Source organism: Lepus europaeus, chromosome 1 (genome assembly GCF_033115175.1).
Source record: "Lepus europaeus isolate LE1 chromosome 1, mLepTim1.pri, whole genome shotgun sequence".
NCBI classification, from domain to species: Eukaryota; Metazoa; Chordata; class Mammalia; order Lagomorpha; family Leporidae; genus Lepus; species Lepus europaeus.
The window spans coordinates 159168712-159312890 of record NC_084827.1 but is presented as its reverse complement, the minus strand read 5'-3'; the positions used below and the strand labels follow the sequence as shown (position 1 = coordinate 159312890).

General features: G+C 38.4%; 1 protein-coding gene across 1 annotated transcript; it reads left to right on the top strand.

Moving 5' to 3' along the window:
* Nucleotides 1-41625: 41625 nt before the first annotated feature.
* Nucleotides 41626-129091, top strand: BARD1 (BRCA1 associated RING domain 1). The gene is made up of 11 exons (XM_062191205.1): nucleotides 41626-41840; nucleotides 52392-52448; nucleotides 59085-59233; nucleotides 76208-77151; nucleotides 83833-83913; nucleotides 85996-86168; nucleotides 99398-99506; nucleotides 106828-106960; nucleotides 107459-107551; nucleotides 124995-125092; nucleotides 126065-129091. The coding sequence occupies exons 1-11, from the start codon at nucleotides 41698-41700 to the stop codon at nucleotides 126398-126400; spliced, it is 2316 nt and encodes a 771-aa protein (XP_062047189.1). The 5' UTR covers nucleotides 41626-41697; the 3' UTR covers nucleotides 126401-129091.
* Nucleotides 129092-144179: the final 15088 nt, after the last annotated feature.

Below are 144179 nucleotides of genomic sequence, written 5' to 3'. Positions count from 1 at the left end.
TTAGAGAACAGTTGGAAGTATTCCCCCTAAGATCCAGAACCAGAGAAGGATGTCCATTTTCATTACTGCTATTCAATATAGTCCTGGAAGTTTTAGTCAAGCCATTAGGCAAGAAAAAGAATTCAAATGGTTACACTTTGGAAAGGAAGAAGTCAAATTATTTTTATTGGCAGATGACATGATTGTATACATAAAATAGAACCAAAATACTTCACTGAGAGACTTTTGGAACTCATAAAGGAGTTTGCTTAGGTGGCAGGGTATAAAATTAACAAAAAAAACCCCATAACCTTTTCATACACAGACAAATGTCTGACAGGAGGAGAAATAATTTGTCACCGTTTGTCCAGCATTACAAATGATACTTAAGGATATGCTTCACACAGAAACAGAATAATGGTCATCATCATGAAAGAATATAAAGGCAGACGATCTCCCAGTAAAAGTACAAAGGAAATCCAAAGCAAACAATTATGGAAAAGTGGTAAGGCCAAGTCATTACATATATACAGTAAACTTAAGTGTAAATGGCCTAAATACTCCAATTAAAAGACACAGAACAGGCCGGCGCTGTGGCTCAATAGGCTAATCCTCTGCCTGCGGCGCCGGCACACCGGTTCTAGTCCTGGTCGGGGCACCGGATTCTGTCCCGGTTGCCCCTCTTCCAGGCCAGCTCTCTGATATGGCCCGGCAGTGCAGTGGAGGATGGCCCAAGTCCTTGGGCCCTGCACCCGCATGGGAGACCAGGAGAAGCACCTGACTCCTGGCTTCGGATCAGCGTGATGTGCCGGCCACAGCGCGCTGGCCACGGTGGCCATTGGAGGGTGAACCAACGGCAAAGGAAGACCTTTCTCTCTGTCTCTCTCTCTCCCTCACTATCCAATCTGCCTGTCAAAAAAAAAAAAAAAAAAAAAAGACACAGACTGGCTGAATGGATTAAAAAACAAGACCCATCAATTTGCTATCTACAAGAAACATGCCTCACCTACAAATATACATGTAGACTGAAAGTCAAAAGATGGAAAACGATATTACAATCTAATGAGAAGCAACAGCAAGCAGGTATATCCATACTAATATCAGACAAAATAGACTTTAACACAGAAACTATTAAAGAGACACTGAAGGGCCTTTTGTAATAATAAAGGGATCAATTCAACAGAAAAATGTGACTATAGCAAATGTATATGCACCCAATGCCAAGGTACATGGCTATATAAAACTAATGTTAATGGTTCTAAAGGGAGACATAGACTCCAATAGAATAATAATAGGGGGAATTAAACAGTCCACTTTCATCAACAGAGAAAAAGAATCAATAAAATAACAAGAGAGCTAACCTACACTATGTTCCAAATGGATCTAATTATTATCTACAGAACATTTCATTCCAACCTGAAGAATATACATTCTTGTCATCAGTGAATGGAACTTATTTTAGGGTCAACCATACGCTAGACCATACAGCAAGTCTCAGTGAATTAAAAAAAAAACTGAAATCATGCCATGAATCTTTTCTGACCATAGTGGAATGTAGCTGAAAATCAACAACTTAAGAAACTCTAGAAAATACGAAAAGACAGGGAGACTGAACAACAGGGTCCAAAATGAATCGTGGGCCATAGAAGAAATAAAAAAATACCTGTAAATGCATGAAGATAACAACACATCAAAACTCATGGGATACACGAAAAGCAGTGTTAAATGGGAAGGTTATGGCAATTAATGTCTACATCAAGAAATGGAAGGGCATAGAATTAATGAGCTATCAATGCATCTCAAAGACCTAGAAAAACAACAATAAACCTAACCCAAAATTAGTAGGAGGAAAGAAGTAATTAAAATGATAAAAGAACTAAACAAAATTTAAAGAAATAACAGAGTACAAAGATCAGTGAAATAAGTAGCTAGCTTTCCAAAAAAATAAAGAAAATTGATACAGCATTGGCCCAATGAATAAATTATAAGAGAAGACACAAATTAGTAAAATCAGAGAAGGAAAAGGAGTTTTAACAACAGATACCACAGAAATGAAAAGAATCATCAGGAATTACTACAAACAGCTATATAATGTGAAAAAAAGGAAAATCTAGAATAAATGGATAGATTCTTAATGATATACAATCTATGAAGAACATTAACACATAAAAAAGTCTGAATAGACCATTAACCAAGATGAAGATTGAATCACTGATGTAGACTCTCCTAACAAAGGAAAGCTCAGGACCAGATTGCTTCACTGCTGAATTCTATCAAAATTTAAAAGAACTAAATAGAATTCTTCTCAAACTATTCAAAAGAATTGAAAGGGATGAATCCTCCAAAATTCCTTGTATGAGACCAGCATCACCTTAATTCCTAAACCAGAAAAAAATACAACAAAGGAAGAGAACTACAGACCAATACCCCCAATCAGCATAGAAGCAAAAATCCTCATTAAAATGCTAGCTAATAGATATCAATAACACGTCAGAAAGATCATTCACCCAGACAAAGTGGAATTTATCCCCGGTATGCAGAGATGGTTAAACATATACAAATCAATAAATGTGATATATAACATTAACAAACTAAAGAACTAAAAATTATGTGATTATCTCAATAGATGCAGAGATGGCCGGAGCCGTGGCTCAACAGACTAATCCTCCACCTAGCGGCACTGGCACAATGGGTTCTAGTCCTGGTCGGGGCACCACATTCTGTCCCGGTTGCCCCTCTTCCAGGCCAGCTCTCTGATATGGCCTGGGAGTGCAGTGGAGGATGGCCCAAGTCCTTGGGCCCTGCACCCCATGGGAGACCAGGAGAAGCACCTGGCTCCTGCCTTCTGATCAGCGCGGTGTGCCGGCCGCAGCACACTGGCCGCGGTGGCCATCAGAGGGTGAACCAACGAAAAAGTACGACCTTTCTCTCTGTCTCTCTCTCACTGTCCACTCTGCCTGTCAAAAATAAAAAAAAAATAGATGCAGAGAAAGCATTTAATAAAATATAACATCCTTTCATGATAAAAATATTAAGCAAATGGTATAGAAATAACATTTCTCAACACAATCAAAACAATTTATGACAAACAAACAGGAAGCATCTTATTGAATGGGAAAAAGTTGGAAGCATTTCCGCAAAGATCCAGAACCAGACAAGGATGCCCATTTTCACAATTTCTTTCTTTTTCTTTTTTCTTTTCTTTTTTTTGACAGGCAGAGTGGACAGTGAGAGAGAAAGACAGAGAGAAAGGTCTTCCTTTACCATTGGTTCACCTTCCAATGGCTGCTGCGGCTGGCGTGCTGCAGTCAGCGCACTGTACCGATCTGAAGCCAGGAGCCAGGTGCTTCTCCTGGTCTCCCATGTGGGTGCAGGGCCCAAGCACTTGGGCCATCCTCCTCTGCACTCCCAGGCCACAGCAGAGAGCTGGAATGGAAGAGGGGCAACCGGGACAGAATCCGGTGCCCTGACCGAGACTGGAACCTGGTGTGTCGGTGCCGCAGGTGGAGGATTAGCCTATTTAGCCGCAGCACCGGCCCACAATTTCTATTCAGTATAGTCCTGGAAGTTCTGGCCAGAGCCATTAGGCAAGAAAAAGAAATCAAAAGGATACAAACTGGAAAGCATGAACTCAAAGTTGAAAATGAGATGTTCCTATAAGTTGAGGAAAGTTAAGACTCCACTAAGAGACTATTGGAGTCCATAAGAAAGTTTGGTAATGTTGCAGGGTATAAAATAAACACAGAAAAATCAATAGTCTTGCTATACACAAACAGTGTGATGCAGAGAAAGAACTTGTAAGATCAGTCCCATTCACAATAGCTACATACAATTAAATACCTTGGAATTAATTTAATCAAGAATGTGAACAATCTCTACAATGAAAATTATAAAATACTAATGAAAGATAGAAGAAGAAACAAAAAAAATTGAAAGATCTTCCATATTTTTGGATTATAAGAGTTAATATCATCAAAATTTTCAACGTACAGATTCAATGTGATCCCAACCAAAACACCAAGGACATTCTTTTCAGATCTAGAAAAAACATGCTAAAATTCACATGGAAACACAAAGAACCCCAAATTCCTAAAGCAATTGTAAACAACAAAAACAAAGTCAGAAGCATCACAATACCAGACTTCAATTCATACAACAGGGCATTTATAATCAAAACATCCTTGTACTGCCACAAAAATAGACTTGTAGATCAATGGAAGAAAACAGCAACTCCAGAAATTAATACTTGTAGCTATATCTAATTAATCTTTGACAAACGAGTTGAGACTAATCTGTGGAGAAAGGATAGTCTCTTCCACAGATGGTGCTGGGAAAATTGATCTACATGTGTGGAAGTTTAAAACAAGAACCCAGGGCCGGCACCATGCCTCACTTGGTTAATCCTCTACCTGAGGCACCAGCATCCCATATGGGTGCTGGATTCTAGTCCTGGTTGCTCCTCTTCCAGTCCAGTTCTCTTCTGTGCCTTGGGAAGGCAGTGGAGGGTGGCCCAACTGTTTGGGCCCCTGCACCCGCATGGGAGACCAGAAGGAAAGCACCTGGCTCCTGGCTTCGGATCAGCATAGCTGCAGCTGTAGTGGCCATTTGGGGGATGAACCAATGGAAGGAAGACCTTTCTCTCTGTCTGTCTCTCTCACTAAATCTAACTGTCAAATAAAAAAGAAAGACTTGATTATAAAACAAAAACCCTACCTTACACCTTACACAGACACACACACACACACAAAAAAAAACTCAAAATGGATTAAAGACCTAAATAACACCTGATATCATCAAATTACTAGAGTAAAACATTAGGGAAACTGCAAGACATTAGCATAGGTAAACACTTCATCAAAGAAAGAAGCGACTGCACTGCAAAGGAAACACAACAAAGTAGACAGGCACCTGACAGAATGAAAGTATTGCAAACTATGAAACTGATAAAGGATTAATATTTAGGTTCTATCGAGAGTTTAAGAAACTCAACAACAACAAACAAAGCATCAAGTTAAGAAATGGGCAAAGGATATGAAAAGGCATTTTTCAAAGGATGAAATACAAATTATCAAGAGACACATGAAAAAATGCTCAGGATCACTAGCTATCAGGGAAATGCAAATAAAAACCATAATGAAGTTCCACCTCATTCTGGTTAGAATGGTTATCATCAAGAAATCAAAAAACAGTAAATGCTGTTGAGGATTGCAGAAAGAGGGACCCTAATCTACTGTTGGTGGGAACGTAAATTTGTACAACCATTATGGAAGACAGTATTCAGATTCCTCAGAAATCTGAAAATAGACCTACCATATGACCCAGTCATGCAACTCCTGGGAACTTATCCAGATGAAATTAAATCAGCATATGAAGGTTATTTGTACCACCCACATTTATTGCAGCTCAATTAACAATAGCTAAGATATGGAACCCAGATGTCTGTCAACTGATGAGTAGACAAAGACAAAATGGTATATAGATGCTATGGAATACTACTCAGCAATAAAAAAGAAGGAAATCCTGTCTTTTGCAACAAATGGATGAAATTCTAAACTTTTATGCTTAGTGAAATAAGCTAGTATCCAAAAGACATTTATCATAAATTTTTTCTTATATATGACAGCTAATCTGGAATGTAAAAAATGTATAGGAATGGAATGGACAAATTGGGATATGACTATTGTTTTCAGCTCTTGTTTATACTCCTGTGGAACTGTGGTCTTCTTACTTTTTACTTGTTATTACTAAGGTTGGATTAAGCCTGTGATTATTGAGTGGATTAAAATCATGTGTTCGTTTATAAACAAATAAGTCACATTCATTTGGGAGGCTCTAGAGGAGATAAATTTGCTTGGGCTTTCCAGCATCTGGAACTGCATTCCTTCTTTGGATCATGGCCACTTCTTCCTCAAAGCCAGTATTGCAACCTTTTGAATTTCTCTTTGCTTCATTATTACCTTTCTCCACTGTAGTCTCAATAATGATAATCAAGTCTCCTTCTATCTCTTGTTATACATATGCATGTGATTGCATTTAGAACCCACTGAAGTAATCCAGATAAATTCCCTATCTGACGATTTTCATTGAATCCCATCTTCAAAGACTGTTTTACTATGAAAATAGTATTCACAAGTTTCAGGGAATAGGACTTTCCTATTTTTGGGGAGTGACACATTTAGGCTATCACAATCTCCTTACAAAACATCAGGATTGGCATCACTTTTTGGAGTGGAATGCCCAGATATGTGAGGCCTTTTCTCAGTTCCCAACTCCTGATCTCTCTGACTACTGGAACAGATTGCTAAAAAGAAAGTGACCAGTCAGTAATACTTTAAGTCTATTCCTCCTCACACCACCTATACCACTTCTTCAAGAGAAGCTTTTTCCCACCTGAATAATTATCCTGGTATGAAGTTTGTTTTTATTTCTTTCAATATTCTGGATAGTCTTGATACTCATAGCTTCTAAATAAGAGTAAATGTTCTTGAAAGTATTCATCTATCTTCTTTCTGAAAAGCAGGGATCATCTTTCTGAACTACTTTATGTATTGCCTGAGAAACTGCTCATTTCACAATAGCTAAGATATGGAATTGATCCAGCTGTGCATCAACTGCTAAAGAAAATGTATGGTGTGCGTGTGTGTGTGTCTGCACAAATACACAATGGAATATTACTTAGCCATAAAAATGAATGAAGTCCTATCTTTGCAACAAAATGGATGCAACTGGAAACAATTATGCTGGGTAAAATAAGCCAGTCTCAAAGAGACAAATATGTTTTCTCTGATATATGGCAATTAATATAGAATATTTAAAACTGTATAGGAATGAAATGGTCATTTTGGGATTTGATTGTTTGTTTTAGCCTTTGTTTATACTCCTGTGAAACTGTGGTCTTCCTCTATTTTCTTTGTTGAATATTATGATTAGTGTTGAATGAAGCCTGTGTATATAGAATGGATTAAAATTAGTGCTTCACAAAAACTGATGAAAAGAGAGGAGGAAGAAAGAAAATTGGGGAGGAGCAGGGGAGTGAGGGAAGTGTGGTTGTCTTCTTGGAACTGTAACTGTGGAATGCATAAAATGTTCTGATATTAATAAAAACAGTAATTTATACTTTGTGTGTCTGTGTGGGCGCAATCTGTTGAAATCTTTACTTAGTATATACTAAGTTGATCTTCTATATATAAAGATAACTATAAATGAATCTTAATGAAGAATGGGATGGGAGAGGGAGTAGGAGATGGGATAGTTTGCAGGTAAGAGGGTGGTTATGGGGGGAAAAACCACTATAATCCAAAAGTTGTACTTTCGAAATTTATATTTATTAAATAAAAGTTAAAAAAAAGAAATATGCCAAAAAACACCCAGAAGTATTGGTCATACAGTTTTAGTTGAGAGATGGTTATTTGGTGCAGCATCTTACCTGTTCCCACTGCATTTTCCAGGCTATTAACACTGATCTAGATCAGAAGTAGAGCAGCCAGACAGGAACCAGAGCCCATAAAGGATGCCAGCATCACAGACGGAGGCTTTACTCACTATTCCCCAATGCTGGCACTGGTTGAGTTCTAATCTAAGGAGCTATCTAATCTATATTCGTAAATTATATTCTACAGACACCTTACAATTGAACTCAATAGACCATTTTAAGGCAAATCTGACTAGTAATTTAGCTGCAAATACAATATGTAAAGTGATTATTCTTTATGAAACATGCTTGATAAAGGATTTTATTATATTCTGCTTTAATAGTTATTGGGTAAAATGTAGTTTGTCAAGTGATGATAAACTTTTATAAAATGTTTCACAATATTCTTCATTTCATTTATGCAGAACATGAATAATAGATCATAGAATGGAGCTATTATCCTTTTTAAAATCATGTTGTAAAACAATAAAAAGATGGGGCTGGCACTGTGGCATAGCAGGTAAAGCTGCTGTCTGCAGTGCCAGCATCCCATATGGGCACCGGTTTGAGACCTGGCTGCTCTACTTCTGATCCAGCTCTCTGCTATGGCCTGGGAAAGCAGCAGAAAATGGCCCAAGTCCTTGGGTCCCTGCACCTGTGTGGGAGACCAGGAAGAAGTTCCTGGCTCCTGGCTTTGGATCAGTGCAGCTCTGGCCATTGTAGCCAACTGGGGAGTGAGCCAGTGGATGGAAGACCTTTCTCTAGTTGGATCTACCTCTCTCTGTGTAAATCTGACTTTCAAATAAATAAATAAATAAATATCTACAAAAAAATAAAAAGGTTTATTATTATTTTTTATTAAACTTTTATTTAATGAATATAAATTTCCAAAGTATAGCTTATGGGTTACAATGGCTTCCCCCCTCCCATAACTTCCCTCCCACCCGCAACCCTCCCCTTTCCCACTCCCTTTCCCCTTCCATTCATGTAAAGATTCATTTTCAATTCTCTTTGTGTACAGAAGATCAGTTTAGTATATATTAGGTAAAGATTTCAACATTTTGCCCATATAGCAACATAAAGTGAAAAAACTACCATTGGATTACTAATTATAGCATTAAATAGCAATGTACAGCACATTAAAGACAGAGATCCTACATAATTTTTTTTTCAAATTAATTAATTTTCTATGCCATTTCCATTTTAACACCAGGTTGTTTTTTTTTTTTTTTTCATTTCCAATTCTCTTTATATACAGAAGATCACTTCAGTATATAATTAGTAAAGACCTCATCAGTTTGTACCCACACAGAAACGCAAAGTATAAAAATACTGTTTCAGTACTAGTTATAGCATCACTTCGCTTTAGACGACACATTAGGGACAGATCCCACATGGGGTGTAAGTACACAGTGACTCCTGTTGCTGATTTAACAATTTGACACTCCTGTTCATGGCGTCAGTAATCTCCCTATGCTCTAGTCATGAGTTGCCAGGGCTATGGAAGCCTTTAGAGTTCGCTGACTTTGATCTTATTCCGATAGGGTCATAGTCAAAGTGGAAGTTCTCTCCTCCCTTCGGAGAAGGGTACCTCCTTCTTTGATGGCCCCGTTCTTTCCACTGGGATCTCACTCACAGAGATCATTCATTTAGGTCTTTTTTTTTTTTTTCCATGATATCTTGGCTTTCCATGCCTGCTATACTCTCATGGGCTCTTCAGCCAGATCTGAATGCCTTGAGGGTTGATTCTGAGGCCAGAGTGTTGTTTAGGACATCTGCCATCCTATGAGTCTGCTGTGTATCCCACTTCCCATGTTGGATCTTTCTCTCCCTTTTTGATTCTATCAGTTAGTATTAGCAGATACTTGTCTTGTTTGTGTGATCTCTTTGACTCTTAGAGCTCCATAGAATACTATACAGCAGTAAGAAACAACGAAACCCAGTCATTTGCAACAAGATGGAGCAATCTGGAAAACATCATGCTGAGTGAATTAAGCCAGTCCCAAAGAGAAAAATATCATTTGTTTTCCCTGATCGGTGACAACTGAGCGCCAAAGGGGAAACCTGTTAAGTGAAATGGACACTATAAGCAACAATGAACTGATCAGCTCCTGTCCTGACTTTAGATGTACAATGTAATACTTTATCCTTTTTAGTATTTGTTGTTGTTGTTGTTGTTCTAGTACTATTGGTTGAACTCAGTAATTAACACACAATTATTCTTAGGTGTTTAAATTTTAACTGAAAAGTGATCCCTGTTAAATCTAAGAGTGGAAAAAGAGAGGGAGGAGATGAACAATTTGGAACATGCTCAATCGGACTGGCCGCAAATGGTGGAGTTAGAAATGTGCCAGGGGATTCCAACACAATCCCATCAAGATGGCATGTACCAATGCCATCACACTAGTCCAAGTGATCAATTTCAGCTCAAAATTGATAGCCCTGATAGCTCTAAAAGGTTTATTATTTTAAAAACAAATTCACAATTTTAAGGCTATTCTTCCTATACTTAATTTCTCTGTGTTAAAACATTAATTTTCACAAATATTTTTAATTGTCCTTATATAAAAATATACCAAGCCTCATAAAATCACAGATATTGCAATTCTATTAAAAATGCCTTCTAGGCATTTTAATAAATAAACCATTTATATCAAGTTGTGCATGACAACAACAATGTCACATGAAGTTATTTTAAAATACAGAAGCTGAAGTACAAACTGGTTGGAATATGACTGTATGTTGCTTCGTTTTCAAAAAGCTTGGTGCCATTTTTCATCTTCTGTCTTTTGTTTAAGAAGTGCATTGCTTGGAATTCATATTGCCCTTACAGCTTATAGCTATATACCCTATAGCTAGGTTGGGTTCTTTGTTGCCTTGACAGGATTTAGAGGTCTTGATTCACATCTGCATAGAACTAAACTATCAAAGTATATCATACCATGACTAGAACTATTTTACTGGCTTTCTGTCACATTACAAATTGCTTTTAAAATGCGTTTGCCTTAAAAAGGCAAAAACTGCATTACTTGTGCTTAAACACGGCATAAACCAAATTCAGTGGTCTGTTTACTCTTCACGCCTGAATGGACAACGTTGCTGGCACTTCAGAATGTCCAACTTTCTTCAATAATTTACTGCAGAAAACTTCCTTTCTTATATTGCTAGAATCTTCGTGACTGTAAGAATGAGTCAGTTTAATCTGATATCCTACTACATTAATATTTTTGTAGTGCTACAATTTTATTTGAAGAGACACAGTATATAAAGATTAAGAGGGGACATAGGACATAGTTCTGTTTGATTCAATATAAAAGTTACCCTCTGAATGAATAGATAAAATGGTTATTTTAATTCAATATTTCAAAAATTATATTTAGGTATAGTATTTTACTATCTCATACAGATGTTTATGATAAAAAATTACCTAAAGACTGAGGATATTTCTACTTAAATTATAGGCTTTTTTTGTCTTCAGTTCATCTATTGGAACAGAATGAGTTAGATTTTGTGATTCTTGCTCAATGCTTCAACAGTATATGCTGGCACCCTATAATTCAAGAAAGAAAACTTAATTCCTACTTGAAAATAGAGAAGAAATTTTAAAGCAAGCCACTCTTGATCATAATGAGAATTGCACAAAATCTTGGCAGTGTTTTTAAAGAAGGATTTTTTTTCTACAGATGCAATTGTGCACTAACAATTGAAATTAATAATTCTGTTTAAATTCTAACAAATGTTGGTTTGGCTGAGTACCTCTTTCTTTGAGTTGCAAAAAAAAAGAGAAATATAATAATAATTTTTCAAATGCATGGCTTACAAACTGCCCTTACATAAGATAGTCTCATTGGATCGTCTCAGCAATACTATAAGAAGGTAGTTATTATTTTACACATTTTAAAGTTAGTAAAAGGGAAGTAAGAATTGTAAATTCTGTTAAGACAGGATCAGGTCAGTCTTGCTAACCCCTATGTTTCCAGGACCTAACATAGTGTCTGGCACATAAACTCTCCATTTGATGTATGAGATTAATTGGAAAGATTAAGACTTAAGTGGCTTAACCAGCGTAAAATAAAGTAAATAGGGGGTCCAAGGCAAAAACATGTATCTGGGAGATTCAACAATATTATCTTATATTTTATTCCTATTTATTTAATAATCTCATCATCACTCCTATTTTTCCTTTTGCCCTCTAATCCATAGATAATATTTATGAGTTATTTTAAAAGTGCATATAGATATTAAAACACATTTATCCTTTTAGCTTAAAAAACTCCTTGCCATTAAAAATAGTTGGAAAACAAATGATATTTTTTCTTTTTCTTTCTTGGTTTTGATAATTACTGCTATCACAAGATCCATGTTCACCTGCAGCAATAAGCCAGAAAGATGTGAGAATCTTTGACATGAAGTCACTAGGTGTAAAAACAGAACTGCATTGAGAAGATAATATGACCAGAAAAAATCTAAGGTAAAATGGTTTAGCCACAAAGACTGTCATTTCTTGCCTCTGGAGGATTTGCCTGTAATTCATGGGCTACCTGTACACTTTTGAAGATGAAACAATAGAAACATGAAATACCTAGTACCTTAGCTTGTGCCTGCTCTGTTCCAGGAGCAAAACATTTCTTCTTAGAAATATATATACACAGGGGCCAACACTGTTGCATAGTAGGTTAAGCATTGGTTCATGTCTTGGTTGCTATTCTTCCAATCCAGCTCTCAGCTAATTTCCTGGGAAAGCAGTGGAAGATGGCCCAAATGCTTGGGCCTCTGCACCAATGTGGGAGATCTGGAAGAAGCTCTTGGTCACTGGCTTTGAATCCACTCAGGTCCAACTGTTACAGCCATTGGGGACTAAACCAATGGATGGAAGATTCTCATTCTCTCTCTCTCTCTCTCTCTCTCTGTAACTCTGCTTCTCAAATAAAATAAAATCTTTAAAAAAGAAATATACATATATACACAAATGTATAATATATATATAAATATATATAAAAAGCTATTCTTATCAGCTTTTGTTTTATATATTATAAAAACAGATTTTGTTTAGATTATATAGCAGCAACTTCACTTGCACAAAAGGTACCTGTTGGGGCATGAAACTTCTTCACTTTTATATTCAATTATATTCAAGCAGTGTTGGGGCTCAGGACACACAAGCTGAAGTGTGGTGCCTTGGATGCTGAATGCTCTAAGCTGAAGAAAAGAGTCTCAGAAGCAAGATCTTTCTGATCTTCTGCCCTCCTTACTCTTGCCTTTCTGTTTCCCCTCAAGGCCAGTTATAGAAACTAGAACTATACTCCCACGAAGCTATTTATAAAATCTAGAAAAATTGCTCTAACCCTCACCACCTTCCATCTGTGCTTGCCTTTCTCTGTAAAATCTGGGCATAAAGGAATTTTGTGACCTCTCCTGTATAGTAGTAGATCAAAAGAACCTCAGTCCAAAAGGAGTACTTTTCTGTATTCATAAAGCTACACAGGAAGACCAAGGAAAATCCTAGTACACAGGACTTGCTGTGTGTCCCCTCCAAAGTCTATTACCAATAGGTAATCCTTTTTATCCAACTGTATTTCTATGTGGCTGTCCATTCATCAAATCTAAGCTTAAAAATGAACAGTTTTCCTAGGTACTTTAGGTATTCTTCTCTGAAGGCTCCCTTGTCACATAAAACTTTGATTAATTCTCCTATTAACTGGTTCTTTGTTATAAGAATGTCAGTTGTGCCCCTTATAATGGGTGAGGAAAGGTATTATACAGTTCTGCCCCTACAATGGTTTACACAGCATTTTCCAGAGAGCCAGGGCCCATAAATGCATAGATTTAAGGTTTGTTTCCATAGCAATCCTATAGCAAAATGCACTGCATATTTAAGGATTCTTGTTCTTCAACTTCTCAATTCCTGAAATGTTACACCAGTGGCTTTTTCTTGATGCAAGTCTAATATTACAACATGTTGGCTCCTCTCTCCACTCCTTCTCCTTCTCTCCTTTCTTTCTTCTTTCTAGGCCCCAAACCCAATTTCTTTCCTTGTCTCGATAGAAAAGAACTTACAACACTGCCTACTACTACTTTAGGTCTTGTTAATATATCTCTCTTAGCCAAGTGTCTTCACTAGACTTTTCTCAAAACATTCCAAAAAGGAAATCTAGTCTGAAATGTTGACAATGCATTTTCCTTTTTAAAAAAAATTTATTTATTTATTTGAGAGCCATTGTTAGACAGATAGGAGAGATAGAGAGAGAGGTCTTCCATCCACTGTTTCACTCAACAAATTGCCGCAACGGCCAAGGCTGGGAGGATCCAAAGCCAGGAGCCAGGATCTTCGTATAGGTCTCCTGTATGGATATAGGGACCCAAGCACTTGGGCCATCTTCCACTGCTTTCCCAGGCTACTAGCAGGGAACTGGATTGGAAGCAGAGCAGCTGGGACTCAAACTGGTGCCCATATGGGATGCCAATGCCAGAGGCAGAAGCTACCTACTATGTCAGAGTGCCAGTCCAAAGACAATGCATTTTCTAAAAAAATTCAATTATAGGGGCCAATATTGTGGCATAGTGGGTTATGATGTCCCCTGCTGTGCTGGTATCCCTGATCAGAGTGGCAGTTGAAGACTTAGATACTCTGCTTCTTGTGTAGGTCCTTGCTAATGTACATGGGAAAGCAGCAGCAGATGGCCCAAGTGCTTGGGTCCCTGCCACCCCCTGAGAGACCTGGTTGAAGTTCCTGGCTCCTGGCTTCAGCCTGGTCCAGAACTTGCTGTAGTGACCACAGCAAGTGAAGTGAAGCAAAAGAAGGAATACCATTCTCTTTCTCTCTGCCTTTCAAATAAATTTTTTATTTCAATTTTACACACTGTCAGGTTTTATTTTCCTTTAGACAGTCAGGTTACATATTACTTGTTAAAGTTTCAACTATACATTTGGTTGGAGGATGATGTGAGGAGAGAAAGTCAGTTAAATCTAACCAACACCAACCAGGAGCCAGAAGAATTTAATGATTTTACAGAACTTATAGGGTACAAATGATCTAACACTGTCTAGGGAAAAATAATAGACAAACAAACAAAAAATTTATCCTACATAAATAGAAGAGAGCCAATTTAGTATGGAAATAATGTCCTGGCATTAAAGGACCAAGTTGATTTTGTTACTTTTTAAATTTTTACTTTTAATTTTTATTCATATGAAGAAACAGATTTCATGTATTTTATAGGTATAATTCTAAGAAGATAACCATAATTCCTCTCTCCTTTCTCCATTTCTTATTGCCACTCTCTTCTTCCTTTTAAATTTTGCAAAAATATAATTTCAACTCACTCTATAATCACAGGGTTAATGAACACCATCATAATACTCAATAAGTAAATAGTAGGAAGACCACAATTCCACAGGAGTATAAACAAGGGCTGAAAACCCAAATCATACCAAAATGACCACTTCATTCATACATATTTTTTAGTATTTTACACTACCACATTTCAGGGAAAATATGATATTTGTCTTTTTTGGACTGGTTTATTTCCCTAAGCTTAATGATTTCCAGTTGCATCCCTTTTATAGCAAAAGGCAGAATCACATTCTTTTTTATGGCTGGTAGTATTCCACAGTGGATGTATTGAACTTTTCCTTTGTCTAGTCATCAATGTACCTCTGGGTTGATTCCATATATTAGCTATTGTGAATTGAGCTGCAATAAACATGGGAAGTACAAATAACACTTTAACATTCTGATTTCATTTCTTTTGGGTAACTTCCCAAAGATAAGATGGCTAAGTCATGAGGTAGATTTATTTAAGATGTCTGAGGAATCTACATACTATGTTCTTTAACAGTTATACTAGTTTTCATTGCCATCAACAGCATATTACAGTACCTTTTCCCCTACATCTATGTGGGTGTTTATTACTTTCTGATTTTGGGATGATAGCCATTCTAACTAGGGTGAGGTAAACCTCATTATTGGTTTTATTTGCATATCCCTCATGGTTAGTGATCCTGGGAAGTTTTTCATGTCTTTTGGCCATTTGTATTTCAGTCTTTGAAAAATGCCTGTTAATGTCCTTTGCCCATTTATTTACTAGATTTCTTGTTTTGTTGTTGATAAGCTTCTTGAACTCTTCATAGATCCTGGATAATAATCCTTTATCAGTTGCATAGTTTGTGACTATTTCTCCCTTTTTGTCAGTTGCCTCTTCACTTTGTTGAAAGTTACCTTTGTAGTGCAGAAGCTTCTTAGCTTGATATAATCCTATTTGTCTATTATTGCTTTTATTGTGTGTGCTTCTGACATCTTTTCCAAGCAATCTTTGCCTATAAGAATGTGTCACAGAGTTTTCCCCTAATAATTTAATGCTATCAGGTCATAACTTTAGATCCTTTATCAACTATGTTGATCATTGTATAAAGTATAATGTAGGAGTCCTGTCTCAAACTTCTTCACACAGAGATCTAATTTTCCCAACACCGTTTTTTGAAGAGACTGTCCTATCTCCAGGAATTAAATTTAACTCATTTTGTCAAAGAGTAGTTGGTTGTAGCTGCATGAATTCTTTTCTGGGGTTTCTATTATGTTCCATTGGTCTACATGTCTACTTTGTGTCTGTAACAGGCTGTTTTGATTATAACTGCCCTATATGTGTCTTGAAATTTGGTATTGTGATGCCTCCAGCTTTGATTTTGATAAAATTGCTTTAGTTATTTGGGGTATCTTGTATTTCCATATGAATTTTATCATTGTTATTTTCCTTGATCTGAGAACAATGTTGATGTATTTTGACTGGGATTGCATTTAATCTGAAAATTGCTTTTGGTAGTATGAACATTCTCATGATACTAATTCTTACAATCCACAAACATGGTAGATTTTTACCACTTTTTTATGTCTTCTTTTATTTCTTTCATTAATGTTTTGTGATTCATTACAGAGAACTTTCACATTCTTGGTTAAATTCATTTCAAAGTATTTGAATTTTTTTGCAGCTATTGTGAATGATACCAATCTTATCAGTTTTTTTTTTTTTTGACAGGCAGAGTGGATAGTGAGAAAGAGAGATAGAGAGGAAGGTCTTCCTTTTTGCCGTTGGTTCACCCTCCAATGGCCACTGCAGATGGCGCATCTCGCTGATCTGAAGCCAGGAGCCAGGTGCTTCTCCTGGTCTCCCTTGTGGGTGCAGGGCCCAAGCACTTGGGCCATCCTCCACTGCCTTCCTGGGCCATAGCATAGAGCTGGCCTGGAAGAGGGGCAACCGGGATAGAATCCGGTGCCCCAACCGGGACTAGAACCCGGTGTGCCAGCACCGCAAGGCGGAGGATTAGCCTGTTAAGCCATGGCGCCGGCCATCAGGTTTTTTTTTAATCAGTTATGGCATTGTCTGTGTATACAAAAGCTAGTGATCTTATGGGTTGATTTTATATCCCGCAAATTTACCAAACTCCGTTATGAGTTCTGATAGTCTATTAGTGGAGTCTTTTGATTTCCTTATTTAAACTGGGGTGTTGAAGTTCCACATTATTATTCTATTGAGGCTTAACTTTCCCTTTAGAACCATTAACATTTTTTTAAATAGCTAGATGTCCTGGCATTAGGTGTATTGACATTTACTATAATCACATCTTGCTGTTGAATTGATCCCTTATTCATTAAATACTGAACTTTTTGTTTACCATTTTTTGTTTTAAAGTCTATTTTATCTGATATTTGGTTGGCTACTATTGCTCATTTTCACTTTCTGCTAACACGGTATATCTTTTTCCATGATTTCACTTTCAGGCTCTGTGTATCTTTGTTGGTATGTTTTTATAAGAAGCATATAACTGTCTTTTTTTAATACATTCTTCTGGTTTGTGTTTTTTAAGTTGAGAATTTAAGAAACTTACATTGAAGTTTATTATTGATAAGTAACAACTTTGTCCTGCCATTTTCCTGTAAATATTCCTATTGTTTATTTTTGATTTCCTTTGATCTTTTACTTGCAGATGTTCTGCCTTCATATATTTTCATGATGACAACTATCCTTCTCTGTTTCCATGAGTAGCACATTCATGAATATCATTTGTAAGGCTGCATGATTGGTGACAAATTCTATTAATTTCAGTTTTTCTTTTGAAATGTCTTTATTTCACTTTCATTTACAAATGACAGCTTTGTGGGGTACAGTGGTCTGAGTTGATTTTTTTTTATTTTAGGACTTGTACTGTGTTTTTCCATTCTCTCCTAGCCTGTAGGGTTTCTGATGATAAATCAACAGTAAGTCTAATTGGAGATCCTTTGAAGGGAATCTGGCATTTCTCTCATACATATTTTAGAATCTTTTCTTCATGTTTTTCTTTTGGAAGTTTGACTATATAATGTGTTGTTGTGAAGGTCTTTTCTGATCATGTCTATCAGGAGTTTAATGTGCTTGTTGTACTTAGATGTCTCTTGCTTTCTCCTAATTAGGGAAATTTTCTGCTAATATTTCACTGAATATGTCTTCTAATCCAGTCTTTTTCATACTTTCAGAAACTCCTAGGACAGGTATGTTTGGCTATTTGATAGTATCCCTTAAATATTGAACACTATTTTCAGTTTTTCTAATTTTTTTTGTCTATTTCCAAATCTGTCTTCTAGCTTGTATATCCTTTCTTCTGTGTCACCAAACCTGTCATTAAAGCTTTCTACACATTGAATTCTTCATTTATAATAGTTATTGATTTCTCTTAAATATCTCTCCTGGAAGAATTTTTCAACCATGCCATGTATGGATTTCTTTAACACATATATTTGCTTCTCTGTACCTTTGAGTAATCTTATGATAATCTTATCATCATTCTTTTGAATTCCTTTTCAGACATTTCATCATTATGTTCTTCTTCACATTCTAATATTGAAGTGTTGGTATGTTCCTTTTGGGGAATTATATTGTCTTTCTTGTTCATGTTTCTTGTATTTTTACTTTTATTTTTAGGCATTTGTAGATACAATTGTTTTCTCCTTTGCCAGATTTTGTCTTTGACATAGTCTGTGGCTTAGTGAAGTGTCTGTTCCTTCAGTGGATATCCAGAGGCTTATGTTAGGTTGTGCCAGGGAACTCTAACCACTGCTCAAGGTGGGGGTCAGTGCAAGAGCCCAGGGAGATCCCCAAGTTGGGTATGGTTAATCTCTATCATCATCAGCAGAGAGTGTATAACTGTTTGCTGGCATAATCCCATATTCAGTTTGTCTCTGTCAAGGTGATCCAACTACCAGGGTGAACTCACACTGCTTAGGTACCTCAGGTACATGATCCATATAAATGATCTGTATGTTCCTCAGTGTGAGCATGAACCTGAGACTCTGAAATCAAACACAGTGATTGCTCAAAGACCCAGCCAAACCTTATCACAAAGTCGCAGGATTCCCACAGTCACAGGTCTCTCATACTCACAAGGAACAGGGGATCTATTCCCAGTCCCACAGGCCTCTCCCATCCACAAAAACAACCATGGTGGTCCCAGCACCAGCTGCCTAACCAATAGAGCTTGGCTAGTACCCTGCCTTGGCAAGTTGAGTACAGGCACCTTGATATAGTGAGTGAAGGGGAACATTTCATGGGCCTAAGTGGGCACCCTGCCCTCCAGCAACTGTGGAGGACAGACTCAAAGTCAGTAGGAACCATGAGTTTATCCCCCCAATAAAACCCACAGTCACATGAGCCATAGCAGACCCTACTTGCCCTATTAAAACAGCATTTCCTCTCTGTTGGCTGCCAGGTGCCTTGCTCCAAAAAAATGGTGTCCCCTCCAGCCACTTCTGTGGGAGTCACTGGTGGTTTCCTACTCATTGCTGCATGATTGTACTGTCCTGACTGGTATCTCTCTTCCTTTTGTAGAATTTCTACTGCAAAACTTCACTCCAACTGTCCCCTGGGAATGCAGTTCGCTTGTTCTTCTGTTGTCTTCCTCTGCTCAGAATCAGCCCATATTTTCCTATTCAGCCATCTTGGATGGCCCCAAGTTGATTTTGACAATGGCATGGTATCTGCCACTTTGTCCTCATTCATTCATGTGAGTACCTATTGCATTCTATTTGTTCAGGGTACTAAAAATAAAGCAATGATAGATAAAAATCCCTGTTCTCTTGGAGCATGTAGTCTATAAAGAAACATAGGTAATGAGATGTATAAGACAAACAGGAGATTTATTATCTAATAATATGTGATATAAACATAGAAATAAGGGAAATTTGGGTAGGATGCATTCCTCCAAACCAGACCCTCATGTGCTTGTGATATGAATATAAAAAGCACAACAAAACTCAAAGACCCAATTTCATAAAACACTTCTGAAAGACAACAAAAGCACCAGGCAACAGTAAATCAGTTCAATGTGAACACAAAACTGGGGAAAAGGAACTCTTCCTATTTTAGTAGGGCAGTGTCGCCAGAGTACACCTCATGAAGTTAGTTTCCACAGAGTTTTGGACTGGACAGTGTGGAGCTTAAAGTGGCAAGGAGCTCATGATCCGAGTAATCCAAACTTCTGAGCCTAAGCAGCAAAATAACGTTGGGGCTCTGCAACAGTCTGACAAGAAGGAAAGTTTGGATGCCTTGTGCTGCTAACATTGTGAATAAATGTGAAGGAAAGTCTGTGACTTCCCCAGGGAGTACGCAGGGGAGATACGAGACCTGACATAATAAGTCGATGTACTGATGTGCTGGCAAATGTTCAACCACATGCTTTCTGAATGTAGTTCTGACATATGTAGGTTTATATTCATGTTAAATTAATGAGTGAGACAAATGTGAAATTTGTTTATAAATGATGGAAGACTTGTTTTTTGAGGCAGTTGGAATACCTAAGACCATATCACCATTTTTTGTGCCTATTCACAAAACAATACCTACAGACATTACATATTTTAAAATCTAATATACATATTAACATTTTCTCATATAAATCCAGAATAAACAACAAAACAAGATACCTGTCCATAAACTATAGCGCTGGCTGGTAGCTGTGGTGTAAACACTCTCCCTGTGGCAATTTCAGGTCAAGGTGAACAGAGCATTGTCAAAATATGTACAATAATACACCATCATATAAAGAAGCATTTATGCCATAGAGATAAAAAAGGATGTTAAGAATATCAAGGGCATAGACAATAAGAAAATGCAGTAACATCTTTAGGAGATTGTGAATTCTGAATATTCATTACCTTTGCTTTTTATAGTGATTTAGTTCTAAGTTCACATCATATGATTTGAAATAACAGCTATATTTAACAGCCAGCTGGTAAAATTCCTCAAAATTTAATAAATGAATAAATGACTCTTAAGAGTCCATACATGCCAATTACTACATATCAATGGTGGAAGTCACAGCTATATAAATCTGTGTTATTAATAATGTAACTTAATGTTTATCACCAGACTCAACTTGCCCTGAAAAGTCAAGTTTTAAAAATATATTGATCAGGCATTTGCCCCAGAGGTTAAGACACTAGTCAAGATGCAAAGGTCCCAAATTCAAAAGTACCTTGGTTCAGTACCTGGCTCTGACACCTGACTCCAGCTTCCTAGGAATGCTTGGAATATTTAAGCATCATATTTCCAAATCTGTTAGGGCAACATAAATAAGTAGATAATCTCTGCCATTACTTATTGATGCTTGTTGGTTTCCTCTCTGACAAGAGATTCCTGCTTAAATTCTAAGAGTTCTTTACTGGATTCAACTAAAATCACCACTATCCTATAACATGATTTAGGTAGAGCCAAATGAAATTGATGGTGTGTGAACATTTGTGACCTGTGAAAATAGCATATCATTGGAGGTACCAAGATGGTGGAGTAGGGAGGGAGCTTACTGCTCTAGCCCAGAAGATAGTTTTAAAAAAAGTGGAGACAGTGTAGTTTCATGGAAGAGGTCAGGAAAAAATGAAAGAGAAAACTCTATCGAAATTAGAGGGACATGGTGCACCTACATGGTGGGCATGGGTGCCCACAGCTCTGGATGCCAGCAGATGAGAGCCTACACACCAGCGCTAGAAAGTGAGATGAGATGAGATTACAGAAGCCGGAGCCACTGGAGAAAAAGTGGCAGGAAGAGCCCAGAGGGGATGTGGCTTGAAGCCCTGTGGGGTAAATTGCACCAGCATAACTAGAAGGGGAAAAAAATCACCTCACAAAGGTGTACAGGCCAATACAGCAAGCGCCATTTTGGACATACATAACAGCTGTGCAAGCTCATGTCATGTCTCAATCAAGTGGAGACTCCTGACTGGTGGGGAGAAATAACAGAGGGCTAGGAGCTTGTGACTGTAAAGCTTCTGAACTTGATTATGAAAAAAACTGAAGGTGTGTGGGAGGAATCATGGTGTTGCTGGGTTTTAGAGCAGTCTCAGTGGGAGATGCCACAAGCTCAGGGTTTCCTGGTTACATTGTGAGAGACATTGCTGGGGAATCTGAACTTAACTGAGGACTGCACAGAATATTTGGGTGGTCCTTGGGACAGAACAGATGAATATTATACCCACTGGGGCTAGCACTCAGGCACTGGTCTCCATTGAGGAGAAGAGCTCTGAGAAGAATTACTTCCCTTCTGATTAAAAAAAAAGAGAGATAGGCCGGCGCCGCGGCTCACTAGGCTAATCTTCTGCCTTGCGGCGCCAGCACACCGGGTTCTAGTCCCGGTCGGGGCACCGATCCTGTCCCGGTTGCCCCTCTTCCAGGCCAGCTCTCTGCTGTGGCCAGGGAGTGCAGTGGAGGATGGCCCAAGTGCTTGGGCCCTGCACCCCATGGGAGACCAGGATAAGCGCCTGGCTCCTGCCATCGGATCAGCGCGGTGCGCCGGACGCAGCGCGCCTACCGCGGCGGCCATTGGAGGGTGAACCAATGGCAAAGGAAGACCTTTCTCTCTGTCTCTCTCTCACTGTCCACTCTGCCTGTCCAAAATTAAAAAAAAAGAGAGAGAGATTTACCATGCCAAACCTGGGTGTGTCACCTTAGGCACACCTTTAACCCTGGAGAACTGAACAGAGATCTCTGGCCACACCAACTACAAGCCTCTAGAGACTCACTGAAAGCAGAGAGTCCACTTATCTACAGAGTCATAGTACAACAATAAAAGCCACATGGCAAAACAGAAGACAGAAGAAAGAAGGAAGAAGAAAGAAGAAAGAAGAAAGAAGGAAGAAGGAAGAAGAAGAAGAAACCAACAGATATCTCCACAAATGCTGAACAACAAGTGCAACAATACAAGAAACAAGAATAAAGAAGACAATATGATGCTCCCAAAAGAACACAACACTTCAATACTGGATTATGAAGACAATGAGATACAAGAAATGCAAGAAATGGAACTCAAAAAATTGATCATAAGATTACATAGAAGTAATCAAAAGCAAACACACAAACTACTGAAATCCATGCAGGACATGAAAGAAAATCTCTACCATGCAATTGAAATCTTAAAGAGGAATCAAAATGAAATGAAGAATTCAATAGAACATGAAATTGAGTTCTTAAAGAGGAATCAAAATGAAATGAAGAATTCAATAGAACAGATAGGAAATGAGTGAAGAGCCTTAAAAAGAGAATCAGTGGGGCAGAAGACAGAATATCAGACTTAGAAGACAAAGCACAGGAAAGTATACAAACAAAAGAAAAAAAGAGGAAATTAGAAAACTAAAAAACACTGTTGGGAATCTACAGGATACTATGAAAAAAAAAATAATATTTGAGTTCTAGAAGTTCCCGAGGGCATGGAGAGAGAGAAAGGATTAGAAGGCCTTTTTAGTGAAATACTAGCAGAAAACTTTCTGGGTTTAGAGAAAGGGACATCTAAGTACAGGAAGCACACAGAACTCCCAATAGACATGCCAGAAAAGATCCTCGCCATGACACACTATATTCAAACTCACCACAGTGTAACATAAAGAGAAGATTCTAAGATGTTCAAGAGAGAAATGCCAGATTACTTTCAGAGGATCTTCAATTGGACTCACAGCATACTTCTCATCAGAAACTCTGCAAGCTAGGTTGGAATGGTGAGATATAGCCCAAGAGAACCTTTCTCTCTCTCACACTGTCCACTCTGCCTGTCAAAAAAATATATAGCCCAAGAGAAAAAAACTGTCATCCCAGAATATTATATCCTGCAAAGCTCTCATTTGTGAATGAAGGTGAAATAAAGACCTTTCATAACAAAAAGAAATTGAAAGAATTTTTTTCACCACCCGCCCAGCCCTGCAAAAGATGCTTAAAAATGTGTTACACATAGAAAAACAGAAACATGGTCATCAATACGAAATAAAGTAAAGGAAGAAATTCTCTCAGTAAAAGACAAAAGGAAGTTAAAAAGTATAAATTAGGAATATTGGAAAAATGGCAAGGCAAAGTCATTATTTATCAATATTCACACTGAATGTAAATGGCCTCGAATCCCCAGTTAAAAGGCACAGACTGGCTGAATGGATTAAAAAACAAAACTCATTTATTTTCTGCCTACAAGAAATACATCTTACCAACAATGATGCGGCAGACTGAAAGTGAAAGGATGGAAAAAGATATTCCATGCCAACAGAAACCTAAAAGGAGCTGGTGCAGCCTTCTTAGTATCAGACAAAATAGACTTTATCACAAAAACTGTTAAAAGAGACAAAGAAGGGCAAGGTATAATGATTAAGGGATCAATTAAACAGGAAGATGCAACTATTAAAAACATATCTGCACCTAATAACAGGGCACCTGGCTTTTTAAAAGAAATGTCAATGGATTTAAAGGGAGACTTAGACTCCAATACAATAGTAATGGAGGACTTCAATACTCTATTTTCAACAATGTACAGATCAATCAGAAAGAAAATAAACAAGGAAATAGATTTATTTTACACTATAGACCCAATGGACCTAATAGATATCTACAGAACTTTTCATCTTACAGTTGCAGAACATACTTTCTTCTCAGCAGTGCATGGAACTTTCTTTAGGATTGACCACAAACTAGGCCATAAAGCAAGTCTCAACAAATTAAAAAAAATGAAATCGTACCATGCATCTTCTCAGACCACAATTGAATGAAGCTGGAAATCAGAAACTCAGGAATCTCTAGAGCATTTGCAAACACATGGAGACAAGAACATGCCCATGAATGAAATGAAAAGAGAAATTAAATGAATGAAATGAAAAAAGAAATGAAAAGGAAATCAAAAACATTCTGGAAACCAATGAATATAACAACGCAACGATTCTTTTTTTTTCATTTTTTAAAAACTTTTATTTAATGAATATAAATTACCAAAGTACAGCTTATGGATTACAATGGCTTCCCCCCTCCCAAAACTTCCCTCCCATCCGCAACCCTCCCCTTTACGGCTCCCTCTCCCCTTCCATTCACATCAAGATTCATTTTCAATTCTCTTTATATACAGAAGATCAGTTTAGTACATATTGAGTAAAGATTTCAACAGTTTGCCCTCATACAGCAACACAAAGTGAAAAAATACTGTTGGAGTACTAGTTATAGCATTAAATAACAGTGTACAGCACATTAAAGACAGAGATCCTACATAATATTTTTTAAAAAAATTAATTAATTTTCTATGCCATTTCCAATTTAAACACCAGTTTTGTTTTTTTTCATTTCTAATTATCTTTATATACAGAAGATCGATTCTGTATATAATTAGTAAAGATTTCATCAGTTTGCACCCACACAGAAACACAAAGTGTAAAAATACTGTTTCAGTACTAGCTATATCATTACTTCACATTAGACAACACATTAAGGACAGATCCCACATGAGATGTAAGTACACAGTGACTCCTGTTGCTGACTAACAATTTGACACTCCTGTTTATGGCGTCAGTAATCTCCCTAGGCTCTAGTCATGAGTTTCCAAGGCTATGGAAGCCTTTAGAGTTTGCCGACTTTGATCTTATTCCAATAGGGTCATAGTCAAAGTGGAAGTTCTCTCCTCCCTTCAGAGAAAGGTACCTCCATCTTTGATGGCCCCGTTCTTTCCACTGGGATCTCACTCACAGAGATCTTTCATTTAGGTCTTCTTCTTTTTTTTTTCTTTTCCATGGTGTCTTGGCTTTCCATGCCTACAATACTCTCATGGGCTCTTGAGCCAGATCCGAATGCCTTAAGGACTGATTCTGAGGCCAGAGTGTTGTTTAGGACATCTGCCATTCTATGAGTCTGCTGTGTATCCCGCTTCCCATGTTGGATCTTTCTCTCCCTTTTTGATTCTATCAGTTAGTATTAGCAGACACTAGTCTTGTTTGTGTGATCTCTTTGATTCTTAGACCTATCAGAGTCATCAATTCTAACAACACAACTTTTCAAAACTTATGGGATACAGCAAAAGCAGCGTTAAGACGAAAGTTTCTAGCAACGAGTGCCTACATCAAAAAATTGGAAAGGTGCCAAATAAATGAGCTATGAATGCATCTCAAGGATCTAGAAAAAGAACAGCAAACCAAACCCAAAACTAGTAGTAGAATACAAACAATTAAAATTAGACAAGAAAACGACAAAATTGAATAAAAAATACAAAAGATCAGCAAAATGAAGAGCTGGTTTTTTGAAAAATAAACTAAATTGACACACAATTGGCCCAACTAATAAAAAAAGGAGAGAAGACCCAAGTCAATGAAATTAGAGATGAAAAAGAAAATGTAACCACAGACACCACAGAAATAAAAGAGTCATCAGAAATTACTACAAAGAGTGTTATTCCTAGAAACTGGGAAGCCTAGAAGAAATGGATAGATTGCTGGACACATACAAGCTACATAAATTGAGCTATGAAGACACAAAACAGCTAAATAGAACCTTACCCAAGACAGAAATTAAATAAGTAATAAAGGCCCTCCCAACAAAAAAAAGCCCAGGACCAGATGGATTCACTGATGAATTCTACCAGACATTTAAAGAAGAACTACCTCCAATTTTTCTCAAGCTATTCAAACAATTGAAAGAGAGGGAATCCTCTCAAATTCTTTCTATGAAGCCACTATCACCTTAATTCCTAAACCTGAAAAAGATGCAGCAGAGAGACAGAATTATTGACCAAGTTCCCTGATGAATATAGATGTAAAATCCTCAAAAATATTATAGGCAATAGAATCCAAAAATACCTCAGAAAGATCATCCACCCAGATCAAGCAAGATTTATCTATGGTATGCAGGGATGATTAACATTAACAAACTCCTGAACAAAAACCATATGATTATCTCAATAGATGCAGAGAAAGCATTTGATAAAATACAACACCCTTTCATAATGAAAACTCTGAACAAATTGTAGAAAAGGAACATTCCTCAACACAATCAAGGCAATTTATGACAAACCCATGACCAGCATCATATTGAATAGGGAAAAGTTCCCACTGAGACCTGGCAGAAGACAGGGATGCCCACTATCACCATTGCTAATCGATATAGTCCTAGAATTTTTAGCCAGAGCCATTAGGCAAGAAAAAGAAATCACAGGGATACAAATTGGAACCAAAAAGTCAAACTATGCCTATTTTCAGATGACATGATTCTTTATTTAGGGGATCCAAATACCTCCACTAAGAGATTATTGAACTCATAGAAGAGTTTTGTAAAGGAGCAGGATATAAAATCAATATACAAAAGTCAACATCCTTTGTATTTACAGATAATGCCATGGCTGAGAAAGAATTTGTAAGATCAGTCCCATTACAATAGCTTCAAAAAAATCAAATACCTTGGAATAAACTTTACCAAGGATGTCAAAGACCTCTACAATGAGAATTACAAAACTTTAATGAAAAAAACAGAAGAATATACAAAAAAATGGAAAAATCTTCCAAGTTCATGAATTGGAAGAATCAATATCATCAAAATGTCCATTCTTCCAAAAGCAATATATAGATTTAATGCGATACCAATCAAAATACCAAAGACATTCTTCTCAGATCTAGCAAAAATAATCCTGAAATTCATATGGAGGCACAGGAGACCATGAATAGCTAAAGCAATCTTATACAACAAAAAACAAAGCCAGAGGGAGCACAACATTAGATTTCAAGGCATACTACAAGGGATTTATAATCAAAATAGCCTGGTACTGTTACAAAAACAGATGGATAGACAAACGGAACAGAATAAAAAGAGCAGAAATCAGTCTAAAACCAACTTATATTTGATCAAGATTTGATCAAGAAGCTAAATCCAATTCCTGGAGCAAGGACAGTCTATTCAACAAATGGTGCTGGGAAAAATGGATTTCCAAAGAATGAAGCAGACCCCTACCTTACACCTTACGCAAAAATCAACTATACATGGATTAAAGATCTAAATCTATGAACTTATACCATCAAATTATTAGAGAACACTGGAGAAACACTGCAAGATATTGGCACAGGCAGCCAAAGCTAAAATTAACAACTGGGATTACATAAATTGAGAAGTTTCTGTACTGAAAAACAAAACAAAACAAAACAAAACAAAAACAGGAAAATGAAGAGACAACCAACAGAATGGAAGAAATTATTTATAAGTTATGCAACTAATAAAGGATTAATAACCAAAATTACAAAGAAATCAAGAAACTTCACAACAACAAAACAAACAACCCACTTAAGAGATGGGTCAAGGTCTTAAACATTTTTCAAAAGAGGAAATCCAAATGGCCAACAGACACATGAAAAAATATTCAGGGTCACTACAAGTGAGGGAAATGCAAATCAAAACCACAATGAGCTTTCACCTCACCCCAATTACAATGACTTTCATACAGAAATCAACAAACAACAAATGCTGGCAAGGATCTGGGGAAAAAGGCACACTAATCCACTGTTGGTGGGAAAGCAAACTGGTAAAGCCACCATGGAAGACAGTTTAGAGATATCTCAGAAATCTGAAATAGCCCTACAAAACAACCCAGCCATCTCACTACTTGAAATTTACCCATAGGAAATTAAATTGGCAAATAAAAGCGATATTTGCAACTCCATGTTTTTTGCAGCTCAATTCACAATAGCTAAGACATGGAATCAACCTAAATACCTATCTGTCGGAGGCCACCCGACAAACCACACGGAGACGCAGCACTCAGTCAATTCATCACCACGTTTATTGTCTCCTCGCGTTTCAGGCCAAAGCAGGGGGCCCGGCAATGAGGGACTGGAGGCCTTCTCCTTGGGGAAACTCTTCAGCCTCCAGCCCCGAGCACACAGAAAGACAAGGATATATACCCCAGACCCCATACAGATAACATTCATTGTGTGCAATCATGCATAGCACAGGAACAGAGCAAGTTTACAAAGTAGCAATGATCAGGGTACAAGCTCTGTAGATAGAGCAAAGAACATCATAGACCTTCATCAGAAGTCACATCCTGCCTGCAGGAATGTGGGATGAAAAATCTTGTGCCTTCGGCCATCAGGACAATAAGCGCAAGAAACAGGATTAGATAAGGGACAGCCTCAGCCCCTGCATCTCATGTCGGGCCAGGGCCACTGGCCCCGACACCTATCAACAGACTGGTTAAAGAAATTATGGGATATGTACTCTATGGAATACTACACAGTGGTTAAAAAAATGAAATCTGGTCATTTGCAACAAAATGGAGGAATCTGGAAAACATCATGCTGAATGAAATAAGCCAGTCCCAAAGGGAAAAATATCATATATTCTCCCTGATTGGTGACAATTAACTGAGCACCTAAAAGGAAACTTTTAGAAGTGAAACTGACACTATGTAAAGCAATGACTTGATCAACCCTTGTCCTGACTGTCAAGGAACAGCTTAGTATTTTCTTTTTAGCATCTTCTTTTTCTACTTAATACCATTGATTGAACCCTTTATTTAACACAGATTTATTCTTAGGTGTTTAAATCCAAATGAAAAGTGATCCCTGTTAAAAATAAGAGTGGGACTAAGAGAGGAAGGAGACGTACTGTTCAGCATACGTTCCCTCGGACTTACCCTTAAGGGTAAAGCTTGAAACTTGGCATGGGACTCCAAACCCAATTAAGTTGGCATGTACCGATGTCATCTTACTAGTTAAAAGTGATCAGTTTAAGTTCTTAACTTATTATAAAGATAGGAATCAATATCAAAGGGATCACATAAAGAAGCATAAATAAGACACATAAGTGTCTGCCAATAATAATAGATAGAATTAAAAAGGAGAGAATGATCCAGCATGGGAAGTAGGCCATACAGCAGACTCATAGAATGACAAATGCTCTAAACAGCACTCTGGCCTCAGAATCAGTCCTCAAGGCATTCAGATCTGGCTAAAAAGCCTATTAGAGCATTTCGGGCATGGAAAGCCAAGACACTGTGGCAGAAAATAACCTACATGAAATATCTCTTGTGAGTGAGACTGCAGTGGAAAAAAGGGGCCATCAAAGAAGGAGGTCACTTCTCTGAAGGCAGGCAAGATCTTCCACTTTGATTATGGTCTTGTCTAAATAATGCCAGAGTTTGTGGACTCAAAGGCTTCCACAGCCTTGGCAGCTCATGACAAGAGCTTTGGGTGATCACTGACATCATAAATAAGAGTGTCAGTTGTTAAATCCACAACAGGAGTCAGTGTGCACTTGCTCCCCATGTAGAACCTCTGTACTTAATGTGTTGTACTATGAGAATTAACGGTAAAACTAGTCTTCAAACAGTACTTTATACTTTGTGTGTCTGTGTGGGTACAAATTGTTGAAATCTTTACTTAGTATAGAGTTGATCTTCTGGGAGGTACCTTTCTCTGAAGGGAGGAGAGAACTTCCACTTTGACTATGGCCTTGTCTAAATAAGATAGGAATTTGTGAACTTAAAAGTCTTCCATGACAAGAGCCTCGGATGATTAATGACATGAGTGTCAATTGTTAAATCAACAATGGGAGTCACTGTGCACCTACTCCCCATGTAGCATCTGTCTTTTATGTGTTGTACTATGCGAATTAACAGTAAAACTAGTACCCAAACAGTACTTTACACTTTGTGTATCTGTGTTGGATGTAAACTATTGAAATCCTTACTTAGTATATTCTAAGTTGATCTTCTGTATATAAAGATAATTGAAAATGAATCTTGATGAAGAATGGGATGGGAGAGGGAGAGGGGGAGGGGATGGTTGCAGGTGGGAAGGAGGTTATGGGGAGAAAAACCACTATAATCCAAAAGTTGTACTTAGGAAATTTATATTTATTAAACAAAAGTTGAAAAAAAATAAAAAGGTTAATTTTAAAAAATAAAAAATATAAAAGAGTTGCTCTTCTGTATATAAAGATAATTAAAAATGAATCTTAATGAAGAATGGGATGGGAGAGGGAGTAGGAGGAGGGATGGTTTGGGGGTGGGTAGGGGGGAAGTACTGCTATAACCAAAAGTTGTACCTATGAAATTTATATTTATTAAAAAAAACTTTCTATAAAGAATAAAGAAAAATAAAAATAGCATATCATGTGTTTCAATCCAAATCTTTTGCTCCAGGCCAACTAGTGCTGGTGTTGTACATCCATATGCATATTATTTTGACTATCTGAAATAATCTTCCTCCTCCCTTCTACCTCTTCCAATACTTCAGTTATCCAAGACCTATCTCCCACTTTTACCTCTCCCACATCACTTCAGCCTTTAGTAAGCAATTTTAAGCACTCTCTCCTTTGACTTTTTGTTATACTTGATATGTGGACCAAACAATTGAATACTTAATTATACTGTGTCTCATATTATTTGCATTGTTTCTTGTAAAAGTCTTATCTGGAACTAGGCAGTAAATTCTCTGAGAGGCAAGAATATACTTAAAATTTTAACCTCTGCAACATAACAATGCATAACTGTTGCAAATTAGTATGCAGTCTGATGTTTTAACTGATTTGGCCTTAAGTAACAACCTTTGAAGCTGAGCATAAAACTAGGTTATACAGGTACTTAAATGCTTGGGTTTCGAAGTCAAGCAGATCTGGCTCTGTTTCCTTGTTTTGCTACTTGTAAGCTCTGTTTTCTTGGAAAAGTCCTTAAACAATTTGGTACCTCTTTTCCTTTTTTGTCACATGGAACATTAATGATATCTACACTATTAGCTACTGGGTATTTGTGAGGATTACATAATGACTCTTGAGTATCTAGTCTATTTTCTAGACATTAAAATCAATGAAAAATATTTTCCTAAATGATTTGAATAACATAAAATGGAAAGATTACAATTGCTGATGTCTGAACTAAGAATGAAAAGTGTTATGTACATGTTCATGTTTTTGGGAAAGGGAGAGAGAGATTTTTAAAAGTTAAGACATACTGGGTTCTTTTGTAGTTGAGTATCCATGAGGACATCAAAGTTCTTAGTACTTAAGAAAAAAATTTTAATCATTTTTATTGAAACCAGTATTTTTTTGTATAATAGCAAGTGCTAGCATTAAGAACTTACTGCATTTTATGCACTTTGCTAATTGGATTAACTTATTTTACCCATATAAAATCAATAAGGAATTATGTGTTACTTCTATTTAACATATGAAAAAAATGTAAGAATATATAAGTGACATCTTCTGATGTGGTCTTTGAAAGTAACTAAATAAAGGTTTATGCAAAAATATTGAGGACTTTAAATATCTCTCAAAAAGAGTGACCTTATAATAATAACTAAAGTTTAATTCAGCCCTCTAAACTATAATAAACTGAAGGGCCATTAATGGTTATTAACAATACTAGTAAAATGAGTTCAACATGAACAAGGTATAAGTTCCAAAACAGTACATATAGATGGGAAAAACATGCCAAAATGCACTTTACCATTAAGCACTGTTGTTTTGGATTATACTATGTAGTCATTCTTTCATTAGTTTCCTTTTTTTGTTCAACACATATTTCTAAAAGGAATGCTTAAATGTATTTGTTACTTCTCATTTGTCCTTTGAAGGAAATTTAAATTATTGCATGAATTTTGATTAAACTGATTAAAAATTTTGAAACAATGGAATCCAAACTAGGGTCAATGCACACTTACTAAATGAACATTTTATGTGCAAACAGCTGCTAGAATCCAACAGAATTTAAAACAAGCTGTTTGTAAATTTTACTGACAGCTGTTTTTGGTGATTTTTGTCAACAGACTTTTCCTGCTTTGCATCACAGCTTTCTTTTATTATACTGTCCTCTCAAAGAATAACTTGCTTGCTTTAATCACGTTTACAGAGATTTATGATTTGATGCTTATTCAGTGGTAGAACTTCTCAACACAAAATGTCAGTGAGCCAGTTATAAATTGCTTCTGGCATTCCTACTCTATCTTTTATTTGGCTCAGAGTATTTCCACCTGAAAGTGATAAATTCCTGCTATAACTGCTTTATGTGCTTCAGTAATTACACTGTACAGAAAAAGGGGGTTTCTACTGAGGTGTCTCCTTAAAAATAGCAAGCAATAAAAGGCAGTGGAATGGGCTGAACTCTGGAGTCTACTGAACAAAAAACAATGACCAGTGAAATATCTGTGTCAGGATGAATTTGATAAATGATCTGGAAGTACAGAAGATACCAAAATCTTTAAAATAACAGTGACTTGGGAGTATTAATGTAACTGTAGCCTTAGGCTAGCTCCTTTTGGTCCTGTGACAGAAATTTGGCAGGTGCCCACAAGGATGGAGTTAAGATCCTTTCAAAAACCATCTCAAAACATCTCGTAGATGCTTCTAGATAACTGGGTCATTTTTCACTGAATGCCAAGGTCTGGGTAACATTGAGACCAAGTCTGTATATTCCAGTCAAAGAGACTGCAGTATGTCAAAACTATCTAGTACAGTCCACTGCAACAACTTGGCCAATACCTCTGGGCACAATTAAATTGATCAATGGGATATCTACATTAATCATTATGATATCCATTGGGTGGAGGAATCTGATTACTTTTGATCCTACTGGTTTGTTTGCTTCATAAAAGCTGTATATAATATACAGTATAAAATTATTGTTTTAAAATTTTTAGGCTTTATTGGTCTTAAAGGAGCAACAAAGTGATGTAAATAAGATACATCCAAGTTAACTAAACATTATAAAGATTTTATTATCATGCCAAGGATGGTGTGAGGATTCCAATATATACTTCAAGCTGATACTAAAAGAGATTATAATCATCAAATGGATTTAAGCTTCCTTATAGAGTTAGTGCATCATATTTGCAAAGGAATTGATTCAGTAAATATCTCTATTCCAATAGTCACAGATGAATGGCTCTTTCTTGCTTCTAATAGGTACTCTTTGATACATATTCATACATAGGTCATTTACAAGTATTTAGTCCTCTAAGCATTTTATGAGAATTTTAAAGCCAGTATAGCTGGCTTAGCACAAGTCAACAATGGTAAAACCAGTGCTAAAAATGGAAAATATATTAAGTGCTTCTTGTGAGCTATGTTTCAATATATGTATTAAAGCTCAGTATAGTTCATCATGAAGGGATTCCCACTGGTTGTACTGCATTACTAGTTTAGGACAATTTCATAATCTATAGAGTAACCAAATGAAAAGCTAAGTTCCAACATAGGTTAAATAATACGCCCAAGAGACACAACCCTAGAAAATGTCAGGGCTTGGTTTATGATCCAGTTTTGCTTCACTTCTGAGCTCTGTGCACTTAATCATTATGCTACACTGAATTCCAGAAAAAAAATAGCACAAAGCCTATGACTCTAACTTGGTTAATAGCATGTTCCCATAGCAGTAGTATTTCAGTCAAATACACAGAGCAGACGCTGCTATCATAGATGCTAAGGTGGGTTTGTTCCATTTCAGTGGTTACCATAATTGATGGCTCATCAATTGTGTTGAAACTGCCTGTTTTGTGGGAACTCTAAATTTTATAGAGGTCTTTGCAAACAATATATTTAAAAAAAGAGGATAGACTCAAAAGAATATTCTGCCTTTCAAAGTGTTAAATCCTACCACATGATACCAAAGAGAAGGGTCAGAGAAGAATTACCGTAAAGACTGGAATGTCTGAGATATTTTCACACTCCATGGAAGAGAGTCTGGGTATAATGAATGGCCCATTTTTTTTTTCTTGTTATGTATGTTTATCCAAGTGAATACAAAGAAAATTACTACCTTGTTGTAAAACACTTCACAACACCAGAAGAAAAAACAGTGTTTAGGCTGATTTCATCAAACCATTACATTGAGCCTGAAGATCTGGAAAAAGATTCAGGCTGTAGATGCCTTTGCATAATAGCAGCACTTCAAAGGATAATTAAACAATGGGGGAACAGCCTTAGAGGGCATTGAGAGAGAGAAAGGATAGGTAAACAAGCTAAAGCCAGCTTATTTGTATGCCTCAGAATTCCCTCAGGACCCAGCTGTTAAACTGGGTAAGAATGAGTCATCTTAAGAGTCTAAGGTATTTGGGAATATTGCATAGTTGGAAAAGACTAAGAGTGAAACAGAGCAAGTATCCTAAATTTTTATGTACACAAGAGGTCCTTGCAAGCAAACCCTGAAAAGGAAATAAGATAGCATTTAGTCCCTTTTAAAGTGAGAGGAAGATATCATTCATGCTGTAATCTAGGAATTTACTTACACCTTTAGATAGATTGGACTTTCCTGCAGAACTTTTCGCAGGGAGAGGAACTCCAGAATTTCGCACACTTTTAGTGTATCTCATCCTGAAAAGTCTGCCAGTCTTTTACACACACACATATATATATATATCAGGACATGGGAGAAGGAACTGGCTCTTGAAATTCAGGATCCAGGGCTGAAAGGAGGAATTGGTTCAAGAACAAATATTCCAGGGTGGGCATTTTGCATGTGGATAAACACTGTTTGGGATGTCTGCATTCCCTCTTAGAGTGCCTTCATTCCAGCCCCAGTTCCATTTAATTCCACTTTCCAGCTAATGGGCACATGGAAGACTCAGAGTCAATCCAGGCTCCTGGATTTGACCTGGTTCAGCCCTGCCTATTATGGGCATTTAGGGAGTGAGCAAAGACCTTTGTCCATCTCTCTGCCTTTCAAATAAAATAAAAATATATACCGGCATGCACACAAATACACAGTCATCCCATCCCCAATAAAAGCAAAGTATTAGCCACTAGATCTACAGCAGAGAAAGGAAATCGAATTGGAAATTTCAGATGGGACTAACCTTGTTAGTCTCTTTAGTTTATAATGACCACCATTAAGCACTTATCAAACTGTCATGAACTTTGGGGAGTGGTAATGGGACAATAACACAGAAAAGATAAACAGGAAACTAGCAGGAGAAAGAATTTATTGCACCTGCATCAAAATTAATTTAATAGCATTGTACAAATAGGGCAATTACAACAGTTTGGTCCCCAAAGCATTTTACCACAATAAGAAATTTTAATTTTCTCTGATCAGTTAAATTGTGCCCTAATTAAAAAAGTATCTGATAAAAATGTTAAGTGTTGTTGGTGAGAATGTTAATTTGTGAAGCCACTATGGAAGACAGTATGGGAATACCTCAGAAATCTGAATATAGACCTACCATATGACCCAGCCATCCCACTCTAGGGAATTTACACAAATAAAATGAAACCAGCCTATAAAAGAATGATCTGTACCTCCATGTTCATTACAGTTCAACTTACAATTGCTAAGATATGGAATCAACCCTAATGGACATCAACTGAAGACTAGATAAAGAAATTACAGTATAGATACACTATGGAATACTACACAGTGGTTAAAGAAATGAAACTCTGTCATTTGCAACAAAATGGATGCAACTGAAAATCATTTTACTTAGTGAAATAAGCAATTCCCCAAAAGTCAAATATCATAGGTTTTCCCTGATCTCTGGTGACTAATAGAATAGCCACTATAGGAGTGAAATGGACATATTGAAATTCAATGATTGCTACAGGCCTTGAATCGATTGTTGAGGGACAATGCTTTTTTATTAATACTATTTGTTGAAATCTTTACTTAGGATTTGAAATCTTTACTTAGGATTTGAAATTTTTTTGTAGAATTAATTTTATGAGTATAAAGTTAAATGAAAAAAATTTTTTCTTTGTAAAAATGAAAATTAGAGATGAAAAAGGAAACATAGCAACAGACACCACAGAAATAAAAAGAGTCATCAGAAATTACTACAAAGAGCTGTATGCCAACAAATTGGAGAACCTAGAAGAAATGAACAGATTCCTAGACAAACACAATCTACAAAATTGAGTCATGAAGATGTAGAAAACTTAAACAGGCTAATAACCAAGATGGAAATTGAATCAGTAATAAAGACCCTCTCAACAAAGAAAAGTCCAGGACCAGAAGGCTTCACTGCTGAATTCTACCAGACATGTAAAAAAGAACTAATTTCAATTTTTCTAAAGCTATTCAAAATAACTGAAAGGGACAGAATCCTCCCAAACTCCTTCTATGAAGCCTGCATCACCTTAATTCCTAAACTGAAAAAGATGCAACAGAGAAAGTAACTATAGACCAATCTCCTTGATGAACATTGTGCAAAAATCCCCCATAAAATATTAGCTAATCAAATCCAACAACACATCAGAAAGGTCACTCACCCAGACCAAGTGGGACTTATCCCTGGTATGTACGGATGGTTCAACATTCACAAATCAATCACTGTGTTACAACATATCAAACTGAAGAACAACAAGCATATGGTTATCTTAATAGATGCAGAAAAAGCATTTGATAAAACACAACATCCTTTCATGATGAAAACCTTAAGCAAATTGGGTACAGAAAGAATATTCCTCAACAAAATCAAGGCAATTTATGACAAACAGATGGCCAGCATTTTATTGAATGGGGAAAAGCTGGAAGCATTCCTCCAAAGATCTGGAATCAGACAAGAATGACCACTCTCACCATTGCTATTTAATATAGTCCTGGAAGTTTTACACAGAGTCATTAGGCAAGAAAAAGAAATGAAAGCTATGCAAATTGGAAAGGAGGAAATCAAAGTATCCCTATTTGCAGATGACAGGATTCTATACATAGAGGATCCAAAAGACTCCACTAAGAGACTATTGGATCTCATAGAAGAGTTTGGTAAAGAGGCAGGATATAAAATTAATACACAAAAATCAACAGCCTTTGTATACACAGACAATGTCATGGCTGAGAAATTACTTCTAAGATCAGTCCCATTCACAATGGCTCCAAAAACAATTAAATACTTTGGAATAAATTTAATCAAGGATGTCAAAGATCTCCAAAATGAAAATTACAAAACACTAAAGAAAGAAATGGAAGACATTAAAAAGTGGAAAATTCAACCGAGTTCATGGATCATAAGAATCAACATCATCAAAATGTCCATACTACCAAAATCAATTTATAGATTCAATGCAATCCCAATCAAAATATCAATGGCATTCTTCACAGATGTATAAAAATGATGCTAAAATTCATATGAAAGCACAAGATACTCCAAATAGTTAAAGCAATGTTATACAACAAAAACAAAGCCAAAGACATCACAATACCAGATTTTAAGACTACTACATGACAGTTAAAACAGCCTCATATTGGCACAAAAGCAGACTTGTAGACCAAGAGAACAGAATGGAAATTCCAGAAATCATTCCATGCATCTACAACAAACTTATCTTTGTCAAAGGGGCTAAAATCAATCCCTGGAGCAAGGACAGTCTCTTGAACAAATGGTGCTGGGGAAACTAGATCTGCACGTGCAGAAGTATGAAACTAACCCATACCTTATACTTTACACAAAAATCTACTCAAAAGGAATCAAAGACCTAAATCTAAGACCTGATATCATCAATTACTAGAGAACATTGGGGAAACTGCAAGATATTGGTGTAGGCAAAGACTTCTTGTAAAGATCCCAGAAGCACAGCCATTCAAAGCCAAAATTGACAAATGGGATTACATCAAGCTGAGAAGTTTCTGCATTGCAAAAGAAACACTCAGCAAACTGAAGAGGCAATTGACAGAATGGTGGGAAATATTTTGTAAACTACTCAACAGATAAAGAGACAACATTTAGAATCTATAAAGAGCCCAAGAAATTCAACAACAGCAAAACAAATAATCCAGTTAAGAAATGAGCAAAGAACTTGAACAAGCATTTTTCAAGAGAGGAAATTCAAATTGCCAACAGACACTTTCAGAACATGCTCAGGATTGTTAGTCATCAGGGAAATGCAAATCAAAACCATGGTGAGGTTTCACCCCACTCCAGTTAGAATGGTTCTCATACAGAAATCAACAAAAAAATGCTGGCCAGTGAGGGGGAAAATGTACCCTGGTCCATTGTTGGTAGGAATATAACCTGGTCCATCCACTGTGGAAGACAGTATGGAGATAACTCAGAAATCTGAATACAGACCTACCATATGATCCAGCCATCCCCCACTCCTAAGAATTTACCCAAATCAAAAGAAATCAGTATCTGAAAGAGTTATCTGCACCCCCATGTTGATTGTAGCACAATTCATAATAGCTAAGATATGAATTCAACCCAGATGGCCATCAACTGATGACTAGATAAAGAAATTATGGTATATATATATATATATACACATATACATATACATATATATATACACATTATGGAGTAATACTCAGATGTTAAAAAAATGAAATTCTGTATTTTGCAACAAGATGGATGAAACTAGAAATCATTACAGAGTGAAATAAGCCATTCCCAAACAGACAGATATCACATGTTTTCTCTAATCTGAGGTAACTAATAGAGTACCTGAAATGTAACATTGGAATGAAATAGACATTTTGGATTCAATAGTTGTTTACAGCCCTTCTCTTTTCCTTTGAGGAAGTGTTTTTCTTTTTTTTTTTTTTTTTTCTCTTTATACTATTTGCTGAACTCTTTTACTTAGTGTAGGGTTAACCAAATGAACATTAAATAAACTGAAAATAGATCTTTGTAAAAATCAGGAGTGAGGATGTGAGAGGGAAGAGGAGGAAGGGTTGGAGCATGGGTGGGAGAGGAGTGTTAGGGGGGAAGTGTCACTATGTTCCTACATCCATATATATAAAATACTTGAAACTTGCATAACTTAAATAAAATTAGAAAAATTTTAAAATATAAAAAAATATCAATACAAAAAAATGAGTGGGTATTGGAGAGGGAGGAGGAGGAAGAATGGGGGCGCAAGACAGGGGTAGGGTGGGATGTATCACTGTGTTCCTGAATCTGTATATAGGAAACATGAAATTTTCACACGTGGAATAAAATTTAAAAATAAAAAAGTTCAGTATTATTATTTAATAAGTAAAGCACTAATGGTGCTGAATATAAAATATATAAATTATCTTAATTTTAGCTACTAGTTACTGAAAACTTATGATGTCCATGGTTTTACATTTAAACTCATTTAACAATACCCCAAATCCATATGATGAAATTTTTTACATGATGAAGTTTCCTAGAATGTGCCTTCTCTGTTGGTCTATAAAGATTTTTTCCAAAGATTTATTTGTTTATTTGAAAGGCAGACTGGGCGAGAAAGAGAGAAACAGCACGTGCGAAAGAGATTTTTCATTTGTTGGTTCACTCCCCAAAAGGGTGCAACAGCTGGGTCTGGGCCAGGCCAAAGCCAGGAGCCAGAAACTCCATCAAGGTCTCCCATCAGCAGCCCAAAAACCTGGGCCATCTTAGGCTGCCTTCCCAGACACATTAGCAAGAAATTAGATTGGATTGGAACTGGGGCTTTCATACAGAATGCTGATATCGCAAGCAGCACTTACCCCGCTGTGCCACAACAGGGCTCCCACAGCAAAGATTAAGCAATGACTTACCAGGATTAATAATCAAAGACTAATTCCTTGGGTGTCTCTCATTTTTTTTAAATAGTTATTTTATATGCCATCATAAGTCTAGTTAAAATACCTTAAGACCTTTTATAGTTTTATTAATTCTGTTGCTTCATTTTGAACTCCTTGAACCTTCAGAATTTAATGTAGCCATTATGGATCACAAAGATCTGCATTACAATCCTGTCTCTGTTATTATCCCTGCATAAATGAATTAGAATTTCTGAGCCACACCAACATTGTCTTGTGAATGACACTGCTTTACCTCAGGCTGTTATAACAAAACACCACAGTTTGGGTGGCTTAAACAACAGACATTTCCCTGGAAGTCAGGAGTCTGAGAGAAGGACGGATATAGGTAAGAGGTTTCTTTGCCTCCTTGCTGTGTTCTCTGTCAGAGAGCAAGCCAGTATTTCCTTTTAGAAGGACACCAACACCATTATGGGGACTTCATCCTCATAATCTCATCCAAAACTAATTACCACCCAAAGGCACTACAACCAAATATTGAAGGATTCAACTTCGTTGAAACAAACATTCAGATTTTAATACCCACTGCATGGGGTTCCTCAGGCTTAGACTAGATAATAAGAAAGCACTTATAACAGTGCCTGTCTACAGTCCAATATTTGAATAAATACTGAGACCCTACACGGAGCCAAGCATTGCACTTGCGCATCCTAGCGCTGTATTGGGGAACAAGTCAGATGTAGCCAGTCTCTGGATTTTTGTTAAGTTTTGGAATACAGGGGTAAACGAGCGCACACGCACACACACACAACACACACACACACGTATATAATACAGATCGTGGTGATATAAAACACCTGAGGGAAAGTCTTTGCAATGCTTTGTTATTCCCAAGTATCATTATCCTTAGGGAGCCTCTCTCTGATTATTACTAGCTGTGTTTTAGTTTGGCTTTCTTGGTTATACTTTGTTCATACCCCACAGCTGGGGCGGGAAGGAAAACATACTGTTGAGAGGTACCTCAGCGTCACAGCAAAGCTTTTCCAGTCACAACAGCGCTCTTCACAGAGAATGCTCAACTAGAAGTTTCTACGTTTGTGATTTTTCCCTCAGTTATATTCGGCCGCAGGTCCCTAAGACCACTGCTCCCCGAGTTCAGGGGCTTGCCTTTCCTCCCAGGCTTTACGCTCTAAGGGGAGCACTCACTACTTCAGGGCCCGCCTCCTTTCCCGCCAACTTCAGGCGCCCACGGGCCCGTGCCCCGCCTCTCTGGGCCCGCGCGCGCCCGGGCGTGTTAGCAGCTGCCCTGATAGGTTCCGCCCATAGGCCCCGCCCACCCCGCCCTCCGGCGTGTTCCCGCGGCCCCTCCCCTCCAGGTCCCGCAGGCAGCAACTCCGGCGCACTTTAGCCGCCCCGGACGACCCCGTCCTCAGGCTCCGCCTACCCCGTCCATCAGCGTGCTCTCGCCGCCCCGCCCCTCCCGAGCCCCACCCCACGCCGTCCCGCCAACCCAAACGCGGGAACCGTTTGGCCCGGAGCTCGTCGGCCGCCCCGGGAGTCCGCCGCCGCTTGGCGGAGGCGCCTTTCCCGCGAAAGCGGGGGCGATGCAGGGGCATCGGCAGCCGAGGGTCCGCTCAGGGAACCTGCCTTGGCCCGCGCCAGCCATGGATCCGGCGGCCGGTGGAGCCTGGGCCCACAGCCGCGCCGCGCTCGGCCGCCTGGAGAACTTGCTGCGCTGCTCGCGCTGGTGAGGACGGGAGTCGGAGGGGGTGGCCGCGAGGCCGAGGCCTGGGGCGGGAGGCCGTTTCCAAATCTGCCGTTGCCTGGCGCCCTGCAGTCCCTGCCCAGCGGATCTGGTGTCGGTCAGCCCTCCCTGGCCCCCATGCTGATCCTCCTGGGCGGCTTTCCCGTCCCCTTGGGCTCCCAGCCCAACTTCCAACGGCAGTTGTGCAACTTCAGTGAGGCGGAGCGGCCTGGAGGTGGGGCTTCCCCGACCCCGCCTCCGCAGCGTGATCCGCGGGGCCGGGGCGGGCCGGGACCCCCAGGCCCGCGAGACTTTGAAGCAGCTGTGGCGCTTTGGTTGGCTGGCTGTTTTTGTTGGCTTGTCCCCTACCAGCTGCCTGGGAGGGGACAGCGCGGAGTGTTTGGGGACCTTTCTTAACGGGAGTTTGGAGGTTGCCCTGTGATGGGCTCCGTCATTCCAGTTCTCATGTCGTTAATTGGCCCAAAGACTGGCGGTCTTGCAGCTCTTAGATCGTCCATCCGCTGGCTCACTCCCCAAACGGCCGCAGTGGCCCCGCGGAGCAGGCAGAAGGCGGAAGCCCGCAATTCCTTCCAGGAGCCTAGGCGCTGCTTTCCCAGGCACATTAACAGGCAGCTGGATCAGAAGTGGAGCAAGCAGGACCGGAACCGGGTGACCCAGGCTGGGACTTAACCTGCTCTACGCAATGCCGGCCCTGTCCCATAACTTTTTATAGTGTAGAAACCAAGAAGATTTACAAAAACCAAGGACTTGGCTCCGTTTCACTTCTCCTAAAAGGACTCACTCACTGAGCACTTGCTGTATGCACGGCTCAGTATTTCTGTATTAAGATGGCTCTGGTGGTTTTTCTGTTTGCCTGTAGCTGTCATGACCGTATTTCTTTCTGAGGATCTGTTTTGATTGTTTTCACCCCTGATTTCCAACTTGCAGAATTTTATTGCTGCTGTTAAGTAGTGTAGCACGTGAAATGTAAGTAACAGAACAGCCTTTTCTTTAAAAATGAGAACTGAGCTGTCACACAATTTTGCATTTATAGTTTGTTTTACAAAAACTTAGTGTCTGTGACAAATGACATTACACTCCCTAAAAATTGGTGCTTTTGCCAGTACATGAGGATATCCTGAGTTGTGTTTTCCGTACTACAGGGGTCGTGCATCTGAGAGTAAGAAACATGTAACTGTGCCTGCTAGTTGTTTTTTTTTTTTTTTTTTTTTTTAATTTTTGACAGGCAGAGTGGACAGTGAGAGAGAGACAGAGAGAAAGGTCTTCCTTTTGCCGTTGGTTCACCCTCCAATGGCCGCCACGGTTGGCGCGCTGTGGCCGGCGCACCGCGCTGATCCAATGGCAGGAGCCAGGTGCTTATCCTGGTCTCCCATGGGGTGCAGGGCCCAAGCACTTGGGCTATCCTCCACTGCACTCCCTGGCCACAGCAGAGAGCTGGCCTGGAAGAGGGGCAACCGGGACAGGATTGGTGCCCTGACCGGGACTAGAATAACATAAGCAATTATAGTCAAGAACTTAATAGTTTTAACAGAAGTTAGACATTCAGGAGGCCTTGTCTACATGGAAGCTGAGGGCTTCACTTAGACTGTAGAGTCAGACTGAGTTCGGGTTCTAGCTTGGACACTATTGACAGGGCCTCGTCATTCAGCTGCTCTGTGCCTCAGTTTCTCTATCTGAGTAACAATGGTTAGATCAATTGTATGTGTAAACTGTTGAGTGTGGTAGCTGTTGTGAAGTAAATAATACATAATAAAAATAAAAAATAAGATCTGTTCTTGCTGGATGACTTGGAAGAGAGAAGGATAGGTAATTGATATGAGTAATCTATAGGTGGTCTTGGAATCTAGCAAAGCCAATTTCACTTTTTATTCTCTACCAGATATTTTCCAGTTTTTAAATGAAGTGAGTAGATAGTAAGAGCCAAAAGACTGAAGGTAGATATTAGCCATACCCAGACTTTTAATATAGCTCATCCAGTTTGCTAGTGAATGGTATTGAAAGCTAGTGAGTTTTTAAAAATTATTTATGATGGATAAATTATATCATAACTTTTTCTTAAAATTCATATTTTTACATAGGCCTTGGCAAATTTTTTCTATAGCGTCATAGTATTTCAGGCTTTGCTGACGACAAATAGTTTTTTTGACCCTTTTTTCTTCAACATCACTTAAAATGTAAAAAACAATCTGTGCTTAGGGGCTGTGTGAAAACAGGCTTCTGGCTTGACTCAGGCAACAGTTTGCCAAACTCTGTTTTAATGGGTAAAATATCTTAATGTTTGAAAATCATTTTTGGTGTAAAATTTTATAACACACGGACTTTAATATTTAAAAATGATCTTGCTTTTCTCCCCTGCTGTGTCTGCAAGACTGACACTTTCACTAGTGAATAACTCAAGATGAGTGTGCTTTACCCAAAGGGCACAAAATCAGTCACTCTTTCTGCTTCTGTTTCTGCATCTACCTCTGCCCTTGTAGATGTCATTGCTGTTCCGGAAGGAGCAGCTCAGGATGGTCTGCTGCTTGCTTTTGCTGCCTACTATTCAAAGCAGTGTAGTAGTATTTGAAATTGTGTCAGTATGTCCCTTGACAGAGTTTCAGAGTTCTACCCAGTGGGCTAGTGATTACCCTGATTACCCTGACATTCAGCTTGTAGCTGTCGTCTGTCTCACGTGCCCAGCTGTCATCCTCTTGGGGAGCACGTTGGTTCTGTTCAGCAAGCTTGACTCGCTGGTGAAGGTGCATTGACAACCTTACAGGGCATCCTTTCTTAACCTTTAACATAAGTATGGCTTCAAGGTGAAGCTGATGAAAAGGTTCAGGAGGCCACATGTGACATTTGTGTTATGACCAAACCTTACAACCAGATAGAATCTCTTTAAAGATTTGGGAAAATGGGACAGGAAGATCTTATTTGAGAAGCTGGCAGAAAGCACAGAGGTAAGGTGTTCCTAAAGGATGCAGGAAATAATAATAAGAGATGCAGTATAAAAGTCCCAGGTGTCCCATAACACTGTTTTGTGAATGTAAATCACTAGGTACCTCTTGGCATATTTTTAGGGGTAGGAGGGTTTAACATTTTTGACAGTGGTAAGTTGGATCTTTTAAATCAACATTGAGGAAAAAGTTACAAGGTAACCCTATATCTTTTAAAATAGGTGATTCCTCCCCCACCCCAAATTAGCACTTTTAAAAAATGATCAGATTTTTTCATTTTCATGTATTTTACATTTTTATTTATCTGGTTTATTTGAAAGAAACAGAGAGACCTCACATCCACTGGTTGACTCTCCAAATGCCTGCAATGGCCAGGGCTGAAACAGGCTGAAGCCTGGAGTCAAACACTCAGTCCAGGACTCCCACATGGTTGCTAGGAACTCAGATACTTAAACTATCACCCACTGCCTCCCAGGGCATACATTAGCAGGAGGCTGGAATTAGAAGCTGAGCCAGGACTCAACCCAAGCACCCTGATATGGGACATATTAACCACTGCACCAAATACCTGCCTCTGTATTCTCTTCTGTGTTGATATAGCATAGTGTGCTGGTTAAGAGCTTGGATTCTCAACTCACACTCCTTGACTTCAAATCCTCAGTGTTTGGGGGCAACTTATTTGATCTTTCAATACTTCCTTTTCTTCAACTGTCAGGTGAACTAATCATAGTTTCTAAGTTATTATGGAGACTATATGAGTTAATATTTATAAGATACTTACCTGTTTTGTGTTAAGAACTATATAAACATCTATAAAATAAAGGATAGATCGCCTGACTCAAGTGTTTATCTCTTGCCTTTCTTCTGGAGTTTCAAATGTTCAGAGGCATTCTTACAGACTAGTTATCGTTTAAATGGGATGATTGCTTCCTTCTGCTTGCTCTGGCTGGTTATTCATTAGAGCATCAAGAACCCCTGTGGCACTACGTGGTGATAGGGTTGTATAGTGTCTACCCTTAAGGAGTGTATGCTTAGTTGTAAGGGCTAAAATGTACACACAGTTCAGGGTAAATTATGATGAGGGCCAATGGGATGTGGGATGTACTTAGGTGGGGCCAGTGGAGGAAAGCTTCATGGGTATTTGAATTGGGCCTTGTGGTATATGTAGATATTTATAAATAGAGACAGGAATACTGTTAGCAAATGACACTGTGCTAAAAATAATTGTAAAATACATGTGGAGTGAGTCAAGTGTCAGGAAGGTAACACTAGATCAAATGATACAAGGACTAGTAGTCTGACAACTTTAACAACAAAATATTTGGTTGGTTCACATAGTTAGCTTTCTAAGGAGAGCAGTTTGTATACCTTTTTCTGGAACTCTGATGTCTTTATCTATAAAAAGTAGATTAGTGTTTTTTTGTTGTTGTTGTTGTTGTTGTTTATTTAACTGGCAGAGAGACAGATCTTCCATTCACTGCTTCACTCCCTGAATGTCCACAACAGCTGAGGGTCGGCCAGACTGAAGCTAGGAGCCAGGAACTCAGTCCAAGTCTCTTGTATGAGACTCTTAAGTATTCGGCCATTACCTACAGCCTCCCAAGGTGCACATTAGCAGGAAGCTGGAATTGGAAGCAGAGCCAGAAATTGAACCCAGGATCTCTAATGTGGGTTGCAGGCATCTCAAGCAATGTCATAACTGCTACACCAAATGTCCACCGTTGATTTTAAGTCTCCCTCCAGTTTGCAGATTTCAGAATTATGTGTGTCCAATGGGTATAAAATATTGTTTAAATTTTTTTAAAGATTTATTTATTATATTTGAAAGGAAGAGTTACATAGAGGCAGAGGCAGTGATAGAGGATGGTGGGGGGAGGTGTAGAGGTCTTCCATCCGCTGGTTCACTCCCCGGATGGGAGAGCATGGATTTTATATAAGTGATGAAATGGAGACTAACATCCAGGAATTTTTGTGGTTGTCTTTCAGTGTAATTTTTGCTATATAATCTTGGAACAGATTTTGTAAAGTATGTTACACTTGGATGGATTCTGAGGAAAAGGAAGTGTATTCCAGGCTAAGGAGAAGAGTCTGAGCAGAGTTGGGGATTTGGAATTGGATATCTGAGAATCATTACAGACACTTGCCCAGCCAGAGCAGAGCTTTTCTTGAGCAGCGATGAGAAAAATGTTTGTATAACTTGAGAATTGCCAGAATGTGAGAAGACCATCTTAGTATTACATTTTCAAAAAATTGAAAACAATAAATGTATATGTGAAAAAATTAAAATAACAGATATCATCATTAAATGCTGAATGAATGAATGAATGAAAAGTCTGAATCTTCAGTACCTCTTGATTCTCAATTTTTTCTCTGTGTTCATTTTAGCATTGTGTGCACCAAATGAGAAGACACTGCATGGCAGGTCTCTCTCTCATGATTTATTAACCACTTCCTCCTGGGAAAAATGTTGGTTGTTTCTAGCCTTTTGTTAGAACAATCAGTGCTGGAGTGAATATCCTTAAAATGTGCTTTTATGTCATAAAGTTTTATTTAAAAAAAATAGTCCTTTATTTATTTGAAAGGTAGACAGAGAGGGATTCTTCATCCATTGGTTCACTTCCCAAATGCTCACAACAGGCAGGCTGACTTCAGGAGTTCAGAACTCCATCTGAATCTACCATTTGGATGATAGAGACCCTAAGTTATTGAACCATCATTGCTGCCTCCCAGGGTGTGCGACCCTAAGTAGTTGAACTTTGACTGCTGCCTCCCGGGGTATGCATTACAAGGAAACTGGAAGTGGAAGCTGAAGTGGAACTCAAAGCCAGTTACTCCAGCATAGAATGCAGACACTTCAAGTGGCGTTTTCGCCATTGTGCCATTCATCACATTTAAGAAACATTTTAAATCAAAACTGTACATGAATTTAGTTGACAAAGTCAATAGAGAAGGTCTATGGTGGTGGTTTTTTTTTGTTTTTTTTTGGATAGGCAGAGTGGACAGTGAGAGAGAGAGAAAGGTCTTCATTTACCGTTGGTTCACCCTCCGATGGCCGCTGCGGCTGGTGCACTGTGCTGATCCAAAGCAAGGAGCCAGGTGCTTCTCCTGGTCTCCCATGCGGGTGCAGGGCCCAAGGACTTGGGCCATCCTCCTCTGCACTCCCGGGCCACAGCAGAGAGCTGGCCTGGAAGAGGGGCAACCAGGACAGAATGCGGTGCCCCGACCAGGGCTAGAACCCGGTGTGCTCGTGCCGCAAGGCAGAGGATTAGCCTATTGAGCCGTGGTGCCGGCCGAGAAGGTCTATGTTGAAAACATGTGTTGCCTCATCCCTTATCACCACTAAGTTCTATACTCTAGACTACCCTTTTCACCTGTTTTAGTTTTTTTTTTTCAAGCATTTATCTTTGCATTGATAAATAATACATTTACAGTGCTTTTTTTTTTTAATCTTTTTTACATTATTTCTTTTCTTTGTACTCAAAGATGTGTTTTCTTATTACCTATTCTCTGTTAACTTTGCACTAAGTGAGATGACTGGGTATGAAATTTGAGTAAAGGGTAATATTCAGTTGTTATTTGGAAGATCTTGCTTCACTGAAGTATAGCATCACTTTTCACTGAAGTCTTACGCCATTCTGACTGCTTTTTAAAAAAATATATGTGACATCTGAATTCTATTATTTCTTAATCTCTGGAAATGATGAGAATCTTGTCAAGCTACCTTGGTGTTTCAAAGTTTCATGTTTGGTAACTATCAAGTGTATCTGAAGGGTGAATTTCAGGCAATGGAATTGTTTAGTTAAAGTTGGGTTCACTTAGAATTTTGATAAAAATCTCTTAGATATAGCTAATCTTATTTTACTTTAGAATATTTTCTTACCTAAGTTCTAGCATTTCTCACAGAGTCTGGCTTTGGTATGGATCAGTGTCTTCCTTTACGTAGTGTGTCTAAACTTTCTGCAACTCTTCCATCGGCATTCTTTTGAAATTAGCACTACCGTCTAACACTGTGACTGTTACACTTCTCTCCTTGTTCCCTCCCCCAGTATACACAGGTGCATGTGTATACAGCCATGCGCGCGCGCGCGCACACACACACACACAGACTTATACAAATTTCCTATATCTTTCCTCACTTATTAATGACAAAAATATATTCTAGCTCACTAATTAGAATAACTAGTAAAACTGAGCCATAATTTGTAGATGTTAAATCATTGCTAATTACATGATAACATCTTATTGCTAGAATGAGGGGTAAGAACTATAGATAAAATATTCAGAGTTAAGTTAGGAAACTCAAAGAAACAGATCAAGGCATTTATTTATTTTTGCTTTTTAAAGGTTTATGTTACTTATTAAGAATGATAGAGAAAGGGAGAAACAGAAGAGATCTTCTGTCCACTGGTTAACTCCTCAATGGCCTGACCAAAACTTACAGCCTAAAACTCCTTCTGCATTTCCCGAGTAGGTGGCAGAGGCCCAGGTACTTGGGCCATCTTCCACTGCTTTCTCAGGTGCATTAGCAGGAAGCTGGATCAGAAGTGGAACCAGCTGGGAGTCAAACTGGTGCTCGCATGGGATGCCAGCATTTCAGGTAGTGGCTTAACCCACTGTACCATAATTACCCCCATTTTCCCCTCTCTTTAAAGATTTATTTACTTATGGAGAGGCAGAGAGAGAAAGAAATCTAGAATCAAGGCATTCAGTCAGTTATTACCAGAGAAACCCGAGAGATTGTGAACTGCATCCTGGGAGGTATGCCTACCTTATGAAATGGGAAAAGAAGCAGCTAAGGAAATGCTGAAGTAGGCAGATAGAGTGTGCAACAAGAAAATTAAAACTCAGTATAGGGCAAGGTTTCAGAGAAAAAAGCAACTCAGAATTATTTAGCAGAGAGGAGACTGAGGACCCAACAATGCTTTGGAGGGTAGTTTCTACAGAGTGGTAGGAGGTAAAGTTAGGAAGGATGTAGGAGTGAACACTCGTTTAGGGACTTTTTTCCATTCAAGAAAAGAAAGCACTGGGGCAAATTGAGAATGGGCCAAGTGTATTTTTTAGGTTTCCTATACATGTTTAGAGGTGGCTAGAAGAAAGACAGGCCGCTGCTGTGACGCAGCGGGTTAAAGCCCCAGCCTGCAGCACCGGCATCTTATATGGGCGCCGGTTCGTGTCCCAGCTGCTCCTTTTCTAATCCAGCTCTCTGCCATGGCCTGGGAAAGCAGTAGAAGATGGCCCAAGCCCTTGGGCCCCTGCACCCGTGTGGGAGACCTGGAAGAAGCTCCTGGCTTCTGGCTTCGGATCAGCTTAGGTCTGGCCATTGTGGTCATTTGGGGAATGAACCAGCGGAATGGAAAACTCTCTCTCTCTCTCTCTCTCTCTCTGGCTCTACTTCTCTCCGTAACTCCTCTGTTTTTCAAATAAAATAATCCTAAGAGAGATATTGAAATAAAATGTAAGTGACATTAATAAAAAAAAAGAAGAAAGGCTACTATAATGATAAGAATGGAGTATGTTAGAAGGGAAGATCATGACTGAAGTAGATCTTAATCTCTGAGACTGGAGGGGAGGTAAGATCAGTGGTAAAGAGATAGGAATTTTTTTGGATAGTGAAAAGTTCACACATTCAGTTCTACTAAGGTTAATGAGATAAAGGAGCATGAAAACTGATTGTTTTGAATATCCATCAATTCATTTGTTTACCCAGGGAACACCCAATACCTCACTTTGGTAGAGATACAAAGAGGAATAAAGAGACCAGTTTATATATCTTTCTACATTTTATATTGTTATTCATACGCTTATCCAGCATTGTATATTGATATATTCATGAGTGTCTAAGAGATTAGCAGAATGAGGGTGTTGGCAAAAATGGCCCTGAAGCAGTTAAATTTATGACCTGGGTTAGGTAGGTACGGAATCCAAGGAGCTACAGGACTGAATGGAGATCTCTCATGGTCAGTAGCATGAAGGTGGAGGTTTGGGCAGGATACTGCAATGAAAGAGAGGAAGGCTGTTAATGCTAGGAGGAAGTGAGATAATACCACTTTTGAGATTCTAGAGGCAGAGCTGGAGTGAAGTAGAATTGAACTTATTTGATTGGGAAAGAAGTTAGGTTTGCAAGGTGAAATAATGAACAAAAATAGGAGTAGCATGAATGTTGTAAAAGCAATCATTTTGATTACTGTAGTCACAGAAGGCATATTTTTATCAGTGCATTCTTTGTAGTGTGATAGAAAATTCAGATACTATGAGTTTTTAAAAAGTAATGGGTTTTATGCCAGTGAGCACCGTTTTTAGTATTTTGAGAGTAATGTAAGTGTGTATTCTGTTTTCAAAGTTCTTTCTAAAAGTTCAGTTTCACTTTAATGTTCATTCTATTAGAATGTGCTGTTTGATACTTTGAATCATTTGAAAAATGCAGAGTTTTTTTGTTTATATGTAATATGTGTACAAATGTAACTGGTGTAAATACACAAATGTTCTAGGGGTAGTGTATTAAAGCACTTTATTTCTCTAGTTTGTTCTTGGTATGTTATGTTCGCTGAGTATAATGATTTGATGAGTATTTATTAATAAGTACCTGTGCCTTAAGATGCTCAAGCGTAGTAGGGGTTTTGATAGACAACATTGGTGGTATTTTGTTTTTCCTTCTCTTCCCTTAATTATAGTGAATCTCATTCAGCCTGCAGACTACCAACTTTGTATATTTTTCAGTTTTTCATTATTTTAATGACTGCCAGGCTACTTTATAAAGGAAAGATGTGTATTTTGTCTCAGTGATTTGGAGGTTCACAGTCTTAAGATTGGGCAGGCCCCATTGGTTTATTCTCTGATGATGGCATTCTTGCTGCCAGAGTTCCGCAGTGGCAAAAGACAGAGCATGTAGCCATCTATCTCTTATAAAGTCACGAAGATTTGATCATGGGCCTTCACCCTGATGACCTAATCCAGTCTAATCACTTTGAAAGGTCCTACCTATTAAAAATATAATTAAGCTTTCACCCTCTCAGTACCAATATCATGAGACTTTAGTGATCAAATTTTATGAATTTGTGGGCCAAATCATACTCGGACCATGGCAAATGGTTTACTTGTGCCAGTCCTTGTTTGCACCTGCTCTTCTAGCATATGATCCAGTTGTCAGCCGCTTCATTGTCAGAAATGTTCTCATTTGGATGGTGTGTATGTGATCATTCTACCTGTGGCTCATATTTTGAGATATATGGTCTATAATCATTAAATAATGATGTACTTTAGTAGTTGAAAGAAGAAGCCTTTAGTTGGTTTTACTGCTAAAGGGTTTAGAGGTCTTTGAACACAGTTGTTCCTTTCTTCAACTTACTAGCAAATACATCATAAAAAGTGTTAAATGTGTATGGAATTTGATGGTTGCTATTTGAATTCAGCAGGTATGTTATGACAGAATAGTTATCTGAGGCATAATAGCCTTTCTAATAAATGTATCCTTAAAATTTTCGCTTTGAAAAAGAGAAATATGTAAGGTAGTATTGGGTGTTGGGTTTATGAAATGTTAAACATGAAATGTTTATCTAAAAATGACCTAAGTCTTGATTGTTTTTCTTTCTTCAAATAGTGGTAATATTCTGAGGGAGCCTGTTTGCTTAGGAGGATGTGAACACATCTTCTGTAGGTGAGTAATTATGGTTTGATACATGTAGTGTAACTCTATTTTTTGCTAGATAGCAATTATGTAATTATATTGAAAATAATAGTACTTACTATTTATGTAACTTTCAGAGCCTATAAAGTAATGTACTGTGTATTGTCTTTTTTTGATCCTTGTAACTATCTTAACTTACAAATAAGAAAATCAAAGCTCAAACAGGATTACTTGTCCAACATAGTAGTTTTGCTAAGCTTGGGGAAAAAATTAATGTCTTTTATATAATTCAAACACATATTTTCTTTAATCATCAGGTTGAGTTTTTTTTTTTTTTTTCCTAAGTTTCTTTATGTGAAAGAGCAATAGAGAGACAGAAAGATCTTCCATCTTCTGGTTCACTCTCCAAATGCCCACAATAGCTGGAGCTGATCTAGGCCAAAGCCAGGTGCCAGGAACTTCATATGGGTCTTCTACGTGGGTGGCAGGGACCCAAGTACTTGAGCCATCATCTGCTGCTTCCTGATTCCTTTATTCATTAGCTGAAGTTGGGTTGGAAGTGGGGGAAGGGCTCCATCCCACTCTCCAGTATGAAATGCAGGTGTCTTGAGTGGTGGCTGTTTTGCCTCACCAGCTAAGTCTTGAATCTAGACTTTGAAAATTAAGTAAGTTCTTAGTGTTTATTGTATTAGTTTACCAAGGCTACCATTAGAAAATACCAAAAATTGGATAGTTTAACAACAAATTTATGGAGTCACAGTTCTGGGGGCTAGAAGTCCAGGATCAAGACGTTTACAGTATTGGTTCCTTCTGAGGGCTGTGAGGGTGGATCTGTTCCGTGCCTCTCCCTGGCTTCTCATGGGTTGCTGGAAATTGTGTCACTCTTGGGCTTGTAGCTGTCTCACTCTGATCTTTTCCTTCACATTTACATGGCATTCTTCCTTGAGTTTGGGTGTGTTTGTCTCTGGGTCCAGATTCCCCTTTTTATGAGAATAATACCAGTTGTAGTGGATGAGGGTTCATCCTAATGAGCACATCTTGGGGCTGTTTTTGTTTTTTTTTTAGTTTGTTTGAAAGGTAGAGTAACTGGGGAGAGACAGAAATCTTGTACCTGTTGGTTTACTCCCCAAATGGCTACAAAAGCCAGGTCTAAGCCAGGAGCCAGAAACTCCATCCTCTCCTCCCATGTGGGTGGCAGGGGTACATCCTTCACTCTCTTCCCAGACACATTAGTAAGAAGCTAGATTCGAAGTGGAACAGCCATTACTTGGTACTCTGATATGGAATGCCTGTGTTGCAAGCTGCCCACTGGAGTACAATGTCAGCCCCTGATAGTTTCATCTTAACTTGATCATCCACAAGGACCCTATTTTTTTTTTTTTTTTTTTAAGATTTATCTTATTTATTTGAAAGAGTTACTGAGAGAGAGAGGGAGAAACAGACACAAAGAGAGATCTCCCAAATGACCACAGTGGTCAGGTCTGTGCCAGGCTGAAGCCAGGAGCTTTATCCAGGTCTCCCACATGGGTGCAGGGGACAAAGCACTTGTGCCGCCTTCTTCTGCTTTCCAGAGCACATTAGCAGGGAGCTGGATCAGAAGAGGAGCAGCTGGGACATGAACCAGTGTTCATATGGGATGCTGGACTCACAGGTGGAGGCCCTATTTTTAAATTAGCTTATATTCACAGGTACAAAGGATAAGACTTCAGTATCTCCTTGTGGTAGCTGAGAGTTGAACTCAGGCACTCTGATATGGAATGTGGACATCCCAAGTGGCATCTTAACTGTGGCATGAATTGCCTGCCCCATAAAGTTTTATTTATGTTATGAATACATGGCTGTCTGGCATAAACAAACTACATTCTGAAGTGTAAGCATATTTGAGAATAATTTGGTGTGTGACTGTTGGGCTGAGAATCTATGGGAGATAGGATGTTTGAGGTCCAAGATTTGTTTCTAGAAACATCTGTTACATGGGGCATATGCAGCATGAAGGTATGGTAGGAAATCGTATCTTTTGCCTACCTGTTGTCTCCATCTGGATGATGGGAAGGCATTTTGTACTTCATGTGTTCAGAGCAAATATCTTGGTCTTCTTCAATCTGTTCTGACCTGGGACATTGTCATCACAATAAATGATACCAGTGAGTATGAAGCTGCTCAAGTAAGAAAACCTTATTTTTCTTTTGTCTTTATCCCTTGTCACTAAGTTCTGAGTTGTACCTCAAAATGTTCCCTGAAATCGTGAACTTTCACATAAGCCTCCATCATATTACTTCTCTTCAGATTGTTGTAGTAGTTCATAACTGGCCTCTCCTTTTTGTCATCATTACTGCTTCCCTATTTTCTGCATTCTTTTCAGTGGTTTTGTTTTATAGAGTTATTTTATCTTTTTGAAAGGCAGAGTTAGAGAGGGGGAGAGGGAAACTGAGAGGGAGAGAGAGAAAGATCTTCCGCTTGCTACTTCACTGCACAAATGATTGCAATGGCTGAAGCTAGGAGCCTGGAGCTCCATCTGGGTCTCCAATGTGGGTTTCATGGACTCAAGCACTTGAGCCATTTTCTGCTGCTTTCCCAGGTGCAGTAACAGGAGCTGGATTGGAAACAGAACAGCCGGACTTGAACTAGCACTCCAGTATGGATGCTGGTGTCTCAAGCAGCAGTGTAACACACTGCACCACAATGCTGGACCCCTCTTATCATAATATTTTAAAAATATAAATCATAATTACCCTACTTCAAATCCTTCCATTTCTTTCTATTACCATTAGAATAAAATCCGAATTTTCTATTCAGGTCCACAGTACCCTGCCTGTCTCTTGGGCCTCACTTTGCTATAGCTCACACTCTTTTAGCCACCTTCTTTTCTTTATTATTATTATTATTATTATTATTATTTTATTTATTTGACAGGTAGAGTTATAGACAGTGAGAGAGAGAAAGAGAGAAAGGTCTTCCTTCCGTTGGTTCACTCCCCAAATGGCTGCTCGGGCCGGCGCTGCGCCAATCCAAAGCCAGGAGCCAGGTGCTTCCTCCTGGTCTCCCATGCGGGTGTAGGGGCCCAAGCACTTGGGCTATCCTCCACTGCCCTCCAGGGCCACAGCAGAGAGCTGGACTGCAAGAGGAGCAACTGGGACTAGAACCCGGCGCCCATATGGGATGCTGGTGCCGCAGGCGGAGGATTAACCAAGTGAGCCATGGCACTGGCCCCTAGCTGCCTTCTTTTATTTCATTAAACACACTAGACTTGTTTCTGTCTCTGAACTTTTGCAGTTGCTATTTTTTTCTGCATGGGATATACATCTGCTGAATTTTTTTGAGGGTAATTTTTTACATTTCAGCTCAAATGTTACTATCTCCAAAATGTTTTCCATTACCTCTTTATGAATGATTACCACCTCCTTCAACCACACCCCCCATCCCCATGCCCACTGCAAGCCATTTATTTTGTTCAGTGCAATAGTGATCATTGGGTTAATGATAAAGCAACTAGAGCGTGGTGCTGAGTGGTAGGCAGCTAGGTCCTTTTCTGCTTATGAGTCTATTCTGTTGTGATATGTTATTTTCAGATTGAAGTCTGTGAAGATAGTCTGGCATTTGTCAGTAGTTGTGAAAAGAAGAATTTCAACAGCTTTTGTAGATCATTATGGATATTCTTTTTTGATACTAAACCAAAACTTGACAAGTACTAGTTTCTTTAAAAAGGCTTATCACAGTGTGGAATTTGAAAATATATCAGTAAATTTTGTGTTCTGTTATATTAAATTGAAGTGGTTTATCCTGTATTTTGAATTAGTTTTTCACCAAGCATGATTTTATAGCATCATACATTGATCACTTGGGGAATATTGGATCACTGAGTAACGATTTATCGAGAAATGCCATATTTCTCTAGTGTTTTTGATTAATGTATATAAAGTAATTTGAAAGTAGTTTACACATTGTAGGAAACAGGCTGGCATCTGTATTCTGAAAATCCATAAACCAAAATGCTCTGCTGCTGACATGATGCTCTAAAAGGTTCAGATTCTGGATTTTTGGATTTTTCAGATTAGGGATGCTTAACCAGTAAAGACCATGCACATATTCCCAAAATATGGGAACTCCGAACTCTGAAATACTTTTGGTCTCAACATTTTTGAATAATGGATATTCAACCTGAATGTCAGATAGATTGTTCTTAGTAATAGGTGCAATGCTGTGTAAGTGACTTAATTAACTGAATCTTATTTTTTTTCCATGTGAAAATGAAGTGGTTTTTTGATAAGTGAATCTCAGATTGTATTTTACAGATATTACTGGTAACCCTCGAATAATTAAGTGGTGCTCAATAATAGATGATTTAAATAACCTGAATAATCACTTGTGTTAGGATTACAGACTGGGGCCAGTGCTGTGGCACAGTGTGTGAAAGCCCTGCCCTGAAGCACCGGCATCCCATATTGACGCCTGTTCTAGTCCCAGCTGCTCCACTTCTGATCCAGCTATCTGCTATTTCCTGGGATAGCAATGGAAGATGGCCCAAGTCCTTGGGCCCCTGCACCCACATGGGAGACCTGGAAGAGGCTCCTGGCTCCTGGCTTCAGACTGGCACAGCTCTGGCCATTGTGGCCATCTGGGGAGTGAACCAGCTGATGGAAGACCTTTCTCTCTGTCTCTACCTCTCTCTGTAAAAAAAGGATTACAGATTAGAGTTCCTAATTATGAGCAAACAAACTCACAAAAGTTCCTTTGCCTAGGAAATTTGACATTTGTTGAGCTAGATATTATTGATATATTGAGCTCCGTGACATTTTTGAACTAGATGATTACAAAGGTCTTTCCCAACACCATTATACATTACAGATTCACTTTCAACATTTAAAAAAAAAATACTTTATATCAGGAATCATGCTAGGAGCTAAGGATACAAAAACTGGAAATGGCATAGTTTTGTATGAGATGATTCCTATTGTAAGAATCCTTTGTGTCTGCAAATTAGTTGGGAGAGTGGGAGGAGATGTGGCTTTTACAACCCATTGGAGCCCAAGTGGAGGGCTACAGAAGGAGTGTATCTATAGGGTTCTTATTTTGGAAGTCACATGTGGGTTTCAGGGCAATTGTGAGCCCTGTAGTAGTCTATTTTCTGTTGCCAGTAACACAAAATGGATCAGTAGTAAAGAAGGGGAGTTCATTTTGCCTATGGCTCTGGAGGTACAAGGCTGCACCTGTAGTGGCACAGGATATCACAGAGCAAAAGAAAGCGGAGCACCTTTGTCTCTTCTGATCTATTTCACTCTTATAAAGCCACCAAAACCTACTTCAGAGTCTCTTGACCTTCCCTAATACCTCAGAATGGGAACCAAACCCCTACTCATGAAGCCTTGAGGGTTACCCTGAAACCATGTCTAACCATGACAACCCTCCTCCCTTTTTTTCAGCATTGTGCTTATGATTTCATCAGATTTACAAAGGGTTGATAATCTCAAAAGTTAGAAAGACCTTTCTATTCCAGCTGTGAGACTAATATTTACGTAACTCACAATCATTGAGACTATGTGGGTTATAAACTGGCAGAAAGAAACAAGGATCTTTTTTTTTAAAGATTTATTTATTTGAAAGAGTTACACAGAGAGCGGGGGTGAGGGGGGTTCTTCCATCCACTGGTTCACTTTGGCCACAATAGCTGGAGCTGTGCTGATCTGAAGCCAGGAGCTTCTGGATCTCCCACATGGGTGCGGGGACCCAAGGACTTAGACCATCTAATACTGCTTTCCCAGGCCATAGCAGAGAGCTGGATTGGAAGTGGAGTGGCTGGGTCTGAAACCAGTGCTTCAGGCTAGGGCATTAAACTGCTGTGCCACTGTGCCGGCGCCCCCGAAGACCCTTTTTTTTTTTTTTTTTAATTTATTTGACAGGTAGAGATATAGACAGTGAGAGAGAGAGACAGACAGAGAGGAAGGTCTTCCTTCTGTTGGTTCACTCCCCAAATGGCCACTACAGCCGGTGCTGCGCCCATCCAAAGCCAGGAACCAGGTGCTTCTTCCTGGTCTCCCATGCGGGTGCAGGGGCCCAAGCACTTGGGCTATCCTCCACTGCCCTCCCGGGCCACAGCAGAGAGCTAGACTGCAAGAGGAGCAACTGGGACTAGAACCCGGCGCCCATATGGGATGCTGGCGCCACAGGCGGAGGATTAACCAAGTGAGCCACGGCACCGCAAAGATCTTTTCTTAAAAACTACTTAAAGCCTTTAGTCACTAATCCAAAAACAAAACAAAATATAATTTTTTTTCTAGGCTCTTTGTAGTACTTTCAGGTATTTCCATGAAATCAGGTGTTAAGGGTTAAGATGGGAAAGGCTAAGATTCAAGTCCATTGTGTATAAGGTACTAGATTTATCGTTTATCTCTCTCTAATCTCACACTTTTCAGAGGATGTCATCTAGATTTATGTACAGGTAAGAATTATGCAGACTGATGTGAGCCTAAATATAGTCTCTTCATAACAAATTATATCAGTAAGTTTAAATTTAGATTACACATGAATTCGAAAAAGCACACTATTTTAAAAAGTATTTTACAGTGACTATTGTATGTTATAATATCCTCAGCTTCATTTTTTTACTGCTCAAACTCCATTTTGATTCTGTTGAATGTGCTGATTTTTTTCTTTTTAATTCTATTAAAGTAACTGTGTAAGTGACTGCATTGGAACCAGATGTCCAGTGTGCCATACCCCAGCCTGGATTCAAGACGTCAAAATAAATAGACAGTTGGGCAGCATGATCCAACTTTGTAGTAAACTTCGAAATTTGCTCCATGACAATAAGCTTCCAGGTGAGAAATCCTTATTTTTTTCATAGCTATATCATGGTGGAATTCATATCGATCATATAAATTATATAAAAGATTTACCAGAAATTCAGAGTGACGTTTCAGATTTTAAGAACTATAGTGGATTTTGGTTTTTGTTTTGGTGTCATGTTAAGAAGAGGAAATGTAGAGATAAGTAAATCTAAATCCCTTATTTATTTTTCTTTTGTTTTAAAGTTTGAAAAATTTGTTTTCTTCTATTTGAAAGATTACAGAGGGAGAGTGAGCGAGAGAGAGAGAGAAAGGGAAATCTCATCTACTGTTTCACTTCTCAAATACTTGGAACAAAAGAGCAGAGCTATGCCAAAGCCAGGGGCCCAAAACTCTGTCCTAGTCTCCCATATGGGTGGCAGAGGCCCAAGCACTTGAGCCATCATCTGCTATCTCCTGGGATGCATTAGCAATAATGCAAGATGGGAAACAGAGTAGGCAGGACATGAACTGGCACTGTAATGTAGGATGCAGGCATCCGAACCAGTGGCTTAACCCATTGTGCCACACTGCCTGCCTCTAAGTCCCTTTATAGATGAGGAAACAAGGTGCAAAGAAGTTACATTGCCTGTGGTTGTACTGGTGTAAGAAGCAGTTAAAAAGAGAGTCTACTTTTTCTTATTCACTTTTCCACTACTTTTTTTTTTTTAAGATTTATTTATTTATTTGAAATTCAGAGTTACACAGAGAGAGAGAGGAATGGCAGAGAGAGAGAGAGAGAGAGAGGCCGGCGCCGCGGCTCACTAGGCTAATCCTCTGCCTTGCGGCGCCAGCACACCGGGTTCTAGTCCCGGTCGGGGCATCGGATTCTGTCCTGGTTGCCCCTCTTCCAGGCCAGCTCTCTGCTGTGGCCCAGGAGTGCAGTGGAGGATGGCCCAAGTGCTTGGGCCCTGCACCCGCATGGGAGACCAGGAGAAGCACCTGGCTCCTGCCATCGGATCAGTGCAGTGTGCCGGCCGCAGCACGACAGCTGCGGCAGCCATTGGAGGGTGAACCAATGGCAAAAAGGAAGACCTTTCTCTCTGTCTCTCTCTCTCACTGTCCACTCTGCCTGTCAAAAAAAAAAAAAAAAAAAAAAAAAACAAATGAAAGAGAGACAGAGAGGTCTTCCATGCACTGGTTCACTCCCCAGAGAGAGAGAGAGAGGTCTTCCATGCACTCCCCAGATGGCCACAACGGCCAGAGCTGCAAAGCCAGGAGCTTCTTCCTGGTCTCTCATGTGGGTGCAGGGGCCCAAGGACTTGGCCATCTTCTACTGCTTTCCCAGGCCATAGCAGAGAGCTGGATCGGAAGTGGAATAGCCAGGTCTCAAACTGGTGCCCATATGGGATGCCAGTGCTTCAGACCAGGGTGTTAACCTGCTGCACCACAACGCTGGCCCCTCCACTACTTTTCAAGGCTGGCTTTCTACAGTTATGATAATTTCTGTAAAATATATATGGAATAGTGATTTTGTCTTTTATACTGCATAATTTACTGAAATACACTTTTGCAAGATAAAATACAACATTTTTCCATGTTTCACTTTGCTAGACTGAATTAATTAGATGATTGCATTTTGAAAGAACAAAAATCTAATATTCATTTTCATTTCTATTAAAATGGGGGTTAATGTTCTTCAGATTGTTCTTAGGCTCTGTGTATTAACTATATATCGTCCCATTGTGCTTTCTGCTGAGAACTAATTGGCTGTGGAAAGAAAGTAAAATGTTTTGAATCTTCATAATTGGGTATTGGAATTGTCTTTTTATTGATCAAATGGCATCATTTTAGTGTGCATTTATAGGAGAAGCTTTTCTTAACTAGTAGTAGGCTGGCATTATGACTGAAAATATAAAGGTATTGGACTTCTTTTTTTTCTTTTTTTAAAAGATTTATTTATTTATTTATTTATTTGAAAATTAGAATTACAGAGAAAGAGGGAGTCAAAGAAAGAGAGAGAAAGAGATTTTCTATCCCCTGGTTCACTCGCCAAATAACCCCAACAGCCAGGGTCAGGCAAGGGTGAAACCAGGAGCCAGGAGCTTCTTCCAGGTCTCCCAGTTAGGTGCAGGGGCCCAAACACTTAGGCCATCTTCCACTGCTTCCTCATTACTTTAGCAAGGAACTGGATTGGAAGTCAAGCAACTGAGATTCGAACTGGTGCAATAAGGGATGCTGACACTGCAGATCTTGTCTTAACCCATTGTGCCAGAGTGCCAGCCCCCAAATTACTAGGTTTCTGGGTTTTTTTGTTTTTTTTGTTTTTTTTTTTAACTTTTATTTAATGAATATAAATTTCCAGTGTACAGCTTATGGATTACAATGGCTTCCCCCCCCCATAACTTCCCTCCCACCCGCAACCCTCCCCTCTCCCGCTCCCTCTCCCCTTCCATTTGCATCAAGATTCATTTTCAATTCTCTTTATATACAGAAGATCAATTTAGTATAAAGATTTCAACAGTTTGCACCCACATAGCAACACAAAGTGAAACATACTGTTTGAGTACTAGTTATAGCATTAAATCACAATGGACAGCACATTAAGGACAGAGATCCCACATGAGGAGCAAGTGCACAGGGGCTCCTGTTGTTGACCCAACAAATTGACACTCTAGTTTATGGCGCCAGTAACCATCCTAGGCTGTCGTCATGAGTTGCCAAGGCTATGGAAGCCTTCCAAGTTTGCTGACTCTGATCATATTTAGACAAGGTCATAAAAGACAGGGTGAGGATAGTAACCAATGATCCTAAGAGTGGCATTAACCAGGTCTGAACAATTATACAGCATTAAGTGGGGAAGAGGACCATCAGTACACACAGGTTGGGAGTAGAGCCATTGGTGGTAGAGTAGAGGTTATGATTACAAAGGAATGAGGCCCAAGTGCACTAGACAGGGCCTAGAACAAAGGACAGAGTCATTATTAGAGGAGCTAAGAAAGGTGCTGTCTAAGCTACAAGTAATTTTTCTGATTGAGAGGCAAATAGAACCTGATAGAAGGGGCTTGATAATAATCTGGTGGGCTTTAGGCCTTGTAAATTCAGAGGCCCAGACCTATCTATCTCTTCACATGGGGTATATCCTAAGGGAGGTGTGAACCTCCTAGGGGAAGGCACTCTGTTGACTTTCATGACTTGGCTGGCCTGGGAGGAGAGCTGGCCAGGTAAAGGCAGGGGGCATCTCTAACAAGAAATTTACAGTTCTGCCTGCAATGTTGCTGACCCTACTTAACCATCCCCTCAGCTGCAGTGGTCACTTAGGAAGTTGGGCTGAGTGAAGGGCTTTTCAGCTTAGAGCCAATAAGATCTGTGGCTCTGACCTGGGCATCCTTCGACTCCAGGGCAGGTCCATTTCCAGTGATCCAACTCTTGGCAGAGCTGCCAGGGCTCTTCACAAGCTGACTTCTGCTGAAGCCCAGGCTTACCACATTGAAAGCCACTGCAGTGGACTGGCCTGTTGGGTCTCTTTGAGGCAGATCACTGTACAGATCAGCCATTAATAGGCCTGCCACCCATTGCTTCTGATGCCGAGCTTTCTTTTCCTCCTGGTTTGTGTTAAAGCAGACCAGAGGATGCAAGTCAAGGGAGTGCCTGTATCCCATCTCTAATCTTCGGTGGCCTGAACTACAAGTCTATAGTCACAGGCATGTTCTGTAGTAGTTTTTCTAAGGTAGACAATGCCCATGAGGAAAATTATATTCTCACTTTAAAACTTTCTTTCCCTTTGGTCTGAAAGGGAGGTTTTTTCTACTTACTGTATACTTCGCTGATGGCGAAGTGAATCTAGCTATGAGATTATTATTTAAGTTTTTATATCTTTCATTCTGTGAATTCTAATAATGATGTTACTGTCAGATACCAAAGATGTAGTTGATTGAGAAAACTAAAGAAGCAAGACAGATTCTTCAGTTCTGCTGACTAGAATCCATCTTTTTAAGGAGAATTTAAATCATAGTCTACTTATCAAAAGGTTTCTTCGTCTAGTTCTTTACATCATTATCTTAGATGTCATTGTTTCATGTTAAATCGTGCTACTGTGCCAAAATTTTACTTGTTTCCAGATGTAAGTATATACACATTTTTTTTAAGGTGCATATTGGTTTTAAAAAATAATAGTATGGGGGCCAGTGCTATGATGTAGTGGGTCTCTTGGCTCCTAGCTTCGGATCAGTGCAGCTCTGGACATTGTGGATATCTGGTGAGTGAACCAGCGGATGAAATCTCTTTCTCTCTCTCTCTGCCTCTGCCTCTCTGTAACTCTGCCCTTCAAATAAATAAATAAATATTAAAAAAGAAGATAATATTTGGGGCCAGCACTGTGGCTTAGTGAGGAAAGCCACCACCTACAGTGCTGGCATCCCATATGAGCGTCGGTTCAAATTCCAGCTGCTCCACCTCTGATCCACCTCTCTGCTATGGCCTGGGAAAGCAGTAGAAGATGGCCCAAGCCCTTGGGCCCCTGCAGCAGTGTGGGAGACATGGAAGGAGCTCCAGATTCCTAGCTTCAGATCAGTGCAGCTCCGGCCATTGTGGCCATCTGGATAGTGAACCAGTGGATGGAAGACTTTCTCTCTCTCTCTGCCTCTGTCTCTCTGTAACTCTGCTTTTCAAATAAATAAATAAATCTTAAAAATATTAATATGATCATAAAACTCTTGAAGAACACATGAGGAAAATTTTCGTCATTAGTTCATCTGAACTCCTTTTTTAGAGGAAATACTGATTGTGTTTTTTTTTTTAAGTTGAAAGCATCAGTGTATGATCTTGCACCCTCTCCATCCCCTACCACCTGTCTCCTGTAAATAGCCATGCCTAGTAGGAGGGGTTCCTAATCAAGGGTGCATGCATCTTTGGCAGTGTTTGGGTTTGGGTGTGGGGAAAAATCAGGAACACTTGGCTTAAGTGTACAGTACAAAAAATGATCACGTGTGGGTCTTTCACTAGATTTTTTTTTTTTTTTTTTTTTTGCTGTTGTTAAGATTTATCTATTTGAAAGACAGGTTTCAAGAGAGAGACAGCTATTTTTCCATTCGTTGGTTCTGTCCCCAAATGACCATAACAGCCCAGGCTGGGCAAAGCGAAAGCCAGGAGCCAGGAACTTTATCTGGGTCTCCCACTAGAGTGCAGGGTCCCAAGCATTTGGGCCATCTTCCACTGCTTTCCCAGGCACATTAGGAGGGCGTTTGATTGGAAGTGGAGCAGTCAGGACTTGAACTGGCCCCATATGGGATGCCAGTGTTGCAGATGTTGGCTTTACCTGCTGCGTCACAATGTGTGCCCCAACTTCTAACCGATTCTTAAGGATGTGTCATTTGTTAGTATCATTAGCCATGCATTGAAATTTAGCACATTATTTTGATATTTGTGACTGTCAAGATACTCTGATTTGACTCGACTCTTTTTTTTCCCCAGAAACCTTTTATTTAAGGTATACAAACTTCATGCATTTCATAAATATAAGTTTAGAAACATACTGATTGTGATTCTTTCCACTGTACCCACCCACTGCCACTTCCACCCTTCTTCCTCCTCCCTGTCCTATTCCCATTCTTGCTGTTTACTAAGATCTATTTTCAATTAATTTTATACATAGAAGATAATACTAAGTAATGTACAAATACTAAGCAAGCACAAATAGTATGAATATATCGGTTCCTCGATAGTTTTTTGATATCTATTTTGATTTCTTCTATGACCCATGTTCATTCAGGAGCATGTTGTTCAGTCTCCATGTGTTCGTATATGTTCTAGAGAATCTTGAGTTGTTGATTTCCAGCTTCATTCCGTTGTGGTCCGAGAAGATGCATAATATGATTTCAATTTTTTTGAATTTGCTGAGACTTGCTTTATGACCTAGCCTGTGGTCTGTTCTATAGAAAGTTCCATGTACTGGTAAGAATAATGTGTATGTGTATTTTGCAACTGTAGGATGAAAAATTCTGTAGATATCTGTTAGGTCCATTTGGTCTATAGTGTCAATTAACTGTGGTTTCCTTGATGATTTTCTGTCTGGTTGATCTGTCCATTGCTGAAAGTGGGGTATTGAAGTCCCCTGTTATTATTGTAAGGGAGCCTATGTCTCCCTTTAGATCCATTAATATTTCTTTTAAGTAGCCAGGTGCCCTGTAATTTATTATAGTCACATTTTCCTGTTGAATGATTCCTTAATCATTGCATAGTGCCCTTCTTTGTCTCTTCTAACAATTTTTGTGTTAAAGTCCATTTTGTATGATATTAGATGGCTACACCAGTACCTTTTTGGTTTCTATTATCATAGAATATCTTTTCCATCCTTTTACTTTAAGTCTATGTGTATCCTTGTTGGTGAGATATGGTTTCTTATAGGCAGCAAATAGATGCCCCCCTCCCCTCCATTTAGTCAGTCTGTATCTAGAGAGTTGAAGCCATTTACACTCAGGGTGACTATTGATAAGTAATGACTTAGCCCTGCCATTTTTCCATAAATATTCTTATTTTTTACTTTGGATTTCCTTTATACTTTTACTGGGATATTTTCTGCCTTCATCTTCTTTTATAATGATGACCATGTTTCTGTGTTTCTGTGTGTAGCACATCTTTAAGCATCTTTTGTAAGGCTGGATGAGTTGTGACAAATTCTTTAAATTTCCATTTGCTATGGAAGGTCTTTATTTCATCTTCATTCATAATTGCAGGGTACAGTATTCTGGGTTGACAGTTTTTTTCTCTTAAGACTTGGAATATATCCCACCATTCTCTCCCAGCCTATAGGGTTTCTGATGAGAAGTCTGCTGTGAGTCTAATTGGAGATCCTCTGAAAGTAATCTGGCATTTCTTATGCACATTTTAGAATCTTTGTTTTACTGTGGAGAGTTTGACTACAATGTGTCATGGTGAAGGTCTTTTCTGGTCATGTCTATTAGGAGTTCTCTGTGCTTACTATACTTGGGCTTCCCATTCTTTCTCCAAATTAGGGAAGTTTTCTGTAATTATCTCACTAAAAAGGCCTTCTAATCTCTTTGCACACTTTCAGGAACTCCTAAGACCCATATATTGGGTCATTTGATAGTAACCCATAGATCTCCAACACTGTTTTTTATTTTCCTAATTTCTTCTATTTTTTTTGGTCTGACTATAAATTTTTCAGAGATTTGTCTTCTAACCCAAATTTTCTTTCTTTTGACCTACTGAGTCTGTTGTTAAGGCTTTCCACCACATTTTTTATTCTGTTGAATTCATTTCCAACATGTCGTTTTGATTTTTCTTTAAAATCTCAATTTAATGAGAAAAATTTTCTTTCATGTCATGTATGTATTTCTTTAGTTCATGGATTTGCTTTTGATTACTTCTAACTGACCCTATAATCAATTTGTTTGAATTTTCATTTCTGACATTTATTCAATCTTCAGTTTCACATTCTAGTATAGACATGCTGTTATGTTCCTTTCAGGAGTCATGTTGTCTCTTTATTCTTGTTTCTTGAATTGCTGAGTTTATCTTTAGGCATTTTTGGAGATAATTGTTGTTCTTTTTTTTTTTTTTTTCCCCTGTGATGGCTTTTATCTTTGGACTGTGCCTCTGTGGATTAGTGGAGTTTCTGCTGTTTCAGTGAGTACCCAGAGGTGTGTGCTAGGTAAGGCCGGGGAGCTCTCTCTGTTCAGGGTTCCAGAATGAGGGGAGTGTCCAAGGTGGCTACCAAACTGGGTGTGGTAAGCCTTTTATTTTTTCTTTGTATCAGAGGGGAGGTTTGTTCAGCTTTGTTGGTGTAGTCTCATGCTTACCTCTTCTCCTTCAAGAAGACCAATGCCTGGGTGCTAGCCCCAGTGGATACAGTATTCATCTGCACTGCCATAAGAACCACACAAAGGATCCATGTAGTCCTCAGTGTGAGCACAGATCCTGTAGCAATGACCCTCACCAGTTAATCAGGAAGCCCCGATCATGTGGAGCCTCCCACAGTTACTGCCTAAAGTCCCAGCCACACCCTGCACCCTCACACAAGGCCACAGTGTTTTCACAGTCCCAGCACACAAGGCTCCCACAGTCACAACACCCAGCCCCCAGCCCCCTCTCTGTTAATGCTCCCAGCCAGACTCAGGTGTTACCTCTCGGCTGGTTGCTGAGCATGTGGACATGAGCTAGTGTAGCTGTTATGTGTGTCCAAAATGGCTCCAGCCCACTCTTGGCTAGTTATTGGACACGGATACCTGATGGTTAGGGAGAGAGAAACAGGCACCCTTTTTTTCCTCTAGGTTGGCAGGTATACTGTCCCCTATAGGGCTCCAAGCAGAACTCACTCAGGCTCTTTGTGCAGCTTTATGGCCAGTGGCTTGGGGTGCTACAGTCTGGTCTCACCTCACTCCATAGCTGGTGCTGAGGCTCTTGGGCTGCTGAGGTCCATGGACGAGTTGTGAATGTCCACACTCTCCATGTAGATCCACAGTATTTATTTGAAAGGCAGAGAGAGAGAGAAAGAAAGATCTTGCATCCGCTGTTTCACTCTTCAAAAAGTCACAACTGCTGGGTCTGAGCCTGGCCAGGAACTCCATCTGGGTCTCTTACATGAATGTCAGGGACCCAAGTACTTCTTGAGTCTTCGGCTGCTGCTTTCCCAGGCTTATTGGCAGGGACCTGGATTGGAAATGGAGCACCAGTATCCTAATAGTTCACTATTAAAATAATACTTAGGGGGCTGGCACTGTGGTGCAGCAGGTTAATCCTCCGCCAGCATCCCATATGGGCGCCAGTTTGAGTCCTGGCTGCTCCACTTCCGATCCAGCTCTCTGCTATGGCCTGGGAAAGCAGTAGAAGATGGCCCAAGTGCTTGAGCCCCTGCACCCACGTGAGAGACCCAGAAGATGCTCCTGGTTTCTGGCTTCAGATCGACTCAGCTCTGGCCGTTGGCAACCATTTGGGGAGTAAACCAGTGGATGGAAGACCTTTCTCTCTGTCTCTCCCTCTTACTATCTGTAAATCTACCTCTCAAATAAATAAAAGTAAAATCTTTAAAAAATGGTAATTAGGAAAAGTGAGTTTTGGACAAATTTCTGCATAGGACTTAGGTACTTTTAGAATGGTGTCTTCATCAGAGTAGAATTGGGAGCTGGAGTGAGAATCATGACTATTCATTTTCCAAAGGCCATTTTTTTCTTTGTTACAAAGAATACTAATTGCTTCTGTGCACACCAGACTTCATTTAAGATGAGTTGAAAATTTAATGTTTAGATAACATTATCAGAATTTTTGTAGGTAGATCATCCTGTTCCCCTTATTCTGTATGTGAGGAAGTTAGACCCCAGCTTACAGAGGACAGCCATGATGTATGTTTCTCACACATCATTTTTCCATGTAGTTCAGGTTTTTCATTGCAAGTTTAAGTGTTCATTCTGATTGTTGAATTGAGCTTAGTTAAAATGATGTGACATTGTGAATTCAAATAATTCTAAAAGAAATTCTTTGATTTTAGTTTAAATAATATTTTATAATGGTAACATCCTTCTTTGATTCCTTAATAGAAAATGACAACAAATCTAGAGTGTAAACATACTGAAAAATAAGGTATACATACATGTAGTTTCTGTGGTATGTGGCTTTTTCTACTCTATATAAGTTGCATTGTCACTAACTTCTCCCAAAGTTCTCCCCAAACTAGCCATGAAGAACATTTGAGATTTTTTTTTCTGGAGTATTACCCCTGTTTTTCTTTATAATTTATCTGTTCAGTATATTTAATTCAGTACTTTTGTGTTAATTAATTGATAAGCACTTCTGAAATTAAAGTCAAACGTCGGTTTGTCTTCTTTATAATGAGACTGGAGAATATCATTGTAAGGTTAGGTGTTTAGATTGAGTGATCCCTAAGGTCTAGCTCCAAAATTGTATGGTGCTATTAAATGGTCATGTGTTGAAGATGATGAATTGAGTGGAATGGTGGAACATCTCCCACATTTTCTCTCTCTTTTTCAAAACCTTGTGCTTCACAATTTATCTTCCAAATGAACCTCGTTACTTGCTTTTACTATAAAATGCATAATTACTGTAATTAAGGTGGGTAATTAGGAAGAACTTGTCAAATCCTGGACATAGTATATAGTATACTAGAGATAAAGAAGCCTGATTTATAGCAATACTTTCTCAAATGAGCTTCTAAATACTAGAGCAGATTTTTTCTTTGGTTCAGTGTACTTTAAAGAGCAGAGACTGTCAGATTTTTCTGACAACCATTTATGGATAATTTCGTCGTATTCTTTATATTTTTACCTTATTCTTTCTACTAATGGAGTTAAAAACTTTATAGTTTTCATTTTCTTTCAAATCCCAGCATATTAAATAAGACCTCACAGGTGCTGGTCAAGTTCTGTGAAACTTGTTGGTATTGGTGACATTAAAAAAAAAAAAAAAAAAAAACACTTTGATTATGCTTTCATCAGCTCACAATTTCTCTTCCTGTTTTCTGATTTAGGGAGAGATAGTGGTGTTTTTGTAGTGATTACTTAGTGTTTCATGTATGCGGTGATATTTTTATAATAGATGGAAGATGAGTGTTTGAATAGCTGATTTGCTGTTTTTTTTTTTTTTTTTAAATAGAACTAAATACTTCTTAACTTACAAAATAATCATTCTTCAGTGAAGGCGTTAATGTTGCACAGATGGTAAGCAAAGTACTCGCCTTTGATTTTTAATAAGGGACTAGTTAGTCAAAGAGATTTCTCAACTTCTGTTGTGAAACCAATAATTGAGAATAATTTGAAAGGCACACAATGTACATCATTATAATCCTTTGATGTAGATTAATGATAGCTAAATCACATTTTCTAATTGCCTCTCTTCTCTATAGTTTATTATTAAATTTTAAGAAAAAAAACTTGGCTTAGCAGCTCTTTGATAACTTGGGCATCTCTGTTCCTTGATAGTTTGTGGTATACTCTGAAATATTTAAATTCAGGGAATAGAATTCTCTTAATTGTCATCATTAAGAAATTTACTATGCAGAGGAAGAACCAATATTTTTCTTCATATAATGGATATGATAATTCATCTTAGAAATATTCACCCATAAAACCATTGTAGCTGTTAATAATATGATTTATGTTCTAGCAGTAGTGTTGTTTTTGCTTTTTACAATTTTATCTTAGATATGCTGCCTAAAATTCAGAGTTACAGTCATGTTTGCTGTGGTGGTTCTTGCTTGGCTATACCAAGGTGCTTAATTATACCCTTCCTGGGCAATGTTATTATTAACTGATGATTAGTAAAATTATTGTCTTTATACATATTTCATGCATATGTACTGTCTTCATTTATTCCTTTATAGCCTGGGAAATATGTACACCTGAGTTTGAAATTGTTGTATCTTTAGATTTAGATTTTTTTTAGTCAATTGAGTGTATTGCTACTTCTTACAAGCCTTAATTTTCCTGTAAATGCCCAATTCTTCATTTTGACAGTTTTATAAATGTTGTGGACTTTGGATTTGACTTGTTTTTAACTGAAAATGTCATCACCTGGTTTGAAAATAAATTTTTAAGAAATCAAATACAAATTTTTAGAGACTACCAGAGGATTAACCTTTAAGTCTTTGTAATCTTGAGTCTTTTTAAAAAGGTAATCCTAGTAACATTTCATTTTGACCTTTCCTCTAGACTTGAGATTATATCAAAAATGGCTTAGTTTTGAAATCTACTTATCATTGCAAAGAAAAGACCTTGTTGAATTTAGATATAAGTCTCTGTGTGAATGGATACCTTATTCTGATTGATTTGATTTCCAAGATCCTGGCTTAGTAACACTTTGTGGATCAAGTGATGTTCAGGTGCAACGTAAAAAGGATATAGAAGGTCTGCCCTGTTGTTTCCTGCTGGTTTTATTTCTTTGCTCTCACGTGATGCTTTCATTTGATGGCCTTTTTGTAGTGGGGTGTAGTTTGATTTAATTTTTTTTCTAGGCAGGAATCATTTCTGAAATTTCTAAAGTTGAATACTAAATATTTCTCAAAACTTGGCATTTTCTATGTTTTCTTACCAGTTTAATGATTATTTCATTTTATGCCCAGGGCTTAAGGCCCAGGACCAGCAGATTCAGATTCTGACAATTCAGAGAACAACTTGGAGCCATCTGTGAATTTATATTTCTTTTACTCACAGTGGCAGTGAGAAATGCACAAGGAACATTCTCTTGCCCCAGTGGTGGTGGGGCCACAGTAGATATCCATCTTTGTGTCTGTGGCAATAGTTGGACACACACACGGAGACATCTACATATACACACATTCACATATCCACATACAGCCACATCCCCAATAGCCACATACACCCACACATTCACACGTTCATAAGCAGCCATGTCTAGCCATGGCCCCCAGTTGCTTATATGGGTTTACATACAAAAGGGCCCAGAGCCAAACTCTTACATAACAGACTTGTGAGCAGCTAGCCAACCAGGTCCACCTGTCTGTCACTGTGACACCGGTTACCATGGAGGCATGGATATGTGGGAGCACAGAGATAAGGGGGCAAGGGCCAAAGCAATGGGAACTTGATATCTTCATCTTCCCAAGTTCATCTCACCAGTCATTTATCCGTTTATAAAGATAGGGCTTTTGGAAGGGGCATTGTTGCACAGAGTGTTACCTCTTGCTTGGGATGCCCACAACCAGTGGAGTGTCTGGATTTGAATCCTGGCTACTCTATGCTTCCAGTCCAACTCCCTGCTAATGTGCCTCTACCACCCACATGGGAGACTTGAATGGAGTTCCTGGCTCCTGGCTTCAGCCTGGCCTATCTCTAGCTTCTATAGCCATTTGGGGAGTGAACCAGCACATGGGAGCTTTCTTTGGTTTCAGTTTTTCTTTCTCTCGGTCTCTCTCTGTCATTCTGCCTTTCAAATAAAGAAAAATAACTTAAAGGAGAAACAAAGAGCTTTTGTCCTTAGTTTATGGTAAAAGAACAGACAGAAGTGATTTTGAACTTTAGGCAATTAAGATTTTAGTTAACAATCTTCTGGTATATTAATACTTTTAAGCTGCTGAAATTGTAAGATAAACTGTTCTGTATAAATGAAATTTTAGTTAACAGTCTTCTGGTATATAAATTTTAAGCTGCTGAAATTATAAACTGTTCTATGTGAACAAAAATGACTGAAAAAAATTTTTAATTCAATAATATACTTTCTCAAACTTTAAAAAAATTATTTATTATTTGAAAGAGTTACAGAGAGAAGGAGGGAGACAGAGAGCAATTTTCCTTCTGCTGGTTCACACCCCAAATGGCTGTAATAGCTGAAGCTGAGCCAGGACAAAACCAGGAGCCTAGAACTCCCAGGAGAGTTGCAGGGACCCACACACTTGGGCCATCTTCACTGCTTTCCCAAGCACATTAGCAGGGATACAGATTGGAAATGGAGTAGCTGGGCCTTGAACTTGTACCATATGGGATGCCAGAATCACAGGCAGCAGTTTTTTTTTTTTTAAATATTTATTTATTTGTAAGTCAGAGTTACACAGAGAAGAGAGGCAGAGAGTGAGGTCTTCCATTCAATGGTTCACACCCCAATTAGCCACAACTGCCGGAGCTGCGCCGATCCAAAGCCAGGAGCCAGGAGCTTCCTCCTGGTCACCCACGCAGGTGGGAGGGGCCCAGGGACTTGGGCTATCTTCTACTGCTTTCCCAGGCCACAGCAGAGAGCTGGATGGGAAGTGGAGCAGCCAACGCCCATATGGTATGCCAGCACTTCAGGTCAGGGCTTTAACCAGCAGCACTACAGCGCCAGCCCCCCAGGCAGCAGATTAACATTGTGCCACAATACTGGCCCCTCTCATACAAACATTTTAAGAAAAAAGAATATTGAACAGAAATTTATTTCCCAAAACAATGAGAAAAATGAAATTAAAATTATGTTGTATTCGTATTTAAGTTTTAAATATTTTTAAGAATAAGCATGCTTGAAAATTTTATTATCCTAGAAACAACAGACATGTCAGTTCCTCCAAGGTGGTGAAACCAGCCTGTAGGAATAAGACTCACTAACGACCATTGGTTTTTTCTTGAAGAACCTTATGTTTGGAATCCATTCTATTAAAATTTCTCTATGATTCTGTAGGATAAGTTTGTTTCAGGCAACCATTGTTGCTTTAATTTTTTTTTTTTTTATTTGAGGGACAAAGGAGCAGAGAGACAGAGACAAAGACCGTTCTTCCATCTGCTTGTTCACTCTCTAAATGCTCACAACAGTCAAGGCTAGCCCAGGTTGAAGCCAGGATCCTGGAACTCATTCCAGATCTCTGACATGGGTGATAGGGATCCAGATACTTGGGCCATCACCTCTTGCCTCCCTGGTGCATACACATTAGCAAGAGCTGAGTTGCCAGAACTCAAACCCAAGCACTTCTCTATGGCACGTGGTAGTCCCAAGCAGTTAATCATTTTCCCAGATAACCTGCCCCTGTAAGCCAAGCTTTATGCAAAGTTCTCTTCATCTTAAAGGACAAGTGACTTCCCAGGAGGAAAATGTAATTTGGGTCATTTCTTTTTCCCTTCACTCCATGGTTTTAATAAGACAAAACATTCTTGGTCTTCTTTTTTGATAGAATAAATAAAATAAACTTTCTCTCCATTTTTAAAAAAATAGAATAAAACATACTTCAAATGATCTAATTGGCCAGAAGAGATCTATGTTCATTAGGATGATTATTGTCTGGCAGTATGAAATTATTTGTTGGGCTGGTGCTGTGGTATAGGTTAAGCTTCCACCTGCAGTGCCGGCATCCCATACAGGCACCGATTCGAGTACCGGCTGCTCCACTTCCAATCCAGTACTCTACTAAAACTCCTGGGAAAGCAGCAAAAATGGCCCAAGTACTTGGGCCCCTACATCCACATGGGCAACCCGGAAGAAGCTCCTGGTTTTGGCCTGGCCCAGCCCTGATTGTTGTGGCCATTTGGGGAGTAAACCAACATTGGATGGAAGACCTCTCTCTCCTTTTCTCTATGTCTCTCTACTTTTCTCTCTGAATCTCTGCCTTTCAAATAAATAAATAAATATTTTTTTAAAGAAATCGTTTGTTAATCGTTATTATCATTAATCTTGTCTGGGTGTTGTTGCTTTCCCAGTTTTCCTCTGTTTCCTGTGTCCCTCTTTGTACCTGAAGTGACTTCTTGATAATACCGGGTTCACATGAGCAGAATGCTGGAATTGGGAGCAGAGCTGGGGCTCAAACCTAGGTACTGCAGCATCTCTACCACTGTGCCAGATGCTTAGCCATAAGGGAATATTTCTTAAGATGAATGGACTCAAAGGACATGAAACAACTTGAAGGGACTTAGCTGTTAGAGAAGTGGATGATTTGTACAATTTTTAGGGGAGAAAAAATCTTCTACTCTTTCATGTTCTTAGTATGTATGGATACCGGTGAATTAGGAAAGACAGGTTGACTAGAAAAAAGTTTTTATTGATGTACTTACATGGAAGTTCACAGAGAAATGTGACTGTACAAATAGGTAAAGATGGGATTTTATTTACTTAACTTACCAGGGAGTTGAAGAGGCTTCTCTGAGAACAAGGGCATGAAGTTTATAGATGTCCTTTACCAGACCAAGGAAATTTGCATCTGTTCCTGACCTGCTGATTTCCTTTTTTGTTTGTTTTCAATTCTTAAAAATTTTATTAATAGGTTTATATTCACAGAAAGAAGATTCACTTCTTTCTCCTGTGTAGCTGTTTTGGTGTCCAATCTATCTTTACCAACACTACACCCCCCCCCCCTCACCCTTCCTAGTTTCTAGTAACCACTGTTTGACTCTGCTTCTATAGAATCAACTTTTTTAGCTTCTACATTTGAGTAGGAACATATATAAGGCATTTGTCTTTCTGTACCTGGCTTGTTACACATAAAATAATGTCCTCTAGGCCTTCCATGTTGCTACAGATAACAAGGGGTGTGTAGTGTGTGTGTTGTAGTTTATTTATCCATTTATCCATCTGTGGACACCTTGCTTGATTCCGTTTCTTGGCCATTTTGAATAGAGCTGCAGTAAACGTCAGAGTGCAGGGATCCTTTTGATACTAAATTCATTTCCTTTGGATATATACGTAGTAATGAGATTCTGGATCATATAATAGTTTTTTTTTAGTTTTTAAAAAATATGAGTGGACATTGAATTTTGTCAATTTGTTTCTGTATCTAGAGATAGTATGACATTTTCTTTCTTTGTTGATAAAGAATTAAAGAATTATGTTCCTTGATTTGCAATTATCCTTTTAAAAATTAAACACCAATTATATGCCTCCTTGTTAAACACCATGTGTTTACTCTTTTCTTTCCTTCTTTCTTATTTTGAGACTATTGTATTTTTCACTTATTTGTTTGAATATTCTCTCTATACTCACTGCAATATAAGTTTTATGTTGTGTTTTCTGCTCTATCTTCATTCTCTAGAATATTGTCTGGCACAAAGTAGCAGTTAATAAGCATTTGTTGAGGCCGGCGCTGTGGCTCACTTGGCTAATCCTCCGCCTGTGATGCTGGCACCCTGGGTTCTAGTCCCAGTTGGGGCACCAGGTACTAGTCCCGGTTGCTCCTCTTCCAGTCCAGCTCTCTGCTGTGGCCCAGGAGGGCAACAGAGGATGGCCCAAGTGCTTGGGTCCCTGCACCCGCTTGGGAGACTGGGAGAAAGTACCCGGCTCCTAGCTTCGGATTGGTGCAGTGCCAGCCATAGCAGCCATTAGGGGAGTGCATCAACGGAAAGAAGACCTTACTCTCTGTCTCTCTTTCACTATCTATAACTCTCTCTCTGTCTCTTTCTCTCAGTGTCTAACTCTGTCAAAAATTTTTTTTAAAAATTAACATTTATTGAGTCAATGAGTATCTGTTTTCAAAGAGGGACACAGCTGAAAGATAATACACTTTAGGAAAACTATAAAACAAAATTCCATAGCATTCAAGATGAGAGGTATTGAGTTTTTATCACAGATTTTGCTTCCTTTTTCTATCAGATTTGAAAGAAGATACATCTAGAACACGTTTATTTAATGATGCAGAAAGCAAGAAGAATTCAATAAAAATGTGGTTTAGTCCTCGAAGTAAGAAGGTTAGATACATTGTGAGTAAAGTCTCAGTGCAAACCCAGCCTCAAAAGATAAAAGATGAAAATACTCAGCAAACCTCAATGTATGAATTTGTCTCTGCAACTCCTCCTACAGATGTTCCTAAGAAGGCTAAAAAGAATTCTACAACATCTGGGAAAAAGCAGAAAAAGAAAACTTTAGCTGAAATCAACCAAGAATGGAATTTAGAGGCAGGAAAAGAAAATAGTGAAATTGACTTGAAAGATGAATGTAAGGAAAAGCTGGTATCCTTCTGTAGCCAACCATCTGTTATTGCTAGTCCACCGGTAAACGATGAGATAGACTTACTAGCAAGTGGCTCTGTCATAGAATGTGAACCTTTAGGAAACTTAACTGAAGCCACTTTGCCTCTGGCTGAGCAAATCGAGTCTCCAGACATTGACACCAAGAGTGAAGTGACTCTTGAGGAGGTCTGTGAAAACTATCCTACATCTAAAAGATCTTTGCAATTAGATGGAAAAGGAAAACGTAGACTTCGCAGTCCTGTTTCTAAGAAACGAAGAAGCAGCATTCCAAGCACTAGTAGAGATTTTCCTAAGCAAACAGAGATTTCAGAAAATGTGCCATTACCTAATTGTTCCTCACCACCATCAAGCAAACGTAAAGTTGGTACCACATTGAGCAGAAAAAGCAGTAATGTACTAGAAGAATCCATGAACCTTTCACCAGGTACTCCACCTTCTTCCTTGAATAACTCAACTTACAGACGAATGATGTCCAGCCCCTCGGTTCTGAAGTCATCTCCTGGTAGCCTTATGGCTGGGAAAAGGAACCATAGAGGAGAGACTCTGCTCCATGTTGCTGCAATTAAGGTAAGATGCTTAATCCAAAATACAATCTGATGCGAGACCGCAGAGTTTATGAAAAATGGCCTAAGACTGCTAGGATAATTGACCATCTATAGCCATGCTGCTTCCTCTGAAGCAGAGAAGCAAAATTCATAGGTACTGCAGCTTTACCTCAGTTGAGCACTGGTCCTTGCGTCTGGAAAATGTGATCTTATAGGAGAAAACCGGTTTCAACATCACAGCTTCTTCTTGGCCAAGTACCTTTGCTGCTATTGTCACCATTGTGTTTACTCATTCTTCCCAAGTTTTATGAATGCAGACAATTGCTAAGTGACTGCTGGCAACACATATTTACCTAGCAAAAGAGCTCACTAGCACTGTGAGAGGGAGCCAGCTTCTTTTCCTGCATGGTTATTCTAGTGGGCATTACAAGAACTGGAAAGGTTGAGGATGTGGTCTGTACATTTCTCCAGTGGACTGGACATTGGATGGTCATATGTGAGTCCTGCAGTTCACCACCAAAGGAGCTGCTCTGTGCCCCACCGTGAGCCTTTTCATTGAAGTGAATTTTCTTTAATTATTGCTCTATCGCCTGGGAGGTGGCAGTGGTAGGTTTTGGAACTTGGCCCATTTCCTTAGCATGAGGCCTGCTTGTTGTGGTTACTCTTCTAAATTGGCACAAGTTCAACATATAAAAGGGAGCAGGAAGCACCATAGCTTTACAGACTTTGCTGCATTGTCTCATGCAAGTATTGTTCCCCACTGCTTTTATTTCAAATTAAGGTGGAATACTCTATTTCTTTTCCTTTTTTTAAAAAGATTTATTTATTTATTTATTTGAAACTCAGAGTTACAGAGTGTGCAAGGCAGATGCAGAGAGATCTTCCATCTGCTGATTCACTCCCCAAATGACCAAAATGGCCAGGGCTGGGCCAGGCCAAAGCCAGGAGCCAGGAGTTTCTTCCAGGTGTCTCATGTGGGTACAGGGTCCAATAGACTTGGGCTATCTCCTGCTGCTTTTACTGGGCACTAGCAGGGAGCTGGATTGGAATTGAAGCAGCCGGGACCCAAACTAGCACCCATATGGAATGATGGCACTTTAGGCAGAGCCCCAGCCCTCTACACCACAGCCCTGGCTTGTGATACTCCATTTATGATGCCAGTGAAGGCAGGGGGGCTTTCAATATGACTTCATGCTAGGGGTCACATATCCTTAGGTCAACTTGAAATTTTGGAGTTTGATTATATTTTAATTTTCTGCAAAGCGTGATATAAAATCAGAATTTTTTGTCATCTTTTTCTTGTATATGTACTTATTAAATGTGTATGAAAGCTACACATTGAACATCTATAATTCCAAAATCTGAGGTCCAAAATGCTCCACAATCTGAATTTTTGAGTGCTGACATGATGCCACTATAAAAATTTGTTTTACATGCATACTGTAAAGCTTTGTTTTTGCACAAAAAATTCAGGCTGTGTGTACAAGATATACCTGAAACAAATGAATTTCATTTGGGTCCTGTCCCCAAGATATCTCATTACGTGTATTCAGACATTCCAAAATCTGAAAAAAATCCCAAGCACTTCTGGTCCAAAGTATTTTAGATAAGGATATTAAGGCTATTGCATAAAGTTATTATGTTAACAGTGCTCCATAGACATAAAAACTAATCAATATTATTCTGCATTCTTTTTTTGACTGATACATAAGAATTCAGGCTACTTTGATTTCTACATTTTAGAATTTCTGGGAATTTTCAGATCATCAGGCAAGTATCTACTTATGTTAGTAGAAAATTTTTCTTGTAACCATGAGAATAATTTGTCTTTATTAACAAAGATCTGAAGATCTAGAGTCTAGGCCTGGGTTTTATAAAATTTCTTTTTTTAAAAAACTAGGTATTCTGAATTTTTTAAGATTTATTTGAAGGCAAAGGTACAGAGGGAGAGAAAGAGAGAGAGATCTTCCATCTGCTGGTTCACTCCCCAAGTGGCCATTGTGGCTGGGGCTGGACCAGGTGGAAGCCAGGAGTCTGGAACTCCATCTGTGTCTCATACATGGGTAGCGGGGACTCCTTGTGCCATCATCCACTGCCTTCCCAGGCACATATAGCAGAAAGCTGGATCTAAAGCAGAAAAGGCAAGACTCAAACCAGTGTTGCAATACAGAATGCTGACAATCTAAATGCTAGTTTGATCTGCTGGGCCACACTGACTCAGGATTTTAATTTCTGGAATGCCTCTTGGAATCAGTATCCATTTTTTCTCTCTGTTACTTACTTGTTACCTCTAAATCTGTCTTTGTGGTGTATCAGTAACATATTACAATGTTGACTAGGTTGTTAGAGTGATGTTTTATGTAATTTTATTCAGTAAAAAAAATCTAGGAAGCCAAAGAAATTTAGCATATTTTAGGACTCCATTGCAGATGGAAATTTCTTTTTCTAACAAATTTCTAAATAGGAAGGTTTTAGGTACGTAGTTCATTTATGTGTCAAAAGCATTTTTACTATACTTAATTGTAATGTCCTATGTTTTTATAAAGACATTTATTATTAATGGTACTTTAAAAGAGCTAACCTTTCTAGGAAGGGAAAGAATTTTATGTGTGTTTTGGGAAAGTTAATTTATTACTGGAAATGCATGTATCTGCAATAACTCATGAATGTGTGTGGAATCTTTGCTTTCACTGAAAAGTTAGCAATAGGTTTCAGTGGGACCCACAGTCACACACACTTACTTATTTTCAGCCTTTGAAGTATTACTTGAAAATACCAAATCCATTTAAAATTTCTTCTAACCTCAGTAAGTACTTTCCTTAGATGATTTTTTGACAAGAATTATTTATTTATTGAAGTGATTTTAGAAAATCTCAGTTATTCTTTCAAGTTATGAAGAACCTAAAAGTGAGTGCTTATTACTCAGAAAATATTCTGAGAGTATTAGAGAAGAAAGCAGCATAAAGAAATCAGAAGCAGGAGTTAATTTATTTCCTAGAAACTTCATACCTATTCAAGCTTATCCAGTTACTGTGGAGTCTATCTAATTATCATAATTTTATTTATGTGCATGACATTCAATTCACATAAAGTAGAAAGATGAAAATATGACAAACTTTTAAGTACTATGGAGGAGAATGTATACTGAGTATAAAAAGCAAGTCGTTTTCCAATCAGCTGTATGTCACAGGGTGTGGAATGTTAATGGAAGACACCTTTGATAATATGGAGAGGTGACATGAAAGAAAAACAGACTGTCTCACAGCCTTCAGAAGAGATTCTGCTTTAATTCTCCAGATTATCGCTTTATTCCTCTTTAACTATACATGACTTTCCCATTCCACGCTGTGTTTATGTTATCTTCTGGGCTCCTTAGGTTAATAAATTTTTGTCAGTGCCACTTAGAATTTGAATGAGGATGTTTTTTTGTATTTGCTCCTGCATTCATTTAGAACTGACTTAGGTATAACATAAAAGTTGGTAAATACATGTTATCTTGCACTAGAAGGCTAGAATTTGCACATTTACATGCTCTGGAAGAACTGGGCAAATACATATGTGAGTATGTTAAGAAAGTTCATGGATGTTTCACACTAATTAGCCTTTGATTCCATTTTCTAAAGACTTCTTGAAGCCCCATAGTATAATACTTGTTTTTACACCCAGTAAACATTTTTTTAAAAAAAGATGTATCAAGCCCGGGCTGTGGTACAAGTTAAACCATGGCTTGCATCCCTTATGGGTGCCCGTTCAAATTGCAGCTACTCCACTTCTAATCCAGCTCCTTGCTAATCTGCCTGAGAAAGCAGCAGAAGATGATGGAAGAACTTGGGCCCCTGCATGCACCTGGGAGACCCAGATGAACTCCTGGCTTCAGCCTGGCCCAGCCCAGTTTGTTGTAGCTATTGTGGGAGTGAGCCAGCAGGTTTCTTTCTCTCTCTGCCTCTCCCTCTCTCTAATTCCGTCTTTCAAACAAATATAAACAAACAAACAAAAAGATGTATTTATTTATTTGAAAGGTACAGAGTCACCATCTACTTGTTTATTCCTCAAATGATCACAACAGTCTCTTCTTGTGTAAGATGCTTGTTTTTAGGCACAGTAAACATTAAATGTCATTTTGCTAATTTAGAAACATAGAAACTTGGATTTTTTTAAGGAACTTTTAAGCTGCCATCTAAATATTTATTGTATGTGAGAAGTACGTAAAAATGAACTAGAAATAAAAATAAAAGGCAAAATTTTTTAAAAAGAAAAAAGCAAATAAAAGCAAATGTTATTATATTTAGGGGTCTCAGTGAATTCTACATTATCAAAGCAATAGAAGAAAAGACTCATTTCAAACATGAGTTACTGGGACTGAGAGTGATATGGGAGAGATTTCATTAACCCTAAATAAGTACTTAACAAAAATCATTGAATATAACATTGTGTATGCAAATTTTGTCACTTGTAACTTATATTTACTGTCTTTTTTGGAGTAATAAGCCCTCTCGGTTAACTTTTGCTTTGTTTATCTTCTTGGACTTAGGCACTGTGTCCCTCTTCTGTCATTCTTAAAGAACTGATGTAGTTATATTTCCTGTGCCTGGTAATAGTAGTGTAATTCATGTGAATTTTATCTTTGTCCCACTACATAATTGCAATCATTCTTCCTAATGCCTGATGCTATTTTTTAAAGTTTTTTTTTTTTTTTTTTTTTTTTTTTGAAAGGCAAAGTTACAAAATGGGGAGAGGAATAATGAGAGGGAGAGAGGTATCGTCCATCTGCTGGTTCACTCTTCAGCTGGCTGCAAAGGCTGGGTCTGGGACAGGCATTAGCCAGGAGCTTGGGACTCCAGCCGGGTTCCACATGGGTGGCAGGGGCCCACATACTTGTGCCGTCTTCTGCTGCTTTCCTAGGTACATTAGAGGGAGCTGGATTGGAATGGAGCAGCCAGGATGGGAATGGGTGTTCATATGGGATGCCAAGGCCATTGGGAAAGGCTTATCCCCCAAGGCCAGCCCCTTAATATTGTTTTGAAAGGGAGAAATTTATTTTTTAGCCAAATATTTTTTTTTAAGGCCCTAAGAGTTGACTAGTGCTTGAACACCATATGTGATTAAACATGCAAAATGGATGTCAGATCTTTCCACTTTAGATTAAGGTATGAAATGAAGAGACTAAATGTTGAAGATGGTGTTTCTCACCTCTGCCAAAAGGAACAGAAAGAAGGAGGTTCAGAGGAGATACTGCCTGAGACCAGTTCCCAAAGCTTTACTTTCTGCTACAGAAGCATACTTTCAAAAATATGTCATTTCTTCTTGCAAAAGACATCTCTTAAGGACCACTTACCTATATTAGGATTTAGTTAGATCATGATGCACAACAAAGTTAGAAATTAGGAGAGTGTAGCTTGACAGTTTGATTTTTAATAATAGGAAAATAGATTTAATATTGTTTGTGTTTAATTTGTTTTCCTTTAATTAATTTATTCCCAATATTTTCTTATCTCCTTCAAAAAGAGATTGTGAATTTTCAACTGAAGTTAGAATATTTCCTGTTTTTCCTCACCTTCTTTGTCCTTTTACTATATCTATGAGCCACTATTATGTATAATTATTGCATATGTTCCCCAGAGTATTGGAATAGGAGAGAGAGAGAAAAATTGAAACGTGTTTGGTAGAAAAATATTTGTAAGGATGGGTTTCACAAAAGCTCCATTTCTTGTAATTCAGTTAGTTGATAATGGGTAATGATTTTAGCCTTGAACCAGGAAATAAAAATTTAATGCTTACTCTATGGGTCATTTTGAATAGGTTTCTACTACCTGTTTTCTGCCATTTTATTGATTTTTTTAAAAAAAAATTCCTTATTTATTTGAAAGGTAGAATGACAGAGGGAGAGACACAGAGAAAGAGAGAGAGAGCTTCCAACAAGTGGTTCACTCCTCTAATGGCTGTAATGGCTAGGGCTGGGACAGGCCGAAACTAGGGAGCCTCATCCCAGGTGAGTTGCAGATCTCCCCTGTGGGTGGCAGGGATCCAAGCATCATGTTCTGCTGCTTTTCCAGGTGCATTAGCAGGGAGCTAGATCCGAAGTAGAGAAGCTGGGACTTGGACTGGCACCCATATGGGATGCCAGCATCGCAGAGGGTAACAACCCACTGCATCACAACACTAGACCCTGTTTGCTGCCATTTTAAATAGAAAAACTGTTTTTGCCTAGTAAATACTTGTGATCAAATAAGATAAAAATAAATTAATGAATTAGGATAAATAGAGCAATTGCCAGTTAGATGATACATTTCTGCAGTTTTAACACTGGTTTCAACAAGCATCTTTCTTAGCTTTATATAATTCCATTTGTTTTAAATAACACTCATAAACCATTTTCATGTATGCTCAAAAAGGATTTCTTTCTTTTTTTTTTTTTTACAAATGAAATGGTGACTTCATAATGATCAGATGTTCTTTGGCCAGTGTCCTTTATTTGGCCTCTTGAAGTGATTTCTGAAATTGAGTTGCTAATAGAGGTCTTGTATTCAATATTCAAGGGTATGTCCCTAAGTTAACATTTGTTAGGTCATGAGCATTAGGCTCATAAATAAATAAAACTTTTATTTTATCTTGAAGAAGATAGCATCTTCCAAAGAAACTTTAATGTCTTCCTTTCATTACTTGATTTTTTTATTGTCTTTTTATTTTTCCATTGTTCTATTAGGGTGATGTGCCTTCTGTTGAATACCTCTTACAAAATGGAAGCGACCCAAATGTTAAAGACAATGCTGGATGGACACCATTGGTAATTTTCTACTTTTTAAATTTTCTATTGTCATTTTTTATAGTTATTTTAAAAAATTAATTTATTTGAAAGGCAGAGAGAGAGAGAGATCTTCCATCCACCCGTCCACTCTCCAAATGCCCAACAAGTCAGAGCTGTACCAGACAAAAGCCAGGTGTCAGTAATTTAACCAGCTACCCATGTATTTGGACCTATATGCCTGCTAAGGTGTGGCTTAATTAGAAGGAAGCTGCAGTAGAGAGCATAACCACTCCTGTATGGGATGCGGGCATCCTAAATGTCAGCTCCATCACTGTGCCAGAGACCCTCCACCTTTGTATGGTTCTTATAGTTTATAGGTATATAGTTGTCTAAGTGTCATCCTGTGTCACATACACTATTTTTAGTTTGAAAAATTTTGGTTTCACCAAGTGTGGTAAAATGAATATCTTGTGTCTAGCTTGTCAATTATAAGAGGTAAGAAATTGGCTACCTTTTGACTAACTACCTTTAGATTTAGACATTCAGTTACATTATGTTGCTGAAGTTAGCTAATATATGGAAGAAATTGCTACAGCTGACACTATGCTCCTTACTGCAGCAACTATATACCATTGGAACAAGATTTCTTGGGAGAAATAGAGGCCAGAGGAACTCAGTATAGGAATTGTGATCACAGGGGAGAGATTCTTCCTGAGGATCTGTCTCAACCTCACTTATGCTCCAACTAATTGCAAATATATAAATTTAGCAGAAGACTTTGCTAACATTAAGCATTTCTAAGTCTTCTGTTAACACAAAAACTGTAGCATGAAGCATACTCTAGGAAAAGAATGGCACAAATACTTGGAAACAGTTGCTATATGTGCTAATTACTTTAGGGCAATACACATGAGATTTGAATGCAGCCATAGAAGTGATAACAAATGAGGTAGATGCCTTTATCATCTAAACTTAAAATGCAGCAAAGAAATTAGGAGACTCACTAGGCCAGATGCACAAAAGGTTTATATTATAGTGACTTTTCTTGCCACAATCTTAAGCTGGGTTTAGTCTAAATCAGAGCCAGTTTGTAGTCTGGACTCCACAAGCTACCTAACCTTTTCAAAGAAAGATTTTTGCCTTTTTAATCACTAAGACAAATTGTAATGAAGCCTGGTGAGTGATTTAGAAGATCTAATGACTAATTTATTTTTTATATAGAAAGCTTTTGTTTAATGAATATAAATTTCATAAGTACCACTTTTGGATTATTGCAGTTCTTCCCCCCATACCTGCCCTCCCACCCCCAAACTATCCCACCTCCTACTCCCTTCCCCATCTCATTCTTCATTAAGATTCCTAATGACTAATTTGAATTTGCTTCTCCTAGATATATACCTACAAATGTTGAGTTTAATATCACCTATTATGAATTGCAGTCGATATACTTAGAAAGCATAACGTGCCTGAGAGTTTTTAGAATACAACATAATAACACTAGAACAGTTCATTAGACATAAGGAAAAAATTGCATGTACAGTGTCTTTAAACATTCTATTGTTACCATTTCTGTTACTGTAATAAACTGTTTTTGAACACTTGCTTCATGTTACTTCTATTATCACTGATGCCAACTATACAGTAATCTCTTGCTTCAGCAGATGGGAAACTGTCTCCTAAATACTCCAAGAATATTCACTTTGTTGGATGGCTCTGTGCATGTGCTGGTGTACCCCTTAACTTATGGCTAAGCCCTTCATCTAGTGAATTCTCTTCATTCCTAGAGAATTTTGGATTTTATGCATGATTTGGTTGTTAAATACTTTGTAAATCTTTTTGTTTTTTAATGTTTTTACTGTATTATAAACAACTTAGGAATCATAGTTGGTTTAAAGCTACATTTTCTTCCTAGAGAGCACTTGACTCAAGGTCCAAGTGAATACCTTCTTTTTTATGAACTGCGTAAATCTTGATCACAAAGATTATATGATTTATGACAAACACTTTGTCAGTGATGTAACTATATGAGAATTGAGTTAATAAATTCATTGGTCAAGATTCACGTTGATTTTTCCAAAGTGCTCTTCTTCATCACTCTTCTCACTCATTCTGTTTAATTAGCATGAAGCATGCAATCATGGGCACCTGAGGGTGGTGGAATTGTTGCTCCAGCACAAGGCCCTGGTGAACAGCACAGGGTACCAGAATGATTCCCCTCTTCACGATGCAGCCAAGAACGGGCACCTGGATATAGTCAAGCTCTTGCTGTCCTACGGAGCCTCGAGGAATGCCGTGTAAGTATTCAACTTTAAGATTACTTTTTGAATTGACTTTTACTTCTGAATCAATGTATGTGTTGAAGCAAAGACTTTGATACCCAAGCTGATGCTTTGGTCTCTTCTCTTTTACCACTGAAGTTATATGTGATCATTGGTTTCTGTGTTAAAATCAAAATTTGTACTCTTTTGTTTGATGGCACTTACATGTTTGGGGAAGATTTGCTTTTAATTCAGAAACAATTGTCAATTACATTTTGGAAGGTTTCATTTTATGAACAGATTTCATTGCTTGTTTATTTTGTGTAGATTGATTTGTACTTAATTAAAGGAAAATAATTATCATAGAAGTATTTTGTATGTTACCTGATCCTTTAGAACTGCTTTAAACTTTCTCTTCGTTTATGCTTTTTCTGCATAGTTAGCATAGCAGCAGTTAAAATCCATCAGAACTCACATATTGGTCAAGTGCAGCAGAATTAGTTCTTAGATTTCTTACATCATTCAAATGAGGCCTTGGGTAAATTGTTTAGTAACGTCAGGGCACAGACACTCATTAATGAGTGCTGGTGGCTACATTTTCAGATTGCTGTTGTCAAGAGTGTCACAAGCAAATGCCACATGTAGATTTCCTATCTTAAATTTGTAACTCTCTTCATGTCTTCCTATATATTATTTGGCTGTTTTCAGTTAATTAGGTAGTTGAAATGAAAATGCAACAATTGCCTCTGTCCCCATTGTGTCTATAGGTTTGAAAAGAGCACACAAAAAGTCAGACTTAGCCTGGATACAAGGCAAATGAGAATCACAAAATGCATAGCTTCTAGGTTGTAATTTTTTATAGGTAACCATTTCACATAATTGAAAAACAAATTAATAATGCAAGAATGTACCATACTTTTGCTGTTTCAGTAAATGTATTCAATCTCTTTTATTTCTCATTGCAGATTATAAGATAGTTAGGACAAACTCTCTCTTTCTCTTTCTCTCTCTCTCTGCATCTAGATAGATAGATAGATAGATAATTAAACGCACATTCACACACACATGGAACTAACAGAGATATCTGTATCTATATAAGGACCTAACAGATGTGGCCCTCCTCTGGGTATAGCCAGCCATTTGATGAAGCAAACAGTTGCCTAGGTCAGGTGAAATGGAATCATTTCCATCCTAGAGTTCTTAAATCAGCCATGACTACTTTAATGAATGGAGCACTGGTCAGGGCGTTAGGGAATCCAGCTGTTATTTGTGAGTCCATTATTGACTTTATAGCCTCAGGCAGGGTAATTTCTGTGCTTTGGTGTCCTCACCTATAAAACATGGGTGCTGCCTGCTGCTTTCCTATTTCTTCAGAGCACAGTGAGGATTAATGAGCCAAAACACAGAGCCTGTCTTGTGGTTTGTACACCATGATTCTTCACTGCGTTGTGAGGACTTATTAATATACAAGGAGCAGACATGAGACAGTGAGTGAGTCTGCCTTCACACATAGATCAGTGTTGTTCTAAATAGGCTTACCTGGTGAAGTGGCAGATTTAGGGGTCTGTGTAGCCCAGCAGTGTCCAATAGGCTTTTCTGTGGTAATGGAAATGTTTATATCTCTGCTGGGCATTCAGGAGCCACTCGCCACCTGTAGCTATTAAACACTTGAAAATTGGCTATTACTACTAAGGGAATAAATTTTAAAATTTATTTTATTTCCATTTAAATAACAGTGCACCAGATGACTACTGTGTTGGACAGGTGTTTTATACAGTTAGAATAGTTGCAAAGGAGGACTTATTTGACAAAATAGATTGAGGTTGATGTTGCATAAAGTATAGTAGGCAGATTCTTGGTGTAAATTTAATTCTGGGATAAAACAGTGTGTTAACTGTTTGTGAACATTGATTTTTCTTTCTCAAACTGTTGATTATCGTACTTAAGTGTTTCCTGTGCTTGTATTTTACCAGTTTCCTTACTGATCTGCTTTTCAAATTACTTTTCTTTAATTCAATTCTCCATATTGCAGTCTGAATGATTTCAAAAATTACAAATCTGACCAAATCACTATTTGCTTAAGCCCACCAATGGCTTTGCTTTAAAGTAAAGATCGAACTCCAAATTACAGTTTTTAATTGATGGTGTGTCTCTACTTAACTCTGTAGCCTCATGCATCTTTCCATGAGTCTTTTTGTCCTGACTTCCCTTAAGCAGTGTATGCACTAGCCTTTCTGAATTTTTATTTCCTGAAAATATGTTTGGACTATTTTGCCTCCTAAGCCTCTATACATATTTTCACTTTGTCTGGAATATCAATTTAAAATATCTTATTTATTTTAATTTTTTTTATTTATTTTGAAAGAATGACAGAGACAGAGAAGTAGAGATCTTTCATCCACTGTCTGGAAACTCAATCCAACTTTCCCATGTAGTCGGCAGGGATCTAAGTATGAGCCATCATCTGCTGCATTCCACAGTGCCATTAGCAGGATGCTGGATCAGAAGTAGAGTCGGATCTCTAACCTGGGCACGCTGGTATGGAGTACAGGCATCACAAGCAACGTCTTAAGTGTTATACCAATTCCTGCCCCTGGAATATTTATTTGTGATAGCCAACTTCTCATTCTTTTGAGTTTCATTTGGTTTTCATTCCGTTTCAGCTACCTTTCTTGACTCCTTATGTCTGTATACAGACACACTCTCAGTATAGAATTTTAATGGGGTCATAGTTACTTCTTACCTTTTCACTTGTGACTAGGGATCATGTCCGCTTTCCCAGGCCTTGCAAACATCTCGCATAGTGTGTACCTACATTCTTTCTAGAATGAATTAGTATTTGAGTGAATGAAGACATGCTGTATTTTTTTCTCTGGCTTAATATAAGGTCAGATGAGATAAGAATAAAATCTCCTTCTGCCACCAATTTCACTGTGTGATGAGAATGTCTAAAACCAAGTTTCTGTAAGTCCTTTTCTAGGATGGTGGCACTGGTTGCTGGTAGTGAGTAGAATAAATGTCATGTGCTCCCTGGGCAAAAAAGCTCTGTCTCTTGGCCAGGTGGTATGTATACTATGTTACCCTTTAAGATTGTGCCTATGCAGTGTATGAGGATACTTCAGAATATTTGTGGGAAAATGGAATTAAAAGGTAACTGTTTTGATGCAAAAATATTTGAAGTCCATGTATAGTGTTTTCATAATATGCATTTTCTCTGAACTTTTTGAAGACTCCCTCATGTCTCGGACTTTTATCTGAGTTGACAAGCATGATTTCTTTTTCTTATCTTTTTTACTACATCTCTGTTACCATTAATGGATCTCTTTTCTCAATAAGTAGGACTGGGTCTTCACATGCCTGGAAGAAGTGTAAGATCCATAAAGGGCAAAAGGCCATCATTGTATCTTTCCCTTGTTAGGGCTTGGATTGATTGATGAAGTGGGTTTCTTTTGCTTGTTCTAAATTCTGAATGGCCTCTGTTAGCTCTAGAACAGACATTTTGGCTTCCTTCCTTTTTATTTAAAGATAGAAACCTCAGATGCCTTCCTTTTCCATTAGGTTTGCTGATAATCCCTCCATCACTCCTCACTTGATCATCCCCCCAGTTCTGTTGGGCTACTTATATTCTAATAGAAGTGAACAGAAAATTAAATCATATGAAAGATAAAATCACAAATCCATTTTCTGTTAAAGAATTATTTTATTTATTTGAAAGTGAGAGTTACAAATCCTTTTAATTTCTAGTTACAAATGTAAAATCCTGAATAAATCACTCACAAATTGATATATTTCTTTAACATTTAACACACTCCACCAAGTCTAGTTTATCCTGATAATGTAACAATGGCTTAATATTAAAAATAAACATATTAAAATTTATCAAGGTTATCAACAGGTAAAAAGTATAAGATCATCTTAGTATATGCTGAAAATTATTTAATAACAAAAATATTCTTCCTAAAAAACCCTGCAGAATGGGCAAGCATTGTGGCACAGCAGGAATGCCATATTGGAGTGCAGGTTTGAATGTGAGTATTGGTTTGAATGTGAACAAGATGGAATTTCAGGTTCCTGGCTTCAGCCTCTTTTAGCCTCACTTGTTACAGGCATTTGGGGATTGAATCAGCAGAGGAAAGAGTATTAGTCTTAATAAAACATGTTATTATTGACTATAAACTTATGGTCAGTATTTTAAAAAAAGAGAAAACAAGCAAGCCAACTATCACTGTTATCACAATTGTTCTGAAAGCATTGACAAATGAAGAAATTAAAATTATTAAATGATAATTAGGTCGTGTTAGCTAAACAGAAGAGAAAGATAGTAAAATCTATAGTCTCCCTATATATCAGGAATAAAAGGTTCTATTTATTTTTTAAAAAACAACTAGTTCACTAGAACAACAAAAGAAATACCTGGAATGTCAGTAAATCATTACATGTATACATATAGGCTTAAATAGAGAAACAAATTAGGGTCCTGAGCAATAAACTAAATTGATTAATCCACTATAATCTACAAGCTTATTGTAACTTTTAATCAAAATTCTAACATAGTAATTGTTAAACTAATTTCCTACACCACCCCACACTGCTAATTTCACAACTTTAATTCACACTCATCACTCTCCCCTGGATCACTGGTTACACTTCCTGTCCAGTGTGGAGGAGGAATTTCTATTTAATATTGGACCTCTTTACCACACATGCCTTTTTATAATCCCTGGCCACCTTTGCAGCCTCCACCTAGATATGCAGACTCTTGGGCACTGGGCTAAGAAGGCATATGTCACATTTGGCTGCAAATAATACTAGAGGAAATCAGGAAAGGCTTTCTAGATGAAGAAGCACTCCAACTAAATTTTGAAGAAGAAAAAGAATAGGGGGATGCCTGATAGAAAGGTAAGATGCCAGGTGCTGAGGTATTCTTAAGGCCAGATTGCTTGTTCATTCATCCTGGGAACGTCCGTTACAAAAGTGGGTGGATGACTACAGAAGAGGCATGGAAAGGATTTTACATTTGTAATTAGAAATTAAAAGGATTTGTAATTCTGACTTTCAAATAAATAAAATAATTCTTTAACAAAAAAATCGATTTGTGATTTTATCTTTTATATTTTACCCTCAGATTTTAATATCAGAATTATACTCCAAGCTTCTAAAATGTAATCAGAATATTTTAGATCTTTTCTAATCTCTGGAATATGAATGAAATGTCTTACAGAAATAAGTCCCACCCCCTCACTTGGCACAGCATTATCGATGTGTTTTTTTTTTTTTAAACTTAGTTTGGTAACTTACATATTATATAAATTTTAGAAGCCTTTCCAACATTGTTGTTAGTACTGTAGATATAAGGAAGTGATGGTTAATGGAGTTCCTGTTGAAAGTTCCTGTTGAAAGAAGACTTATGTACTTAGACCAAATGTAGGTTTATCATACTCTACACTCGGTAAGTTTTTATTAACTTTGTAGCTCCTGCTTCTGTTAGAATTTTAGTTTGAATTACATAAATTGAGAGTAAAACAAACTATAGAGAAGACTGAAGGTTTTTGTAACAAAGCTCTGGGAGAGAGACGAGAAACTGAGATAGAAAAATGCAGCCTTAGATTCCTCTGGATACATTGGGGTCTTCAAAAAGTTCACAGAAAATGTGTATTATAAAAAAACTATGGATTTCAGTTTTTTTACACAAAAATACTCTTTTCTTTTAATTCCATCTTTTTTTTTTCAGATGTATTCCCTTTATTTGAAAAGCAGAGTGACAGAGAGAGAAAAAGATTGTCCATCTTCTGGTTCACTCCTCTAGTGACCACAATGGCCAGGTTCAGACCAAGTTAAATCCAGTCACTTGGAACTCCATCCAAAGTTCCCTTGTGTATGACAGGGACCCAAGTACTTGGGCCATCATCCAGTGTCTTCCCAGACACAATGTTAGGCAGCTTGGATCCAGGAAGCAGAACAGCCAAGGCATGAACTCTGAACTTAGTACTGTAAATAACCTTTTCCCATTCCTTCCTCCATCATACTCTACCTAGCTTCTGATCATCACCATTATATTCTCAACTTTTATGAGATTGACTCTTTTAGATTCTGCAGATGAGTGAGATCATGTGATATTTGTTTTTCTGTGTTTGGCTTACTTTGCTTAAGGTAAAGACCTCCAATTCTGGCCATATTGTTGCTTCACGTGACAAGATTTCATCCTTTTTATGGCTGAATAGTATTCCATAGTGAATTTATACCACATTATCTATTCATCAATTAGTGAACCCTTAGGATGTTCCAATTTCTTGGCTATTGTGAATAATGCTTAATAAAAATGGGAGTGTAGATATCTTTTCAACACTCATTTCATTTTCCTTGACTACTTATACCTAATAAGTGTCTTGATTTAAATACAATATTAATTTAATTCTGAATATACTTATTATTTGCATAAGAATTTAAATCTTATGAGCTGAGTCTGTTTCCAAGAGGAAAATTTTGTTCTAAATTTGTACAATAATGAAAAAACAATTTTATCTTTTGTAATATTTGTTGTCTGAGAATATTTACTTTGACAACTGTTCTAAACCTCATTGGCTATGTTATCTTCCGTACTACCTTCTGTGAATCCCATTGTGAACCTAGGACTAAATCTCTTTCAGTCATATCAGAACCAATTTGAATGTGTGGGGAATAGCATGTGTTTTTTCCCTTTTTACAGGTATGTAGGATAAAGGATTTGGTGCTCGGTTTGCCATTAATAATTTTCCTTGGAGAACTTTGAATTCCTGAATAGAAAATATTATATGAACCATTGGACCTGTTAATTGTCTCACTCCCTTAATGAATTTTTAAAAAATTAATTGCCTATAACAAGGATAATTTATGTTTTATGGTTTTGAAGAAACATGTTGCTCTTTTGAATTATGGAGGTTTTTCCTGCTTCACAGCAAGGACAGTGACTTGAAAAATTAAATCTCTGTGTTTGCAATTTTGTAGCTGTTGATAAAGAATTTCATTCCTAAACTGTCTTACCCTCCTGACTCACATGATAGGTTTGGCTTTAGTAAATAGGTTTGGCATTAGTAAAAATGCATTTTGGATCTTTTTACAAATTGTATGATCCATATGTACAAGTTTACATTTGCCCATCTTTGCTTCTTTACTTTACTATTGATCAGCTCATTAAGGACACACTTGTGAGCAAGTAGATACTGTATCATTTCTTAGAAGCTGTGCCATATTATGAACTCTGCCTTTGGTTTATTTTCATCAAAGTAGCTATTCTGAAAGAACCCTGGTTAAGGCAGTGATATTCAGAGTTATGTAGATCCTACTCTTTAGATAAAGTTTTGAAATAAAAATAAAAAAGCCATTGATATTTTATTGTCAAAGAAACCATGCACCTGTAATTTTCCAAAGTAATGATCCAAATTATCATGACAAATTATACATAAAATATATCATAAATTTGGAGAAGATGAAGATGAAAGATTAATACTCTGGACAAGATTTATGATTTCTCCTTAACCTTATTCTGTATCTCTTACACTATTATTAGCAATTATTGAAGTTTCCTATCTTACAATTACTGTTTTAAGGGCTTTCATTATACTACTTTATTTGGTTGTTGCAACAGCCATATAAAGTATGTTATGTTAGCCTAATTTTACAGATGAGGAAACATGGAAATGAGATGCCTAACTCATGTAAAGTTGTACAACTTTTGAATAGAATTATAACTTAAATTTAGGCAGACTAAAATGCCTATTCTTATCTACCATGCAGTAGTGACACCATCTTTCTGCTTATAATGACTTAGGGAACTGTCCATGGTTTCCTGTTGTCTCTAAGAGGAGGTTCCACTCTTTAAGACCATTCCTTTGCTCTTACATGGAATGACCACAGTTTATGTTTCCAGAACAACTCATTCCCCTATGATATATTATCTCTACAATATTTCTTACCAATATTTCTATTATTTCTTCATTTCTTACTAGCTTTTAGGTGGCAAAAAAAGACATATTATTTACATCTTCTGTCAAGATTTTTAAAGTTTAAAATCTTCATTCTTATCTTCAAAGGTTTTACATGAAACATTTTCCAAATTATTATGTAAAATCACTGAGAAAGGGATAGGGTAGGAATACACTAAAGGAAAAAAAAATCGTGATAAAATCTGCTAAGGTACTATGTTGTGAAAGAACAGAAAAATAAATTAGAATCCAGAGACAAGCACATGGCACAGTGGGCTAAGTGACTGCTTACAACGTTGATATCCCATATGAGCACTTGTTCAAGTCCCACTTGCTCCACTTCCAATCCAGCTTCCTGCTAATGCATCTGGGAAAGCAGGGAAAGATACCCCAAGTGCTTGGTCCCCTGCCACCCATGTGTGATGGCTGGATGGTGTTCCAAGCTCCTGGCTTTGGCCTGGCCCAGCCCCAGCCATTGCAACCATTTAGGGAATGAACCAGCAGATGGAAGGTCTCTCCCTCTCTCTTTGTCTCTCCCTCTCCATATGTAACTCTGCCTTTCAAATAAGTAAATATTTTAAAAAATTAGAATAAAAAAATTTCCTCTTGATCAGAGATGATGTAAAGTGTTTCGGTAGGCAGAAAAGGTACAATCTTTGGGATTTGATATAGATAAAACTTATTACCTATATATAATTTTCTGGGACTCATTGAATTATAAGATAGACTTTCTTTCATAGGATATTAAAAGAGCTGAACTGTCAAAAGTGGTGCATATGAGAGTTATTAATACATTGCCAGGCACTACGTATAAATTTAGCATTTAAGATGCTTATGCTTTCCTCTTCTGATGGTAGCTTTAATTATATTGGTGTTGCATTGACCCACTTAATTTAATTTTTTTTAAAATTTATTTGTTTGACAGGTAGAGTTATAGACAGTGAAAGAGAGAGAGAGACAGAGAGAAAGGTCTTCCTTCAGTTGTTTCACTCCCCAAATGGCTGCTATGGCTGATGCTGCACTGATCCAAAGCCAGAAGTCAGATGCTTCTTCCTGGCCTCCCACACGGGTGCAGGGGCCCAAGCACTTGGGCCATCCTCCACTGCCCTCCCAGGCCACAGCAGAGAGCTGGACTGGAAGAGGAGCAACTGGGACTAGAACCTGGCGCCCATATGGGATGCCGGCGCCACAGGCAGAGGATCTACCAAGTGAGCCACGGCGCCAGCCCCGACCCATTTAATTTAACTAGTAAATATATATGCCTTTCCATTTCCACAGCTACATTTTGTCTTTGTCTTTAGAGTCCATTGCTTTAGACTGATTATTTCCTCAAGTTTCCATAGTATATTTGCCCTATACATTAGAATGCAGTGATTAGACTCTTCACCCAAATGGCCATAATTGCCAGGCTATGCCGGGCCGAAGCCAGGAGCTTCATCCAGGTCTCCCACTTGGGTCCCGGGGCCCAACCACTTGGGCCATCTCTCACTCCTTCCTGGGAGCGTTATCAGGGAGCTGCATCAGAAATGGAGCAGCCAGGACTTGAACTGGTACCTATATGGGATGCCAGTGCTGCAGATGGCAACTTAACCTGCCAGACCACAATACTGGCCCCAACTCCATACATTTTAACAACCATGTTGCTGTTTCTTCCCCATGCCCTTCAAATTCAGCCACCACATTGCAATGGCTAGTCCTGGTCTCAAGGCCATTTTTATCTGTACTACATATTCTTTACCTCCTTTGAAATCCATCTTGCATTTCACCTCAGTGCTTATGCTGTGATTCACACTTTACCAGTTTGATTCTGATTTGCTGAATGAATATTTGTCATCAGTAGGTTTATAGGCAAGGACAGTGTTTTCTCAGTCTTTTTTATCCTTCCAGAATACCTGCTTTGAGTGCTAAGGCTTTGATTTGCATGCTAGAAAATAGAGAATATACTATATTTAAGTGTATTTAGAAAGTCATTTTGCAAGCTCCCTTGGTAAACTATAGATAATATTATATCTAATAATGTAGCAAATCAAATTATTGCTAACTAACATGAGTTGTGCTGTTGAATAATTCTAAAAAGTATAACATTTTTTAAAATGTTTCTTCCCTGTATAGTGATGGAGAATAACTGATTTCTCACTGCTGCAATTAGTAGTCAGTCACCTTGATAGTCCCTGATGCGTGTAACAACACACGGATTTTCTTCTATGTAGTACCTGTGTTTTTGCAAAGTGACTAAATCTAATTATGTGCATTTAAAATTGATTTTTCATGCCAAGTCTGTAACCAAACTTTAGCCCACTCAGATCCATCATTATGAGGAAAAATCACAGGTCTGTGTGTGTATGTGCACCCAGATAATAAAGAAGAAGTGATGCACATGCACATCTTCTCTTACTATGTTTTTTTTTTTTTAAAGAGTTATTTATTTATTTTGAAGAGCAGAGTTATAGAGAGGGAGAGACAGAGAAAGCTTTGAACCATTGGCTCATTCCCCAAATAATTGCAATGGTCAACTGTAGGCCAGGCTGAAGCCAGGAACTTCATCCAAGTCTTCCATGTGGGTGGCAGGGGCCCAAACCCTTGGGCCATCTTCGGCTGCTTTTCCCAGGCCATTAACAAGAAGCTAGATCAAAAGTGTAGCAGCTGGGACACAAACTGATGCCCACGTGGAGTGCTGGCATCTCAGTCAGTGGCTTTACCCTTTATAGTACAATGCTGGCCCTCTGCTGTGATTTTTTTTGAAGGTAATGTGTATAAACCTTTGTCTAGTTACAGATGTCAGTGGTTCATGATAAAACAGGAACAACATGAAGGATTTGGTGGGTCCCATCTCCCATGATGCAAGACCAGTATGATCTTTCTTTCTGTGACATTTGCAACATGCCATTTGTCAACACATTAGCAATACAGCAGGACTGAGAGTTTAGTGAAATGTGTGTAAACAGAAGCATCCATGATCTAAGAAGAGAGGCTATATTTTAAGAGCACATGAGAGTAAATGTTAAGTTTTTTTTTTGTTTGTTTGTTTGTTTTTTTATGAGGCAGTTCTTTCAAAAACATCTTACTGGTTCTGACTGTTGTTTCATTGATTATTTTTTGGTTTAAATTCCACCTGCCTGAAGAAGATACTTTGAGAACTTGCACTTAACCTTTTTTCATGTTGTCACTGTGGGCCTGTACTCCTACTTATGTAAAATAGCTTTGCTAATGCCATCCACTTTCTGTGTGTTAAAGTATACTTGACGGAGCTTTTAAATTTTATTTCTTTGAATTGTAAAATCTGCTTTTGTCTTTAGAAAGTCCTTATGTGTGTAGTGATTTTTTTGATAGCATAAAGTATAAATTTTTTTTTTGTTTTTCATTTTTATACTTAGTGGCTTAAATTTAAGACCTAGAATATTAGTTCTTCAATGAAGATTTCTGTTGTTTACTGTCATACAGCCTGTGTTGTGAGGAAAGGGTGAAGTTGGTATGTAAGCATAATTTACAGAATGAAATTCAGAAGTCTCAAGTATAGTGTATGAGATCTTTTGGAAATATTGAGATTGTCCACTTAAGTGTAAACAGCAGCTTGTGTCACTCTGTTGTAATTCAGAAACCTGAAATGTAATTGATTGCATTATACCTTGGCTGGAAGAAGGCTGTTAACAGTGTTGGTTTTGGACATAAAGGAAATCTGATAATATAGCCTTGTCTATGTTTATCCAGCACTGTCTAAAAAACAAACAGGGACTGAATCTGACAGTCAGTAATAGCAGGCATTAGGAAAACATTTGCTGTGCTTCGTTTCTTACCTTAACCCTCTATGCCATCAAAACAGCTTTCGCCAAGATCATTAGTGACCTTGCATCTAAACTCAGTAAATGTTTATGACTCTCATTAACATGACCTCTGTGCTGCATCAAGCAGAGTTGACACCTTCCTCCTCCCTCTTCCCCTATTTGTTTCACTTTGTCCTTCAAGCACTTTTTCTATACATTCAATAAATTTGAAAAATTGGCATTGTACCATGTTTGTATTTTTATTTTTTAAGTTTATTTATTTGAAAGACAGATTGATAGGAAGAGAAAGATAGAGAAATCTTCCATCCGCTGATTCACTCCCAAAATAGCCGCAATGGCCCATTCGGGTCCAGGCTGAAGTCAGGACTGTGGAACTCTTTCTGGAACTCCCAGGTGGGTGGCAGGCACCCATGGACTTGGGCCATCCTCTGCCACTTTTGCAGATGCATTAGTCAGGAGCTGGATCAGAAGCAAAGCAGCAGGAACTGGAACCAGCTCTCAATATGGGATCACAAATGCTTAACCTACTACACCACAATAGTGGCTCAGCCATGTTTGTCCTCTTATATCCTGTTTAACATTTCTACATGAACATTAGTGGATTTGTATGCCATATCAGAATATTAAAACTTGTAAAGATTGTAAAAGTAATGCTCATTTTGAAAGCATGTGTTTGTATAAAACATTAAGTCATAAGGAAACATAACAGTAGACACAAATCCTATATTTTACAGGTTACTTATCATTAAAAGACTAAGGATGGGCAACACTGAATATTACTGAAATAAATGAGGACAATGTGACCTTAGTCAAGTCATTGGGACCTATAGGTCTCTGTTCTTGTCAATCAAATAATAGGGCCATACTTTAATCTCTGAAGTCTCTTCCAGTGTATGATTCTGTGACTTGTGAATTATGTGGTCAGAAGGCTGCATCACATTTTTCTCTGAACCATATTAGTTTGCTCTACAATTGTGATTTTTATAGATTATAGTATACATATATATTAAAATTAATTATTGAAGCAGTCTTTCACTGCTTTATTAAATTGTTTGTCATGTGGCATAGTTTCTAGTGAATCTAAATGCCTGTTTTGTGAATTTATCTAATTTTGTATTTATATAGATCATAGGGTCTACAATAGCTATAGTTTATGATTTTTATTTGCATTTGAATGCATCTCGTTCATAGTAATTAAGAATTATGAAGTTTACTTTAAAATATGAGTATGAATACAGAAAAATCCATTGTTAAATAGCTTATATGTAAGTAAAAATATGTAATTAAAAATACATCCTGTAATGATCTAGTGTCAAATTAAAATTTCACATCTTTTTCCCATTGAATTCAGCAGCTTTTGATGTTAGTTACTTCTGCCTAATGTGAATTCTGAGTCCTTTTTTTAAGTTAAAATTGTATGTTAATACAGACATTGACAAGATTGTTCCTTGAGTGCATTAATTTAGTTAAGAATCAAGTCACACATTTTATTTACTTAAGCCCATCTGCACTTATTTTACAGTAACATATTTGGTCTGCGGCCTGTGGATTATACAGACAATGAAAATATGAAATCACTATTGCTGCTACCAGAGAAGAATGAATCTTCTTCAACTAGACATGGCTTGGTAGTAAGTATGGATTTGGCTTTGGGATATTTATATCTTTTATTGAAATGCTTTATGAAAGGAACATAATGGAAACATTTCCAGTTAGCAAATTGTTTTTCATTCACCAAACAATTATTGAGTACTTCCTAAGTATTAACTACAGTGGATTCCCAGAGATAATCAGAGAAAGACTATCAAGCAGTATTTATTGAGCTGCTTCTCTCCTTTAGGCAGCATGTACACACAATGCCTATGACTGTTAGGACTCTTATTCTCCAGTAGCTTACCTTCTGGTGGGAGGTAGGAAAGAGGTAGACTGTAAATATGTAAACTAATATTCAATAACTTCATGAACTTTTGAAGTGATTGCTTTAAAGATTTTTTAGCGCATAACTGGATGGAAGTGGTATGCTCCTGAAGGGTACTGGTGTAGCTCAGTTCATTGTGGGAGGCCTCTGAAGGACTGATAGAATTAGAACCAGGATGCTGAAGGGGAGCAGCCAGCTGACCTGGAGGGCTCTGGTATATAGACCAGTCAGTGGATGAGCATATTTGAAGTTTAGAAAGTTCCTAAAGTGAGTATCTAAGAGTAATGGGAAACCACTGGAAGGATTTCAAGCAAGGGAATGATATGCTTCATTTTTGCTGTAGAACATTCAATCTGGCTGTTTGTAGAAGAGTGGCTGTGGGGATGAGAGCAGGGCAAGATATCACACAGGACTGTTTTTACAGTGACAGCAGAGGAATACCATGATCACCTGGTTTAAGGTAGTAGCAGAGGAGATGACAACAAGTAATGAGGGTTAGTATATATTTTTGAGTTACACCAACAGGACCTTCTAATAGATTATTATGATGACAGCAGTGTAGTAGATGGTGGTACCGTTTGCTGCTAAGTGAAGAAATCAGTGGTTCTGCATGTCATTTCTATGTCTGTAATACAAAAAATAGTGATGTTTGAGCAGGTAGTTGTGTGTGTAAATCAATTTGAGAGGAGAGGTACAAGCTAGAGATAGAATGGAAAGAATGACTATGCCTTAGAGACCCATGGTTTAGTAGAAAATACAGTTGTAAAAAATTGTCTACACATTGTGTTATGTTTACAAAACCAAGCCAACTTCAGGTAGGGATCAAGGAGAACTTCATGGAGAAGGTGTCAAAGATGTCTGACTCAAACGGAAAAAAATTTAGCAAGGTATCTAGTACAATGTCAGTGTTGATCAGCTCTGCCATTGCTTAATTCAGCAGTTAGTGATTGCACCAGAACCCAAATCTTTCTCTGTTTATACTTGGCCATCCTTCATTTGGTGGTTTTGTCTTCACTCATCTCCCCTCTGTGGTTAATGAATATTTGCCCCAAGTCCAGATGTAAAAATGGCCAGCCAAAAGAGAGGCAGGAAAGCCTTCCATAGAGGGCTTGGCGTGGACTTTTCCTGTGTCATTGATCAGACTGTTCACAGATTGGTTTTGATCACACCAGGGTGGAGATAGAGTGACTACCTGAACAGAATTAGGCTTCTGTGAGTGTGGAGGAAGTGAGGAGTGGACTTCATATGGATAACCAGCATTGTCCACTGCTGTCAGCTATACCAAGAGGGCCTACCAGTTTAAATCTCAGGAACAGCTGCTCAGCGATGAGGTGGCATAAAGAACCTTAGACATTTGAGAAACTGGAGTTTAGTGTGAGAGGAGTGTGTTAAAGAGGAATTCAGGGTGAAGAGCTTGGTGTGAATCAGACTGTGAAAGGCCTTAACTTTCCTGATAAAGAGTTTCTACGTCATGGGGCCCTTCAATGTGTTTGTAACTGCAGTGGGACTGTTGTAAGGGACAGCTGGGAGCGGGGTGAGCCTGAAGGCTGATTGAGAGGCTGCTATAAGAGTCCAGGTGAGAAATAGTGAGGACTGGAATTACAGCTGGTCTTAGCGAGGGCAGGATGGAGAAAAGAACAGGGGTTGGAGGCATGAGCAGAGGCAACAGGGAGGAGACTGACTGTATCTTAGTAACTGTTTAGGCAGGAGGAAGTAAAAGAAAGGAATGAGCTGAGGTCCAGTCTCATTCAGAGACTTCATGCCTACCAAGGGCAGTGAAGTACTGATTGATGGCATTAGTTATGATAAGGAGTTAGCCAACGGTAAGTAGAATTTCATGCACCAGCCAAAGGAGGTTAGAATTTCATGCAGTCCTAGGTGCTTTTATAGGTAAGTTACCCTTCGACTTAGAAAACCCTTTATCTCCTGCTTTAGACTTCAGCCTTATAAATGTGCCCCAAACTAAAAAAAAGCAAAAAGAAAAAGAAAAAAGAGAAAAATTAATAATGAGTTAGAAGAGAACCTTGAAGTCAGCAATTGAATTTCCTCATTTTACAAATGAGAAAAGTAGGCTGGCACCGTGGCTTAACAGGCTAATCCTCCGCCTTGCGGCGTCGGCACACCGGGTTCTAGTCCCGGTTGGGGTGGCGGATTCTATCCTGGTTGCCCCTCTTCCAGGCCAGCCCTCTGCTATGGCCCAAGAAGGCAGTGGAGGATGGCCCAGGTCCTTGGGCCCTGCACCCACAGGGGAGACCAGGAGAAGCACCTGGCTCCTGGCATTGGATCAGCGCGATGTGCCGGCCGCGGCAGCCATTGGAGGGTGAACCAATGGCAAAAAGGAAGACCTTTCTCTCTGTCTCTCTCTCTCACTGTCCACTCTGCCTGTCAAAAAGAAAAAATAAACAAAACAAATGAGAAAAGTAAGACCTAGAATGCCTGTGATTGCCCAGAGTTACTAACTAGCCATAATTTTTTAAAAGTGTATTACTTTCCAGTTAAATTTAAACACCTAAGAAGAATTGTGTGTTAATTACAGAGTTCAACCAATAGTACTAGAACAAAAAAATATACTAAAAGGGATATAGTATTAAATTGTACATCAACAGTCAGGACAAGGGCTGATCAAGTCACTGTTTCTCATAGTGTCCATTTTACTTCATCAGGTTTCCCCTTCGGTGCTCAGTTAGTTGTCACCGATCTGAAAAGTGATCGCTGTGAAATATAAGAGTGAGAATAAGAGAGGGAGGAGATGTACAATTTGGGACATGCTCAATCGGACTTGCCCCAAATGGTGGAGTTAGAAATGTGCCAGGGGGTTCCAGTACAATACCATCAAGGTTGCACATACCAATGCCATCTCACTAGTCCAAGTGATCAATTTCAGTTCACAATTGATCACACTGATAGGTCTAAGAGTCAAAGGGATCACACAAACAAGACTAGTGTCTACTAATACTAACTGATAGAATCAAAAAGGGAGAGAACGATCCAACATGGGAAACAGGATACACAGCAGACTCATAGAATGGCAGATGTCCTAAAGAGCACTCAGACCTCAGAATCAGCCCTTAAGGCATTCGGATCTGGCTGAAGAGCCCATGAGAGTATTGTAGGCATGGAAAACCAAGACACTCTGGCCAAAAAAAAAACAAGAAGAAGAAGAAGACCTAAATGAAAGATCTCTGTGAGTGAGATCCCAGTGGAAAGAATGGGGCCATCAAAGAAGGAGGTACCTTTCTCTGAAGGGAGGAGAGAACTTCCACTTTGACTATGACCCTGTCGGAATAAGATTGAAGTCAGTGAACTCAAAAGGCTTCCATAGCCTTGGCAACTCATGACTAGAGCCTAGGGAGATTACTGACGCCATAAACAAGAGTGTCAAATTGTTAAGTCAACAACAGGAGTCACTGTGTACTTACTCCTCATGTGGGATCTGTCCTTAATGTGTTGTCTAATGTGAAGTAATGCTATAACTAGTACTGAAACAGTATTTTACACTTCGTGTTTCTGTGTGGGTGCAAACTGATGAAATCTTTACTTAATATATACTAAATCGATCTTCTGTATATAAAGAGAATTGAAAATGAATCTTGATGTGAATGGAATGGGAGAGGGAGAGGGAGATGGGAGGGATGTGGGTAGGAGGGAAGTTATGGAGGGGGAAGCCATTGTAATCCATAAACTGTACTTTGGAAATTTATATTTACTAAATAAAAGGTTTTAAAAAAAGTGTATTACTTAGAACTCAGATTTCTTAGATCTCAGGTCAGTCTTCATTTAGTCCACCATTTTTATAATATAAATTGATGCTTATTTTATTCATTTGTTCTTGAACTCTCCTGGCAGAACATAACATGACTACATTGTTATTTGACCATGTTCCTTTTATGTAAAAGCTGGAGAAAGATTATTTTAAATGTGTCAAAAGTAGAGACATCTTTATTTTTTAAAAGAACCATCCATTTATTTGAAAGGAAGAGTTACAGAGAGTCAGAGGCAGAGAGAGCGAGAGAGATCTTCCATCTGCTGGTTCACTCCCCAAATGGCTGCAATGGCCAGAGCTGAGCCAGTCTGAAGCCAGGAGCTTCCCGTTGGTCTCCCATGCGGGCCCAGGGTCCCAGGCACTTGGGCCATCTTCCACTGCTTTCCCAGGCTATAGCAGAGAGCTGGATCGGAAGTTGAGCATCTGGGACTCAAATCCTGCACATATATAGGATCCTGGCTCTGCAGGCAGCGGCTTTAACTGCTGTGCCACAGTGCCGGCCCCGAGATATCTTTATGATATTAGAGTTTGAGGATGATAGTTCCCTTCCTCATCCCCTTCAGATCTGTCAGTGCTGCTTCACCCCTTCCTCTGCCCTCCAACTTGGCATCTGGCGTCATCTACATTTTATTTGTGATTTTGCTCTCAAATAGAATATAAACTCTGTGAGGTCAGGGACTGATTTCTTATTTACTGCAGTAGTCTTATCATTGAGAACAGTGTCTGGAAACCACAAGTGCACCAAAAATGTGTGTTGAGTGCATGAGTGAGCACTGGAGTGCCTTGCATGCCACGTGCTTGCCCTGGAAACAAGAACAAGTGTTTGGTAGCTGGAAGCTGAGTCTGGAATCCTCAATGCAATGACTTCTAAGCTCTTTGGAAGGGCTGCTTCAAAGAACTTCATATAGAGGGGAGGGTGGATGAGGCTTAATTCCTTCTACTTCGATTTTGAATTTTTTGTTTGTTTCAATTAAAGTTTATAGGCTATCAGAAAGTATTGCTTTAAATTTGAGAAGCAACCTCTAAAAGACTTTACAAGCTGCCTGCCATATTCATTTTGCAGTTTCTGTGCTTATCCCTTTTGAGCAGGATGTTTGTCCATTTATTCTTTCAGATTTTTTAAACTCTGTTTTTGATAAACTCATTAATGAAGAATCTAAAATTTTTACCTAAGAAGAAATACTGTGTTAAATTATTTTTTAAGAGTTTCTTTATGATTCTGAGACCTCTGCACATTCAAATCCAATCCCCAGGCCCCAGTCTGCCCTACCCCCTCAGACATGTGGCTTTGACAGCTGCTTCCTTTCTATTTTATTATGGCACTTCTTATCTGCGAGAAATTAGTGCCAGTTCCTTTTTTAATGCAAATTAAGAAACCATGATAGGAAAATGCTTGACCCATTTTGGTGCTTTCCTTGTAGAAATAGTATCATATGCTATCTTTAGAAATGATATCTTTTCACTCTTGGGTTTTGTGCAGAAAACTAAGGTAGTTGAGGTGTAGTTAAATAAATTGAGAAGAATGTGTTCTGTTTAGAGCTATTTTTGTATGGCACTTATTTATATAACTGGCAATAATTTTTAAAATAGTGTTTTTTAAATTATGTTATAGTGATTGAATAATCCATAAGATAGACTCAATTTATTTTCATATTATGAGAGTGTTTGGGTTTGATATGCTTATATCATTTCATGACTTAGTATCTAGGAAAGATCCATATACAGAAATATGCGTATAACATGGGCATGGGTATGTAGTGTACATAGCATGTCCAGAGAAACCTTTGCTACATGGACCGTAGAGGAAGAAGTGATTCTGATAGCAGAACTTTGAAGTTCTTTGAATACTATGGAAGTCTTTTAAAAAGTGTCTTGTATCACTTGCTTAATACATAGCAGACTCTAATATATTTTGAGTGAACAAATCACAATGATCATTCTGTTTATGGTTGTAGTCAGTGATCTCGATATAATAGATGTAGGTGTTAGACTGAATAAATTAAATTATCACTGTTCTGATATGTCCGTATGATATATCTGGTATGAATGTTTAAATGCCACCTCTGTCCTGCCTCGTTGTTAATCTATGCTCATGTGCATCCTTCCATTCTTTTCCTCATGTTCTTCAGAGGTTTTGAAAACCCAGATAGATGTCTAGTATATCTATGTACATATATACATGTGAAAGCACTATGTTCTGTGTTTAAAAACGACAGTGTTGTTTATACTTTTATCCTTTGATAAGGTAATGCTGATTTACTTTTTTTTTCTTTGCTGGAGTGTTGCTTGTCTTTTATTAGATAACTTTTGACTAACTTTCATTGTAATTCCATTTATTAAATTTCTGTTGACTGCTGTTGTAGTCACTATCTCATTGCTTCTTTGAATCTTTTCATGCCATCCATCGTCCATCCATGTCTTCCCTTTATTTCTATCCTTTTTTGTCTCTTGTAAGTTCCACGTCTAAATATTAAAGTAAAAATGTTCATCTTTGCTAGTCAGAGCACTTCTTTCCTTCTCATGAACTACTTGGACTTCTTAGTGTTTTTAAATCTGACCTCTGATTTTGAATTCTTCTGTCTGTTTTCATCTTGTCTTTGTTTTGAGAGGTTGCTATTTAGATGATTAAAAAGTTTGTTCTCTTAGTTTAGGATCAACATTGTTCTGGAAGCCTTGATGCTCCCTATTTTTCCAGATAATCTCAGTTTAAATCAAACAGGACAAGTGCGAATTTAACTATTGGAATAAGTTAGTGGAAGAGAGATAGAGAATTGATCATTTTAAATCAATATCTTGAGGTATTTGAGGGAAACAAAGAGCTCATTGGTGACAGAATGAAATTATAAGACCCTAGAGAGACTCAATTCCCATGAAGGAAACGACATGCCCTGGGTATGGAGAGCTATTCCAAGTAAAATTTTTTTGAGGGACAAATAGAAAAAAAATAATTATTCAAAATCATTGAACATCAGGTATTGAATGCAGATTCTGGGGGAACTATTGAGAATTAGCAGAAGACAAGAAATGAAATTCAAGTTTTTATCAAGTAAATATGTTTAATATCTTTCTCTAGTCTTCAAAGTATCTTTATTTTAAAGCACTTTCAAAAGTCCATATGTATTAACATATGTGATTATTTAGGCAGTGGGGCCAGGATTTGATAGCTGGTGCTGAGAGAAAACCCCTGATTGTGATTTGGCAGTTGTTACTAAGTGGGGCAGAGGGGAAAAATATGTTGTTAATACTGTGGCATCTCCATTTTCATTGACAGTTGAACACTGGGCATCGTAGGGATAGACCTCTTATACTTATAGGCAGTGGACTTTCTTCAGAACAACAGAAAATGCTCGATGAGCTTGCAGCAATTCTCAAAGCCAAAAAATGTACTGAGTTTGACAGTACAGGTAAGGCTTTTGAATTTTTTTTAGTAAAATATATTTTAAATAGGTAATAATTCCCTTTGATAATTTATACATGTTTTAACCATTGATATATGGCTATATACTTTGCATCTTGTAATAAATCTGAAACATTTTTACAGTAATAAACCACTTAATAGTCTTAATGTAGTTAGGAAATGTAAAATTTAAAGCCTTGCACATATTTTAAGAGCAAATTTATGAGTTTGCTAGTGACAAATAAATTGTGGTACTGTGTAATGTCATAATTCCTTAGTTGTAATTTGAAAATAAAAGAAAAATTTGATTTTACTAATGTGGCCTTGAGATACATGGTTTATGATCTGATTTTTCTTATAGATGGCACATTAGAAAATGATACTAAATAAGTCTTATACTTACTGCCTTTGAAGAAAATTCAGGTTCAAGTTTATAAACTATGTACTAACTGGTTATAAAAAGCCAGACTAATTAAAGAATTATTCTCCTTTTCCTATATTCTAGTAACTCATGTCATTGTTCCTGGTGGCACACTTCAAAGTACCCTGAAGTGTATGCTGGGAATTCTCAATGGATGCTGGATCCTAAAATTTGAATGTAAGTATTGGATTTGAATAGTTGCATTGTGAATTAACCAGATTTGTTTCATTTTTCATAGTGCGTTATTCTCTTTAATGAGGAACTTAGGCTAATTTTCCTTACCTTTGATAGTCACTGCATTTTGAAGAAGCATCTCATATCAGTGGTATCATATGGATGTTCTGAGTAAATTCCCACAACAGATCTATGAAATGAAAGTAGCTCATTGTTTTCCCTGTAAGACTGGAAAAATGCTACCTGTGAAACACACTTTTACTATCATAGCTAATTCAGTAGTTTTAAGAAACTGTTGGGAAATTCAGACTGCCTGATTTGTAGTGAGTACACTATTATCTCAACTCTGCTTGGAAATGTGTCCCTCTTCTCTTCTCGTAGGAAGTCAAACACTACCACCTTACAAACTTTCTTTTACCTTCCCTACTATTACTTGTTTGCTTTTCTTAACCTTGAGTTTGTTTAAATTTACAATAGAAAGAAAGTGCATATAGTGTTATTGTGTAAAGGTTAGTTTGTTGATATAATGCTATAGTTATAGGAAGTGTTAAAATTAGATACTGGTGGAAGGTTTTGTGGGACTTCTCTGCATTCTTTGCAATCTCTACTAACTATAATAATAAATAATTAAAAAGTTATAAATGAATAGTCAGTGTTTTTAATGAAACTTTTTTATTGAGAAGCAATGGTAGATTAAAATTCATTTTTAAAAACCCTGCTTTTATGGCTTTGTGCTTTGAAGGTTTAACAGTAGAACACTTGATCGATCAATATCTTAATTATGTAACTAATCTGCGGTTCGATGACTCAGTTATATTACAGTTTCTATTCAACAGTTGGTGTTCGTGTCCCTTTCCCTTCTGTTCTTGTGATGCTGGTTTCCACTGATGCCCTGTGCTCCAGCTAAGTGACCATGACTAACAGTGCCACTCCACCTGTTCACATCAATCTCTCTCATTAGTCCCTCCTGCAAAAAGTTTGAGAAGTTTGGTGAATAATTGAACTGATTGATCATTTACACTTGGGAGAAAAGTTTCTCTTCTTGTCTCTCATTTTTGAACTTTCTTTTCTCTTTCAAATCTATGGAACCTCAGTGTTCATAAAACTCATTTAAAATGCTTCCATGATTATGGATGCCTTTGTATTGAACCTGTGCCAGAGACTTTATGAATGCATAGAAAGAAATAGATTTTCATAGTAATAAGGTCTCAGTAATAAAGAAGCACGTGAAATTTTGAATGTTAAGACATTTACCACTTCATTTTGAGTCTTATTCTTATGAATATGTGAACTGGCATTTTATTACATATACAGTCCACATGATTCATTTCTATAAAAATCTACCTTCAAGAGATGTAAGCTTTGTCACTTTAATGGCTTGGGCATTTCATTTTTATAGAATCACTGATGGACCCAAGCTGATTTAATAGTGCGCTATTTGATGATTCTCACAGTAGTGAATAACACCCTCTAATATATATGATTATTTTAGGATAAAAGATGGATGGGGCCTCTTCTTGAAGTTCATATCCTCATATCTTGTAATATAGCACCCACAGAGAAATTAGTTCAAAGTTTGAGATAGGATTTTATATGGTTGCTGTATTTGTGCAAAGAAGTCAAGAACCCAGAAATACTATGTTTCTTAATATGTATGAATATTTCTTTCACATTTTCTGTATTACTCTCAGTACCGGGCATCTCAATTTGATTTTTCTTTTTAAAGATGTATTTATTTATTTGAAAGTCAGAGTTACACAGAGAGAGGAAGAGACAGAGACAGAGAGAGAGAGAGAGAGAGAAACAAAGAGAGAGATCTTCCATCTGCTGGTTTACTCCCTGGATGGCTGCAATGGCCACGGGACAGGAGCCAGCTTCTTCCAGGTCTTCCATGTGGGTGCAGGGGCCCAAGAGCTTAGGCCACCCTCTTCTGCTTTGCCAGGCATATTATCAGGGAGCTGGATCTGATGGAAAGCAACCAGGACTCAAACCAGCACCCATACTGAATGCTGGTATTGCAGGCAGCAACTTTACCTACTACACCACAATGCCAGCCCCCCTCAATTTGATTTTAAAAAGTGTTTCAGAGCTATTCAAAGCTTTCTGAAGACCATGTATGTGAAAGGAAGGTGGGATAGAACAAATCTTTGAAAACTAATTGTAAATATTTATAACATTAAAATTAGATCTTGTGTTAGGTCTATCCATTAGGTTATTGATGCACAAGATCTTTATGGGATTTAAAAACTTCAATAATAACTTTTTTGTGATTAACTATAAGTGAAATAGATGCAAGAGGAACTTTAATTCAAATTTTCTCTATAGATAATGGACCTATTTTACAAATGAAAAGAATTGAACAAAAGAATTTGGTTCCTTTGTATTCAGATTTAACTATTAAAAGTTCTTTTTAATGTCTACACATTCTTTTTTTAATATTTTTTATTTTAGAAATATATTAATTTATTTGAAAGGGAGAGTTTCAGAGAGGCCAAGGCAGAGAGAGAGAGAGAGAGAGAGAGAGATCTTCCATTCACTGGCTCACTCCCCAAATGGCTGAGAGAGAGAGAGAGAGATCTTCCATCCACTGGCTCATTCCCCAAATGGCTGAGAGAGAGAGAGAGAGAGATCTTCCATCCACTGGCTCACTCCCCAAATGGCTGCAACTGCCAGAGTGGGGCCAGTCTGAAGCCAGGAACCAGGAACTTCTTCCGGGTTCCCCCACGCTGATGTAGGAGCCCAAGGATTTGGGCCATCCTCCACTGCTTTTCCAGGCCATAGCAAAGAGCTGGATCAGAAGTGGAACAGCCAGGATTCAAACGGGCACCCTTATGGGTTGCCAGCACTATAGGTGTCAGCTTTACCCACTACACCACAGTGCCAGCCCCAACTATTACAAATTTTATATTGAAAAGTATTTTGTATTTCAAAAAATTGTTAAATTTCATCTACTGGAAAGTCAGCCAAGGATAGATATAGATAGAGAAAAAGAGAGATCTTCATCTGCTGATTCATTTCCCAAGTGTCGACAATAGCCAGGTCTAGGACAGATTGAAGCCTGGAAGCAAGAACTCCATTTGGGTCACCTGTGTCAGTGGAAGGGGCCCTAACATTTGAGCCATGATCTGTAGCCTCTCAGGATGCATTAGCAGGAAATTAGATCAGAAGTGGAGTAGTGGAGATTCAAACTGGCACACCTGTCAGAGATGCAGTCATGCCAAGCAGCTGCTTAACCTGCTGTGCCACAACATCTGGGCTGTTTTAATTGATTAGTATGTCTTATTTTCTTAGGTATTTTCAGTTATGTATGTAAAGTATCTTGCAATGCCAGTTTATGGGCTTAGCATGAATATTCTAACAGTCCTTCAATGAATACAGTTGAACCAGCCATTGTTTCTTGTCAAATTTATTTCACAGAACTATATTTATATTACATCTTACAGGAAGGAGAGAGCTATAGATACCTTCATGATCAAATTTGAGGTCGAGACTTTGTTTTTGATGAAAAATATTTGGAAATCCAGAGGGGCCGGTTCTGTGGCTCACTTGGTTAATCCTCTGCCTGCAGCACCAGCATCCCATATGGGTGCCAGGTTCTAGTCCTGGTTGCTCCTCTTTCAGTCCAGCTCTCTGCTGTGGCCCAGGAGGGGAGTGGAGGATGGCCCAAGTGTTGGAAAGGCCCCTGCACCTGCGTGGGAGACCAGGAAGAAGCACCTGGCTCCTGGTTTCAAATCGGCTCAGCGCCGGCCCGTAGCAGCCATTTGGGGAGTGAACCAACAGAAGGAAGACCTTTCTCTCTCTTTCTCACTGTCTATAACTCTGTCAGATAAATAAATAAATAAAAGGAAATACAGAATACAGAAGTTCTTGAAAAAGTTTATGAAAAATATATATTGTAGAAAACAGTGCTCAGATTTCAAAACAATTTCTGTAGCAAAATAAACTTCTTTTAATTATATATTTCTATAAACGTTTAAAGGACCTTTGTACAAAAATCTTATTAAAAAGCTTTTTATACCTAAGTTTTATCTAAGATAATTTTATCATAAACTTTTCTCAAAGAATTTAACTTGTTTCTCAATATGCATTAAGTAAAATAAATCAATTCAAGGTATCATCATATGAAGAAATATGTTTTCAACAAGTGTTGGTTTAAAAACTAGCCAAAATAATAATAGGTGTTTTAATATGAATTCATAAAATCTAATGCTCTGTGTCAGTATTTTCTGTGATACCCCAAATCTACATGTATATGATGGTATGAGTGGAATATTCTGTTATTTTACATTTATATTTTCAGCCTTCATTTCAATGTCTTTTCACTCTTTGCTGTGAAATTTTGTAAACTGGGCTTGTTTCTCTAGGGTTTTATTCACAACTCAATTTTTTAAAAACTACAATGGTTGTATAAGTTGTTTTTCCAGTTTTGTCAATGCGGTAGAATGTTTCCTATGGTGCTTTTCCTTTTATTTAAAATTCAATATTATCATAGTCTATGTTATTAAAAAAAAACCTAATATAAAACTTCTGCAAAAATACTTTTATATTGAGTGATTTTTTAATAGACACAGAAAAGAAATTCTGCAGTGTTTATTTTGCTTAGCTACTGCTAAATTTGAGTGGCATAAATTCCTAGTTTGGCTCTAACAACATATTTATTAGGGCTTCCAGTTTTGACATAGAGTGATGTTTGATTCTACGTTTTAATTTTTTAAAGAACATTTATTTGACTAAGAGTATAATCATTCTGTTTTTTAGTGCTGTTTCACTTACAAATAGCCTGTAGCTCTAGAAGAATAGCAGTTCTTCAAAATATAGATTTGTACTGTGTGCTAGCTTTTGAAAAGTGAGGAAATTCAATTGCCTTTTATGTAGGTAATCCTTCTTTGGACATTAACAGATCTCCACTTGGAAGCTTAATTCCATCTTAATCATATTCTCTAATTATTTGTGTATAACTATTTATTCAAAATTCTTTTTTCTTACCCTCAGTCGATTCCATGATCATTGTTTCCCATCTAGAGAACGATATAGTGAAGAAGTTTAATATAAAACCATGAGCATCATCAGGGTTCATAAAACTAAAATGACGACATATATCCATTGACGTATGTATTTTTTTGAAAGATTTATTTATTTGAAAGGTAGAGTTACAGAGAAAAAGGGGAAGACATAGAAAGATCTCATATCTACTGGTTTACTCCCCAAATAGCCACAGTGGCCAGGGACCTTTGCTAAACCCAGTAACCTGGAATTCCATCCTATATGGGCACCACTTCAAGTCCTGGTTGCTCTTCTTCCAATCCAGCTCCCTGCTAATACTCCTGGGAAAGCAGCAGAGGATGACACAAGTTTTGGGCCTTAGCCACACACTTGGGAGATCTGGAAGAAGCTCCTGCTTTTGGCCTGCCTAGCCCTGGCTGTTCTGGTCATTTGGGCTCAGTGAACCAGCAAATGGAAGATATTTCTGTCTCTCCCTGTATCTCTATAGCTCTGTCTCCAAATAAATTTATCTTTCAAAAATAAAAAAAATCTGAATGTGAAAAGCAAATATAGTTTGGTTTAATTTTAAGAGGTATCTTTAAATGAGTAGTTAATAGTTTCTTGTTATCTGTATATATTCTGTTTTAATCTACTTATATATATAATATGTTAACCCTTTATCAGTTGCATAGCTTGCAAATAATTTCTCCCATTCTGTCACTTGCCTCTTTACTTTCTTGAGTGTTTCTTTTGCAGTACAGAAGCTTCTTAAATTGATATAATCCCATTTGTTAATTTTGGCTTTGATTGCCTGTGCCTCTGGGGTTTTTTGTCTATGTTTATCGGGGAAATTGATCTGTAGTTCTCTTTCTCTGTTGCGTCTTTTCTGGATTTAGGAATTAAGGTGTTGCTGCCTTCAAATTTGGGATTATTCCCTCTCTTTTAGTGGTTTTGAATAATTTGAGAAGAAGTTCACTTAGTTCTTTAAATGTCTGGTAGAATTCAGCAGTGAAGCCATCTGGTCTTGTGCTTTCCTTTGTTGGGAGGGACTTTATTACTGATTCAGTTTTCATTTTGATAATGGGTCTATTTAGGTTTTTCTGTGTCTTCAAGGCTCAATTTAGGTAGATTGTATGTGTCCAGGAATCTATCCAATTCTTCTGGGTTTCCCAGTTTTTTGGCACATAGCTCTTTTGTAGTAATTTCTGATGATTTTTTTTTTTAATTTCTGTAGGATCTGTTGTTACATTTCCTTTTTCACCTCTAATTTCATTGATTTGGGTCTTCTCTCTCCTTCTTTTGGTTAGTTGAGCCATTGGTGTGTCAGTTTTGTTTATTTTTTAAAAAACTAGCTCTTTGTTTTGCTGATCTTTTGTATTTTTTTTTGTTTCAATTTTGTTGATTTCTTCTCTAATTATTTCTTTTCTCCCCCTAGTTTTGGGTTGGGTTTGTTGTGTTTTTCTAGATCCTTGAGATGCATTGATAGCTCACTTATTTGGTGCCTTTCCAATTTCTTGATGTAGGCACCTATTGCTATAAACTTTCCTCTTAACACTGCTTTTGCTATATCCCATAAGTTTTGATATGTTGTATTGTCATCTTATCCAGAAATTTTTTGTTTTCTCTTGATTTCTTCTGTGACTCACTGTTCTATCAGGAGCATGTTGTTCAGTCTCCATGCGTTTGCATATGTTCTACAGATTCCTGAGTTGCTTATTTCCAGATTCATTACATTGTGGTGAGAGAAGATGCATGGCATGATTTCGATTTCTTAGAATTTGCTGAGACTTCCTTTATGACCTAGTTTGTGGTCAATCCTAGAGAAAGTTCCATCCACTGCTGAAAAGAATGTATATTCTGCAACTGTAAGATGAAAAGTTCTGTAGACATCTCTTAAGTCCAATTCTTCATCTCAATTTCATGGGAGAGATTTTCTTTCTTGATATGTGTAGATATCATTAGTTCAGGAATTTGCATTTGCTTACTTCTAACTAATTGTATGATCAATTTTTTAAATCCATTTCTGGCATTTCTTCAATCTCATCATCTTCACAATCTAGTATTGAAGTGCTGTGTTCTTTTAGGGGCATCATGTTGCTTTCCTTATTCTTGTTTCTTGAAATCGTGGTTTTGTTATTCAGCATTTGCTGGTTTCTTCTTTGATTTTTTTGCTGTGGTGTATTTTATCTTTGGACTATATGAGAATTAGTGGAGTGTCTGTTTTCAGGGCATACCTAGAGGTGTGTGGTAAGTATGGCCAAAGAACTGATCAGTGCTCCAGGGTGAAGGGCATGTCTGAGATGACACACCCAGGTTTGGCCTGGTGAATCTCTTAGTTTTGTTTTTTTTTATCATAGGGGAGGGTTGTTCTTATTTGTTAGCATAGACTCAGCTGAGCTCCTCTCCTCAAATGAGACCAGTGCCTGGGCACTACCTCCAGTGGGTATATTATTCATCTGCTCTGCCACAAGGACCTCACAAAGGCTCTGTACAGTCCTCAGTGTAAGCTCAGATTCCCCAGCAACGTCCCTCACCAGGTAACCAGAGAGCCCTGATTGTGTGGAATCTCGCACAGCGACTGCCCAAAGTTCTAGCCATACCCTGAGTACTCCCACATAGCCTCTTTGTTTTCACAGCCCCCACACACAAGCTTCCCATAGTCACGAGCACCCAGCCCCCTGCCTGTTCTCCTCACCAGACTCAGGAGACTCTACTTGGCTGTTTGCTGGGTTCAGACACAAGCTAGCGCAGCTGTTCCAAATGTCCAAAATGGCGCCTGGTCTCTGTCAGCTTGTTACAGGATGCAATTGCAAGGTGACTGGGGAGAGAGAAAATGTGCCCCCACTTTGTTCTTTCTCCTCCAGTTTTGCAGGTACACTATCCTTACAGGGACACTATCCCCCATGGGGCTCCAAGCCAGATTCCCTCTAGGCTCTTTCGGCAGCTTTTTCTCCAGTGGCCTGGGCTGCTGCAGTTTGGTCTCACCTCACTCTCCAATGCTGGTGCAGAGGCTCTTGGCTGCTGGGGTCCTGTGTTGTGCATGTCCTTGTCCTCCACATATTTCCACTGTGTCCCTCCAATTTGCTTAGTTTCTTCTGCTGTTTGTTTTCTCCCCAACTCTTCTCTGAGACTGCACACTTTCCACTTTTTTTAAAACTGCCTTCTAGACTAGAGCAGCAAACTCTCTCCCTACTCTACCATCTTAATCCCCTCTGGCTAATTTCTCATAACTATTCTATTTGTCTATTAAGTGGTAATATAATTTAAAATAAAATATATTAAATGTGAGTAGAGAATGGCTGGTATTTCCTTAGATGCTTTGTTTTTACAGCTAGGTAAAGGGTTTTTAAAAGACTGACCTAGGAATCAGAAGCTGGTTTAGTTTTGGTCCAGTTGTATCATTGGAAAAGCCACTTAAATCTTTTAGGGCTTCTGTAATCTCTTCAGCCCATGTAGGCATTCAAGTTGCAACCTTAGGAGTAGCTGTCACTCTCAACTTTCAAGAAATTCTTATGATTTCCTATGCTGTGACAACTTTAATAAAATGCAGTGTCAACATTCCAACATGTTTCTATAGCCCTAGAAACTGTTCCTTAGTTTTCTGGGGACATGAAGAAAAGCTTTCAGTCTTTACTTGAGATTAGGTGGCATAGGAAGTTGACAAATTATTAGTAGGAATAAGAGAATATCAGAGGAATGTAATTGTGCAGCTTAGTAATTGTAATTAGAGCAATGGAGTTTTCTGCTTTTTTATTTTAATAGAAAGATTTATTTTATTTATTTGAAAGTCTGAGTTACACACGGGGAAGGGGGAGAAACAGAGATCTTCCATCTGCTTGTTTGCCAATCAAATAGCCATAACAGCTGGGGCTGGGCCAGACTTAAGCCAGGAGTCAGAAGGTTCTTCCTGGTTTTCCACATGGTTGTAGGGGCCCAGGCATTTGAGCTATCTTCTGTTGCTTTCCCAAGCACATCAGCAGGGAGGTAGATCAGAAATGGAGCAATCAGGACTTGAACCAGCACCTATTTGGGATGTTGGCGTCGCAGACAGTGGCTTTAACCACTACACCACCATGCTGGCCCCTCTGCCTTCCTTTATAGAAACCTTGAACAGCTGCAGTAGAGCCAAACATTGTATAAATTGAGGCATGCTGGCCGGCGCCATGGCATAACAGGCTAATCCTCCGCCTTGCAGCACTGGCACACCGGGTTCTAGTCCCGGTTGGGACGCCGGATTCTATCCCGGCTGCCCCTCTTCCAGGCCAGCACTCTGCTATGGCCAGGGAAGGCAGTGGAGGATGGCCCAAGTCCTTGGGCCCTGCACCCGCATGGGAGACCAGGAGAAGCACCTGGCTCCTGGCTTCGGATCAGCGAGATGCGCCGGCCGCAGCGGCCATTGGAGGGTGAACCAACGGTAAAGAAGACCTTTCTCTCTGTCTCTCTCTCACTATCCACTCTGCCTGTCAAAAAAAAAAAAAAAAAAAAAGTTGAGACATGCTCACATTACAGAAGCATTGGTTCCTTCCAATGAAGTGTCAAGGGTGGTATCTACCATTTTATTTCTCTTGTTGCCATACCTGTTAAACTCTAGTGTCTGGTCTTTTAAGGCTAAATTTTGTTGGTGTACAAAAACCTGCACATTCATCCGTATCAATAGTTAACATTTTAGTGTGTTAACTGTGTGTGAGCTTCAGTCATCATTACATAAACCCCTGAAATGGACAAGCAGCCACAAGTAAATAAGCCATTTACTTTTGCCTGTAATTAGCCATTAGCCCCTCAGCTGACACAGTAGTTAATCATTGGAGTGCTCAGTGTTCCTGCTGGCATAGCCATTCTTCTAAAGATACTGTTATGTGTGCTCCAAGAGATTTAAGATGGGAACTGCATACCGAAGTGATTAAAAAAATAATAAAAATAGTAATGTACATGTAAATAATGAGCTTGTATAAAGCTATGAATGCACCAGATTGCTGCTATCTTTTTGGATTGGTGTTTAGTGTGGAAACACTGTATGTGATATACCAGCATACTGGCAGTGTTTCTACTATGATATTTTGATGTAGTCAGAAATTTTGAGTCTCAGTATACAGTATTTGAGTTTCAGTATACAGTAAAATATTTTAATATTAGGTTCATTAGAAAAATAGGTTTTTCATGTAGTGAGCATTTTTTAATTGATATTTTAAAAAAATACTTAATTCTATGTAAAAACCATGAATCTGTGTAGAATATTTCTAAGTGAGAATAGTAGGATTTAGAAGTTCTGCTTAGGAAACTTGTGTGAATATGATTATTGTAATGAAAGGTGTGTGTGGTAGGGGATGTGAGCATCTTCAAAAAGTTCATGGAAGGGCCAGACTTGTTTTACTGCAGGTTAAGCCACCACTTGGGATGCTTGCATCCCATGTCACAGTGCCAGTTTTCAGTCTCATTTCCTACACTTCCAATCTAGCTTCCTGCCGATGGGCCTGCTAAGGCAGCAAATGATGTGCTCCAAGTACTTGGATCCCTGTCACCCACATGAGGACCCACATGTGAGTTCCTGGGTCCCAACATCTACCTGGCCCAACCCTGGCTATTGCAAGCATTTAGGGAATAAACTAGTGGATGGAAGATATACCTCTGTTTCTTCCTCATTCTCTGTCACTTCACCTTTCAAATAAGTCTTTTTTTAAAACAGTTTATGCTGGGGCCAGCACGATAGCGTAGTGGTTTTAACTGCTGCTTATAGTGCCAACATCCCATATGGGCACTAGTTCGAGTCCCAGCTGTTCCACTTCCAATCCAGCTCCCTGCTGGTGCACCTGGGAAAGCAACAAAAGGTGGCCTAAGTCTCTGGGCTCCTGCCACCCATGTGGGAGACCTGGATGAAGTTCCTGGATCCTGGCTTTGGCCTGGCCCAGCCCAGGTTGTTGTGACCATCTGGGGAATGAACAAGCAGGTGGAAGATCTGTCTCTCCCTGTCTCTGTGTAACTCTGGCTCTCAAATAAATAACTCTTAAAAATAAAGGGAGGGTTATGGTAAAAGCATATTATGTAAAGCTATGTGTGGATGTCAAATTGCACCACAATAAACTTTCCTTTTAATTCCTTTTTCCATGAACTTTTTGAAGTACCTTTGTAATTGAATGGAAGCATAGGCAAAACTAAGAATTAAGAATTGCGGGAATAGGGGATTACAGCTATCTCGGGCATGAGTGTTGGATCTGAATATACATTAACAGCCCCAAATTAAGAGAAGTCAGCATCTAGACAAAGCTCTGATTCTGTAGTGATGAATATTTAGTTGTTAAAACTTTTGACCATTATATATTAAGCATCATCTCCTGAAAATATTTGACATATTCATGCCTCACAGACCTAAAATTTATCTTATATACCAGAGTGTTGTATTTTAGTGTACAATGCATAGGCTTTAGAAAAGTAAACTGAAGGAGTCAAATTCCCTTTCTGCTATTTAATAGCTCAGTGATTTTAAGCAAGTTAACTTCTTTGCATTCCAGTTCCCTTCCTTGAAATGGAAATAAAACATAGTAAATCCTCATTGTTTGTGAGTTCTGTATTTGTGATTTTGCTTACTTGCTAAAAGTTTTTTGTAATCCCCAGAGTCTGTATTGAAGCTTTTGTAGGCATGTGCAAAGTAGCAAATAATTTGTGTTGCACAAAGAATTTGTGTTCACAGCTGAGGTGAAACTGGGTGATACCCTGCTTCCCTTTTTCAGCTCTCATCCTGTGAGTGAGTGTTCAGGACCTGTCAGAGCCACGTTTTTGCATTTTTGTTGGTGATTTTACTGTTTAAAATGACCTCTAAATGTCTGTCTAGAGTCCCTGAGCTCAAGAAAACTATGATGTGGCTTTTGGAGAAAGTCCTTCTGTTCCTTGAGCTTTGTTAAGGTCTAAGTTGTGCTGTTGGCCCCAAATTTAATGCTAATGAATCAACAATATATACTAAATAAAGTACCTTTTATTTAAGATAAATAAACATAAAGAAACAAAAGAGAGGTTAATATGGATCAGTTAACAAAATGCTCACAGGAGCCCAACCCTGTATTTCCTTTCAGATCGATAGATCAGTATTCATGAACTTAGTGTTCATGTCTCTATAGAACATGACTTGCCAGTAACAAACTTTGTCCCAGTCTTGCTGGATTTGGGGAAAGATACAGGTACTTAGATTACAGATAGCAGCTGTTACCATAGTCATTTTTAAGACGGTCTTTCCTTAGAACAAATGATTACATGCTTAGTCATTTAAAGATAAAAAAGTAAAAAGAAAATGGAATAAATTAGACTTTAGAGAATTTTTTTCTTCTCTCTTTTACCAAAAAGTACTTGTGTATGATTTTACCATTGGTTTTCTAGCCTTTTAAAAATGTATTAAGTTCCTTCAGTTAGCTTTACGATAATGAATACTTTGTTTTTGAAAGAGAAAAAGATAAAGAGACTCCATCTATTGGTTCACTCCCCAGATGCCCACAATGACTGGACCTGGGTCAGAAACAAAGCCAGGACATTGGAACTCAGATCAGGTTTCCCATGTGGGTGGTATGGACTCAATTATTTATCACCTGCTGCCTCCCAGGATCTCCATTGATGGGAAGGTGAAATTAGAAGTTGGAGCCAAGAATTGAACCCAGGCACTCTGATTTGGGGTACAAGTGTCTCAGTTGATAGGTCAAACATCCATCCCAATGGGTATTTTATTTTAAACTTAAGGAAATTAAAGTTTTCAGAGCACTACACAGGGTATATATAATCACATTGTGATACATTCTGCTCAGGGTATAAATGTTTCACAATATTTACAACTGCTCTATTTTTCACTACTGAAAATATGATAAATGAGTTTTGTCTTTTGAAGATTTTGAGATGCATAGTTATGGAGAAAGAAGGAGAGACAGAGATCTTCCATCCTCTGGTTTACTTTCCAGATGGCAGCAAAGGCTGGGGGTAGGCTGGGCCAGACCAAAACCAGAAACTTCTTACAGGTCTCTGACATAAGTACAGGAAACCAAGTACCTGGGCCATCTTCTGCTGTTTTCCCAGGTAAATTAGCAGGGAACTGGATTGGAAGTGGATGCCAGTGTCGCAGGTGGCTGCCTTATCTGCTGTGCCACAATGTTGACCCTGAGTTTTGCTTATAGGACTTAAAGGGAAAACAGAATATGGCCAAGTGCTTGGGCCCCTGTCACCTATATGGGGGACCTGGATGGTGTTCCAGGCTCCTGGCTTCACCCTGGCCTAACCCAGGCCACTTGGGGAGTGAACCAGCAGATAGAATCTGGTCTCTCTCTTTGTCTCTTCCTCCCTGTAACTGCCTTTCAAATAAATAAAATAAATTTTTTTTTAAAAAAAAGAACTTAAAACTATTTGAAGAATAAATTTATACACAGCCAAGTAAAATGTTACATTCTACTCATTTGTGCCCAGTGAAGTAACAATAAAACAACATCTTGATGCTCAGTATTTTCCTAATGATATTCTACCTTTTTTTTTTTTTTTTTTTTTTTTTTTTTTTTTGACAGGCATAGTGGACAGTGAGAGAGAGAGAGACAGGGAGAAAGGTCTTCCTTTGCCGTTGGTTCACCCCACAATGGCCGCTGCGGCCAGCGCACCGTGCTGATCCGAAGCCAGGAGCCAGGTGCTTCTCCTGGTCTCCCATGCGGGTGCAGGGCCCAAGCACTTGGGCCATCCTCCACTGCACTCCCGGGCCACAGCAGAGAGCTGGACTGGAAAAGGGGCAACTGGGACAGAATCTGGCGGCCCGACCAGGACTAGAACCCGGTGTGCTGGCACCACAGGCGGAGGATTAGCCTATTGAGCCACGGTGCCGGCCCTACTTTTTTAATACTTAATAGTTTCTTTTTATATTTGCTCAATATCAGGAATATAAGGAACTAAAACTCTGTTTCATGTCTTACTAGTATTTTTGAGTCTCACTACCGTAATACATTTAAATCACTAATGCTTCCAGAATATTTAATTGCTAGCTCTTTTAAATTTATGATACAATATTTTTAAAAATTATATAGTTTCCAGAAACAACTTTGCATTCAAACACTTTTATTCAGAAAAATGGTTTTTGCTTTTAACATATTTGAAAGAAATGTTAAATATAAAATATTTTTTATTATCTTCAACAAACCCAGTCTGCTCCCATAGCTGTTATTCTTCAAGAAGTTAGCCATTTTTAAATTGGAAGAACCAGAAAAGCTGAATCTGAAAACCATGAACTTACTCACGTTCAACTGTAACTCTTGACTTTTGTTCCCTAATTGACTCTGTAACAGAAATTCAAGTCTATCAGGTTCTTTCACTATCTGTACAAAAGTAGGAAGTTTCTTTTGCCATCATATATTGAGACTTGAAACTGTCTCAATGATGTCCTTAATATCTTTAAACATAAGTGCGAATATGCTAGAAAAATAAAATTTGATAATGGGTTTTAATTGGTAGGAAATAAAGAATAAAATTTCATTTAAAATTAATCATGGCCTTGTTTTTTAAAAATAAAATAAGCATTTAGATAATTTTAATGAAGGTTTAGGAATACAAAAAATTAGTGGGACCTCCCTTTTGACGAATAGAGACTAAAATTCCTGTTGTACCTAGTATTTCTCAATAACTAGGATACAGGGAGAACACTGAGGTGGGACACTGTTGTCTTAGGGAGTGGAGAGCATCAACTTTGCCATTATTATCTGTGATCTTAGAAGCTCACCTCATGTTTTTGCACTTGACTTTCTGGATCTATTAAAAGATTTCAACTAGATATTTAGTCTTTTCTACTAAATTATATCATTCTATATATTTTCAAATATAAGTATTGTGGGATTGTTGGAATAAATGCATTTAATAAATAGAGCTTAAACACGATTTTTTCTTCAAAAGATAGCAGCTTTTCCAGATTCTGCAGATGGACTCATATATCATGTAGCATGAGATGAAGCTTTATTATGTTGTCACTTTGGTATAATAGAGAAGAAACTTTCAGAATGGTTATCTCAATTTCTGCTTCTAAAGTGGACTGGTACCCTGAGGAAGACAAAGACTTTCTTTGTCTTACCTAGAATCAGCTTTTCCTCTCTATCATAATCACTGGTCAGGAGGCCCTTTCTTACTCATAGACAGAGGATCAATTTCTGTCAGATCAGTTCTGATTCTGGTACTTGAAGGAGATTGCCTGTTGGTTCAGTTTATATAGGAGCCCTTGTACAGGCATATGCATAGTTTACAGACTAGTGATTTTTCTGTGTTTGTGTGATTCCAGTGCTGAATTAAGTAGGGAAAGGCTGGGCAGAATTTTATCACTGGTATTTTTCAAGAGTTCTCCAAAATACTATTAAGTTAGTGTATTTCCAGCATATAGTCTAATTCTCAGTTGAAAGCAGATGTTTATGCAGCCATAAATTTGTTCTGCTTCAGTTTTAAGGCATTGGATATCAAGTGGTGCAAGATGTAACATTTGGATATTCAAAACTACATTTAGACAGTTGTGAATTTGGATTTTTAACTCTGAAGTCTTACAGGTGCTGTATAGTTTTTATTTGTATGGACAGAATTCTGTTCTTTGGTTAATCTTTACTTATTTGAGAGGCAAGAGACAAAGATAAGAAGGAGATATCTTGTTCATTGCTTTACTCCTCAAATGCCCACAAAAGCTATGTTTGTGCTGGGGTTGAAGTCAGGAGCAGGAAGCTCATTCCAGGTGTCATCTCGGTGGTAGGAACCCAATTACTTGAAGCTGGAAGCATGAGCCAGAACCAGGAATTGAAACCAGGTATGCCAATATGCAATGTGAGCACCTTGACCACTAGGCTTACCATGCATTCCCTGCATGGCATTCTTAAATACTTAGGAGTTCAGTGAATTTTATAAAAACTTTTTCCTTTGTATAGACAATGAAGACACTAATTATTATTACAACTTTGCCAATAACCTTTGCTATTAAGCTTGTGTTCCTTGGGAAAGTATGCTAGATGCTGAAGAATATGTAAGTGAATAATGTATGGTTCCTACTCTCATGGAGTTTTCTCAGTGATTAAACTGACATTTTTGAGCAACATCTCAGTGTTTTTAGAATGGAAATAATTGATCATAGTATCCATTTTCTAGAACACTTCTTGGCATTTTATCTGCAGAAGTCCTTGTGACTCAGGTGGTATTGTTATTTTCCTTTTTCTTTCTATAGGCAAGGAAATTGAAGCTTAAAACTTTAATTATTTCAAAGCAAGTACTTGGGAGCCACCAAGTCTTATCAGTGATGATGACAGTCAGTATCTCAGGGTGAGGCCTCTTTGTTAAATTGACTGTCACCCTACCCATGATTGGTCCTGGGCATTCCTGAGGGCTCATATGATTTCTAGAGCTTAAGCAGGCAGTTGGTGCTGGCTGCTAGCTAATGGCTGTTCATAGAGCTTCCCTGATCAGGAACCAGTTAATGGAATGACTTTAAAATGGTATCAGGCTGAGCTATCCCTGTCACTCTTGCTTTTTTTTATTATTGTTTTTAAATATTTATTTATTTATTTGAAAGTCAGAGTTACAAAAAGAGAGTAGAGGCAGAGAGAGAGAGAGATCTTCCAACCACTGGTTCACTCACCAATTGGCTGCAACAGCTGGAGCTATGCCAGTCCGAAGCCAAGGAGCCACTGCTTTCCCAGGCAATAGAAGAGAGCTGGATTGGAAGTTGAGCTGCCGGGACACGAACTGGTGCCCATATTGGATGCCAGCATGCAGGTGGTGGCTTTACCTGTTACACCACAGCGCCCACCCTTACTCTTGCTTTTTAAACCAAAACTGTGAACACACTTATCCAAACTAGCAGAAGAATGTTCCTTTTTCCTTTGAAGCCAAGCTGAATCATCTGTAGACTAGCAACTTTAAGTGTGTACCTGTTAAGTACCAAACGTGTTGCAGGCTCTACTTAATAATGTTATGTGGCTGGCTGTGCACGAAAGCACTTTCCTTAATATCAGATCATTTCTAGGAGTTCAGACCTGACTTGTCAAAATGAACAATGCAGGTGATAAATGTGCAGTTCAGGTTATTGTAGAGTAGACTGAATGGTAGACTGTATATTCACCTTTATTGGTGTAATTGCTGTAAGTAAAAATGTAGACTTTTATTCTTGCATTTGAAAGTGTATTGATTTAGATTTTTCAGGAGATTAAAATTAGTTAATGTTTAGGACTAACTCCACTTACTTAATTCCCAGAAAGATTTCTTATATGTTCTTTGAATGGAAGACCAATTTTATTATAGTTTGTTTTGCCATAAGTAAGGTTCCTGTTTCTGTTTCAGAATGAACTTATATAGCAGCCATGAAAGAGAAAAACCTCTTAGGTAAATTGCCTAATTTCAATGAAAGAGAAATAATGCTCATTTGATACTAAATTTTGCTTGTATCCCTTTTTTGTGTGTGTCTTTTTTTTTTTTTTTTTTTTTTTTTTTCGGCCAGGGGTAAAAGCTTGTCTACAAAGTAAAACTTGTGAGCAGGAAGAAAAATATGAAGTTCCTGATGGACCACAAAGAAGCAGGCTCAACCGAGAACAACTGGTATTTTCTTTTGACATAGTTTTCATTGTAGTTATTATGACTTAATGTTGTTATCATCATCAGGAAAATCTTCTGCCCTTTCTACAAGTATGTGGGACTGATTAAAATTTTAATTGTGCTTATTTCAAGCACTTGGTTCTGAGAGATTGCAGTGAGCAGTAAAATCCAAAAGGCCATCATTTCATACTGCTAATGGATTTTTGGCATCTTGAGCATTCTCATAAACCTTTCAGAAGCTGAGGTATATCCCAGATACAGGAAGTAGCTTGAAAGAAGTCTTACAACATTGCTCAGATTTAGTTAGCATATGTCTTTATTGCCACATTGCACTTTTAATGGATAATATTCAATTATTGTGTTGATGTGTCTGTATCAGAAATAACAAAAAATTCACAGAAGGAAGTTAGGAAATTTTATTTTCTCATTAAGTAGTACACTGAAGTGTGTTTCATAGCCAATTGTATCCTTACCCATAGCTTCCTAATCTGTTGTGCCCCAATGCATTTATCTCTGGAACCATTAATACACCTCACCCCCACCCCCAGTGGCTGCCACAGAGACCTTAGGTTGGGTGAATGTGGATGGCCAGAAGCAACCAAAGGCTTGTGGAAAAGCTGTTACTTTTGTGATTTAATGAAGTTTAACCTGGTATTCTTCAATTGTATTTCAGAGATTCAAGAAATTCCTGATAATTGAAGTTTGATTAACAGTTTTAATCCTTTTAATGCAAAGGATACTTAAAATTTTAGGAGACTAAAATGGAACGAAGATGATTTCAAAAAATTAGAATAAGGAAAAAAATTGTGGCTAGAGGCCCTTTGAGTATTTTTCTTTGTCTAAAATACAGCTTTGCTCATTAATCATTAAGTAGCTTCTTAACTGCTCATAACTATTGTTTTTATTTCCTTTATTCATTGGCAGTGTTTTGGGATATTTTAATCCACTCTAAATTTTTTTTTTTTCTGATTTCAGTTGCCAAGACTGTTTGATGGATGCTACTTCTATTTTGGAGGAACCTTCAAACACCTTCCAAAAGACAATCTTATTAAGCTTGTCACTGCAGCAGGGGGGCAGATTCTCAGTAGAAGACCCAAGCCAGACAGTGATGTGACTCAAACTATCAACACAGTTGCATACCATGCCCAACCTGATTCTGATCAGCGCTTTTGCACACAGTATATCATCTATGAGGATTTCTCCCCTCATTATCACCCAGAAAGGATTCGGCAGGGCAAAGTCTGGATGGCTCCATCAAGCTGGTTTATAGGCTGTGTGATGGCCTTTGAGTTGCTTCCTCTTGACAGTTGAATATTACACCTGTGAGCATTGGATAGTGAACTTGCATAGTTTGTGAGAACCCAACCATTGATCAGTCACATTTTTACAAATAGGTAATGTCATTCAAATTTTTTATTCTTTGAATTAAACAGATTAAGAATTCACTCTATTTACCTTGTAGATGCTAATGTTGCTTAATTGGATTTTTCTTTTTAAAACTGGCACATGATTTTTGATTCATCACATCTGTTATTCATATTATCAGCCAGGATTAGTGAGAAGGTATCAGAGGCCTGGTTAAATATACAAGTGGTAGTGTTACTGTTTCAGCCTCTTAATACTCTTTAGTGAAAAAAATTCACACTTGCCACCAGCAAAAATACTTTCCATCCTTTAGTAAACCAGGAATGTTGTTAAATAGTTTACTCTAACTTTATTGTAATGAGAAGAGGATCTGATCTGAATGTGCACCAGACAGAACTGTTCCTTCTTACGTTGTGTTTTATACTGATCCTTTAAAAATACATTTTACTTGAATTCCTTCTTTGATATATTATTTTTCCGTATCAACAAAAATATTATGTGAGCAAAGTAATATGCTTCTGACCTTGACCTTCCAAGCTGGTTGAGCTCTGAAGCACTCTCTAGGACTGGACATGTATTTGTCCCAGATTTCATTCTAATGGTGAAGGATGAACACTGTAGTAACAAGCAAATCTGAGGAACTAGATAATGTCCAGGTTAAACAGTTCAAGACTCTGGAACTTTAGTAGTCACTTTTATTGATACTGATTTAAATCACTTTATTTTACCTCATTGGTCCCATTCCTAGACAGGTCTGAATCCCTGTTTGTAAAAATATATTTGGGGTTTCCTGCTTACCTGCCTTATTTGTTTTATTGGTTTAGCACTCTCCCTCCTTATGCTTTTCTTCCTTCCCTACCCCACTGTTAAGCAGAATTATTTTTGGTTTCTTTAAATACTGTTTTGTGACAGTAGCTGATTTGCGTTAAACTCTTGAAACTGTAGTTTGTATTTCCTGTATAGATACACTTGTAATTAATTTTATTTCAATCATAGATTCACGCTTCCTTTTTATTTGACATAAATAATTAAATTTATTGGTGTTTCCATATGTATGTTTCTTTTGTAAAAGTGATTTACTCTGTTCTTAAGGGATGAAACTAGACTTGTGAAGAAATCTTTCCACTAACAAAAGCCCTATCTTTTTAACATTAATACTTTTTATATTAATTTTGAATAAAAATATTTCTAAAATAAGGTAGATACTTTATAAGCTTAAATTGTTCTGCTTATAATGTGGCTTTGATAGTTGGAATCATATTTAAAGAATCACACAGTGATTCCATCCTGGTTCTATTAAGGTCAGAGATCTATAAGCTTTTCTCTTTCTTAAATTTTTTCTCTTTTTAAATATTTATTTATTTGAGAGGTAGAGTCACAGATGGAGGGAGGGAGAAACAGAGAAAAGTCTTCCATCTGCTGATTCACTCCTCAAATGACCTTGAAGGCCAGAGCTGGGCTGATCTGAAGCCAAGATCCAGGAGTTTTAACCAAGTCTCCCACATGGGTTTAGGGGCTCATGCACTTGGGCCATCTTCCATTGCTGCTTTCCAGGACTATCAGCAGAGAGCTGAATTAGAAGAGGAGCAGCTGGGACACTAATGGGCACCCATATGGGATGCTAGTGCTACAGGCGGAAGTTTAGCCTACTAATAGTTCACTCTCCAATCGGCTGCAATGGCTGGGGCTGAGCCCAAGCCAAAGCCAGGAACCCAGAATTCAATAAGGATCTCGTGTGAGTGGCAGGGGCCCAAGCACTTGAGTCATCTTTCAGTGCCTTCCCAAGTGCATTAGTAGGCAACTGAATCTGAAGTGGAGCAACCAGCTGTTGATCCAGGGCTCCATTATGGGATGCCAGCATAACATACAACAGCTGAACCCTGTGCACCTCAGTGCCAGCCTGAGATTTCAATCTTTGCACCAAATAAGCATCTTTTATTCCATATAAAGGACCCTTGTATTTCACATGACTTTTTTTTGGTGTCTGCACTTGGCAGCTTTCTTCCCTTTTTTTTTTTTTCCCTTCTTGATAGCTGTAGCTTTGTAGCTATTTATCTCTAATACTTTATCACATCTAATTTGTTTTTTCTTAATTGCTGAAAAATAGAAACAAGCAAGGAAATATATTAGCTTTATGAATAAAGTAAGGACAAATGTGCAGTGCAAGAGAGTTTTAGTGATTTACCTAAGAGATTCTTGAATTTCACTAAATAGAATTTGCTGTTTATGTCACCTGTCCCAATTTCCGTTGAGCCCACTCTGTGAACTGATAGTTAGGTGATGTCTTCATAGAAGAAGAATGTCCTGGGAGGTCTGATGTTTCCTCTGGGAACGAGAAGATTCAGGGAAGAGGAAGCCACGTGGACTGTTGCTGCCTCCGTGGTTAGTGTAGAGAAGGGGTTAAATGTGTCCTGATGGCTCGTGGACCTCCTTGTAGTCCAAATGCCCATTTCATTCCCTAACCAGAACATACAAAATAGCAGAAAAGTATGCTTATTTTACTCAATAATTAAAAGTTGCTATTTTCTTTGGAGGTGGCTTGAACTACAATTTGTGGTCTTGGTATATGCCTTGGTAAGTTATATTTTTTCGACATTGTATACATCAACTACTTAATAAATGAAGACTAAGAAATTATCCTGTTGAGAGTTCTATTTATTTTTTAGTCAATTAGTATCACTACATATTCTTTGAAATTAGGGATTGTTGTTTATTTGTGTAGCTTTGTAAGATACAAAGCAACCTTTTGATATCTGTAAGTTTCTATTAGAAATGTGATGTGGCAGCAGTAGGAAAAGCTCTGGCCTGCTCTGACTTCGACCTGTCTTAAAGGGTTAATGACTAGCTCGCAGGAGGGGGATTCGTGTCCACAGACTTGAAGTCACACCTGGGCTAGTTTAACATCCCTGAACTAGCTTATCTAGCCTGTGTCTTCATTAATAAAGGACGTGGGGAGGAATGCTGTCCGTTTCCCATGGAGGAAAGCATGTACAAAAGAACTGAGTCCACCACAGCCTCTCCCAGGACCACCTTCTGGGACCACTGTGAGCCGGGTGCTTCAGAGATGACTCTGAAAGAAGAGCCTGGAAAGGTGGCTTTGGTAGCACAGCTCATCTCCATCCTGAATAGTTCTCACTGTTGTCTCTCCCCTCCCCATACCACCTCTCACCCACCACCCCTCAGTTCAACAACAGGCATCCTCCTGTCTTGGCTGTACTGATATTAGCCCTAAGAACACCTAGAATCTGGCCGGCCGGCCTCATTTCTCATCTCTGATTTCTCTCTCTCCTGTCTGCACTGCTGGAGTTTTCCCATCTGTATAGCTTCTCCTGATGACTCAGCTAAACTTTTGTTCACCTTTCATCCTCTGGATGTATTTACTGTGGATACCAGCACAGCTTAGGCCTCCACACTTAAGTTGTACACCTTGGAAAGTGCTGGTCAGATTTCTGTCAGTATTGCATTTTATTTATTTAGTTTTTTTTTGACAGGCAGAGTTAGACAGTGAGAGAGAGATACAGAGAGAAAGGTCTTCCTTATGTTGGTTCACCCCCCAAATGGTTGCTACAGCCGGCGCACAGCGCCAGTCCGAAGCCAGGAGCCAGGTGTTTCTTCCTGGTCTCCCATGCGGGTGCAGGGCCAAACACTTGGGCCATCCTCCACTGCCTTCCCGGGCCACAACAGAGAGCTGGACTGGAAGAGGGGCAACCGGGACAGAAATTGGCACCCCAACCAGGACCAGAACCCGGGGTGCTGGCGCTGTAGGCGGAGGATTAGCCAAGTGAGCCGTGGCTCCGGCCAGTGTTGCATTTTAGACCTTACATAGTCACCTTAGCTTGAGCTCCTGAAAGTGCTCCTGGGGTAAATTTACACATCTTCTTAGAAAAAAAAAAAAGTTATCTTTTGCGAGACTACTTAGTTTTCTTTATTAATACTACAAGTTTGCAGCAAAACAATCCCCCAATTGCCTTCTGACTAAAAACATGTTGCCTAAAAATTCTGCAATGAAAGAAATAGGGAAGAATTTTCCTGAGTTTGAGTTTTTAAATAAGTCTTCTGGCAGAAGCATTACATAGTTATGGTAGAAACTTTGTAGACTACAAAACACAAGTTTATGGACCATAAACCAATTAATTGTTTTGTGTATCCTTTGTAGTGTTGAAAACTGAAAGCTGATACAAGGGTACATGTGCTTCTATTTACAAATTGTCCCCACAACTCTTTAAGTTTTCAGTTGGGCCATAGAAACGTTAAGTTAATCACAATTGAGGAACAACAGCTATTAACATGTTAGGCCTTTTTTCTGTTTAAGCACACACATAGACCATCATCCCTTAGTAACCACAGAGTATTGGTTCCAGGACCCACTTTGGACTAAAATCTGAGGATACTCATGTTCCTTACAGGAAATGGTGTAATCTCACATAGAGCCTACATACAGCCTCCCATGTACTATATAACATCTCCACATTACTTGTAATACCTATGTAAGTTATTTATGGAATGACAAGAAAAAAAAAAAAACCTGTAGATTTTCAGTACAAAAACAGTCTTTTTTTCCAAATATTTTTGTTCTACAATTCAATATATGAATACATAACCCAGGTATGGAGACTAGCTGTATAGTTTTCATAACTGAGTGATTAAACCTCGTGTACATTTCTTATTTCCCATTTAATTAAAGTTATACATAGTATCAAATAGTTATATAGAGTCCTATCAGCAAGATATGATACTTTATGTAACTGAATCACTTCTCTATTTAATATTTGAATTGTTTCCATTATAGATTAATCTATTAAAAGCATCTTTATATACATTTAGGTCGAATGAGAAGACAGAATTTCTTAAAATGTCAAGCTATGTCAACGTCTGTCATTATCTCTACAGAATGCAGTACACACCCTACACATTTAAACAGACCTACATTTTCTAAAATTAGAAGTGTGTCTTCATTGATTGCTATGATTTTCATGAGTTGATGAGACTATCTGTAAGATTTAAAACACTCAACCCTTATGGTTTAGAAACTAAGCAGAAAAAGAAACATTGGACCTTTTGGTAGAGATCTTAAATGTGATTTTGCTTGTGAAGGCTCTTGTGTTAAGATGAGCAAACTGGGCCATGGAATTCACTGGCTTGCCCAAGATCATGCCACTCCCCCACAGGGCCTAATCAAGTGCAGTCTCACCACCACCTCCTAGTCTTTAAGTCTATTAAAATGTTATCTCTCAGGAAGCCTGTGCTCTGATGTCTACTTGGAAGAACTTACTGAACTTGTCTAGGACAAGGAGAAGAGAAGGTAGGATCTGTTCCATATTACTGCAACCTCAACCTCAACCTTAGCAGACATTGCCAATTACTGCCCTCTAGTTTTTGGTTTTGATTTTTTAAACTTACTGGAGAGGCAGAGAGAGGAAACACATCCAATAAACATTGGGTTTATTGCCCAGATGCATTAGTGGCCAAGGGGGCAAGGGCTAAAGCCAGAGTTGGAAACTCAATCCTGGTCTCCGACATTGTTAGGATCCCAATTACTAGAACCCTTACTGCCTCTCGGGCTCTGCATTGGTAGGAAGCTGGAGTCACAAGCCAGAGCCAGCAGTTGCACCCAGTTGCTTCACTAGGCCAGATACCTGTGCTACACTCTGCTTTCGAGACCAGAAAGGATCTAAGAATCTTTCTCAACCCCTGTCTCAGATAGCCACAACTGATTGGTCAAGTTGGTTTATCAGCTACAGTATAGTCAAATAACTTTAGGATTTATGTATTTGTCTCTGTCCTCCACAGTACACCAGAAGTGTAGGACATAGGCTAGTTGATAAGTGTGGGGTTTTGAACAGAAGTGATTGCCAGCTGGGAAGCCGTGCTCTCCTAACTGAGGTAGAGGGGTAAACAAAAGTAGAAAGAACTCTCAAAGTCTGAGAGAGTGCGAAGAAGGACTATCATTTGAAAAAGTTGTCTAGGTGATTTGAATTTTATAAATTTTTATTTGAAGGCAGAGAGATAACTCTTCCATCTGTTAGTTCACTTGCTCAATGCCAGCAACAGCTGGGACTGAACCAGGCCCAAGCCAGGAGGCAGAAGTTCAGTCCAGGTCTCCCACATGGGTGACAGGGACCTAGTGCTTGATCCATCACCTGCTACCTCCCAAGGTGTGCGTTAACAGGAGGCTGGAAGCCGAACCAGCACTTGAACCCAGGTAATCACAGATGGAATGCAGTTATCCCCATTTGGGTCATAACTGCTCCATCCGATGCCTTCCCTGCTAAGAGATTTTCATGACACCATTTCCTCCAGTTGCAGGTCACTGCTTTAGCACTATTTAATGTTGGAAATTTACTTGTGATGTAGTCTCTCCATTTAGAAACTATATTTCTGATTTAATTCAATGCAAAATGTGTACTTGTGTATCTGTGTGTATTTCACTAAATGTATCCAATTCCCCAAGACATACATCTTAAGGCTAAAACGTGTGACATTTGGCGATGTACTTTAAAGTCATCACTGTTCTCACTGTAACAACCATTTCATTTTTTTTCCATGAGTGCTGAAGTTCTGATGCCTGGAGGTAAATTCACATTCTTTTTCCTGGACTGTGGAATTGGTGATTAACAATATGATGATTAATTTAATTGAAAGAAAATATAGGGGCTGGCATTGTGGCATAGTGAGTAAAGCTGCCCCCTGTGATGCTGGCATCCTAAATGGGCACCTCTTTGTGTCCCAGCTGTACCATTTCTGATCCAACTCCCTGTTAATGGCCTGGGGAAAGCAGCAGGAGATACCCAAGTATTTCGGCCCCTGCCATCCATGTGAGAGACCCATATGAATCTCCTGATTTTGGTATGGCCCAGTGCTGGCTGTTGCAGCCATCTGGAGAGTGAGCCAGCAGATGGAAGATCTCTTGCTCTGTCTCTCCCTCTCTCTATAACTCTTCCAAAATAAATAATTTTTAAAAGTACATTCTGAAAAATGAAGTCTGTGGAGTTTTGTTTCCAGGTGACCTTTTGCAGATAAGTGGCAGAAAGCATGAAGAGCAAGCAATTGACTTTTTCAGTAAATATCCTCTTATATAAAATGCTATGCAAAGGTTCACTTGCAGTTATATGAATGCATGTTATCCTTTTTCTTTTAAAAAACACAGATCTGGCTTTACATTCTAAAGGGAGATCAAACGAGTCTGATACTGTTTCACTCAGTAATTTGTACATCTATTCATTGAATATGTATTGAGAACCTACTGGGTATCAGCCTTTGTGGCTCACTTGGAACAAACCAAGGTGACTAAGACATGGCTACAGCCCTCAATGGCCTTGCTACACTATAGTAGAAGGACCAAATGAATAAATAGGTGATTACATAGTACTGTTTTTGGTAACACAGACCACTGTCATCCTTTCTGGGAGACATGCCTTGTTGGAGACCTGCATACGCAAGTATTGCTGTCAGGATATATTTCAAAAAATCTGCCTTGCTGCTTGTTACTCATTTGATAGAGTTGCTGTTTGCTCTAAACAAGTATTTTTCTGGAACAATATCTATGACATACCTTAGGATCAGATGAATCAACATTCACCGTGATATATACCAAACTTTTTTTATTCCCCTTGAGTGATACCTCCAGTCTCCTGCAGAAGAGAATGACATTTTCTCAATACTTTATGAGGGTAGTTTTTCTTTAATTAAGAATTCAAGTCAGAAATAAGAAACGTAGCTCACTGAAATCATGAATGGGAAATGAGTTTTTTTGCTGTCCGTGTATAATTTGCTAAGTTAGTGAATTTAATCTGAAGATGATTTAAACAGTAGTTAAATCTATCCAACTTTATTTCATCTTCCTTTTCTTAAATGCACCTTTTTGATATTCATATTGTTTTTCTATGGATTCCAATGTAGTCATTAAGAAGGGAGTTTTTTTTTCTCAGAAAGGTTTTTAAAATGGATTGTTGGCATTTAAAAAAAGCACTATTTTTAAGGCACTATTTGAAATAGTACTAACAAAGTTAGATGAAGAAGCATGTCTCCTGTACCTCTTTTTTTTTTTTTTAAGATTTATTTTATTTATTTGAAAGTCAGAGTTACAGAGGGAGGTAGAGACAGAGAGAGAGGTCTTCCATCTGCTGGTTCACTCCCCAGATGGCCGCAACGGCTGGAGCTGCGCCCATCCGGAGCCAGGAGCCTCTTCCAGGTCTTGCATCCGGGTGCAGGGGCTCAAGGATTTGAACCATCTTCCACTGCTATGCCAGACCATAGCAGAGAGCTGGATTGGAAGAGGAGCAGCCAGGACTAGAACCGGCACCCATGTGGGATGTCAGTGTTTTAGGTTAGGGCTTTAACCCACTGCGCTACAGTGCCGCCCCCCTCCCCTTTTAAGATTTATTTATTTATTTGAAAGGCAGAGTTACAGAGAGTCAGAGCAGAGAGAGAAGTCTTCCATTCACTGGTTCACTTCCCAAATGGCTGCAACAGCCAGAGCTGGGCCGATCCGAAGCCAGGCGCTTCTTCTGAGTCTCCCACTGGAGTTCAAGGGCGCAAGCACTTGCACCATCTTCTACTGTTTTCCCAGCCCATAGCAGAGAGCTGGATTGGAAGTGGAGCAGCTGGGACTTGAACTGGTGCCCATATGGGATGCTGGCACTGCAGGCAGCAGTTTTACCTGCTAAGCCACAGCACCAGTCCCTCCTGTACCTCTTTCAGAATCACCCCAGAAACCATCACTTTAGTAGTTTGTTTTGGCATTTACCAGCTGTGTAGTATTTGTTCTCCATCACCTTGATTCATCCGTTTTAGGCATCTGTTGATTTCCTGTTATGACAAATTTGGTACTCTTAATGTTTTGGGTACTCCAAGTTCCTTCTCCTTCCCTCTCCCCATTCTCAATAAGTTATTTAAATTTCCAGGGTTTTCACCACGATGACTATGAAAATAGCCATTGCTCTTCCAAGTCACTTGCAGTGATTGCATTTTATAGCTTTTTGCTTGTTTGTTTTTTGGGGGTGGGCTCTTTGTTTCTCTTGAATTTTATTAGCTTAAAAAAATCTGGGTCTGAATTGCTGAACCTATGTCTTAACCTTCTATAACCTTCTGACATGCTTATAAAAGGTCACACAATATAAATTCCTCTTTAAGACCCAAAGCTGTTCAGACAATAGACTGGTTTCCATTTTCCCTAGAAATATATATCCAGAAGCCCTCTGCCTTCCCTCTCCCATCTAAACTTGTTGCCAGTGAGTTCTGCAGGCTAGTTTTCATCCTGGGACTTCCCCTTGCCCAGTTCCTTCTTTTCTGTGTGGGGTTCCCTGTTCTCTGCTTTATATCTCTATAAGTGTGCTCAACTTATTTGGCCATAAAAATATTTTGAATCCATGCAGTTTTTTTCACCATACATAAAGATTTATACATAAAATGTTTTAAATCTTTTAAAAAGATGATTTTTTTGAGAGGCAGAGACAGACAGAAGAAGGTCTTCCATCTGCTGGTTCAGTCCTCAAATAGCTGTAATGGCCAGAGTTGGGACAATCTAAAGCCAAGAACTAGGAGCTTTTGTGTCTCTCATGTGGGTGTAGGGGCCCAATGACTTGGGCCATAGCAGAGAGCTGGATTGGAAGTGAAGCAGCCAGGACTCAAACCAGCACCTATTTGAGATGCCAGCACTGCAAGTGGTGGCTTTACCCACTATACCACAGCACTGACCCCATCACCATATACACTTTCCATGAACTTTTTGAAAATCCTTCATAAATATGGATTTCATTATTTGCATCCAAATAAAATTTTAATTCCATTTTCGTGAACTTATTCAAGTTCCTTAATATTTTAATGATGTCCTCCGATAACTTAATAAGAAAAATATAGAGTCAGTAGGACAAGATTTTCATTCTGTCCTCACACCTATCAAGGTGTTAATTTCCTTTTTCATCTACTATGTGCTATGTTGAGGTTTACATTGGATTGTTCACCATAATTTTGAATATGGTTTTCTGGCAGAGAATAGGACAATTAATGGACCAAACTCTTTTTTTCTTTTTAAGATTATTTATTTATTTATTTATTTAACAAGTAGAGTTACAGACAGTGAGAGACAGAGACAGAGAGAAAGGTCTTCCTTCCATTGGTTCACCCCCCAAATGGCCACTACAGCCGGAGCTATGCCTATCCGAAGCCAGGAGCCAGGTGCCTCTTCCTGGTCTTCCACACGGGTGCAGGGAACAAAGCCTTTTATATCCATACTCATTCTAAAAAAGTTCCTACATTTAAATGACTTTAATAAAGTAGTGTTTCCAATTGTGCCATTTGGAGACAATTGGCATAGCATGGCTTAAAATGGTGTAACCTGGCTCTTTGAAGTATATTTGTCAAAATAAGGCAATGGTAGTCATGTGGGGCTTGGGGCAATTTGATACCAAAACAGTAAACATTTGCTCTTCTCAATGAGATTAGATCCTTGAATGATGATTGTAGATGTCTAAGTCATGCCCTGCCCAGAAGAGGCCACTGATTCTATCTTTAGAATTCTGTGTAAAGAAATATCAGTACATTCAGAGTGAATCTTTTTTAGAAGCAAGTCTTTTACCTAATGTTTCATGGTCAGGCTCTTCCCTTTAAGTATTAATATAGAGATTTATAAATCTTGTAATGATAACCCAAAAGTAAAGGCAGTATTCACAAGAGATCTGCTAAAATGCAAATGGAAGTTATCTAGTTGTGGGGAAAGTGTTGGGAATTTTAAAAATTTAAAAAGAGGAAGTTACCAGTTAAGGAATACAGAAAAGGATAAAACTATCAGTGATGATGACCCCATGGACATTCTAGGGGGTGTAATATCAAGTAGAAAACCACAAATCTCTTTAACTGTGGTTGAGGAAACAAGAAGAAAGAACAAACTAATTGAAGTGTGTGGGTGTGTATGTGAGTAATAATCACTTCATCTCTTTTTATGTTACACTAATTTTTCAAGAATTTTCAGATAAGGTTTCTTCACTGAAAGATACACTTGTGGTTTTGTGGTTTTTTGACTTAGGAAATATGGCCATTCAATTTTCATTATATATACATTGTGGAAATTAGGGGCAATAAACCATTTGCCCTGCTTTGGTAGTAAATAATCCATAGAAAGGGTGCCGGATTCTGTCCCGGTCGCCCCTCTTCCAGTCCAGCTCTCTGCTGTGGCCTGGGAAGGCAGTGGAGGATGGCCCAAGTGCTTGGGCCCTGCACCCTCATGGGAGACCAGGAGGAAGTGCTTGGCTCCTGGCTTCAGATCAGCGCAGCTTGCCGGCCGTAGCAGCCATTTGGGGGTGAACCAACAGAAGGAAGACCTTTCTCTCTCTCTCTCTCTCTCTCTCTCTCTCTCACACTAACTCTACCTGTCAAATATATATTTATATATTTTTTTTCAGTTGGTTGCCTTGGAAATACCTTAGATATTCTATAATTTTTGAATATAGATTATCCTTATAACACAAAAAGGAGAATATAGAATATAGATATATAAGAATATATATAAGAATATAGAATATAATCTATAGATAATAGAATATTTGTAGTTAATCACATCTTCAATGGGATCATCACCACTAAAATCATCAGCCTGTACTTAGTTTCAGGAAATAGTTAAAATCTTGATGCTGAGCTGCCACTTTCTCTTGTTTTGAACCTTTTCCAAAATTGTGTTCCTTTGTGAATCATCTCTATTTGTAGATGATTGTCAGACTCACTAAAAATGGCATAATGCTTCTACTTTCTTGTTTGAGATGTATTTGTCAGAGGTGATCTAAAAGGCTACAGAATTAGAGCTCAATGTTACTTATCCCTTGATTATCAGATTTTCTCTTTTCTTGTAACTGTATTTTTTTTTTCTTGCTATTTCTGTCACTAGATTTTTTTAAAAAGATTTATTTATTTATTTGAAAGGATTACGCAGAGAGAGGGAGAGGCAGAGAGAGAGGGAGAGAGGTCTTCCATCCATTGGTTCACTCCCCAAATGGCCTTGATGGTCAGAGCTGCACCAAACCAAAGCCAGGAGCTTCCTCCGGGTCGCCCACATGGATACAGGGGCCCAAGGACTTCTATTGCTTTCCCAGGCCATATCAGCGAACTGGATCAGAAGTGGAGCAGCTGGAACTCAAACTGGTATCTATGTGGGTTACCAGCACTGCAGACAGAGGCTTTACCCGCTGTGCCACAGTGCTGGCCCCTGTCATTAGATATTTTTAATAGGTTGTGCTTTAATGGAAACATTGTTGCCTCCATTCCTGTCTCAAACGTTGAACAGAAAACTAATTGTATTGCCTTTCGCTTACTGTTATTATTTTTTGCTTTTGCTAAACTTCCCTTCTCAGTGATATCACCATTGTCTTGCTTGTCTGTTTTCACGTGGTGTTAACTGTTCAATGGCTTTCAGTCTCAAAAACTGTGAGCTTATATGCTCTCCATGTATTTTCTAATTTTGTCATCCCTGGGGGAAAAATGTTCCACAAGATTCCTGGAATTGGCTGCATTTACAAACATCAGCTGTTCACCCACTTCAGTGAATAGGACACTGATTTTTTTTTTCATTTTCTCCATAAATTAGTAGTTTTCTTTCTTTTTACCTACCAAGTTTTACCATTTACTTCAATATTCACTCAGTGTTACTATCAAAAACTTATCCAAATTTTTATTTCCAGTTACTGCTGAGAGTCAATGACCCTTTGACTTATTAGAAAAGCAACTATGAACTAATTTATATAGGCTCCTAAAGTTTGTGGGCAGTGAGGACCCAACTGGTTTATTTCACATTCTTTCCTCCATGCATGAAGGAATTCAAAGTGGAGACTAAAAGATGTTTAGGAAACAGCAGTTATTCAAAACAAAGGAAAAGTGCAGACAAACTCGAGGGAACCAGAGAAAACAAAAGGCCAAAACACAAAAAGACCCCAAACAAAGGGAAAAAAATAAAATCCTCACAAATAAAAAACTCTGGATAAGGTTAGACAATCCCTTTATACCATCCAGAGGTATTGGGGATGGTGTCTGGGGTGGAGCTTAATTGAACATGGGAAAGGGGGAGGAGTTTGCATTTGGGTTTGTTTTCCCCCTTATGGAAGTATTAGAAGTGCCATGGCATCAGGTCTATGATGGGAGCAGGTGTGCCCCCACTATGGTAATTTTATTATAATGACCTGAAAGTCATAAGGGGCTACATGTTTCATCTATATTGGATATTTTCAGCTGGCATTGGTTCTAAGTTCACAACATTGTGGAACTTGCAGTCTCTACCATATGCAAGGATTTGGGGGAGTGCCCTGATGATGAATGGAAGGCAGGCCTGGATGGTGCTCATAAACAGAGGCTTGAGTAGCACACAGATAGGGAAGGGAGTCTGGATGATGCACAGAAAGGCAGTTGTCACAAGAGCAGAGTGGAGGTGTTATGTACAGGCCAGCAGCAGCTGTCCTGCAGCTGGTTGGCCTCAGCTGTCAAGATACAGATTTCCTGGAGCTGTCAATCGGCTCCCAGCACTGCCTTGTGGGTTGGAAGGAGCTGTTCAACAATGAGATAGGGCTGTTAGAGACCCAGACTACTGTGCAGGTTGCCTGGAGCTGTCCAACAGTTGTTCCTCTGGGGCTCTCATGCCTCAGGTCCTCCCCCATCTGCCTTCTCACATCACTAGGACTATATGGCAATCATAATACAATGAGGGTTTAAGTAACTGGACAAATGTCATGCAGGTAGTCCCAGTCACACTGAAAGAGTTGAGCCTAGATTCTCTGGCTGAAGAGCTCAAACTATTAACCGCTACCTTAGCCTTTCACAACACTTCTGAACCTAGATGTGGCCCTAAAGAGCCTTTGTTACATAGATTCAACCCTTGAACTCACTGACACAACCTCTAGAGGGAAAGATCTCCGAAACGCAATGTGAAGGAGGAAACATACCGTTATGGTTAATAATGGGCTAACTTCACATGGGAGACATTAACATTGAATAATTAAAAAAATTGAATAATTGATGAGAGGAATTTCCATATGGTGTTCATTTTTTTCTGGCATAAGATAGGGAAAATGATACCTTGAAGAGCCATGAAGGTTAAATGGGAGGTTATCACCTTGGCATAAAGACAGCAGTATATAGGAGTAGATCCATAACATGAGTCTGAGAGGCCATGGTCTAAACCAGGTAGTAAACTACTTTTCTCAGGTGGATCATGCAGTCTGGAGGTTAGTGGTCTAAGGTCTGAAACAGTGATTTCCATTCTCCAACTTGCATCATTGTTATAAGATGAACACTAAAACTCTGACCATAACATCTGCATTTTAGACTGCAAGAAGGCCAGCACAAAAGAAACCACTAGTTCTTTCAGTCGCTTCCCAGAACAATTTCTTATGTGTAATGGACCAGAATGTCATGTGGTTACTCCACAAAACAGAATTACTAGTAACAGAGGGGTGTGTGTACATGGCTAGAATATGTGAGTATTATATATCTGAGGAAGCAGCAGAAAGAATGAACACAAAACTGGGGTAGAAGCAAAGGTCCTAACCTAGCTGCAGCAGCTAACAAGGCTGGAGGGAAAATGTTGGAAAGACGATGAGAAGATGCTTATGTTGTATACATTAAAATATGGTTAAGATAGGAAAAAATGAGCTTGACCCTTTCTAAAGGATGGCATGCAAATGTGTAAAGAAAAGTCACATTCAAGTCTTAAAAGGTTGCCTTAATTGGGTTTTGTGATAACAAACTTTGGTATGGTGCTCAGATTCCACAGGGATTAATTACCTGTCCCCTTTATCTGTCCTTGACCAGTATGGTCACAAATGAGTACAGTCCAAGCAATAAGGTGCAATTTTTTTTCAAACTATTTTCCCACTCCCAAGGGAAAAGCAAACCAAAATTACAGAACACTTGTAGCAGAAAATGCTGACAGCACTGTCTTTGCTCTAAAAGACAGGAACAAGTCTATGAGGATAGACTATACATAGTTGACTTTGGGTGTGAGAGCCATCTTCATGGGCCTATTTGCCATCAGTCCACTGCACACTGGATACTTTTCTGGGTGACACATTCACATCAGAAGTCTCCTTAACCCTGAAATGATCCAGTGAATTGCTTGGCATTTGCCCTGCAAATGGTTGATTTTCATTAGTCTTATTGATCTGTAATGGAAAATAAAGACTTTCAGTGTCCATGCTTCACTGTTCAAATCAAGTATATAATCAAAGGTTAATTTACTCTTGAATACATGATCAGATTACTTTTAGATAACATCTCTGTGTCAGTTTTATTTTTTTATGTAGTTGAATTCATCTAAGGCCAAATACAGATAAAAGAAGGAAATGGCAACTCTACCAAAAGGAGGCAATTTTAATGATACGGAGTTTCACCTGAGAAATCACAACAGCTGGGGCTGGACCTGGTCAAAGCCAGGAGTCAGGAATTCAGTCTGGCTCTTCCATATGGAGAGGCAGGTACCCAACTACTTGAACCATCATCTACTGCCCCCCAGCGTGCGTGGTAACAGGAAGCAGGAAGGAGAGCAGAGCCAGGACTCAAACCCAGGCATTCTGATACGGGATGCAGGAACCACAAGAGGTGGTTTAACTGCTACACCAAACATCCACCCCTGATTGACCTTATTTAATAGCTAAGATGATAAACATGAAATTTTTAAAAAAAAATTTTTTTATTTGAGAGGTAGAGTTACAGGCAGAGAGGAGAGACACAGAAAGGTCTTCCATCCACTGGTTCATTCCCCAAATGGCTGCAACAGCCAGAGCTGGGCCAGTCTGAATGCAGGAGCCAGGAGCTTCTTCTGGGTCTCCCACGTGGGTGCAGGGGCCCAAGCACTTGGGCCATCTACTGCTTCTCCAGGCCACAAGCAGAGAGCTGGATTGGAAGAAGAGCAGCTGGGACACGAACCAGCGCCCATAAGAGATGCCGGCATCATAGCTAGAGGCTTAACCTAGTATGCCACAGCATTGACATACTATTTTTTATCCTCTGGTTCACATAACAAATGCCGACAAGAGCCAGGCTGGACCAGGCTGAAGCCAGGATCCCAGAATTCAATCTGGGTTTTCCAGGTGGATGACAGGGACCCAACCATTGTTGCTATCATCTGCTGCCTCCCAGGGTGCGCATCACCAGGAAGATGAAATCAGAAGTAGAGCCAGGACTAAAACCCTGTTACTCCAAATGGGATACAGGCATCACAAGAGGCATCTTAACTGTTGTGTCAAACAGCTCCCTCTAATGAGTGGATTAAGTAAAAGAACTTGCTAGAGGACAAAAGACAGATAAAAATATAACCCATGGGGAATAGTGTCCAGGTTCACTGTTAATAGTAAATATCCTAAACGTTGGAAATGACAGTAATGAAAAGGTAAGCATGATTCTGTACTCCTATCTGCTTTATAACATCAAGGGGAAGTGATTTTAATATGCCCAAGTTTAAGAAAAGTCAGTGGCTTGTATATTTTTTAACCTGTCATCTGATAGGATTTATACTTAACATTTCACAAGATAGGCTATGTCAGAGAAGATTCTTTTTTAATTAACTTAAAAGTCTAGTAACAAAGGAATGTTGGAAACATGCAAACAGTTCTATCTGGTGAAAAAGAAACATTCAAAAAATTGGAGAAATATTTAAATGCTTGACTTCCTTTGAATTTTACCCAAAGTCCAACACTGAGCCTTTAATCTTGCAGGGTTAAGAGTTGTCATTGCCCTTGGAGGAAGATAGGCATATTTGTGTCCTGCAGTTAAGTGTGGAGCCAGTTTCCCTGTGGCATTGACTGAGTTTGCTGGCTTCAGCTGCTGAGTTTTTGCCATTATAAAGATAAGAGCTGATGCAATCATCCAGAGGCCCTTGATATTTATGTAGATGTACTTTCTATGGCTTGAGAATTCTGCTTTACCTAATTTCAAATGACTGCTAGGCATGATTGGCCCAGTACAATGCTTCTCAATTTCTTAGAGCTTTGCTACATATTTCTGCCACATAAAAGTCAAGGATTTATTAAATTAAATCTGTCTCCTGATAAGGAGATCTGACTGCTACTCACATCAGAGCACACTCGTACTTCCATACCTTGAGATGTTGAAACTTTGTCTACCTGAATGCATTCAAGTATTTCTGAAGCAGGATTCCAATTTAGCCTTGCCAAATATCTGTGTTTATTTTATATATTAAAAATAGAGCATTGAAAGCATTAATGTTTTTCTTTTCAAGAAAGAAAGATTTCTTTTGCTTTGTGTGTCATTGCCAACAATGGTGAATCTGAAATCAGAATTTAGTTGGCAATATTTTTGATTCATGAGGCTGAATAGCAGGCATTTTGCTCTTCTGAGGCAATATCAGTTGTGCAGGGGAGGTAGTAGTAAAATATTTATTTTTCTGAGTAAACTAAGCAGACATGAATCAAAAGACACATGGGAAGGAAATATATGCCCTTCTGAGATGCTGTTTTTGCAAGGGCTCTTTCTGACAATAACCACACTTTGTATCCCTGTCCTTTACAATATTAAGTAATTTCCAATACAACATAAAATAAATTTACACTTTCTTTTTAAAGACAGCAGTTGTAGGTTCTGCTATCAATCCTTCAGGTTAAAGGGTATTGTGTGTTCTGAAGCACAGTGATACAGCAGCAAATGTATTAGACCAAGAGTTGGAAGTTGTGGGTTGAGTACCAACTGGAGCATTTACTATCAATTTGGACAGGCCTTTCAGAATTTGATTTCC

Excerpts from the sequence above, each read along its gene's own strand:
- BARD1 (XM_062191205.1), top strand. The coding sequence starts at position 41,698 with ATGCAGGGGCATCGGCAGCCGAGGGTCCGCTCAGGGAACCTGCCTTGG. Across the intron at positions 59,234-76,207 it reads CCATGACAATAAGCTTCCAG|ATTTGAAAGAAGATACATCT; the intron begins GTGAGAAATCCT and ends TTTTTCTATCAG. Across the intron at positions 83,914-85,995 it reads ATGCTGGATGGACACCATTG|CATGAAGCATGCAATCATGG; the intron begins GTAATTTTCTAC and ends CTGTTTAATTAG.